The sequence below is a fragment of the Diachasmimorpha longicaudata genome, chromosome 14 (genome assembly GCF_034640455.1).
Source record: "Diachasmimorpha longicaudata isolate KC_UGA_2023 chromosome 14, iyDiaLong2, whole genome shotgun sequence".
In the NCBI taxonomy this organism is placed as follows: domain Eukaryota; kingdom Metazoa; phylum Arthropoda; class Insecta; order Hymenoptera; family Braconidae; genus Diachasmimorpha; species Diachasmimorpha longicaudata.
Window position 1 is genome coordinate 528,819 of NC_087238.1, and position 144,179 is coordinate 672,997.

A 144,179-nucleotide genomic window follows, 5' to 3' on the forward strand; every position below is an offset into this window, starting at 1 on the left:
TAGGCTCCAATTGGTGATGTACAATTTGATAATTATGGAGAACACTATATTCTGATAAGTTGAATCCGATTTCAATTTGGGAATATTCTATCGAGAATTACTTATTGCGTATTCACTGTTGATCGTTGAGCTATTCTAGACTGTTTGAGGCTGAGCCTGATAGAGACTGAGTGTATATCTGTTTTCGGATCTCTTTATACAGGGTGTCCCAGAATTGCACGTCCAAACTTTAAACTTAAGTTGGGGGTGAAATTCTGGATCGAAAAGTCCTGAGCGACTTTTTGATCAGATGCACCCTCTTCAAGTTATTGAGGGTTGAAGTTGGACGAATCAGGGGCGTGGAATACCCAGTCGCACGTCGGTGAGAAAAACATGCGAGTGTAGTGGTGTCCCCACCATACCGTACTACTCCCCTGCGGCGGCAGAAGGAGATGACTGGTGGCGGAGGGTAAGAGGAAGGGGAGGGAAATAAAAAAAAAGAACACCCGCCCGCTACATAATAGTAGATGATGACATGAGAACGATAGGTGGAGGATTGTGAGAAGTGTGAAGTTTGCAGCACGAGGCGTGACAAGTCGCAGTCGAGGCGAGCCGGAGGCTTCGCCCCCCCCCCACCCAGCGAAAAACAGAAATAGACTTAATTAAAAAAAAATTATTCTTTAGAAAAATACATAAACAATATCAACTAAAGAAAACGAATCTTAATGTTTTCCTTAGGTTCTATTGTCCATGGTTGTGTTCATCGAAAGAAGAAATCATACGATTGCAAAATTTATTCACCAAAAAACATTTTATAATTTGTATCAATTTAATTTTATAAAATTTTATAATATTAAAGCACTTATTAATCTTTTGGTATTTCGATTAAAATGAAAAGTGAAAAACAGAAATAGGCTTAATTAAAAAAAAATTATTCTTTGGAAAAATACATAAACAAGATAAATTAACGAAAACGAATCTTAATGGAAATACTAAAAGATTAATAATGCTTTAATATTATGAAACATTTTTATGGACAATTTTCTTTGTCAGAGGTAGTAAATATGCTAACATTTGAGCAACCTGAGAAATGGAGATTTAGGGTTATCTTTGTATTGGACTTCGGAGTTATGACAGTCTCCGTTAGAGGCGTTTAGCGGAGGGTAGGTAAGCACCGATACTCCTAGAAAGCAGTACCTAGACTCCTAGGAGCTGTAATGTATGTCGGTGGAGTTCGGTCCTATAATAGCTAACCTATCGTCCTCAAACCAGGCAGATAGGTACCGCTTTCCGCGCCTGAGTAACGAAAAAATTATTTACTCCTCCCCTAATTAATGCCAAGGGATGAAACTAAGGGCATTCGATGGAGGAATAAATCATCAGCGATTCATCGTTGTTTTTCTCCTTCGCTGAAAGAGAAAATCTCATCGAACAGTCGCAATCGTCTAGACGATTGCGACTGTTTTCTCCGCGTGTTATTGTTTCTCCCACCATCCTACCCTGCACGCGCACGAAATCTCACCGCGAGATTCATTTGCGATGGAGTTTTCGAACGTTGAGTATGCAGATATTCATTTCTATTACGGGTTATGTGGGGGGAACGGGCGTCTCGCGGCAGAGGCGTACGCTCGCGATTTTCCCAACCGTCGCCACCCGGATCATAGAGTTTTTATCGGAGTGCATAATCGTGCAAGGGAGGAGGGTCGTCTGACACCTGCTCATCACGGAGGACGATTCAGGAACGTTGGTGCAGTGCAGCGAGAGGAAGCCATACTCGAGCGGTTCGAGAATAATCCTCGTGCCAGCGTCAGAGTGGTGGCTCGGCAGATGGACTGGAACAAGTCTGCCGTCCACAGAGTGCTACAGAGGGAGCACCTGCACCCGTTCCATTTTACACCGGTTCATGAGCTTTTACCGGGAGACGAGGAAGCTCGGGTTCAGTGGTGTCGATTCGTGATCGATCGGGATCGAGTCAACCCTGACTTCCTCTACCATATCCTCTGGACGGATGAGTCATCATTCACCAGGGAGGGAGTTTTCAACTACCACAACGAACATCATTGGGCAGTTGAAAATCCTAAGGTTTCCCAGACAAGAGGATTCCAGTATCGCTGGGACCGCCTGAACATCTGGGGAGGGATTTGCGGTGACGAAGTGCATCTGCGGCTCCTTCCGGATATCCTTGACGTTAGTTTCCTTTTCCTTTCTCCTTTTCTCACCCCTTTCCATCACCTTCATCATCATCTCATCCATAACAAATTCTCAGGGAGGAAACTATCTCGCGTTCCTCAAGGAGAATATCCCTCACGTGGTGGGGGATGGTCCTGCTGGCAGACTGGTCTGGGTTCAGCATGACGGTGCTCCTGCTCACGGTACTCTTGCTGTGAGGGAGTGGCTGAATGATTGCTTCCCAGATCAGTGGATGGGACGAGGTGGTCCTGTACCCTGGCCTCCACGGTAATAATTATCCTATCTCCGAATCCTTTCAATCAATCCTTTTTCCAATAGCTTATTTCCATTTCCTTCCACGACCCTCTGCAGATCCCCGGACTTGACTCCGCTCGACTTTTTCCTCTGGGGCTTCCTCAAGGAAAAAGTTTACTCGGTGGAGTTGGAGAATCGTGAGATGCTGGCGGCACGTATCCACGCGAGCGCAGCTCTCATAACCCCTGAGATGCTGCAAAGAGTCCGCATGGAAGTTCTCAGTAGGGCGAGGATGTGTCTGCAGGAAAACGGCAGGAGATTCGAGCACCTCCTGTGATGAATTTTCAAAAAATGTTCTTTTTAGAACAATCCACGAATCGGCCCTTTCAGGGCCACCAAGAAACGGCCCTTTTCAGGGCCACCAAGAAACGGCCCTTTTCAGGGCCATCAAATTCAGAACGAAGGAAATTTCGAGAACCGCTGAAATCAGATTGTGAATGTGCAATCATTTTTAGTTGGTGAATATTTCATCACCACCATCATCAACTGATTTTTCAGGGCTAACAGGGCTTTACAAAATTAAATCGCCGGGTTTTTTTTTCCAGCGCTGTAACTTTGAACGCTGTTTTTTGATCCTTTTCGATTAGATTAAGGGATGGAATGGGCCTCAATCGATGGAGAATTTATTCCTCCATCGAATGCCCTTAGTTTCATCCCTTGGCATTAATTAGGGGAGGAGTAAATAATTTTTTCGTTACTCAGGCGCGGAAAGCGGTACCTATCCGCCTGGTTTGAGGACGATAGGTTAGCTATTATAGGACCGAACTCCACCCACATACATTACAGCTCCTAGGAGTCTAGGTACTGCTTTCTAGGAGTATCGGTGCTTACCTACCCTCCGCTAAACGCCTCTAACGGAGACTGTCATAACTTCGGAGTGACACGACCCATCGGTCGTGTCACTCCGAAGTCCAATACAAAGATAACCCTAAATCTCCATTTCTCAGGTTGCTCAAATGTTAGCATATTTACTACCTCTGACAAAGGAAATTGTCCATAAAAATGTTTCATAATATTAAAGCATTATTAATCTTTTAGTATTTCCATTAAGATTTGTTTTCTTTAATTTATCTTGTTTATGTATTTTTCCAAAGAATAATTTTTTTTAAATTAAGCCTATTTCTGTTTTTCACTTTTCATTTTAATCGAAATACCAAAAGATTAATAAGTGCTTTAATATTATCAAATTTTATAAAATTAAATTGATACAAATTATAAAATGTTTTTTGGTGAATAAATTTTGCAATCGTATGATTTCTTCTTTCGATGAACACAACCATGGACAATAGAACCTAAGGAAAACATTAAGATTCGTTTTCTTTAGTTGATATTGTTTATGTATTTTTCTAAAGAATAATTTTTTTTTAATTAAGTCTATTTCTGTTTTTCGCTGGGTGGGGGGGGGGCGAAGCCTCCGGCTCGCCTCGACTGCGACCAGGGTTGGGTAAATCGGTGGGATCTAGGGTTTTTTACGTTACACGTATAATACACGTAAATTATGTAAAAAATGTATAAAATGTATAAAACGTTTTTTACGGTTTATTACATTCGACCGGATTTCGAATGTACGTAAAAAACGTAAAAAACGTAAAAAACGTATAAAACGTATAAAATGTAAAAAATATGTAAATGGCTGTGGAGGTCGAATGTCATGAGGGTGATAAGACTGATAAGTAAATGGCTAAATTTCATGAGATTCACTAGGGAGTTATTAAATGTTACTAGAGGCGAGCATTAAAAGGATCACAACAATGTTACTTTACGATAGTACTTCTTACCCTTGTGACCTTCATGAAAGTTGAATTCTCCTTGTTACCCTCGTTAATTGCCGGATGGTTAACCAATTTTTCATGAAATTTGTGTTAAAAACGAAAGCACTGCTGGGGAAAATGGCGACCAGCAGTGCTGGGGAAAATGGCCACCAGCAGTGCTGGGGAAAATGGCCGCCACTTCCTGTACCATTATTGGCGGATGTACCTATTTTAGACCCAATACACTACATTCATAATTTTGTGTATATCAAAGACCCCTCATATATATAATTATATTTCATTTACGAACTATTAATAAAGTGCGTTCCATTAAAATCATGAGTTCTTCCACAATTAACAACGTAAGTAACGAATCACTCTTTTTTGAAATGGTATAATTATTGTTATCGAGCTATTAATGTATATATTTTTCTATATAAGAAGCAGTCATCCGCCGGGTTACTAGGTTCAGGGTTGGCGCTTGACAGTGTGCGGAACGGGGAAATTAAATACCTAGGATGTCGCGAAAAATATGAAATTGACTTTTCATTGAATATTTTAACTCTCATCAGTGCAAAAACATGTAAATTCCATGCGACACGGCGTGACGTATAATACGTATTTTACGTTGTTGTATAAAATGTATTTTACGTTTTATACGTTGTTGTATAAAATGTATTTTACGTTTTATACGTTTGAAAAAGGTGACGTAAAATACATGGTATAATACGTGTAAAATACTATGTATTTTACGTGACGTATTTTACGTGCCCAACCCTGACTGCGACTTGTCACGCCTCGTGCTGCAAACTTCACACTTCTCACAATCCTCCACCTATCGTTCTCATGTCATCATCTACTATTATGTAGCGGGCGGGTGTTCTTTTTTTTTATTTCCCTCCCCTTCCTCTTACCCTCCGCCAGCAGTCATCTCTTTCTGCCGCCGCAAGGGAGTAGTACGGTATGGTGGGGACACCACTACACTCGCATGTTTTTCTCACCGACGTGCGACTGGGTATTCCACGCCCCTGATTCGTCCAACTTCAACCCTCAATAACTTGAAGAGGGTGCATCTGATCAAAAAGTCGCTCAGGACTTTTCGATCCAGAATTTCACCCCCAACTTAAGTTTAAAGTTTGGACGTGCAATTCTGGGACACCCTGTATACCCAAGGGTTGTTTTGATGGGATTAGCAACCCAAGGATTTGGAATGTTCGAGACGAATTCCTCAGTTTGAATGTTCTCGCATTCTTCGCTGGAGAATTGGCTGAATTTTCTCTCTCTTTTAAACAGATAATTAATATTTATAATTGAATTCCTGGCAAAAAAACCGTCTTGACAAAATGTTGTAAACCCATTTGTTTACAAGATAATTGTCAAAACGTCTTTTTTGGTGGAAAAATCCCGAAAACCACGGGCATCCCCTTTGGCATTCCGCAGCTAATTGTTTAAATGTTAATTATCTGATGATGCAGGAGGCCTACAGTATTTTGTCAAGAGATCTTTTTTATTGCAAAATAAATTTACAACAAGAAAGGTCTCTCGACAAAATCTTGTAAAAGAGCGTCTTATCAGGATAATTAATAATAAACAATACATCTCTACCTTTCCAGGGGATGGCTCGCGATTTTCCTGCGAATGTGGTGCAATAAAGGTAAACGAGGCCTACTATGGCCCCTCAAATTTTTTTTTTATCATAAATTTCTTTTTGTCACGCATGGGGAAAGGGGAAAAGAGAGTACTCTCACGTTAGATTATTGTGGTGGCCCTGAAAAGGGGCGATTTTTTTTTTTTTGTGAACTAAAAGAGTATCTCGAAATGTCCACCTCCAGCGGCGATGCAGAGTCGGGCCCGTTGAAGCAAATTGCTCCTCATTCGCTCCAGTTCACCAGGAGTGATAGTTGTAATTGCAGCGTGCAGCAGTGCAACCATTTCCTCCTGATTCGCGGGGTGATGACCGTGTACGCGCGACTCCAGAATACCCCACAAGAAAATATCGAGTCGGGTAAACTTCTTGCGAGTCGGGGGTTTTCAACCGCCCAATGATGCTCATTGTGCTGGTTGACGATCCCCTTCTTCGCAAAAAGTTTCTCGTCCGTCCATAAAATGTTCGTGAGGAAGTTTGGCTCTTCACTTCGGTCGAGGAGCCATCGACAGAAGGCCAAACGCTTCGGGAGGTCCTCCGGCTTCAAGTCCTGGACCGGGATGAATTTCCAGGGGCGAAAGCCTTCCTCCCGTAAAACTCGTTGTACCCTGCTCTGTGCAACTCCCAATGAAGCCGCGATGCTGCTAATTGATTGTTCGGGATCCTCCTCCACGCGAACCCCAGCAGCATGTCTTGGACGCCCTTCCCCCCCATATCGCGGGAGAAAATTTTCCTCTCGAAGACGTTGGAGGGCGTCTCGGAAAGTACGTGGATCAGGTACCGCTCGTTGAGGGTACTGTTCCGCGTACAACCGTGCTGCTTGGGCGCCATTACCCCTCGCAACACCATAAATTGACACCATATCGGCATATTCCGCAGCAGTGTATTTCACCATTATAATTACGCTATGAATCACTTTCAGCACACTGCACTTTTTTCTCACCAATGGAAGAACACTAATTCGAGTACAGAGCAAGAATACGTAAGATCCAACTCTGTCTTCAAAGAGGTTTTTCGGGATACTGACGCTTTGGAAAAATTGGTGGAGAAACTTCCTCTGTCCAATAGAAAAATACTAATTTTTATTGCTGAAAATGGCCTGTTCCTCTCCATTGGCCTGTTGCTCTCGTTCCATTGTCCCAACGTCAGCATATGGGAAATTTGCACTTCAACCTCCCACATTTGAGCTACAACCCATACCGGTGGAAGGGAAAACCCTTTTTTTGGTCACGCCAAAGGATCAAGTCGTAAAGCCATGCGACACAGCGTCCCTTCCACATCGGCCTTTACAACAGCTAGGTAGCCAAATCACTTAAGAAACTCATATTCAAAAGGGTCCCTAGCTGTTTGCTGCTTTTTTTGCATTTATTGCCCCCCATTCCGGGAAAATCGCGAGCCATCACCAAAAAAAAATCGGCCCTGTTCGGGGCACCACAATAATCTAACATGAGAGTACCCTCTTTTTCCCTTTCCCCATCCTTGACAAAAAGAAATTTATAATAAAAAAAAATTTGAGGGGTCACAGTAGGCCTCGTTTACCTTTATTGCACCCCATTCGCGGGAAAATCGCGAGCCATGCCCTGGGAATGTAGAGATGTATTATTTATTATTAATTATCCTGATAAGAGGCTCTTTTACAAGATTTTGTCAAGAGACCTTGTTTAAAAGAAAGAGAAAAATCACCCAATTCTCCAATGAAGATTTCTCGAACATTCCAGAAACCGTAATTCAAATAGTTTTTCTAATCACCCTATAGAGGAATGAGAAACCCACCACGCGCTAAGATTCGTCCACTCAACGGACGTTTCTGACCACCAGTTCATATACAACGTTGACGAGCGACAGACGTGCAAGTGTTTGTAGTTATTCTCAGTTTAAAATCTCAAAAGCCTCCGATTTTCAATGGCGTAATTTAACAACTCTATAATTGTATTAGTACATCACCAGAAGTGCGTGAATTAAAATCATTAAAATGTATTGTGACAAGATTTTCTCGAAAGACGCGAGGTTACGCCTCAAATTGTTTTACAATAAATTATACAGTACATCTCCCATTAGTTACCGTGTCTCGTGTATTTTCTTATTTTCCCACTGATCCCGAATCGGCACCGCATCCTCGTCTCCAACTCAAACAGACCTTTCTTGTTTTAAATTTATTTTGCAATAAAAAAGATCTCTTGACAAAATACTGTAGGCCTCCTGCATCATGAGATAATTAACATTTAAACAATTAGCTGCGGAATGCCAAGGGGGATGCCTGTGGTTTTCGGGATTTTTCCACCAAAAAAGACGTTTTGACAATTATCTTGTGTAACGAGATTTTCTCGTTACGGGTTGAAATCCCCTTAAAGAGATATCTCAATGAATAATCATATGAGAAGAGACATCTAACAGTGGTTGAATAAACCCGAGATGAAAGAATAGAGAACCACGAACCAATGAAAGACATAGAGGCGTACGGTTGGGTGAAACCGTGCACTCGATAGTCTGGAGGACGTTACTAGACTTTCGCCGTAGTAGAGCTCGCCCAGCTGTGTTTAGGGGAAAATGGCCCGACGTACTGGGATTCCAGATGGGCGACTCTATAGGCCATGTCGGGGTAGCCTAGGGTAAAATGTAGTACCAGTGTTTAAAGTCTGGTCCCTCCGTGATCCCGTCGAGTTGATTGGTGGGATAGGGTAACGGAATGACCTATCGCCGCTGAGATATTCAGACTAGGAGGCAACCGCCCTAGGAGATCTCGAGTGAGTCGAGAACGGACGCTCGAAGTGAGAGGTTCGGAAAGACTTCTCCCGAGTATGATGTGGCACAATGGCTTGTAAAGGCCTCGGAAAGGGGGCGAGAGTCCCACGTCGTCAGGTGAAGAACCGCTGATGGCGAGCGAAGGGGAATGCCCTGCATTCCCCCCCCCTAAGAAATAAGAGTTTCTCGGAACTCTAAGTGACGACTTTGTTGTTTCCGGGGTTATCCGGCTCGGCGAAACAAATGTCGAGCATGTGGACCCGTGGGTCTGGAGTAGAAGTGATCCTCCTGTCGACCCGGCCATATGCCGATGTTCGAGTACCCGGAGACGGTGACTCGCGATGACTGAAGCGGTAACTGGTGGTTGAAAGTGTGGGTGATCAGGAGTAGGTAACAGTGTTCTGATCTGGTTTAGATCAGCCTTTCGACGTCCCAGGCTCTGAGGAGTCCCAGCTGATTCGCAGTGAATTCTTGAATCCTCCAGGACTGAAAAGTCCTGGGGAAGAAGGCTGGAGGAGCTGAGAGGTTTCTCCAGGAAAAGAGGAATTTTCATTCCTAACGGACTGCCGCTGTAAAGTGTGTGACGCCGCCCGAAATACCGGCGGTTGTTAAGTAAAAAGAATACTCCAGGTGGACCTCGCCTACTCTACCGTATCACGCTGACGTTAGCTGGGCAATTCATTGTCCGGCCACAAAAGTCCTCTGGGTAGACGATTTTTCCCCAGAGGCCGGTTTTCGTTGAACCTCCCGTGAAGGTTTGGCTGGCGCCCAATAAAAGAGCGATAGAGACGGCTCTAGAACGTTTGGAATTTTCGCTGGGCGAAAGCCCCAGCAAAATCTCCTTACAAAATGGCGCCCGACGTGGGGCCACGCCAATGGAGTAAATGAATGCCCCAGAAATGGGTGAGTGAAAATTATCTGCAAAGATAATCTGAGGTTTTTTTTTTCCCTCTCCTCAAGAGTTGCCGAATTTCCGGGTTTTCCGAAAAGGAAAATGGACATTCGGGACGAATTTTCGATCGTGAGGAAGTTGCCCTGAACCTCATGTTTTGTCTCCTCGTCACCCCGGGGAGGCTGGCACGGGGGGGAGGAAAAATTTTTCTTACGAAAGAAATTCGAAGTTATCGATTTCTCGATGGGAGGGGTTAATCTTGACACGCTGAGCGCTGTGCTTCCCGTCACCCAGGGAAGGATGGCCTCGGGTGCGGGAGGGGCCCCCTCAACCGTGATAAATCGAGAAGGAATGTGGAATTCCGAAATTCTGACCAATAGAATTTGGGGACCTTGAAATGAGAGTTATTTTGGGAACAAAATAACATCGATTTGTCATTGGGGAGAGAAGTTTTCACCGCGATCTCGGGTGTTTTTCTTCTCTCCGCCACAAGCGCCATCTTTTCGGATGCCCTGAAGCATGCTCTGTCAAAACGTCCCTTGAGCGAAATCTCGCTAGCGGCAACGATTGGGCTGTTATGGGCCTCCGAAGAGAAAGAATTCGAAAGGATCCAGGCACGAACGGTTGAACAAAATTCTCGGTAGAGATGTTCAAAATGGATTTTCCGCAGAGGAATAATCGGGAGAACCGAGAGACACCGCAGGAATTCTGAAAAAGAATTTTTCGTACCTCGGAGAAGGAATATTTTTGGAAAAGGAAATATTTCAAAGGTTTTTTTGGTCGGAGAAGATCCTTTCCGTTGTTCTGGGAGGTATTCCTCGCAAAATAAGGCGGAGAGGGGCCGTCGGACACGCGGTGTATCCTTTTTCGAGCGGAAAAGCCGAAAGAATAAGTGGAAAGGGGTTAGAATTGTGAAAAACAATTCAAAAACCCCGAAAAACACTCTTCACCAGGTCGGTAATGAAAGTCACTTCGAAAGAAGACAATTTACCGGCTGAAGGGATAAAAGGGAACGGACTTACCGACCGGGGAGGTCGGGAGTCCTAAATCGGTCCGCGAGAGGCGCCACGTCCTGGGTATCTCGCGAAGGAATTGGAATACCTTGATTGATTGTCAGTCATAAGGATTTCAAAAGGACCGCCTAAATATGCAAATTTAGGTCAAGGATCACTAGGGGGACACGGACGATTAATTTAATCGACACCCGCCTTTAATCCCCCCACTCTGACACCTGTCGAATCCCCGAGATTGGCCACGAGGAGCGTCCTTTTACGTTCTGACCGCTGACACGTGCAGACGTAATTTTCCAACGCTCCCCCGAAATTATTCAGTGCACGTGGTGTGAATAATTCCAGTGCAGATAAAATGGAAAATAAACCGGAGGAAAAGGCGGTGGATACTGCCGAGGATACCCAGCCAGGTAAGTGTGTAACTCCAGGGTCAGAAATTGAACCTTTCGAGGGATTGACACCCGTACGGGTGAACAATGAACAGCCCCCGGAGATAACCCGACATTTACTTGCAGATCGGGAATCCTCGGATCAGGCGAGTAGGGAGTTGGATGCAATTCTCGCACTCCACAACGACGTCGGGCTGAATTTTATTCAACCCGACACACTGGACCTCGGCGTGGAGCCGATGGAGGTGGAGGAGGGGGATCAGTGGTACACACTGGGATCCCAACCTCTCCACCAAAGGAGGTTCCTCGGGTGAAAGACCCCGAGACCGCCACAAAAGCTCGGGTGGAAGACCCCGAGGCGGGAAAAGCCAAGGAAAAGGCCGAACAGAAGGCTTTGGCGAGGAGTCTCGCGGCAATTCTGTCGGAGAACCCCGAGTTGATGGCTGCTGTCCTCAAACAGTTGCCAAAGGTCAACCCGGGGCCCTCCACGTCAGGTGTGTCGCGTCCCCCTCTCCAAAGCAGGACCAAGAAGGAGGGTGCAATACCCCTCAACCCCTTCGTGAGGGCTCGCGGGCGAGATACCCCCGTGAAACCTACTCCAAAGAGGATGATACCCACCCCCCCTGGACCGTGCCCCAAGGACGAGGCGACAAAAGCCTCAACTAAGGAGGGAAAGAAGGGTTTCAGGGTGAAAACCCCTGGCCAAAATGTTCCCAGGGTTGCGGCAAAGCCAGTGACACTCGATTTGTCGCAACAGGAGGGTGAAGGACCTACAAGGGCGGTTGGGGTGAAAATCCCCAAACGTAAGGCCCCGGGAGGCGAGAGGATGGAGCAACTCTCCCCTCTCGTCGACGACACCCCCCAGGAGACAAAAGGGAGCGGTGAGGTCCCTCGACTTCCTGCTCCAGCACGGCTGTGCTGGAACTGCAGGAGGGAAGGGCACAGGGACAGAGAGTGTCCTGAGCCCTACAGGCCTCACTGTCGAAAGTGTGGACGGCCTTGCCCGGGACCGTATTGCCATCGGTGCAACGCCGAACACGAGGCCCTGGGCAAATGGTGTCCCCAGATCGGGCAGTTCGTGCCTCGCCCAATCCTGGACACCCTTCGCCAACAGTCCAGGCACGAAATGCGGGCTGAGAGACAGGCCAGAAGATATGAGGAGGAGGGACCCTCCCCATACGGAAAGAGGGGTGAAAGACCCCCAATGAGGCCGAAGATGCCACCTCGTCCAACAGGTGGTCAGCCATACGTGGCCACGGGCGAAAGGCTCGTGGTACAGAGGCAGGAAAGGGAAGAAAGAAACCCTTTTCACGGCAGAGGTAAACCAACCCCTCAGCTCCAGGACAGAGTAGAGAGGTACTCTGAGGGGAGGGAGTGGAGGAAAAGGCCCACCAAAGTCCGGAGGAAGGAGCGAAGGGACAAGCTCCGAGCAGCCGGTCTCTTGGTGAGAAAAGGGGAGGAACCCTTGGGTGAAAACCCCAAGGACGACGAGGTCGAGGCCGAGGAGACGGCTATGGGAGAGGCCAAATTATGGGCCGAAATGGAGGAAGAGGATTCCACCTGAAATCCTCTTCCAAGCCATTAGGTTTTTTTTTTGAGGGGAAAAATTTTTTTTGGATGCCTTGTGTTCCCCGGATTTTTTTTTTGATCCATGCTGAAATGGGAAATCAAGTCTGAAAGATGACTGTAAGTATTTCCCGACCCTGGAAAGGGTGAAAGAAACGCCAAATACAGATAGGCGAAAGGGAAAATTGGAGTGAAAAACTCCAAAACCCAAAACACACCACAGTTGCATGCGTAGATCGGGTCGTAGGCGCCATCTAGCGTCTCCCCGATAATAGAACCAACCGTCGATCCACTCCGACAGTTGGACGGTCGTCGGTAAGGTAGATACCAGCCTCACCAGAGGGCGATAAGTTACCGACATCGGAAAACAAAAAAAATCCGAGAGATGGCGCCACCTCAGTTGAATTAACACTGAAATCGGTGGGAACGAAAATTCGAATGAGAAAAATTCAAAAATTGCCGCTGAAAAGTGGGAATAAGCAAAATCTCATAGAAAAAAGATATTAAAGGTTGAAAATGAGTGAAAAACCCATAGAAAACCACAAAATATCAAAGAACCGTCCGAAAAGACGCGAATTAAAGAGGGCAGCACCGCAAAAACATGAAAAGAGCCCGAAAAATCGCTAGTAGAGAGAAATAAAACTCACTAGAGGACTCAGGCAATCGATTGAAGAAATTATCGACAGGAAAGAAAATACCTAGACCCTCTAGCGCTAGCCGCCAACCTAAAATAGGGAGCGCTGCACACTAGATGTGGTCGAAAAGAGTAGGGATGGCCCCCACTCTTAGGAAAGGGGTATAAAACAGCTGCAGAGCTAACAAACGGCCTATTCGAGCCGCGGTTGAGGTGTGCAGAACACCTCTCCAAGCCTAGTCAGCTGAAAAATGCCGACTAAAAAAGAGCTGAACAAGCAAAGACACGATGAGGAGGAGGACGAAGAGACCTCCGAACAAGAGATTCACGCCCAAAACTCGGGGGAAGATTTCGACAGAGGGGCGAAGAAAAAGAAAAACAAGAGCACAACAAAAAGTGCTGGAAAAGGGGACTTGGAACTGAAAAAAGTTCCTACATCCCAAGAAGCAGGGGGGGGAGGAAACCCCTCTGGACAGGAAGGGGGTAAGAAATCGATCAGCCCGGCAATGACGGATTGGACTCTCCCCTTACCCACGAGAGGGGTGATATCCGGGGATGACGAATTTTTCACCCCCAAGAACACGCCAGAAGCAGAGATGGAGAATCTCACGACGCGACTGGCGACGCTAAAAGCCTTCGCCGAGGAGGCAAAGCGGCTAGAGGATCAGCTCCTGACATCAGGACTGATCGGCGCTGCTGCCGCTCCCCGTAGACCAGTGGGGAGACCAAAAGGCAGCAAGAACGCCAGCAGAAATGCTAGCGGAGCGACGACACCAACGGGAGGAATTCCGGGTGTCAAAGTCACTGGTGCGACGCCAACACCAGAAGAAATCCTCGCTCAGTTGCAAAAACTGAGCAGAGAGATTAGAGGACAACTGGGGCCTGTGAAGGCGCCCAAAAGAAAAACCCAGGAACCCGTACACGTGGTCACAGGGGAACCTCTCACGAACGCTCCAGTGCGAAGAGAACTGGGGAATAACTTCGTGAGAGAAGATAGATACAGCGCACGCAGAGAGCGTCGCAGGCGAAGCTCCGAATCGAGCACTGCAGAAAGCGATTTCAACGACCGCAGAGGTCGTAATGATCGCTATGAGAGCTCTGGCAAAGCCCTAGATTACTTGACCAGGTGGGGAATCTCGTTCTCAGGGCAGCCAGAGGAAGATGTCGAAGATTTTATCTCGGCAATAGAGGATGCGAGAGAGGCAATTCGCATCAAAGATAGTGATCTGATAAAGATCCTAAAAGGAGTCCTCAAAGGGATTGCTCTCACGTGGTATCGCCACACGGAGATCTACTCCTGGGAACAAGCATGTGATGCCTTCCGACAGCACTTTGGTGCTTTGGACTTCCAAAAGGCATTGCACAGAGAAATCTCTGATCGCCGACAAGGCGAAAGAGAAAAAGTAAGCGCGTTCATAGCAAATATGAACGGCTTATTTGGACGTACACGGCCGCTTTGGCCACAGGACCAGCAGCTGACCTACCTGTACAACAATATGTTGCCAAAATACAGGATGGGGTATACGCTCGGTCCGGCGTCAAGAATGAAAGATTTGGAGAGGCATGCCTTACGCCAAGAGGAACTGCTCCTCGCAGAGCGAACATGGCTGCCTCCTCCAAAGCCTGAAAATGCACTGTGCCCGAGTTTCGCGTATAAAGACCCGAACTTGGCACAAAGAGAGTCCAGCTACGGCTACAGGGACTCGAGGCATCAGAGGGGCTATCAAAAGCCTTCTCTAAGGGCAATAGAAGCAGAGGAGCCCATAGAGACTGTAGAAGTCATCTATGATGAGCTCGAGCTGCAAGGAACTGAAGCAGCACACGCCCTGCAAGGCCGTGATGCTCCTTCAGGGAGGGGTGGACGTGCTGGCTTCACCAGGCACTTGCTGGTTTGTCGTAATTGCGACAGAGTCGGCCACACCTACAGGTTCTGCACCGCTGAAAGAACCGTCTTTTGCTACGGATGCGGTGCTAAGGGAGTGCACAGGCCTGACTGCCCTAAATGCAGTCCAAAAAACGGGAAACCGGCAGCGTAAGCAACGCAAGTTCGCCTGCGCCGCCGCTAATCTCGGGTCTGACAGTGCACACGACAGTGGACGAGGTGAAAGAATCCTCCGAAACTGAATGGAACGTGATTTCAGGGCAAAATCAAAGCCCTGAGAACATGAAGATAATCTCTGAAGGGGTGAAAACTCCCGAGACAGAAGAAGAAGGGGAATCACGCGAAGAACAACGGGCTGAAATACTCTCGTTGGAAACGCTGACCAACCCCATTGCTCTGACATCGCCTGAGATGCGCTCGAACCTCGAGTCCTTAAAACAGGCGATGAAAGAAGGGAAAACGTTTGCTTTCCACGTGGATATAGAAATTCACGGGGAAAAGATTCGCGGTCTAGTCGACTCTGGAGCATCTCGTACTTTCGCTGGAGAAGCGGGAATCGAGCTTCTCTGTGGACTAGGCGTAAGCGCAAAAAGAATACCACCTAGACGAGTTTTAGTGGCGAATAGCCAGCTAGAAGTGGTAAGAGAAGCCTCCACAGTACCCATCGTATTAGGAGGAAGGACAATTCCAGTTGAAACACTCTGGATGTCGTCTCTATCCGAGGATTTTATACTCGGATTAGACTTTTTGAAAGAGGCACGGATGGTCATCGATTTCTTTGACCAATCCTGGTTCTTCAGAGACAAACCGAGTGAAACATTCTCGTTTGTCACGGTAGACAGAGCCTGCCACATCACAGTGTGTAATGGCCTGCGAATGCCTGGAGAAGAACAAAATAGCCGTCTCCAACGACTCTTGGATGAAAAAATTCCAAGACACGAAGGAAGTCCGCCGATTTCCAAATTAGCTCCACATCAAATTGATGTCGAAGGACATGAACCCATCCGACAACGGGTGCGAGTCGTGTCTGAACACATCAAATTGACAATGTGGAAAGAAGTTGATGAAATGCTGAAAGATGGCATCATCAAACCATCCCAGAGTGACTGGAATAGTCCCGTGGTTATGGTAAAGAAAGCCAACGGAAAGTATCGATTTTGCTTCGACTTCCGCAGGGTCAATGAGGTTACGAAAAAGGATGCATATCCGGTCGCAAATATGACCGGTATCCTCGACGAACTGAGACAAGCCAATTACATCACGACACTCGATTTGAGTGCCGCGTATTGGCAAATACAGCTGGCAGAAGGTTCGAAAGCGATCACTGCCTTTACAGTACCAGGAAGAGGGTTCTTTCAATTCGAACGCATGCCGTACGGATTGACAAACGCACCCGCGACCTTTCAAAGGGCTCTAGACAAATTAATAATTCCAGAAATGTACCCACACGTGTTCGTGTATTTGGATGACATAATCGTGGTCTCCAAAACCTTCGAGGAACACCTCATGTGGTTGGGAAAAGTTCTCGATAAATTGAGAGACAATGGTCTCACAATAAATCGAGAAAAGAGCGTGTTCTGCCGGCCTGAGGTGAAATACCTCGGCTTCGTAGTGAACAGCCAAGGACTGCAAGTGGACCCGGAGAAAACCTCAGCAGTCATGGAATTTCCCGTTCCAAAGAACTTGAAACAGGTTCGTCGATTCCTGGGAATGGCTTCCTGGTATAGACGCTTTATACCGGAGTTTGCCACCGTCGCCCAACCGCTGACGCGTCTGACAAAGAAGCAACAGCCTTGGGTATGGAATGAAGAACAGCAAGAGGCCTTCGAAGCGCTGAAAAAGCACTTGACGTCGGCTCCAACCCTTGCTTGTCTTGATTTCTCACTGCCGTTTACCCTGCAAACGGATGCGAGCAGTGTAGGACTTGGTGCTGTACTTACCCAAGTGCAAAATGGACAGGAGCGAGTCATAGCTTATGCTAGCCGCTCGTTAGAAGCCGCTGAAACAAGATACACAGTAACTGAGCAGGAATGCTTAGCTGTGGTGTGGGCTATCAAGAAGTTCAGGTGTTACTTGGAAGGATATCCTTTCACAGTAATCACCGATCACAGTGCCCTAAGGTGGCTACACAATCTGAAAGACCCGGCCGGAAGGTTGGGGAGATGGAACCTCCGGTTGCTTGAGTACGATTACAAAATCGTGCACCGGAAGGGAGCCCTTCATCAGGTGCCTGACGCTCTGTCACGTGCACCAGAGGGAGCTACAGAGATACTGACGATGGCCGCGGATACCGAAGACAAATGGTATTTGCGCCGCTGTCGAGAAGTAGAAAGAGTGCCAGAGAAATATCCCACGTGGAACATCTCTGAAGGACTATTGTACCACCTCAGGCCGAAAACGATTGCTTCGGTGGGCAATGATGATTTAGATGCCTGGAAATTAGTTCTTCCACGCGAAATGCGACGTGGCGCTATAAGAGAGTGTCACGATTTGCCACAGGCAGGACATCAAGGTGTCGATAAGACCTGTCAGCGCCTGTCCAATCAATATTATTGGCCGGCGATGTTTGAAGACGTGGTGGCGTACGTGAGTACGTGTCACGAGTGTCAGCGCTGCAAAGTGCAACAACAGGCACCGATAGGACAAATGGGACCTCGCGCAATCGAGAAACCATGGTCTAGAATATCGGCAGATATAATGGGACCATTTACGCGTAGTAAAGCAGGTCACCAATATATTTTAGTTATCCAAGACTTCTTCACGAAGTGGATAGAGGTGCGGCCATTGCGAAGAGCAACTGGCGCGACGATTCGGAAGGCCTTGGAGGAGACCATCATCTATCGATGGGGAGCTCCGAGAGAATTGCTGACCGACAATGGAACCGAGTTCATAAATAAGGACTTGAGAGACCTCGCGGCTTCAACAAATATGAAGCACCGCACGACTCCGCCGTATCATCCGCAAGCGAACCCCACTGAGAGGGTGAATCGCTCGCTGAAGGCCATGATACGAGCGTATGTGGAAACAGACCACCGTGATTGGGACTGTCATTTGGATGCATTTAGATTTGCATACAATACAGCCCAACATAGTTCTCTGAAGGCAACACCAGCTTTCGTAAATCTCGGGCGCGGGCCAGAGCCAGCGAATTCGCTGAGACGAAAGTTGGAAGGGGACGTGGAGGTTGAAGAAACTCCCAAGGAAGCCTGGGTCGAGCGTGTGAAACGCCATGACACCCTGCGACTGGCTTTTAAGTACGCATTGGCGGAAGCTAATGATCGACAGGCGCAAAACTACAATTTGCGCAGAAGGAAGGGTGAATTCAAGGTCGGCGAGCTAGTCTTAGTTCGCACCCACGAGCTGTCGAACGCTGCAAAGCATCGATCAGCCTCCCTGAACAAACCGTTCAGCGGACCATTCGTGGTGGCCAAGAAACACTCCAGGAACTTCTATCAAGTTTCGGATATGACGGGTCGTAATACCAAAGACACCGCTATAGTGGACATGAAACCCTATAGAGAGGCCTTGGAAGACCCTTCGGCCGAAGAGTCGAATAAGGAGTAAGAACCCCTGGGAGACTTTTGGCTCAGAACCGGCTAGGTTTCGGGTCGAAACCTCTCTTAAGGAGGGAGGTGTGTAACGAGATTTTCTCGTTACGGGTTGAAATCCCCTTAAAGAGATATCTCAATGAATAATCATATGAGAAGAGACATCTAACAGTGGTTGAATAAACCCGAGATGAAAGAATAGAGAACCACGAACCAATGAAAGACATAGAGGCGTACGGTTGGGTGAAACCGTGCACTCGATAGTCTGGAGGACGTTACTAGACTTTCGCCGTAGTAGAGCTCGCCCAGCTGTGTTTAGGGGAAAATGGCCCGACGTACTGGGATTCCAGATGGGCGACTCTATAGGCCATGTCGGGGTAGCCTAGGGTAAAATGTAGTACCAGTGTTTAAAGTCTGGTCCCTCCGTGATCCCGTCGAGTTGATTGGTGGGATAGGGTAACGGAATGACCTATCGCCGCTGAGATATTCAGACTAGGAGGCAACCGCCCTAGGAGATCTCGAGTGAGTCGAGAACGGACGCTCGAAGTGAGAGGTTCGGAAAGACTTCTCCCGAGTATGATGTGGCACAATGGCTTGTAAAGGCCTCGGAAAGGGGGCGAGAGTCCCACGTCGTCAGGTGAAGAACCGCTGATGGCGAGCGAAGGGGAATGCCCTGCATTCCCCCCCCCTAAGAAATAAGAGTTTCTCGGAACTCTAAGTGACGACTTTGTTGTTTCCGGGGTTATCCGGCTCGGCGAAACAAATGTCGAGCATGTGGACCCGTGGGTCTGGAGTAGAAGTGATCCTCCTGTCGACCCGGCCATATGCCGATGTTCGAGTACCCGGAGACGGTGACTCGCGATGACTGAAGCGGTAACTGGTGGTTGAAAGTGTGGGTGATCAGGAGTAGGTAACAGTGTTCTGATCTGGTTTAGATCAGCCTTTCGACGTCCCAGGCTCTGAGGAGTCCCAGCTGATTCGCAGTGAATTCTTGAATCCTCCAGGACTGAAAAGTCCTGGGGAAGAAGGCTGGAGGAGCTGAGAGGTTTCTCCAGGAAAAGAGGAATTTTCATTCCTAACGGACTGCCGCTGTAAAGTGTGTGACGCCGCCCGAAATACCGGCGGTTGTTAAGTAAAAAGAATACTCCAGGTGGACCTCGCCTACTCTACCGTATCACGCTGACGTTAGCTGGGCAATTCATTGTCCGGCCACAAAAGTCCTCTGGGTAGACGATTTTTCCCCAGAGGCCGGTTTTCGTTGAACCTCCCGTGAAGGTTTGGCTGGCGCCCAATAAAAGAGCGATAGAGACGGCTCTAGAACGTTTGGAATTTTCGCTGGGCGAAAGCCCCAGCAAAATCTCCTTACACTTGTAAACAAATGGGTTTACAACATTTTGTCAAGACGGTTTTTTTTGCCAGGAATTCAATTATAAATATTAATTATCTCAGATAACAATCGCGAAATCGTCTTCGTTTATTAATTAATCACGGATTTTTGTTTAAATTTCAAATCGAATTATTAAATAAACAAATGGATTTACGGGACCCGCCATAAGACATTTGTTGTAGACAATTTGATTCTCTGCAACAAATCTCTCGCGACAAAAGGCCGTAAATCCATTTGTTTAGTTGATAATCAAGAAAACGCGTTTATTATTATTTCGACGATTTTAAACATTAATTATGTAATCTAATCACCCCCCCGCCGCCCCCCCCCCCCAAGGATTGTTTTCAAATTGGCAATGTGTGAGAGAGAAATATCTTTCTCCCTCTCTCTTCCTCTCACTAGCGGAATGGAACGTCCGTCCGTGGAGAAGGGGAAGCACGCACACCGCTTACCCGCGGCACACGGACGTAGAGCCGCGCAATGCTCGCGCCCCATTGGCCGTTCTTTTCACCACCGTATCTCGATAGGGGTGCGTAGCAGCGAAAAGTGGAAAAGACTTTTCGGTTCCAAATCACCCCCAAAACATGCCGGTGCAGTCCCAGCAGGATCATATAAATGACCCTGTATATATACAAGGCACGACTATGTGCTCGTGGATTTTTGCAAGAACATGGAGTGGACTTCATGGAAACTTTTGCACCAGTCGTGGGATACGACTCATTGAGGGTGATACTTGCTGTTGTTGCTGTAGAGGACCTCGAGCTGGCACAATTCGACGTACAGACAGCGTTCTTACATATTAAGCGGGAAGAAGTAATCTTCATGGAAGTGCCGTAGGGTCTCAGTGTCAAAAGTTCAAGTGAAAGCTCTCACAAAAATGTGGTGTGTTGCTTGCAAAAATCCTTATATGGACTCAAGTAGGCTCCAAGGTGTTGGAACAAAAAGTTTTGTGAGTTTCTCAACGAGTTAAATTTTACGGAAACAGATGCAGATAAATGTATTTTTGTTGGGAATGTCAATGGTTCTGTGGTATATTTAGTTTTGTTTGTTGATGACGGGCTCATAGTATCAAAGTCTCAAGCAGTAATTGACGTTGTAATCGATCATCTGTGTAGCGCATTTAATATTACTATTGGTGATTCTAGTATGTTTGTAGGTATGCAAATCGAGCGCGATGGATCAAGGAAGTCTGTTTTCTTGCATCAGAGTGGCTATGTACGAAGAATAATTGACAAGTTTGGAATGAAAGACGCAAAATCGGTCAGTATGCCGTCAGATCCTCACACGATATTATATCCTATAGATGAGAATGATCAAAAGTTTGAGTCTGTGCCATACAGAGAAGCGGTTGGGTCTCTAGTGTTCCTTGCTGTTGTGTCACGGCCTGATATTGCATATGCAGTCAATTCAGTAAGCAAATATCTCAATAATCACAATGATGTTCACTGGCAAGCAGTAAAACGAATATTTGCATATTTGATTATCGAGTACGAGTGAGCACTGTATTGAGTATTGTGGTGGTGGAAGAAAGTCTGAGTTAGTTGGTTATTCTGATGCTGACTACGCAGGTGACATGGGGACGAGAAGGTCAACAACAGGGCATTTGTTTGAGCTCGCAAACGGTCCCGTTACTTAGTCTAGTCAAAGACAAAAATTAGTTACACTAAGTACTACTGAGTCCGAGTATGTAGCAGCATCAGCAGCAGGCCGAGAGGCAATTTGGTTAAGAAAATTGTTAAGTGATATGGGATATACATGTGTTGAGCCCACTGTGATTTTTATTGATAATCAAAGTGCAATAAAACTAGCCAAAAATGCAGAATTCCACAAACGCACTAAACACATCGATATCCGATACCACTATATTCGAGAGAAATTTGAAACTAAAGAGATAAATGTTAGATATGTATCCCTCGAGTCACAAAAGGCTGATATTCTTACTAAAGCGTTGAAGAAAGATCGTTATGGTATGATGTGTGCCAGTATGGGTGTTAAGGAGTATGCAACACGCTTAAACGGTGGAAGTATTGAGGTGGTTTAGCGCGTGTTATGAGGGGTCGGTAAAAGAGAGAGTGTACAGCATGGTACTATTACGTTGAAGACACAGAGCTGTTAGTTAGTTAAGCCTGGACTGTTGATGAGAGCAATCACCTTTATATTACTTAAAAATAAATCACTAATATTTCTCAAACTAGACATTATTTGCTCTTCCTTCTTTTAAATCTGCAACAATATTAAACGCTGTAAACATCTGCCTGCCATATTCGATAGACTCCCATTTTTGATAATACTATCTCTAAAAATTTCCCGATACTACATTCGGCCTTTCCTGACCGGAACATCTGCCCTCAGATGTTATATCTATGCTTCGTCGGAATAATCACCATCATCGTCGTCTAACCAGATCTTGATGTGATCAGCGGAAGCCGACGTCTCTTTTGGCCCCTCATGGTCACCGATTTTCATCACTACATAACGGTCATTACGTAACTTCTTAATTACTCGATAAGGACCCAAAAACTTAGGAAATAATTTTAGCCCTGGTCCTAACTGGGTGCGTTTAATGGCAACTTAATCATCCACACGATACAACTCTGCTTGCTTTCGTTTCTTATTATAACCCTTTTGGTTCTCGGCTTGAACTTTACGAATCTTTTCTTTAGCTTCTGCTCTAATTACATCACGATCTTCTTCAAACATGCGAACCCACTCATCTTCAATCATTTCGCGAATTTCCACACTTCCTTTCAAACGCATTTTAGTGGCGAAAAGCAAATTGAAGGGGGTTTTGCCCGTGCTTCTTCTCGGTGCGGCATTCAAATACATCTGTGCCGTATCAACGTGTCTGTACCACTGTTCTGGTCTTGGTGCAGATAATTTCGTCAACATCGGGATGAGAGTGCGATTCACTCTTTCAACTTGACCATTCCCTCCGGGAAGGCCGCGGAAATAATACGTCTTGGATTGCCGAACACAACAGATTGTTTCGTCAAACGATCAATTACTTCAGCGGTATCTGTCGATCTAGTTGGATATAACCACACGAATTTCGAGAATGCATCTACTACATCAAAAACGTGTTTGTACCTCTTCTTGGTCAGTGTCATTGGACCGATGTGGTCAATATGAAAAGTATCGAGAGGGGTATCACCTTTATCAATAGAATGAAGAAAGCCTTCCTGTTTCCCTTGCTTTCGCTCACTTACAATGCAGTTAATGCACCCCTTCACACACTTCTCCATTTTCTCACGCATACCAACAAACCAATAGTTCCTCTTGACTAACGCTTCGGTCTTTGTTACGCCAAAATGACCCTGCTCGTGGGCCTGCCGAATGACTTGAGACTGCATGGCCTTTGGGATCACTAACAAAACATCGTCTTTAGTTTTTCTATACAATAGATCATTCTGCATCGCGAAATCATTCGTTTTACCACCGCTCATTGACTCAATAATACCTCTTACATATTTATCCTCACTTTGACATTTCTTCAGTCTCGCAATCATACCATCATCACTTTCTTCGATTAATAAAGCTTCAGGTAAGGGATTTCGACTTAGGGCATCGACATGTGCCATGTTTTTCCCTGGACGATGCTGAATTTCGTACCTAAATTCCTCCAATAGCAACGCCCATCGCGCGACGCGTACACGTAGATCTTGTTTGTTCATAGTCATCGTGAAAGCCTTACAGTCCGTTACAATTTTAAATAAAATTCCCAACAAATAAACTCCTAATTTCTTCAAAGACTTGACGATTGCCAGAACTTCTAATTCATAACTACTATATTTTGCTTCAGCACGAGACGTTTTCCCACTTGCAAAATAGACTGGATGAAACGCGTTGTCTTCTTCACACTTTTGCATAAGTATCGCGCCATAACCCCCTTTCGAAGCATCAGTGTGAAGTTCTGTCTCTGCTTCCGTTCGATATAAATGCAACACGGGGTAACTGCTTGTTATGTCCGGAGATATTTAGCGTCGAAGGACAATTGCCCTTGCTCCCAAGCTAGAATTTGTTGATTAAATTATTGGACGACGCTGGTTTTGCTTTTTGTTCTTACCTGCAGAGGATTTTATAATTTTTAGTTTTCCAATTGCTTTAATTAAAAGAAATGAGAAATGTAGTATTGTCTAACTTTACGTATTTATTGTCATTTGAATGATAATACATTGTTTGAGATGGAAATCGTTGCAGTTAAAGGACCCCTTACAATCTTTGTTGGATCTTTACGAATTCTAAAATTTGACAGTTACTCACTGCGACCGATTGCTAATTCTGAGTTGCGAATTCTTGGGGTGATTCCACCTTTCTTCTCTGCCAGATGACCAGGAGTACACTATCACAGATACTTAGGTGGAATACCTGTCTTTCACTTAGTTGTTGGTAGATTCTTTATTTATTGACTTGAGTCCAGGCTCTATAGTTTTTAATTAACAAGTATGATTAAGATTGAGTCCACCCACCATTCACCAAAGGTTACCACTAGTCTCCTTAATATGCAGGAAATTATTTATTCTCGGTTTAAGGATGCAGTATCCCCGAATAATTACTAAGTAATGCTCCCTACTTTTATTCAGGAACACTCCGAATGGTTAATTAAAGATTAACTCCGAAACCTTAGCCAATATCGGACCGATTTTAATAGTATTTCCGCCAAGAAATCGTAGTTCTTCCGTGAGTGGGTTTTTCCAGACTGACTTCGGTTTTGGATTTTGGGGAGCGGATCGGTTCATGGTGGTTACACGAATCGGCTTCTAATTGGTGGAAATTATGGTGAGGTTTCCCTCTACCAATTGTTAGAGGGGATCGACCTGTTAAGTCAGCGGTTTTGGCAGTCAGCAGTTTTGACAGTGCATGATTTCCGCGGTGGAGTTCATTGCTCTGGTATATGTCATTCTTTTGCTGGGGTGAATGCACTCACCTGTGTGGTGCAACCGATTTTGGATGACGTGGTATTTTTATTGCTGGGATGGTGAAATTGGATGGGTTTTTGAAGGGTAGGGTTTATTGTTTAAGGAGTGTGTTGCGATGGTTAATATTTATAGGAAATGCAGGAAAAACTATTGATATAGGGTTTTGGATATCACATACTCAATATAATTTTCAAATTATGAAATGCCCGTTTTTCTTCTGCTCCGAATTTCCACGTAACCTCTGATCTCAACAGATCCGACAGTGGTCGAGCAACACGTGCATACCCCGGTATAAACTTACGAAAATACCCTGTCAAACCCAAAAAACTCTGAATGTCGCGTGCACATGTTGCTTCAGGGAATTTCATCACCGCTTTGATTTTATTCTCTGAGTGTGTGACCTTACCGCCTTCGACCACTTGCCCCAGATACTCAATACGCTTTTGCAAAAATTTACTTTTTTCCAATTGATAATTAATCCCGATTGTTCTGCAATGTCAATCACATACTTCAAATTTTTCATTCCGTCTCGTTCATTTTCTGCTGGAATAATGAGGTCGTTCATGTAAGTACAATATTCTTTGCGATTCCCTCCCGAAAAACTGCATTAATATACCGTTGAAAAACTGAAGGTGAATTGCAAAGCCCAAATGGCATCTTCAACAATTCATATTGGCCACTAGGTGTTACGAACGATGTAAATTTGCGACTCTCCTCAGCTACATCGACATGAAAAAATCCGTTCTTCAAATCGAGTGCGGTAAATATTTTCGCGCCCTACAATCGATCTCGCGAATTCTGAGTTCGAGGGATAAGGAATTCCTTGCTCCACCCACTCACTCACCTGTCTATCAACTTCTTGTTTTTCAGGAAACGACAACGGCCTCGGTCTCTGGTACACAGGTGTATTGTCCGTCAAAATTATATTCATTGTCACGCCAACGTCTCGCGTCTTAACCGGTTCATACGTTTCAATAATTGTCTCAACCTCGTTGCGCAGATCAACATTCTCTATGTGTATTAATCCAGGGTTGATACACTCGAGCTACCAAATTAATATCACTCGAGATATTAAGTTTATTTTAAAAATCTTTCCAGGTATTAGAATTGGGAAGACGAAATTTAATTGTTAAAGGAGATTAATAATTATTATACGCGGACACTAGGTGTATGAAACACTATTTGCTGTTTTTTATTTATTAAATTTTGTGTACAATGTTAATAACGAGACTTATCACTTCACACCGCTTTAAGTCTTAGAAACGAACTGAACTCCTCCGTTTTTCCTCGTGCCTGAGATTTTGCCAGCGTAGGGCAAAAGGCCTACCACAATTACTTTTGGTTGGCTCCGATTGGTAGAATCTATTGATGGTAGGAGTGGAGAGGGTGTCAGGTAAAGAACGGAAGAAATATGCCATTTTATAAATCTCTGGCCAAACTCTTCTCGAAGGGTGTCCAGCATCTGGATGCTATTAAAATTGGGGAGTTGCCCACCATAAGACCGGGGAGTTCCCCACCATAACACAGAGTTCGGAGTTTCTGGGTCTTCGCGCGATTTTATAGTTCTGAGACAAAAACGATGAGCAATTGATGGAGACGAAACACTATGTGTGTCAAATCCAAAACGTCTTCATCAACTACACCAATTTTAAGAATTTCGTTAACTTTAACATCCTCGTCAGGAAAAACATTTACAATTTTTTTTAACGTGACTTTACCCGCAATTGAACGCAATTCAATTTGGTTTAAAAAGTCTGCACCGATAAGCACAAAATACTCCATTAACGAATCGTCAACTACATGGAATTTAATTTTATATTCCTCATTATCAACAATCATGACAGTATCGAATGACCCGAATGTGCTATTATTGCTTGCGCCTAAACCGTCAAATTTGGTGTCTTGCCCCAGTAGGGGAGACTCTAGTTTTGAATATGTCTTGCTACTGATCAGGCTCAGGTCGCTTTCCGTGTCGATAACTGCTGAATACTTCTGGTTTCCAATCTCCACGTCCTTCAGCTGCTTTCCTCGAGGTGCTTGCAAGGTCGTATAGTGTTCGGTTTTTCACCGAATTAGACTGGTTCTGGGTTATCACTGTTGGTCACCCAGTACCCTGTATACACATTCTCTTCAAGCTTCTTGACCCTCACACCTGCGGCGCCACCTGAGGGATTGTTTTTTTTGTGGGTCATGTGACCCCAAATGTGGGACAATTCCCTCCCTCACATACAGGAATCGCCCTTCTTTTTCTTCCGGATTCCGTAGTGAAAACATCGCTAAAAAATCTCGTGTTCACGTGCACTGATTCAATTTCTTATTGTTTCGCTCAACATATAAACTTGACCGTCTCTAATAAACGATTGTACCGCGCACAATGAGTTCTGTGTATTACTACGCGTTTTGTATGAAATATTGGACATATCTTTAATAAAAGTAAAGTGATTTTGATTACTGATCTACACGTGCAGTGATTCGTTGATCGTCTTAATCATCATCCCGGATCCATCTCCATTTCGCCCATCCTTAAAAAATACTCACTAAACCAGATTACACTAAAAACAAATAGGATGACGTCTTCTCAGCTGGCTTCGTCGTACATCTTGCTGCGATATGGCCAAACTGCTTGCATTTGAAGCACTTTGCTCCTTTGCTCTTGTCAGGGCAGTCTCTGCCGGTGTGGTTCTTCTCACCACAGTTAAAACAGTGTTTAATGTCACTACTTCTCACAGAATCACTTCATTTCACTACTTTTTTTCTATCATCGATTTTCATTGTCCTTGTCTTTTGTTTCATTTCTGTCTTCATCGCCTCGTAATGCGAAAATCGCTCTTTCAGATCACGAATGGAATTTGCCCCGTACAGCTTATTTTTATTAATAGGGTCATCTGGGATTCCGGCCACGATGTACTGGATCACTGAGCGTACGTCAACGTCACCTTGGGCCGCGATATCCATCATTTGATATATATAAGTTTGGAATGACTCTTCTGGCTTATTCCTCCGTCTAGCCCGTTCTTGATGGATTTTGTAACTATCTACAATTTTCGAAAATTCTTCTTTGAGGCCTTTCGTCAGCTGTGACCACTTTCTGAACTTTTCGTAGTTCACAAATAGTTTCGCTGGACCCTTCAATAAGCGTTTCGCGTATGTCACCTTCTGCACGTTACTCCACTCACACGTCTCTGCTAATTCTTCAAACTCGCTGATCCATCGAATACCGTTGATATGATCATCACCACTAAATGTATCGATGGACTCTTCGACATCTCTAAACGTCAACATGTAGCCGCGAGGTCGTGCGTTTGATTTGTTCCGTCTAGTGCGTCTAATGTCCTCTTCTTCGGACTCCTCGGTGCTGCTGTTCTCGCTGGATTCAGCGTCTTGCTCATTGTCGTCGTTCACGTCGAGTGGTGCACCGTCTAAAACACCATTTAAAACTCCTCTCGTCGAAGCACCGTATTCACGTTCAAAAAATGACGCGGTCTTTAAACGTAACTGCAACTCATTTTGGTTGCCAGTGATTTTCAGCTTCTTTTTTCTCAGAGCTTGTGTGAGCTGGGGTAATTTCATCTTCTCTAATTGTTCACAGATTACAGCTTCTTGTTTTTTCTGCATCTGTTCCTCCTGCTGCTTCATTCGTTCGTGTTCAAAGTCTGACATTTTCACTGCACTTGATTCACTAAAAAAGGTATCTTTTTTGTATCTTTTTTGTATCCCGGACGAGCCCCCAAAAATATGTGGGATACTTGTAAAAAGATAAGACAGTTAGATTTTTAATGAATTAACACTTTAATTCCTAAGAGATATTTACCGTCTTTCTGATATAAAAAACACTCACAAAAATACAAATGTCTAAACTTCTACGCGAATCTATAATTAACTAAACTTGTACGTCTAACTACTCTACTCCTCAATTTCCAACTAACTACTCTATCCCTAAAAATTACCCTTAGCACCCCCGATTCCACCAACTTGGCCACTTCCCCCACCACCGTTACGAGACCCTGTTCGCCATTTTCCGTCGTCTGGGAAATTCCCCAAACGTGGCGGAGTGGGCCAGCTGCTAATGGCCTAGGCGCCATTAGTGAGAGTGCGCGGGTTCTACTTTAATAAAATAATAAAACTAGGTCCAAAACTTAATCCTACATCTTAATAGAAGATCTTAAACGCTGTAAACATCTGCCTGCCATATTCGACAGACTCCCATTTTTTATAATACTATCTCTAAAAATTTCCCGATACTACAGTTGAGTTACTATTTCTTTGAATTCTCCCTCGGAGTCCGCTCCACCGTCAATGTCGTCGACATAGCGGCCTTTAGTTAGCAGTTGCACTGCTGCAGGGAATCGTTGACCTTCATCGTTGACGAGTTGTTGACGAACTCTCAAAGAGAGCCATGGAGAGCATTTCTGTCCATATGTGACCGTTGTCAGTTGATATGTCACAAGTTGTTGATTTTCGTCTATCCAAAGAATGCGTTGAAGATTCCGACCGTCATGGTGTACGTTGATTTGTCGAAACATCTTAACGATGTCGGTGCCGAAGACGAGGCGATGTCGTCTTAACCATGTGGGTACATCCATTGCATCCACTTGGAGCTTTCCGCCCGCGTGGAGGATGTCGTTGAGTGAGATACCCGTTGATGTCTTGTTGGAGCCGTTGAAGACTACTCGAAGCTTCGTGGTTAGCGAATCTTCCCTCAGAACCCCATGATGTGGCAGGTAGTAATTTGTTGCTGGTCCTGATGTTTGTTGTATACGTCGCATGTGATCAAGTGCTTCGTATTCGTTGATAACGTCATAGTAGAGTCTGCTGTAATCAGGATTACCGTTTAGTTTTCGTTTCCCCGACTGGAGTTGACGAAGTGCTTGGTTCCTCGATCCTCCGAGCGCTGCTGTTGATGTGCGAAGTGGCAATTGCACAATGTAGGGCCCAGACGTGTCTCGGTGATGAGTGCGTTGAAAGTGTTCTTCACACTCTAATGCGTCTGGTGTGAGTTCGTTGGTTGCATTTGTTGAGATTGGTGGTTCTTCCTGGACCCAGAATCTGTGTAAAAGCTCCGTTAATTGTTCGTTAGAAGATCCCCTTGCCGCGGATAAGGAGGTCCTCGTTGAATACTTTGTGTTGCATAATGGACCCGATAGGATCCGTCCGAATGTTGTTAGTTGGCCAACTAATTGATCGTCGTTGGATTTCTTAATCCCGTTGCCGATGATCTTCCCGTAGTTGTCAGCTCCGATAATTATGTTGATAGGTCCAGGTGTGGAGTAGTTCTCATCTGCCAGTTGAAGCTGCTGCAGTGATCCGACTAATGCATATGAGTATGAGAACGTTGGTAACCGTGAGGTTAGCTTATGTAGGATGTGGGAGTTGATCTCAACTTGTTGAAATGGCTGTTTCGTTGATTGGAGCGTGATTACCACACTCCCTCTCGTTGAACATACGTGTTTTCCACCAATTCCGATGAGTTCGATCGTTGAATGTCGTCGATATAGTTGAAGTTGATGAACCAGGCTTTCCAAAATAAATGAAAGCTCTGAGCCTTGGTCGATGAGTATTCTTGCGATTGTGTAGAACCCGCTATTGGAGAATGCCCTGGCTTTAGCCGTAGCCAAGAGCACTAATCGTTGATCCGTTGAGTTGTGGGAAAACTTAGTGTCCTCTCCGTTGCTCGAATTCCGTTGAGTCGATTCTTCGACTTGACTTCGGGGGGCGTAAATCCCCTTGTTAGCCGTTGAATCCGTTGATTTCTCGATGGATTTAGTTGACTGAGTTGATGTTGAACGACCTGTTGAGAACGAGTGAAGATCAATTATCTGAGTGATGAATGAAAATTATAATAAATCAAACACTCAAACCTGATTCCGCCCTCGTTGGTTGTTGCTCTGTGGAAGCCTCTGCGACCTGCCTGCCCCGCACCCCTGAGAATTCCCAGAAACAGGCATTATTTCTTTTCATTGTAATTTGGACATACTCTGTAATATGTTATTGATTATCATTAATAATTGAATATATTTAATATCAACAGCCTCTGCCCCTTTTTATTCAATATTTGACCCGCCCTCTGATTAATGATTAATAATTAGACAAAAGGTCACAATATATTAAAGGTTTACTCACAATAAATTAACTCACGATTTACGAATTAAGAGGGCTTAAAAATTTATTCAAATTCTTTTACATTTGTTTAATTCGATTGGGTAAGAAGTGGAAGACTTATTTCTTAGAGAATTGCGCGTGGACTGACTTGAGTTCCCCTTTTTTGTTAAATTGTGTCAGTAAGTAAAAATGGGTTGGTCTTATGAATAGTGCACCCTATTGGTGCATCAAAATTGAAGTGGGAGTAAAGATGACACGTGTCCGAATTCGAACCAACACAAACAACAAACAAAGGGCCATGTGGTTTTCATTTGAGTGAAGGTGACTCTGGATATTTATTTTCTAGATTTTTAAATAAAAGAATTTAGGAAACAATGAATGCAGCTAAAGTTTGGAACAACGAGGCGATTGTGGGTGATTTATGGGTCCCTCACTTCTTACCCAACCGTTACATTCTGGGTGGCTAACGTAATGAGTAAAATAATAAAATAAAAAGATATGTTTTGTAACGTGACATTTTCCATGGGGGTTGGACAATGCCCATTACCTTCGCCCTACTTCCCTTTTATCCAATTGGACTCAAAAACCTTAAATCGATGGGCGCCAGATACCTTTTAGACCGGAAGTATCAAACCGGAATTCCTATGGGATCTCTCAAACAAGTCCCAAAAAAAAGAAAAACTCTGAACTGAAACGAAACTAAAATCCCTACACAAGAAAAAAAAACAAACAAAACAAAAAAAAGGAGCCAATTAGATTTTGGGGAAAGGTAACGGTCCTCGGTTCGTTCAGTATGCTAGGTTAGGGAGAGAGGGGTGGGTTTCAGGTGGGATTAGAGGTATTGGCCACGAAAGTGAGGGAGTCAGGAGGGAGAAATTGCAAAAAAAAACAAACAAAAAAAAGGTCACACAATAATAATTAAACTCTCTATATTTTTCCAAATATCCCATCCTCCCGATTATCGGTAATTACATTATGAGATTTTACAACGACCATACTTTCCAAATATTCCTTCTGAATTTTTCTTATTTCTCCCCAAGAACAATAATCCGCAGATAATTTGTAACAACTTCCAATTATTACCACGATCTCGCGATAGGTTCCCAAATAACTCTGCGTAATTCTCTGAATATTTATCGCCCAAATATTCCACTTCGAATAAGGAACAACATACCCAAGGAAATCAATATATAATAAAAAAAAATAGCGTAGCGCAACTAGTTGACCCACGCGCGTGAGAGAGAGAGAGAGAGATGGATGCGATACCCGCCACGCATGGGGAAGATTCCTTGGGGCCGGAAGATACGTTTCCGGAGACTCGCGAAAACGCCGGATCCGCAGAGACAAAAATCCCCATTTCTAGCTCGTCAAATCGCGATACTCTCAGAGGTCACTCTGACAAAATCTCGACATATTCCAATCGTTTGGAACCATCACAGGGTCACCGAAACCCTGCCGGGAGCGCGAACGCCCTTCAGGCGTTAGACAATGGACCCACCCAAGTGGTTACACCAAGGGGGAGATTACCCGGCAACCGGTAACTAAATATATCTCGCGAACGGCTGAGTGGATTTCCGAAATCCAAAGGCCTATTCTGAGAGAATACTTCCCCGAACAATCTCACAAAATGTGAGGAACTTCGGGTCAGTACTAGCCAACCTGGAACTATCGGAAGTTCCAGTGGAATGTCGATCGGGGTATCGAACGGGTGGATGACGCAATCCTACCCCGCTCTACCCTCCATCGTAATACGCAGCACAGTAACGACGATTTCACTCTTCCTTTTATTATTTTATTACTGCCGGTTACACACAAAAGGAAAAAAAAAATATCGATCAAACACATCCAAGGGCCCGATGAGGTAATTTTCAGCCAGGTAAAACCTGGAGAACACCCTTGATCCGTTGACGGGTGAAGTACCCCAAAATTGGGAAAAATCATCACTATTTTTGGATCATTAGCCACCCGGAAGTGGAGAAAAGATGCTTTGGGTTTAACCCAGAGCGAATAGTTTAAACAAATGGACTCACCGTGCAATCCAGGTGCCTACGTCTACCTTTTCCTTTCATTTTTCCTTTGACCAAAACTATACTTTTACTGATTATGACTTAACCCGGCGATTCACAGATCGCGACTGATCGATCACGTCGATGTGATCGGATCGGGAGGGACCGGGAGGCTCCGCCCCTTTTTCCGAGGTCCTCCCGAAATTTTCCGAGGGGCACTGGGTAGTGTCACCCTCTCTAGCCTAATTAATCTAACCTTGATCCTGGCTCTCTCCTTTACCGATCGGGTCCTAATTAGGTGATTGCTCACGGGTAATGCTAGGGTTTTGGCGCTTCCTACGGGGTGATTCTCCGGGATCTGGGGGGGTTGAATAAATTCAAAAATCAAAAATAATGATATGGATCCTAAACAGCCTGGTAATTCGTCGAAGACAGGGGCTGTACCTGTTTCGAACGACCTTCCACCGAAAACCAAAAACGGAACGAACCATTCCCCCCTAAAATCCGTATTTCGGAACGCCGGTATTTCAGCCGGACCTATTCAAATTCCCGTACGATTAGCAAAGGGTGCGTCCCACAAAAATTACCGGATGGCTCGTGTTTTGGCCCTTCTTCACGATAATTTGAGTGGGCCCACAAAACTCATACTGGGGTCGGTAGAGGACGAGTAACTCATTACTTAACCACCTGAGGGTGGAGGGGGAGGTAGGCTAAGGCCTATCTGCGCGGTTGAGCCACCCCGGGGTGGAGAATTGCGCGAGACGGGTTTAACCACACCGTGGTGGAAAAGTACGCGGTTAACAAAATATTCTCTCTCTCTACTTTCACTCACGCTTTCCTCTTTTTGTCGTTTCAGGATTGGGTGGTATTCCTCCCGTCTTTGGGTGTTCCTAACAGACATCCCCATGTCCGTTACAGTTTAGTTATATTCATGAAAGGTTGAGTCAAATTCAACTGTTGTTAAGATCTTATTTCTCCTTTCAGATTAAAATAAAAGGAAAAACAATAATGAACTAACATTATTAATTACTTAATATTTGATAAACAAATTAGAATAAATAATTACGAGTATAAAAAATTTCCGTACGGAACAACCGCTGTTGATTGCTGATGTCGATGGTCTCTCTCTGTCTGTTGGGTCCATGTGCAACAACGTGTGGTGCCTGCGTTGACATTTCATGCAAGATTTAGTGCAGTTTCATTTTGACACCAGGTGTGTACTGAAGTTGTAGCATAGTCGTGTTGTTGAGAGATGCTCCAGTTTTTTCTGCGTTGGGAGGCTGAGGAATACTGGACACTTTCTAATGAAGTGCTTGGCGTTGCAGTACCCACAGCACTCAGAAGGCTTAATATGCTGAGGTTCCTTGCGTTGAATTGTTCCTTCGGCGGCATGATAAGCACGTGCTCTAGGTGGTGATTTTCCACGTTGAGGTTTTTCTTTAGGCCTTTGAGGGATCGTTGATTCTTGTTGATCATCTGGAGTCATGCCTCTTGCTGTTGACTCCAGGAAGTTGACTAACTCCTGCAGAGGTATGAAATTCGTTGAAGTTCCCAACTTCTGTTCCCATGTGGTGGGTGTGTCAGCCTCCATGGAACGTTTGAGCAAGTGAAAGACGAATTGCTCGCCCAAATCTTCTTTGGGAATCCCGGCGGTGCTTATCGGGTGGTCCACCGTCTCACGAGCAATGTGAACGTTGTTGATCATGGCCTTGGCGTCTCCCTTAGCCATTGGTCGCAAGTTGAGCACCCTGTTAAATAGGTGTCCGGCGATGAGACGTGGATTTTCATAATGCCGTTGAAGTTTATACCATGCCTTCTCATAGTTGACGTCCGTAGCGGTGAAAGATGAGTTGAGCTCAGCTGGAGGTCCCTTAAGAGCCTCCTTCAGCCTCACCAGCTTTTCCGCAGGCGACACGTCTGGCTTTCTCCCAACCAGATTCTGGAAAAGATCAGAAAATTCTTTCCATTGTGAGAATTTACCTTGGCATATTGGGAGGTCGATTCTTTTGAGTTGACTGTTTGTTGTTCTCCCAGCAGATAATTTCTCCTTCGTTGATATTTCCCCTTTGAGTTTCCAAATCCTCTTCAGCGTCTGACGTTTCAATTCTCCTGTTTTGAGAAATTGTTTTCCCGTCATGTAGCTGTGATCAGCGGGTAGATTCGCAATCAATGCCTGTGATCGATCAGCAAATTCGATCCAGGCGTCTTTTAGATACTCCTCATGGCCGTTGAGTTCTTCCAGCGTTGTATCTGAGGCTCTTAATTCACTCAGTTCTTCGTTGATTGCGTTGAATTCTATAATTCTGTCCTGTAGAAACTCTAATTGGTTGCTTGTTCCTGTTGAGAGCTGCGTTGGTGTGCTTATGATTCATGGCATCGTTGGAATTTCTGATTTCCTCGTTTTAATTGTTGAGGTGTTGATTGAAGGAAAAGTTTCTACAGCATCTGCGCAGTCTTCATGCTCCTGTGTGTTTGGAGCTTGCGTTTCTGGAGGGCTGACGATGATTGGAGGTACTGGGTTGACCTCGACGTTGGTTTCGATATGTTCAGTTGACTCGTCCTCTCCATCATCTGCCATGTTGGTAACTGAGATATAGCTATACTAAAGTCAGCATAAGTTTTAACATCGGGTATAACCCGAAGTCTCCCCTCCCTTCTTCGCGCATGCGTAATTTCAGGATATTACCCCGTTACCCACATGTGCATTAGTTTCCTACGCGGGAACTAGTTACTTCCTGAAATAAAATATGTTTAAAAAACAATTGAAAATCTGGCTATTAATTGTTAGACAACACCAAGCTTTCTCTGTGCAGCAAAAAAAACTATCATGAAGAAATAATTTATTACGTTTTACATCTTATTTGTGTGTTAATTTTAATGTTAGTGTGTTTATTGTTTTAAGTTAAGATTTTCTTGATAATTGACCTGTGTGATTTTTCGAGTTGGAGCATCAGTGTTAACAAAAGGTAAGTGTACTTGAATATACAATCAATGATTCGGGGTAAGATGAAACAGCGAAAAAAAAAATATAGATCGGTAAAAATTGTAATTTATTGTAAAATAATAATAATAATGTCTGTTTCTTGGAACGTGGGGAATATCATTCGAAAAATTATGTGGGTAAAATAGGTGTTTTTTTACATGAGGATCTTGTTTTTAATGATAATCGCATTATGTTGTGAAAAATTGAATATATACAGGGTGTCCCAAAGGCAACGTTTAAACTACACCTCGATGGTCTACACGGTCCAGAATTGATAACTCTTAACCGAAGTAATATTAAGTGATGAAATGAAGGAAATTCGTTGGGGAATTAAATTCCCCATCGATCGATACCCATTTCATCCCCTAATCGCCATTATTTTCAAAGAAAAACCGCGGCCTACATTCCGACAAGGACTACAATCGTCGAGATTTTAGTCTCCAATCGCGCGCTCCCCACTTAAAAATTGATAACTTCTCCCCCAATTAATGGTAAGGTTTGAAACCAAGGGCATTCACTGGGGAATTAAATTTCCCGTCGATTGATACCCATTTTATCCCCTAATCGCCATTATTTTCAAAGAAAAACCGCGGGCTACATGCCGACAAGGACTAAAATCTTGGAGATTTTAGTCTCCAATCGTCCGTTCCCCACTTAAAAATTGATTACTTCTCCCCCGATTAAATTTAAGGGATGAAATCAAGGGCGATTGAAGGGGGATGAATTTCCCAATCGATCGTCTGTGTCTGGTCGAAAAGTTGCAAAAGACTTTCCGATCCAGAATTCCACCCCTAACTTAAGGGTGAAGTTTGGACGTTGGGTTTTGGACCACCTGGTATCTTGAGAATATATAGTTTTGGATAGGCTATGTTTCTCTACCATATTTTTGTTCTCATGTTTTTTGCCATACATTTTTTGATACTTCTCATAGATCGAGACAAATTGATTTATCTTTTCAGTGGGTTTTTCAAATATATCTTCTAAACTAAAGACTGAACAACTTTTTCTCAATTGAAGTATTTTTTTTTTTAGTATTCAATTATATTACGTTAAATCGTTTTCCACGAGGATGAATGTGACATGGGAGTAGAGGGTCAAATTTTTTAAAGTATTCGTATCGCAGGATGGAGGCCACAATATTAGGACAGCATGGCTCCTTTTTTATACTGCAAATTATCAGGAACTGCATCCCCCATTTCCCAATCGTCCGCAGATGTTGGAAATCATTTCCCAAGTCCACCGATTTTTTTTAAGACTGCGACGTCCCGGCTGTGGAATTTTTAATGATTATGCATGTTCTTAATTGATTGATTGTAAATTTTTATGAATGTGAAAAAAATTAAAAAAGTGATTTTTTTATTCCGAATGCAACTCACGTACTAGATTGATTTTTAGATTCCCTAAGTTCAATTGCAAGTGGCCTAGAATTTTACGAAACGACAAAAAACGATGTTTTTAGATTATGTCTCTGTGTATGTCACGGAAAATAAAAATTTTTCAAGACTAATTTTTAGATATTTTTGGACCTGCAACTTATGATAGCTATTATTGAGCTTCACATTGACGCACCGATTCAAATCGATCAGTTTAGTTGTTCCTGAGATACAAGAACTACTTTATATGGCATTTTTTATGAATATCTCAAAAACTACTGCACGGATGGCGCTTTTTTTCTAATAAAAATACTCGTCTCAATGGGCCTGATCTGCACCAATCAAAATATCAGCATTCGTTCGCATGAGATTTCCTGACACCGCCGTTTTCCGGTTTTATCATCAACGATTTGGTATGCACGATAAATAAATGACCAAAAAATTGAGATGGCGAGTTAAAATTTAGTACACTGCTAGCTTTCACAACATTGCATGTTTGTGTTATGGGTGGGCCTGAACGGCAGAGCGGTCCCCGAAATATTTGCTTGGATAAGATCGGTTAGCTTTTCCTATTTCAACTCTTCCATTAATTATTGTTTTCAGTTTTTTTTTATGCAACACTGTTGGACTATATTTTATTTTTTACCCTTAAAAACTGTAGATTCCAAATGAAATACAAAAGGCCCTATGCTACTCCGAAGAGGTCTTCAAATCGGAAGCCGTGGTCAATTTCATTGGGTAATAAACGAGGAAGACCATTCAATAGTCAATTCCAAATGGCGGTATACTCTGTTTATTGTTTTAATGAAGAAGAGCAGCGAGCAAGCCAATGCATAATCCCTTTGCTGCAACCCATGTACTAATACGGGTTCCTTCATTTTTGTCCTCAACAATGGTTGCCTCCTGTTGCAAACCTAGTTCAGAGGCGACCTTTGAAAAATTTCCGGAAAAATACCTATTTTTCATGTTTTTCAAAAAGTTTCAAACCCTATTTTTTCTTAATCACGGTACAGTCTAATTCTATCTTATTATGTAAGCTGTACATTTGTTTCCACTACTTATACTAATACAAAACATGTAATAACACTGTATGTGCATCCGTAGTAGTGAGGGGTCGAAAATATACAAATTACTATAGTAATTTGATGATTGATCCAGTACTTGATAAATTATTCAAATTCATCCTGGATTTCACGTTTTCTCCGATTTATGGAAGAAAAAAAGAAATTTAGGATGTTTGTGGGAAATTACGATGCAAATACCAGAAGTCTGATCATGCAACACAATTAAAAATTGGAATTTTCCTCGAATACTTCCTGACATGATTCTTCTACTTTTCTGTGTGTATAGCATGCTTAACGGAGTGTTGACTAATTCCCTTTTCTATTCCCACAATCTTCTATTGCATGTTTGCACGTACGTATTCTGTAGAGAGAGAACCTCGAAAATGCTGAGAATATCCCTCCCTTCTATTACGAAAATTATGCAGCATGCTGAGACAGGTGAACCATTTTCGACCGCAGGGAAAGACAGGCATCGGACTGCACCCAAACTCACCATTAGTGATGAAGTCAAGGGCGAAATTCACGATGTAATTTATGAGCATGTAGAGAAACGTAAGAGTCGAGAATTTGTAATCTTTGTGTAGTCCTGTTGCAAAAGTTCGGTACTATTTTAACACAATAACTATATGAAGATTCGTCCCATTTCTTCTGAGGCATTTCAACTTTTCTCGAACGTATTTTACCACTTTAAGGGGGAGAATTTAATCAATGTTACAAAATACTTTATGTACTGTAACGGGTTATTTTAGTTCGACCGCTCGACGGTGAAATTATGTCGTCCAGGCGGGAAGTCACCAGGGCGAGACGAGAGTTATCCGTTTATGTTTTTTTTTTATTATTTTGAACTGTTTGTTTTTTTCATTATTTTGTCGAGTCATTCCGTCTCCGTTCACCGTTGGAGAGGATTTGGTGGCTATGGAGACCTGTTGGAGGATGTAGACCGGGCTGAAGGCGCGAGCAGTTGGGAACGCAGTTTGAATGATTGCGAAGTTACCGCGCTCCTGTCCTGGGACAGCCGTTGGGAGGATGTGACCAGCTGACGGATGGAAAGTTCTGGACTCTATCGTGGTAGTGGGGGGTCTCAGAGCGGAAGATGAGTCAAGTGACGATCTGTGGAAATCCTGGACGTGGGCTAGAGGTCCAGTAATTCTGGGGAAGCCCTCGGAAAATTACTCAGGATGCTTGGGGATTCGACAGCTGGCTGGAGCAATGAGATTTGCATGTCCCTTGCGTTTTATTGGGAACGAATTTGGATTCTCAGTCGGTCAGGGTTCAGAGGTCCGAGTTGAGTGACTCAATTAGAGTATCGGTTGCTTACCGATGCAAAGACCGACCAATGGGGAGCCAGCTAGTATCGATAAGGAATCGTCACCTGCGGGAAAGCGCGGTGACGGGTCACTTCCAGTTTGGACGACAGCGAGTGTGGCAGGAAAATTGTGTGTCTCTGTTACCGCGTGTTAATTTTGGAAGCTGAGTGGCGAAGCGGAGAGTTGGACGGCTAATCCTCCCCTGGTCATCCTGGAGCCTTGGTTTCGAAGTGGAGGAGACGGTGAGCGGGGAAACTTACTCGTGTCGATTGTGTTTTTGGTTCGACAATTTTGGATTTTTAATTTGTTTTTTAAATTTTAGACGCCTTGCGTCAGGCGTTGTAAGGACATTAGTGAGTGAGTTCAATTTGCTGTCGGGCTTCTCCCTGGCTCGGTGGAGAGTGTAAAGTTAGTCCCAACCGTGACATTGGTTGTTACTTTGTGGTTTAATTCAATTTTTTTTCGTATAATTTATTAACGAAATCGGTGACTCTGGTGCCACTACGGAACTCTCGTTTCGGGTAATATTTAACTCGCGTTTCTCTCATTTCGGACATTTCAAATCGGTTAAGTAAATTATAAGATTGATGAATCGGGAATCGTCCATAATAAATTACCGCGGAAAGTAAAATTGTAGCGTGCAACGACGCTCGAGTGAATTTGTGGTTTCGTTGCCTAATTACCGTTGAAGGTCACGGCTTTGTGTTGGTTCCTCGAGACAATTTCACTTCCCGCTGGATAATCCCCAAATTCCTTGCTCATTCTCGAATATTATTGTGTATCGTGGGACTCAAATTTCTCGATTTCTTATTGTAAATTTATTCGATCGATATTTTATCTTGTGTGTCCGGTATTTATTTTACATTGACGTCGCTGAGGCGACTGTGACTGATCGATTTTATTGTGTTTGACGGATTAATTGTAAACGGTCTGACTAGAATAGGGAGTTGAATTTGTGTCGACGTAATTAATTTATTTGTGACAATTTGTTGTAATATCGAGAATGTTGACTGGTGGATAATGTGAGAGAGGGGTTTTCGAGTTCGAGTAAATGAGTGATTCCTTGTTAATGTGGCGTTGTTATTCCGAATCCGAGTCCAGTCCGTCCAGACAATTTTCCGGAACAGCATTTTGAACCCAGCCGCCTCCGCGGTGGGGATGCTGAGCTATCGGGAGCTGTTCCGACGTTTTGGGATTTAATCGAGTTTGGCTTTCATGGGTTTTTGTGCGTTTTGAGGGAGAAAACGTACTGGCGCTCAACTGCGTGGATTGTTGTTGGTCGCCGAGGGCTCCGTATTCTTGCATCTCCCCGCAAGGGGTGTAAAATACGTCACAGTACAAAGAAAATTCTCCTTCACGAACATTTCATGATACAATAATCGTTTTCTTTTTCGGGGTTGGACATCAAACGAGTCAACGTTATCTTGTGTATATAAGGACGAATGATATATGAACTTTTTTATGCAGATGAACCATTGACCATCGAACAGTTGCTGCAGGTCATTGCGTATGTTCCTCCTCCATTTATTAGTTGATCTTTTGAAATTTGAATGAGCATAGTAGTATCATAAACTTTATTTTCAAGATCGAAGGAAATCGCTTTTACCGGAGGAAAAACGACGCTGAAAAAAGTCCTTCATCAGATTGGGTTCACCTACTGCAAGCGTGATGGTACAAGGTACCTCAAAGAACAGCCATACATCGCTTACAGAAGGATCCAGTTCCTCAAAAAAATGAAGCATCTCATTGACGAAGGCAAGCCGATTGTCTACCAAGATGAGACTTGGACATATCGACGAGGAACAGGGAAGTCGAAAGAGTGGCAGGACAGTGATGTCCTGCGAGGAGCCAAGAACGAAAAAATCTCAGTCAGGAATGATTCGACTGGTGACCGGTACCTGATCTGTCATGCTGGCGGGAGAAGTGGTTTCGTTCCGGAATGCTCGCTATTCTACCGTACAGCTGTCAAACCAAGATCAGATGACGATTATCATGGTGACATGAATGGAGAACTATTCCAGAAATGGTTCAAGGAAAGACTTGTCCCCAACATCCGGGAGCCATCGATAATCGTCATGGACAATGCATCGTATCACTCCCAACGAGTAGGTCTATTTTTACGGCGCGAAAGCTTCTGTAGGTAATGAAATAAAGGAATGAAACAGGTATTGGTCGATGGAGAATTTGATTCTCCATAGAGCAGCTTAAGTTCAATCCTTCATGATAATTACGAGAGAGAGCAATTTTAATACCAGCCCCAATCATCAGAGTTCAGTATGTATTATTCACGGTGTCCGGAAATTTAGCGTCTAAATGTTACCTCGAACTTGCGGGTGGCATTGTGGATCGAAAGCTCCCGAGCAACTTTGCGATCAGCCGCGCCCTCTTCAACATATTGGGGGATGATTTTGACCAATTAGGAGTGCGGGAAAACAGAACGCACGACGGTGAATACAGCAGGAATGTGTCCCTCCTCCCTTTATCAATATTAAGGGGCAAAAGCAAGGACGATCGACGGAGGATTTAATTTCCCAACGAATGCCCTTGGTGTCATTACTTAATATTAATTAGGGGAGCAGTAATCTATTTTTAAGAGGCGAGCCGGCGAACGGAGATTGAAATCTCCACGATTTTCGTCCTTGTCGGCATGTGACCCGTGGTTTTTCTCATGAAATAATGACGATTAGGGGATGAAATGGGTATCAATCGATCGGGAATTACATTCCCCAGCGAATGCCTTTGGTTTCATCACTTAATATTAATTAGGGGAGAAGCATCACCCGCCTATTCAACTCACCGTCGTGCGTCTGGTAATTCCACGCTCCTGATTCGTTGAACTTCAACCCCGAATAAGTTGCAGAGGGGGAGTCTGATCTTCAAGTTGCTCCTAATTTTTCGATTGAGAATTCCATCCTCATCTTTGTTTCGAAGTTTAGACGTTGGGTTTTGAGACAACCTGTATTGATTGCTGCTTTTGTTACCGAGATTAAAGAATGCGACAATTTTGTTTATTTTCCGCTCCTTGTTTCCTTTGCAGGTACTGTGATGTCCAAAACCCTATATCAATAGTTTTTCCTGCATTTCCCATAAATATTAACCACAAGGAAACACATTGCTTAAACAATAAACACCACCTTGCAAAAACCGATCCAATTTCACCATCCCAGTCACAAAAACACTACGTCATCCAAAAATTGGTTTCGCCATTTAGGTGAGTGCATTCACCCTAACAAAAGAATGACACATGCCAGAGCATTGAACTCCACCGCGGAAATCATGCACTGCCAAAACCGCTGACTTGACAGGTCGATCCCCTTTAAGAATTGGTAGTGGGAAAACCACGCCATAATTTCCACCAATTAGAAACCAATTCGTGTAACCACCACGAACCGATCCGCTCCCCAAAATCAAAAATCGAAATCAGTCTAGAAGCAACCGTCGGAGCGATAGTTTGACATGGTGGAAATCTCTTTCCGGAATCGATCTGTTTCTTTCGGGCCTCCCATACTATAATTCGAGATAGAATCGATATAGTGCGTGGTAGTATATTTGACCATAACAAATAGCTAAACGGTCGGAAGTGTACAGGGATACTGCATCCTTTAATCGAAAGTAGGAGTGTTTCTTGCATTTTAAGAGGAATAATTCATCAGTTTCCATGGTTGTGAACATTCTCAAAACTTTTCAAAAACATTGTTCATTAATTATAAGCGAGTGGGTGAACGTGGTATGAATAAGAAGTATTCATGATAGGATCAGAGGCCATTCTGATTCGGGTGAAGAAAGACGATTGTGTCACCGAAGGATCCACACATTCCCGATACATAAGGGATAGCATACCTTTACACACTTGAACTGTGAGTCTCATAAAAATAATTATATTTGTTGAATTTTGGGGTTTTCCCAGATACAAAATTCACTCGTCCCAGAGTTTTTATATTTATTAGTTAATTATCGTCAAAGCCTTTTAGTTTGGAATTTTTATTGCTGCACTTTGCAAAAGGGGATTTTCCTAAAAACAATATGGTGACCAGACCTGGTCAAAGTGGAATCCCTTAATGGAGATTCAGGGGGTGCAAAGTTTATTGCCATCTACAAGTAGAGGTGAAGCGGGGCCTGATGCTTAGTTTAGTTTTCAGTCTCTTCTAAGAGTTCATACAGTGTACAGTGTCCTCTTGACAACTAGACTCCAAACAATTTATATTAAAGTTCATTATTAAATTTAACTGTGCGTTCTTCCATTATTTGTTCCCGATATTCCAACAGGTTATGGGACCAGAATAACGCATTTTATTTCTGTGTATTAAATTATTAATATTTTTTTTAATTCATTATTGAGTGATAACGCGTAATATTCCTGTGTATAAAATTATGATTTTTTAAAATCAATTATTATATTATTTTATTTTTCACATGTATACCCTCTCGGGTTTTTACATTTTGTTCCCTTCCCCTGCGGTGCCATGGGACCGACTTTTTTCCCCAACTGTACTGCATTTGCACAGGAGTAGAGGGAAACCATGGAAAACCTCTACCGTACAGTCGGCCGATAGTGCAGGGTCCCAATGTACCCTTCCGTCACACTGACTAGAAGGGTACACTGGGTCTCCACACCCGTGCCTTCCGTGCCGTAATTTTTGAGCGAGCGAACGGTGTTCCTAAGCGGTCACCCATCCAAGTAGTATCCCAGCGAAACGCCGCTTAGCCTGGATGATCGGCGGAGCAACACCGCACTCGCCCAACCATTACAGTCGGTTTTTTAAAATCAATGATTTAGTGATAATCATTAATAGAGTGATTTAGTGATAATTATCAATATAGTGATTTAGTTATTTAGTGATAATTATTCATACAGTGAGTTCATTTAAAGAAAAAAAGTAATAATAATAATAATAAATAAATAAAAATATATATATATATATATATATATATATATATATATAAACAAATAAAATGGAGAAGGCGAATAGATACATCAAACCGTTCAATGGGAAACGTTATAAGATGTGGAGAACGCGAATGGAGTATTTGTTGAAGGAACTGAAAATCATGAAGGTACTAGACACGCAGCCTCCAACAACTTTAACCGACGAGTGGGAGCAAGCAGAAAATACTGCAAAAAGTGTGATCGTGGCGCATTTGGCGGACTCTTTATTGCATTTGGCGAAACCGGAAGAATCAGCCAAAGAAATGATGAGCAGACTCGATGCGATTTACGCACGAAAAAGTCTAGCATCGGAGATGGCCATCAGAAAGAGGATGCTCACGTTCAAATTAAGGGGTGATACTAGCCTCCTTAAACATTTTTCGGATTTAGACGAATTATTTGAAGACTTTCTGGCTGTTGGTGGAACCTTGAGTGAAAAAGACAAAGTGGCCCATATGTTATTGACTTTGCCTAACACGTACGATAATATTGTGACCGCAATTGAACAATTATCGCCCGATCAATTGACTCTTGCGGACATTAAATCGAAATTATTAGATTTCGAAACTAAACGGCATCAAGAACTTCAGGACACAAGTTCTAAAGTTTTACAAGTCGAATTACAAAAGGACAGATCATACAGTTCAAGGCCACAAAACCACCACCAAAACAAAATGAAAAATCCACGAAAATTCTTAAAATGTTATAATTGTGGAAAACGAGGACATGTGATGACCAATTGCTTTTTCAAGAAGAATAATAAACCGAAACCAACTGGACCGAAAGGATCAACCGCTCACGCAGCAGAAGCAGAGGAGCCCAGGGAAGCAAATGCAGTCTCGAGTTTCGCTTTTTATGGCAGGAGATCATCTATTGGAAACCAAGATAAATAATATATATTTTATCCTGGACTCTGGAGCAACTGATCACATCACCAATAGGGCGGACCTGGCAACTAATTTCCAACAATTAATGACACCAGTAAAAATTGCGGTTGCTAAAAATAATCATTACATTATGGCAACGAAGCAAGGGTACTTGGAGGTGACCAGTGACCAGGGCATCACCGGAGTACTGGAGAACGTCTTATACTGCTCTGAGATAACAAATAATTTGTTATCAGTCTCAAAGATGCAAGCAGCTGGATACACCATCATCTTCGATGAAAATGGTGTCAAAGTGTCAAAGGAGGGTAAGACGGTGATGTGTGGTGAGTCAAATAGAAATTTGATTATTGTATCGTTTAAATTAAATTCGAGAACGGCCAATATCGCAAGTAAGAAAACAAATTATCAATTATGGCATGAACGATTGGGACATATCGGTAAGCAAAAGTTTTTAGAATTAAAATCAAAAAGAATGTTCCGGGACATCGCGATTTTAGATTCAATAATGCCTGAAGAGAAACTTTGCGAGGCATGTATAAAAGGCAAACGCCGACTGTAATGGTTGGGCGAGTACGGTGTTGCTCCGGCGATCATCGATGTTAAGCAGCGTTTCGCTGGGACACTACTTGGATGGGTGACCGCTTAGGAACACCGTTCGCTCGCTCAAAAAATTACTGCACGGAAGGCATGGGTGTGGTGACCCAGTGTACCCTTCCGTCACACTGACTAGAAGGGTACACTGGGACCCTGCACTATCGGCCGACTGTACGGTAGAGGTTTTCCATGGTTTCCCTCTACCCTTGTGCAAATGCAGTACAGTTGGGGGAAAAAGTCGGTCCCATGGCACCGCAGGGGAAGGGACAAACAAAAAGTGTAGGAAGAGAGGAGAAAGGCTAAGAGACGCGGGAGGAGATGTAAAACAACGGAAATACGTTGTAATATCAAGGAAATAAACAAATAATAATAATAATAAGGATAAGGAACATGTTAAAAGACCGTTATTTATAGTTCATACAGATGTTGCGGGTCCTGTCACTCCTTCTACGGTTGACGAGAAAAATTATTTTGTTTTATTTATTGACCAATACACTCATTATTGTGTCACTTATTTAATTAAATATAAATCAGATGTTTTTAATATGTTTAAAGACTTTGTTGCTAAAAGTGAAGCTAGATTTAATTCAAAATTAGTAAATTCATATTGTGACAACGGGCGTGAATATTTATCGACTGAAATGAAGGACTTCTGTACTGCGCGAGGAATTAGTGATCACATGACGGTCCCTAGAACCCCACAATTAAATGGTATGGCTGAATGTATGGTGCGAACCATAACGGATAAAGCCAGGTCAATGGTGGTTGGGGTGAATTTAGAAAAGGAATTTTGGGGAGAAGCAGTTCTTACTGCTACTTACCTTATAAATATAACGCCAACGAAAGCATTAATGTGCAATAAAACCCCATTTGAAATGTGGCATGACAAAATGCCAGAGCTGAAATATTTGAGAGTATTCGGTTCGACTGTTTATGTCCATAACAAAATTGCTAAAGGAAAATTTGACGAAAGATCATGGAAAGCAATTCTAGTTGGATACGTACCGAATGGCTATAAAGTGTGGGATTATGAAAAAGGAAAATTTGCCGTTTTTAGGGACGTCAAAGTTGATGAAGTCGATTTTATAGAATCAAGACCCTCTATGAGAGATGATAAAGTTGAAAAGACCCATTCAATTGGGGAAGAACTTCATGTTTTTGAAAGTGGTGGAAACACCACGGTGGAAACACCAATGGAGATCCACAGCCAAGTTGAGCTGATGGACGAACATGAAGGCGTTAGTACAGTGTCCTCTATCACCCGATGAAGAAATTCCCCCTACACAAGTAAATTGTAGAAGAAGTGGCAGAATAAGAAATTTTGCGCCTATTTCATATGACGAACATAATATGCCAGAAGATTGCGTTTTATCAGCCCAATTGCTATTAGATAAAATTCCGAAAACCTTTCATGAAATTAAATTTCGCGACGATAAACATGAGTGGGAAAAAGCAATTGAAAATGAATTGGATTCATTACTGAAAAATAAAACGTGGACACTGGTTTCGAGGCCAAATGACAAAAATATAGTTGATTGCAAATGGGTTTTCGCGATCAAAATCGATGAACACGGAAATTTAGCAAAATACAAAGCTCGTTTAGTTGCGCGAGGATTTTCCCAACAGTATCTTGCTGATTACAATGAGACTTTTGCACCGGTAGCCCGAATTACAAGTTTTAGATTGATAATAGCTTTTGCTAATCAATTTAATTTGTTAATCCATCATATGGATGTAAAAACGGCTTTCTTGAACGGAAATTTGCAAGAAGAGATTTATATGAAGGTACCGGAAGGGATAAACTGTCATAAAGGTCAAGTTTGTCAATTAAATAAAGCTCTTTACGGTTTGAAACAGGCGGCTCGCTGTTGGTATGAAGTTTTCGAGCACGCTCTTAAGAAAAGAGGTTTTTCAAATTCACCAGTAGATCCATGTATATATATTTTAATTAATGGTGATATTAGAAGCAATATTTATGTAGTATTACATGTTGATGATCTGGTAATTGTAACCGGACATTTAGACATTATGAATGATTTCAAAACCTATTTAATGGATCAATTTGATATGGTTGATTTGAAGGAAATCAAATTATATTTGGGAATCAGAATTAAAAGCGAAAATGATCAAATAACGTTAGATCAAAGCTCTTATATCAGAACAGTTTTGGAAAAATTTAACATGGCGGAGTGCAATGCCGTGGCTGCTCCTATGGAGAGTCGATTAGATTATGTGGCATTGAATTCGGATGCAAATAATGATTTGCCATGTAGAAGTTTGATTGGGTGCCTAATGTATCTGATGGTATGTACTAGGCCCGATTTGAGTGCATCAATGAATATTTTGAGTAGATATAGGAATAAAATAATGATGAACTATGGAAATGCCTCAAAAGGGTGCTAATGTATTTAAAAGGCACAGTGGATTTAAAATTGGTTTATAAGAGAAATGAGTTTATTAATGTGATGATTGGGTATGATGATTCAGACTGGGCTAGTGATGAGAATGATAGAAAGAGCACGACAGGTTACATATTTAAATTATTTGAAAACTGTACAATTTGTTGGAATACAAAGAGACAGTTATCAGTAGCAGCTTCATCTACGGAAGCTGAGTACATGGCCCTATTTGAGGCAGTCAGAGAAGCTCTGTGGTTAAAATCACTAGCAGATAGTATTCAATTGAAAATTGATGAGCCCATAGTGATCTATGAGGATAATAATGGTTGTATCAGCATAGCTAATAATCCAACCAATCATAAAAGAACGAAACATATACATATTAAGTATCATTTCTCGAGAGAACAAATTTGTAATAATCAAATTAAATTGAAATACATTTCTACAGGACAACAGTTGGCGGATATTTTCACAAAGCCGTTGCCTGGACCAAAATTTGTGGAGTTGAGGAATCAATTGAACATTGAATGAAATTATGTATATATATGTATATGAATTATGAAATGGTCTGATTGGGTTTTTTTGGGTTTCCCCAATCCGTTGCAGCAAATGCTGGACCATATGTATTTGCTCCCAGAGATTAGTCAAGAGGCACTTAGATTATTTTAATTTTTGATATAGTTGAAATATTTTTAGATTCTTCATATATAACACTTTGATTACGGAACGATTAAATTTTGAGGGGGTGTGTTGAATTTTGGGGTTTTCCCAGATCCAAAATTCACTCGTCCCAGAGTTTTTATATTTATTAGTTAATTATCGTCAGAGCCTTTTAGTTTGGAATTTTTATTGCTACACTTTGCAAAAGGGAATTTTCCCAAAAACCATATGGTGACCAGACCTGGTCAAAGTGGAATCCCTTAATGGAGATTCAGGGGGTGCAAAGTTTATTGCCTTCTACAAGTAGAGGTGAATCGGGGCCTGATGCTTAGTTTAGTTTTCAGTCTCTTCTAAGAGTTCATACAGTGTACAGTGTCCTCTTGACAACAAGAGTCCAAACAATTTATATTAATGTTCGTTATTAAATTTAACTGTGCGTTCTTCCATTATTTGTTCCCGATATTCCAACAATATTTATTAGATTATGGATGAAAAGATTAAATTATTTTAGACACAGTGGAAATAGTTTTGTAATATACTTTATTCTCACGAGGAAGACACGTCTTTACTGGTAGACCGTTGTCCAGAGACTAACTAACTTCTTATAATATAAAAATCTTTACTAGGAGAAAAACAATAGAACCTTTATGTTTCCAGAGGACAGAGTCTCCTTTGAATACCACTTGTGGTATGGATCACAATGCTCTCAAGTCCAGAGCACAACAGATCATAAATCAGTCCCTTTTCTGGAAACTATTTCAAACATATGATAAACCTTGTCGAGTGATTTTTGAAGAGAACAGAAGAACTGTGTTCTAATTTTCCAACAATATTCTTCTCCAATTCCAAATTAATTGGCTAATCAACTCTCTAAGAAACTATTCGGGGACAAATATTTTACCGTTAATACTTTTTCATCAAATCGAATTTACATAAAATTCTAGATAGAAATAATTTCATTGTTAATTGTTAATCGAAAAGGGTGACCATAGAGAAGATAATTTTTGAGAATAAAATTTACTCGGAATCATTTGATTATTCCTAGTTCCTTTATTCTCTTTTCCAATTAAACTAACAACTTAATTAAGGTAAGAGCGAAAAACAAACCTAGCGACGTCCAAATAAAACTTCCAATATAAAAATACTTAGCTTCTTTTCATATCTTTAATTTAGCTTTTCCGTATTTTTATATCAAAATTTCTAGTTCTCGTTTTCCGTAAATAACTCGATTATATAACAGTTGTCCTCCGACGCTGACAACGTCTCCGGACATAACAGTACATCAAAATCCTACGCAAAAATGGACAATTGCCCAGATCCAGAAGTGGTTGGATGATCATAACATTAGTTATGAACCAGGGACTACCAAAGAGGAGTTACTGGTCATTGTTCAACTCCACAAGCCTGAAGTTGGTTACCAACTGGATGATTATGTTGCGAAATATACTGATCATGAGATTGTTCGTTTGCCTCCATACCATTCAATCTATAATCCGATTGAAATGGTTTGGGCACAAATGAAGCGATATCATGATGAGAATATTGGTCGCAACAATGATTATTCACACGAAATGGCTGAAACGATCTGGGCAGAGGCATTGGCATGCGTTTCTGTAGAGCAATGGGAAAACTATTGCCGTCATACTGAAACCAGAATCTTGGAGGACTATGCTCGAGAGGTATCAGATGACTGTAATAGAGAAGCCTATCAGATCCAAATTGTTTGTGATGAGGATGACGATGACAATGGTGATGACGATGGTGAAGATGGTGCTGAGGCAGATAATTTCACCGGAATGCAAGTGACTGTCGACCTTGATTCACGGATTCATAATTCAGCTTCTTTGGAGATGAATCTGGGATCGGTTCGTCGATCTTTGTTAACTGCGTTTGAATCGGAAATGGTATCTATCGAGGAATCCATTCAATAAAAAAAATATTGTAAGAGAAACATTCACGTGATTGTGATGAAAATTACTATTTCAGCTGGCAGATCCACCCCAAAGTGATGAAGACATCTTTTGGATCAGATCTTGATAGATGGTGACAGACTTTATGTCGACTCACGAACTGAGAGAAGCATCGTCTATCAACATCTATCACCAAAAGATCTCCAAAACAGATTCACTGCATGTGGTCAGGCGTTTACCATCGGTGTTTATTTGAATTCTCAGGGGTTTGTCTTCAGAAACTACCCTACACGAGATCACTGAAAGTATCTCGTCAAATGCCGCTGTTTATCAGCACGAACTTGAGCGTACAGGGTTTTTATATATTTCGGAAGGCAAAACGGTTGCGTATATCATTTCTCCACAAAATCCCAATTGTACTCGCCAATATTTTTATTTGTTCAATCCACATGCAGTGGACAACAATAATCATTTCCCTCGAATTGCCAGAAAAGGAGCCGCGAGATTATTCCGATGCCTGTCAGCGAATGCCCTGGCTCAGCTTCTGCTGACCCAAAATTATGCCAGAAGGAATGGATGCCAAATGAATAGAATTAGAATTGAAAATAGTACGAAATAGTATAGTTAGTAACGGACCTGAATAAGGTTTTTTTTAGCAATGGTTAAACATACTATTTTTAATAAAGTTCATATTATAATTTAGTAAATGTGTAACACGAGGTTTTTTAATTGTCATTTTTCAAATTTTTTGGCAGGGTAAAAGGTTTGTTGTGGGAGAACTTTTCTATTTATAAGCGGCGGTTTTTCTATTGAAAAACTGAAGATTAGGGGGTGAAATCGGTATCAATCGACGGGAAATTACATTCCCCAGCGAATGCCCTTGGTTTCAACCCTCAACATTAATTGGGGGAGAAGTTATCAATTTTTAAGTGGGGAGCGGGCGATTGGAGACTTAAAACTCCAAGTTTTTGACTTGCGCCGAGCTTGTCTTCGCCGTTTTTATTTAAAAAAAAATGATGATTAGGGAATGAAATGGGTATCAATCGATGGGGAATTTAATTGCCCAGCGAATGCCCTTGGTTTCATCCTTTAATATTAATTAGGGGAGAAGTTCTGAATTTGTAAGTGGCGAGTCGACGATTGGAGAGTGAAATCTCCATGATTTTCACCCTTGTCGGCATGTTTCCCGCCGTGTTCCTTTTGAAATAATGAAGATTCAGGGTTGAAATGCTCTCCAGGAGATTGAGTGATAACTGAATGCAGTAGTAAGCTAGATATTTTTAATAATTGTTTAGTAAACTTGGTAGATCCCTTTAAAATAACATCGCTCTTTAGCGCCCTTCCATAATGTTTTCTCTTTTTTCTTCATTATTTTCCATTCAAGTGGTTCCCACAAAGCAAAATTAGTCCCAAACGTTAATGTATTTTAAGTTAAAAAGATAAAATTTTTCCAAAAGTTGACGTTCGTTAGATAGTCCACGCGGGCCTTAATTTATATTGTTTTTGCGGCGATGTCGAATGAATCATGATGACGAATTAAAGTAAATATTTGTTTATATATACTGTGACCTTTTCCCTAATTTACTAATTATTTAAATTAGGGGGCGGGTCAAATATTAAATAAAACAGGGCAGAGGCTGTTAATATCAAATATATTTAATTAGAAATATCAATTAATAGAATTACAATGTTGGGAGTCAAAATACAATTAATGAAAAATATAATATTAATTACGCAATTATACAATAGTTAGAGTAATGCCTGTTTCTTGGAATATCTCAGGGGTGGGGGGCAGGCAGGTCACTTGTCGGACCACTTTTGAATCAATACAAAGAAAAAGGGGGTGGCTCTACATTTGAGAAATAAGGGGAGAATTGAGGGATCCAATGATATTAATAATAAGAATAATACAATGATAATATAATTGGAATATTAATAATCCCTAGACAAAGAATAATAAGGATTTACACCGTTGGAGGGGTTCCGCGAATCGTAATTGGGGGAGATGATGCCGCTGGGTGATGAGGGGAAAAGAAAGGGTACTCACTCGGCCGATGACTTTCCGAGTTCCTGGGGGTTTTGTCCTCATTATTTGGGTCCTCTGGGTTCTGTGCCTCTTCCTGGGGGGCCACAGGTTGATCCTGGTCCAGTATGAGCCTCTTTTCCAGCTCGGACGTCCTGGGCCAGTCCACTAATTCTCCGCGATTTAGAATATTGAATAACGGGGCGCACTGAATCACTTGATTGACAGCCGCACGACGAGTGACGAGTTATTGGCCACTTGAGGAACTCCCCGAAGTATTCGGGGGTCCTCGGCCTAATTTCGGTTATTTCCGGGGTGAGTTATTCACCTTCCCCTGATCCACCGATCGATGCTTGTGGTCATCTTCGGGGGCTGAGGGGTGGCGGGGTGACGCACTACGCAACGTGCGTGTGCGCCCATTGTCCTGCAGCGCGTGGTGAACAGGGGACTGCGGCGGAGGGGGACGCGCTACGTCATCATCCTCTTCCGTCGGTGGCTGAGCGCGGTGAGTAGGGGACCGCGGGAAGGAGGGGGACGGCCTACGTCATCCCATCCTTCAGTGGTGCTTCTTACTGGTGTTTCTCGCGGTGTCCGAGCGCGGTGAGTAGGAGATCGGGGGAAGGGGAAGGAACCAAGGAAAGGGGCTCTCCAACGGTGTGTATTGAGTGCATGAATATTTAGTGAAAAATAGGGGGCGTGCGGAGGGGAAAAATCAACATAACCTCTAGGGTTATGTTGCCTCGTCACAGCTGTCCCGGGGGTAGAGAATACATGGGGTTTCCACAACCCCATGTTGAACGATATCAAACCTTATTTTTCCAGCGTCGACTCCAGGAACGGCGAGCTAGAAGAGAGGCTAGTAGGCGATTAGAACATTTAACAACAATCGATTCTTCGGAACTTAAAATATACCCCTGCTTCTCCCTCAACCCAGCAGGGTTTCTCCGCGGGTGACTTTCCCGCTTATTAACAATAATTATCCTAATCTAACAAATACAATGAGGGGAGCGTCAACTAAAAATCATAACGGGCAATTTACGGACTGTACAGAATATTTATTATAAAAGAAAAAATATACATTATACTAACTGTACATGAAAAAGAATTAAAGAATGAAAACAAAAATAAAGAAGAAAGTTTGGGGGTCGTCCACCGGATCTTCTTTTACGGGAGGAGCCTGCAGTCGGGACAGGTACGAACGTCCTCCCCCCACCGGCCACAGAAGTAACAACGGCGGGCACCGATGGGGCAGATACTTGCCTGGTGGGCGCCGTTGCACTTCCAGCAACCGGTGAAAAGGAGGGGGGAGTGTTTGGGGATGGGGGCTAATTGGGGGAATCCAGGGGCTCGCCTCACATAATGGGAATGCTTGGGAGAGGGTTTGTGGGAGCGATTAGCAAAGGGTTTGGGGGATGAGGGGACAGAGCTGGGAGGGAGGTTTGCGGGTCGAGGGATGTGAAGGGACATCAGAGCAGGGATGGGTTTTGGGGGTTGATTTTGGGGGGTGTGTGAGGAAGTGGAGGGGGTGTGGAGGCTCATGAGGGAGATTCGTGGGGTAGGTGGACGTCTGAGGGGTGACAGTTGTAGGGGGAAATCAGGGATTTCGGGATCGGAGCCGGTTGGCGATGGGCTCAAGGTCTCGGGGGTTGGTGAGGGGGAGAGTGGGGATTTTTCGGGGGCGACCTCGTCTTCTGACGAGGTGGGTTGAAAATGGGGATACTCTATGGGGGAGAGTGAGCGAGGGGGGGGATGTCCAGTGAGGGAACTGGTGAGGGGGGAAGGGAGAGCTCCTCCGAGTCTTCCCTGGTCGACGTCTCCGGGGTTTGATAGGTGGACGTCTCCGACGTCCTCGTCCTGGGGGGGCTCCTGACCGGCGGGTGTCCGTATTGGCGGTATTGGTCCGTCTCTATCCGGGCTCGACGGAGCATTTCCTCCATCTCCCACCACTCCGTGGTGTGTGGAGGAGTCTTGGGAGTTACCTCCCCTACTGGGGCACGATATGGCCCTCTCCCGAAGAGGGGCGTCCTTCTCATCCTTAGCATCTTCTGTGAGATCTAAAGGGGAGCGGGAGACAAAGGGTCTGAGGTCAGAAATGTGAATTTTGGGGATTCGATTACCATGGGGGTCTTCCAAGTCATACATTATAGGGGAAATTACATTTAAAACGAGATAGGGGCCATCGTATTTAGGGGCTAACTTTGCGGTGAAATGGGTAGCGGCATGGGAGAGGGGGCGATGTTTTCGTAGAACCAGGTCTCCGACCGCGAACGCGAGGTCTTTCCGTCCGAGGTTATACCGTTCGGCTTGCTTCGCGAAAGCTTCACCCATATATTTTCGTGCGAGGTCATAAAAGTAAGTCATACGCTCAACGCGCGACTGCCACGGTCCCGGGGGTGACGAGGTTAGGGGTTCAGGTGAGTTGGGGGTTGATTCGGCAATAGGACTGGGGGGAGCAGGGATGCGACCCATATTCAGGAATGCTGGGGAAAGGCCAAGGGAAGAGTGGACTGAGGTGTTGAGGGCGAAGGCAAATTCGGGTAGGAATTGGTCCCAATTCCTATGATCTTCTCCCGTGTAAATGCCAAGCATGGGTTTCAGGGATCGATTAACTCGTTCGACAGGGTTGGACTGGGGATGGTAGGGAGGGTGGTTATGTGGGTAATTCCTAATTGGGCTAAGGGTTGGGCCAAGTCTTTTCCTACAAATTCCGTACCATTATCGCTGAGGAAAAACTGCGGTTTTCCCCAGCGCAGGATCACTGTTTCATACAGGATCTTCCAAATATTTTTTGCAGTGGCCTTTCGAAGGGGTTTTAATTCTACATACCGGGTGAAAACGTCCTCAAGGACAAGTATGTAGCGATTCTGGCTACGACTAGAGGGAAAGGGGCCCATAACATCACCCGCGACGGTAGACCAGGGTTCGGTGGTCGTCCGCTCGCGCATTAATCCACGGGGTCCGGTTTGGATCGATTTATATCGCTGACAGGAGGGGCACGCTCGGACATACTTAGCGACATCGCGATAAATACCCGGCCAATAAAAATAAGTGGAAACTCTTTGGTACGTTTTATCGATACCTCCATGGGCGGCGTAGGGACTGTCATGGGCATCCTGGATAGTGGCAAGTCTGAGTCCCGGGGGAAGAACGGTCTTCCATCGGTTCAGATCAGGGACTGTCGGGTCAATCTGGGGACAGGGGCGTAAATAGTATAGAACGTCGTCGTCTACTGTCCAGTCAGGATATTTATGGGGATTTTCTTTGACGTCTGTCTTTTTTTTCTGGTACCATCTGTCAGGGGAGGATTGCATTAGGTCAAGGGCGGCTAGGGTATGGGGACAAATACGGGAAAGGGCGTCGGGGACAACATGAAGGGATCCTTTGCGGTGGACTAGGTCAAAGTCATGGGACTGGAGTTCGAGGGCCCAACGGGCTACTCGGCCGGTGGCGTTCTTGAAATTCACTAGCCATTTCAGGCTAGCATGATCAGTGATAACTCTAAATTTACTTCCTTCGAGATAGGGGCGGAATTTTCTAATAGCCCACAGGACTGCGAGGCATTCTCTTTCGGTCACAGTATAATTACGCTCAGCCGGGGTAAGAACTCGGCTGGCGAAATAAATAGGTCGGTCAGAACCAAGGGAAGCTTTATTGTTTAAATTGTCGGAGCCAAATTCGGACTCTTGCGTGAGGACGGCTCCGATGGCAACGTCACTGGCGTCAGTCTGGATGGTAAAGGGCTTGTCGAAGTCAGGTCGGGCGAGGACGGGGGTGGTGATGAGGGATTGTTTAAGGGCGTCGAAGGCGGTCTGTTGATCGTCGGTCCAGGTCCAGGGTTGATCTTTATGTAAGAGGAGGAGGAGGGGGACTTTGTCGTTGGATAATTGGGGCAGGAATCGGGAATACCACCCTACCATACCAAGAAATCGTTGTAATTCCTTAATATTTCGGGGTGGGGGGTAATTAGTGATAGGGGCAGTCTTTTCAGGGTCAGCAGCTAATCCGTCAGGGGTGAGGATATATCCGAGGAATTCAAGTCGGTCACATAGGAAGGAGCATTTGTCGGGATTTACTGTCAGGTTATTGTCCTGCAGTCTTTTAAGGAGTTGGGAAACGAACCATTCGTGTTCCTCTAAAGTTCGGGTAAAAATCAGGAAGTCGTCCGCATATTTACGGACATTGGTGGACCATTGGGCGGGGATTCTCATGTCAGTGAGGAGCTGGAACATGGCAGGGCCATTTTTCAGCCCAAAGGGGGTAGTCCAGGGATCGCGAAGGCAGTTTTCTCCTTACTTTCGTCGTCCAGGGGGATATGATGAAAGGCTTGGCTAACATCGATTTTGGACGCATAGACCGTTCCATGAGCACAGTCAAGTAAATCTTCAAGACTCTGCATGGGGACGGCTAGGTGTTTCGTAACAGCGTTAAGGGGGCGGTAATCGATGCATAATCGATAGCTGTCATCGGGTTTTCTGACTAATACGGGCCAACTACACCAATCGCTTTGGGACGGTGCTACTATTCCTTGTTCTAATAATTTTTTAGTTTTTTCTTGGGCAACTTTAAGAATTTGGGGGGCGTATCGTCTTGTGGGGCTGCGTATAGGGGGATGTCCTTGGGTGTCAATGCGCATCGTCAATAGGGGACAAACGTTAGCGACTTCTGGGGCAGGTTTGATCCAGCTTTTAAATTTCTCTCTCAGAGAAGCTGATTGATCTTCTGGGATAATGGCTAGGGAAGTGAGAGTGCAGGGAGGGGGTCTGTCGAGATTGATAGGTTTAGGAGAAGGTCCGTCTGAAGGGTACCAAATAGTGAGGGGTTGAGCGGTTAGGGTAATAAAGGGGTGGGCAGGGTCATCCCGATAATTTTTTCGACACTCGAGGTTAAGCCCTAATTGTTGAAGGGCGTCCATCCCGAGAACGCAATCAAAAGCTAAGGCATTAGTAAGCCGAAAAAGGATAATACTAAAATGGGACTCGGAGATCAGTCGCATTGCGACACATCCTTCAAGGGGCCTTGATTCCCCGCTTCCTAACATAACGTCTTCGCCGACGTCAACCGCGTAATTCCGCAAATGGGGTCCTATTTCGGTGCTGATCAAAGATCGATTGGCACCGGAATCAATCAAGGTCCGTAGCTTCATCCTACCAAGGTTAAGCTGGGCAAAATATCTATTTTCGGAGGGGTCATCATAGACGAGGGTTCAAAAATCTTCATAGGTAATAAAGTCGGGATTATTTTGGTCATTGGCTGTCAGAGTCAGTAGGGTCGGGATCTCTTCGGGGGGAGGGTTGCTGGGAATCGGGGTTTTTTATGCGTCGGCGGGGTGTGGGGATGCAGGAAGTTTGTGGTATGGGGGTCGAAGGTAAAGGGGCCGAGGTAGAGGGGACGGAAGAAGGGGGAAGGGTTGCTTGGGTAGGGAGTTTAAGGATGGGATTTATAGGGGTGCTGACTGGATCTGGAGAGGTAGCTAGGGGAGCAGGGGATTTAGTGGGATTTTCAGGGGTAGGATTTACGGGGTTAATTACAGGGCGTGAGGGGGTGGTGACTGGGATAGGGGGATCGGCAAAATTTTCAGGGGGTGGAAGGGGAAGGTCAGGGTCAGGTATTTTTGGGGGATGATCAGGAATGTGGTATTCAGGGTTTGGAGGAGGGTTTTTTGTCACGTCAGTCGTCAGTTGGAAACGTACGCGTTTTTGTGGGTATGGGCGTCTTGGTCGTGGGGGGGAGGTATTATTGGTCCCCCCCGATCTTAGTTTCCCTGAGGGGGATATGGTTGTTGGGAATAATCGGGATAGGAAGGGGGGGTTCGTTGGGGTTGGTTTTGTGTGGGTTGCTGGGGATAATATTGGGGAGGAGGATTTCGTCTTATTGGGGTAGGATAAATAGGACATTCACGGGCGAAATGTCCAGGTTGGCGACAGCGGAAGCAGGTGAATTTCTCCAGCGATCCGCTGTTGGAAGGGGTGGTGATAGGAGGGGGTGGTATTGCCAGACTCATTAAAGGGGGAGGGTAACGGTATTGGGTATCAGGAGTGGAGAAGGTGGGGGGAGTTCGTGAACGTCTTTGGGGAACAGGACTGTGCGGGGGACTTGTTGGGATACCATGTGTGGGCGGAGGACGGGGAAAGGGGACAGTATGATCAGGAGGGGGGGCGTAAGGATTGGTGGCGAACTGTGCTGGGGGGACGTCGGGGGCTCTCGAGGGTTGTGCACCCAGAGCCGAATAATGGGTCGTGTTTCGTCTCTGTCCTTTGGGGGTGGGAATGTTGAAGGCGTAGGCCGAAGCATAACTATCTTCAGCTGAGGGGGGAGGCTGATAACGGGATGCATTAATCGCGGTATATTCTACTTCATGGGCGCTTTCTAATAGTTGGGCGTACGTGGTGAAAGATTTTCGTTTGATTTCCTTTGCAAACGAGGGGTGCATTTGGGAGTGCACAATATTTAATTGTCTGGTTAAGGGGGGAGGGGGGTGGAGGTTCGCGAAAAGACCACGCATACAAATGATGTAATCCCGGATTGATTCTTTGGGGGCCTGGGTACGTCGGCGAATATCTTGCCAAATACTTTCTTCCCTTCCGAAGGGACAGAAAGTGGCAGTAAAGGACGATACAAAATCGTCGAAAGTAATCAAATAGGGGTGTTCTGTGCGATACCACGTCCTTGCATTTCCCCGAAATGCAAAGGCGAGGGTGCGAAGGGTCTCCTCTTCGGTGAGGTTGTATGCCGCACAACTGTCACCAATTTGGTCCAGAAATAGATAGGGATCCTCACTTTTCGCTCCCGAGAAAGTGATTCCATCCCTCTTAAAAACCGAACTAATTTTTAATTCGCGGGACGTAGGGTCCGACGATCCCTGATCGCGGAAAGTGGTATGATGAGGGGTGTGGGGAAAGGATGGTTGGGGCTGTTCAGAGGGATCATAATCATTGAGGGTGAGAGGGGGAATTTGGGAGGCAAAATTCAGGGTACGGGAAGGTCTGTGGGTAGGGACGGGGTCTGTTGGTGGGGGGAAAGGGATATCGGGGGTTGGTGCGAGGAGGGAATACCGGCTCATCCACATTGTACGTGGAGTGAGCAGAAGGAGGGGGTGGATAGGTAGCAGGAGGGGCAGTGGGATGGGACTCAGTGGGGTAATTGGTAGAGGGGAAAGGGGGGAAAAGGGTAGTGGGCCGGGGATGGGGAGTGGATTGAATGGGGTATGTCTGGGAATAGGGTAGAGATACCTGAGGATCAGTGTGGGTAGAGAGGAGGTGGGGGGTGGTAAGGGGAATGGAGTTGTAAGAGGAGGTAGTAATAGGGGGGGCGTAAGGGGAAGTGGTAACAGGGAGGTTAAAGGTGACTCGATTAGGGGAACGGTGATCAGTCTGGGGGGAGTCATGGGTAGGGGAGCATTGGGTCTGCCCGAGGGGGATGGGATCCTGATAAATTCCCATACTTTGTCCCGTTCTGAGATATTCGCGAGTCCGATCGCGAATGGAATCATCGACTTCGGGGATGAGTTGAAACCCGATAGTAGTCAGAGGGACCGTCATTGAATCGTTAGACGTATCCCAATAAGCGGCGTGAGGCCCGAACTTCCGCCTGAGTTCGGCCCGAACAAATCGATCCTTAAGGGTCGCGTATGACTCGACTGTTGAGAGACCCAGCGAGTCCAATAAAATCATATGATCGCGTGGGTGGAGGCCGTCATACCGATTTTCCAATTCGTATTTGAATTGGGATATTTCCGAGGGACCTGGTTCCGGGGGTGGGAGAGGGGGAGGTAGTGAGGGGACCATCCGAGGGTAAGTGTCCATGGATGTCGCCGTAGTGACGTATGTACTTGCGCCAGCGGTAATACCGTGAACACAAGTACAGGGGGAAGAGGGGGTGTGAACGTGAGTGACCGCGGTGGTACTCACGGAAGTGACAGGAGGGGAGGTAGTAGTAGCAACTACCTCCGAATACAAAGGGATTCCGGGAATAGGGGGATCTGTGGGGTCCATGGTGGGGGAAATACAAAAGAATTCAATGAAAGGAGAAAAAGTTGAAAAAATTCAAAATTATTGAAAAACGGCCGAAACTGAAATAACTTATTAATAATTAATCAAAATCCTTGAAAAGAAACAAGGAAAAAAAGAACTGAACAAAAAAGGCCGGTAACCAGGGAATCTGCTTTTTATTGTTTAAAAATAATTTAATTTTATGTAGGAAAGATTTTTATTTTAATTAGAAAAGGATTTTATTTTATCTGGGAAAAGATTTTATTTTATTCGGGAAAAGATTTTATTTTATTCGGGAAAAGATTAAATTTTATTCGGGAAAAGATTTTATTTTATTTGGGAAAAGATTTTATAATAGAATATTGTTCAATTAATAATCAGGGGGGAGGATTGACAAAAGAATTAAAAAAGAAAGAATTTTCAAATAATAATTATTTCTAACCCGAAATTATGATATTATTTTCGGATTAGGACGGATAGATGAAAGGGAATAGCAATTAGACAAGGGGAAAGGGGGGGCGGAAATAATATTGAAGGAATCTTTTGGAATCGGGATGGATAGGGAATGAGGGAGACCTCGATAACTCGAGGGGCGGGTCTATTTACGTGCCGATGTAAACACGGCCGCGCGAACGAATTCCTTGACTATACGCGAGTCAAGTACAAAAAGAAATATTTTATTGTGTGAAAATTCACACTGACTATTTCCGAGAATTAATTTTATTGTAGTGGGGTATTATTTTCCCGGTCTGAATGGGGGAGGGTGAACAAAGAAACCGATTTCAAATCACGGCGATTTGAACAATAGAATAGCAAATGGGGGCCACGGAGAAAGAGGGGTGGAAGAAATCGCGGGGCGAAGGGGTTTGCACGGGAAAAATCATACAACTTGGAAAACAGAGAAACAAAGAAATAATAATACTAATCCAATGAAATAATATAAAATAATACAAAATGAAATTAATCTAATGAGAAAATGAAAGGGGGATATTATTGTAAATAATTAATCTACTCCCTATTTTTATTAAATTTTTTCCCACCTCCAACGGTGAGAATAAAAACGAATTATTGTGGGGGGGGGGGGAAACAAAAAATAGCCGATATACAGCGCCTGCCCCACGTTGGGCGCCAATTTGTGACCTTTTCCCTAATTTACTAATTATTTAAATTAGGGGGCGGGTCAATTATTAAATAAAACAGGGCAGAGGCTGTTAATATCAAATATATTTAATTAGAAATATCAATTAATAGAATTACAATGTTGGGAGTCAAAATACAATTAATGAAAAATATAATATTAATTACGCAATTATACAATAGTTAGAGTAATGCCTGTTTCTTGGAATATCTCAGGGGTGGGGGGCAGGCAGGTCACTTGTCGGACCACTTTTGAATCAATACAAAGAAAAAGGGGGTGGCTCTACATTTGAGAAATAAGGGGAGAATTGAGGGATCCAATGATATTAATAATAAGAATAATACAATGATAATATAATTGGAATATTAATAATCCCTAGACAAAGAATAATAAGGATTTACACCGTTGGAGGGGTTCCGCGAATCGTAATTGGGGGAGATGATGCCGCTGGGTGATGAGGGGAAAAGAAAGGGTACTCACTCGGCCGATGACTTTCCGAGTTCCTGGGGGTTTTGTCCTCATTATTTGGGTCCTCTGGGTTCTGTGCCTCTTCCTGGGGGGCCACAGGTTGATCCTGGTCCAGTATGAGCCTCTTTTCCAGCTCGGACGTCCTGGGCCAGTCCACTAATTCTCCGCGATTTAGAATATTGAATAACGGGGCGCACTGAATCACTTGATTGACAGCCGAACGACGAGTGACGAGTTATTGGCCACTTGAGGAACTCCCCGAAGTATTCGGGGGTCCTCGGCCTAATTTCGGTTATTTCCGGGGTGAGTTATTCACCTTCCCCTGATCCACCGATCGATGCTTGTGGGCATCTTCGGGGGCTGAGGGGTGGCGGGGTGACGCACTACGCAACGTGCGTGTGTGCCCATTGTCCTGCAGCGCGTGGTGAACAGGGGACTGCGGCGGAGGGGGACGCGCTACGTCATCATCCTCTTCCGTCGGTGGCTGAGCGCGGTGAGTAGTGGACCGCGGGACGGAGGGGGACGGCCTACGTCATCCCATCCTTCAGTGGTGCTTCTTACTGGTGTTTCTCGCGCTGTCCGAGCGCGGTGAGTAGGAGATCGGGGGAAGGGGAAGGAACCAAGGAAAGGGGCTCTCCAACGGTGTGTATTGAGTGCATGAATATTTAGTGAAAAATAGGGGGCGTGCGGAGGGGAAAAATCAACATAACCTCTAGGGTTATGTTGAACCGCCGGATGCCCGCGGTTTTCAGAATTTTTTCCCCAAAAAACACGTTTTGACAATTATTGTTTTTAATCACCCCAGCGCCCCCCCCCCATTACCCTGAAAGGATTGTCTTGAAATATCGTTCCCCCTCTCTCTCTCTAACTCTCACTCACTAGCGGAATGGAACGTCCGCCCGAGGAGAAGGGCAAGCACGCACACTGCTTACCCGCGGCACACGGACGGAGAGCCGCGCAATGCTCGCGCCCCATTGGCCGTTCTTTTCACCCCCATATCTCTGCAGGGGTGCGTCCGAGCGAAAAGTGGAAAAGGGCTTTTCTGCTCAGAATCACCTCCAAAACATGCCTGTTCACCATCCGCCTCGTTTCTCAGCGCACCCTGTACACCTACGGGGTACATCTTGCTAAAACCCGAGGACGGGAAGTTTTATGAAAGTAGACACGTCAGATTTAATGAAAAGAAGGTCTATGGCGACAAGTTTGGTAGAAGCGGAATCAAAGACTGTCCAGAGGCTCAAGAAGAAATAAGGAAAAGTGACTGGTTCGTAAACTTTGATAAAGAAGAGAAAGACGGGGAAGGATCATTTAGATCGGAGGGAGTTCCCAAGAGGAAGAGGGGCAGGCCCAAGAAGGTTAGCCCAGAATCAAAGCTAGAGAGTCAAAAAGAGCCATTAGACGACAAGAATTTTCCGAAATTACCTATCGATGGGAACTTGAGTCGAGGATTATGCTTGGCGTGCTTATCAGGTGAGGAAAAGGTAGGCTTGGACAATTCAACTGATGAGGTATGTCATGCTCTTCTAGCTGACATAAAGTCGGACCCCGTGAGTTTCCAAGACGCGATGTCAAGGGTAGACAAGAATAACTGGGCTGCAGCTGTGAATGACGAGTTAAATTCCATTCAAAAGAATAAAGTCTGGAGAATTGTAGATCAACCCATCACTAACAAAATAGGACAGAAAGCAAATATAATAGATTCACGATGGGTGTTTAAATGCAAAATCGACGCGAATGGGAAAATAAGAATTAAAGCCAGGCTAGTTATTCGAGGGTTCAAAGACAGGAATGTATATGAATTGCGAGAGACCTACGCTCCAGTATCGAAAATGAATTTGGTAAGGACCGTGTTTGCAATTATTAATAAATACGATCTAGAAGCATGTCAACTCGATGTGAAGACTGCGTTCTTAAATGGTCAAATTGATGAGGAAATTTACATGGAAATTCCAGAGGGAACTCACCATTCAGATAGAGAAAGAAAAACAAAAGTATGTAAACTGGAGAGAGCTCTCTATGGACTTCGGATAAGCCCGAAACGGTGAAACAGGAAATTCACAGAAGTCGCTCTCAGGGTCGCTCTGAGCAACTCCGACCTGGAGCCCTGTTTATTTACTTGGAGTTCGGATGAGAAATTCTTGATTTTGCTATTATATGTCGAAGACATCATAATGGCAAGTAATGATAAGAGTAAACTTAAAGAAGTAAAAACGGCCTTAAGCACAGCTTTTGAAATGAACGCCTTGGGAGAACCCAAGGAATTTTTAAATATTTCAATCAAAAGAGATCGAGAAAGTAGAATCCTTAAGTTGAATCAAGAAGGGTATGTGAAGAAACTGTTGGTCAAATATGGATTTGAGGACTCTCACCCTCAAAGAACCCCAATGGTGACCACACAGGCATCGAACCATGAGAGAAGGCAGAGAGAGTCGGACATGAATGATGAGAATTGCGTTCCACGTTCAGAGAAAATGAACTGACCATACAGAGAAGTAGTAGGTAGTCTGCTGTACCTAGCGGGTACGACCAGACCAGACATCTCCTACACCGTAAATGTCCTGAGCAGGCATCAGGTGAACCCTATCGATGAGGATTGGAAAATGGTTAAAAGAGTACTAAGGTACTTGGAGGGTACATCTGGGTTAGGTTTGAGATATGCTGGTGAGACTGACGTGATTGAAGCATACTCGGACGCCAGCTTCGCGGATTGTAAGGGATCGTTAACTACCAGTGGGTACGTTATTAAATTGTTTGGAGATACGATTGCTTGGAAAACTCACAAGCTCTCGTATGTCGCCCTATCTACTTGCCAAGCTGAATATGTCGCGATGAGTGAGACGAGTCAAAAGTTGCTGTCAATCCACAACTCAGTAAAATTAATTTTTCCACCCCAGTTGCCAATGACTCTGTGGTGTGATAACATGGGTGCGACGAGTAGTACGGAGATCAGTGGGGGGAATAAATTGAGACATATCTTTGACGTTAAAGCTCATCACATTAAAGAATGTGTGAAGCTTAATCTGGTCAAAGTAAAATGGATCAGTTCGAGAGATCAATTAGTAGACGTGTTTACCAAGCCCTTGGCGTTTGAGTTACCCAAACGTCAAGTGGATAAAATAATGAATGTCAATATTTAATTATTATGTACCTTATTGTTTAGGAAGGAGGAAATAAGGGAGAGACATGAGAATCAAGGCGATCGGGAGGGAGTGTTGGAATGACGCTCGGCGTGATTCTCACCCATGCACACACAGGCAAGCATGACCGTTGTCATGCGCAGTGCGTGGATGGAGGTGACCGTGCGCATGCGCCGATCACGTCCCAACTCGACGAGCAACGGACGCGTCTACAGTTGCGCAATATACGCCACACGTGGCGGGTGTAAGATTGGAAGACGAGCAGGAATAAATAGACGTTACAATAAATAACTCTGTACTCATTTCACTACCTATAACCCTTCATTATTTAATATTATTTTATATTATTTTATCTTTGTTGAGGCGGTAGCCTCATACGGGCCAAGGGTGGCAGCACCTCCTGGGCGCGATTCCCTTTTCCGGCCGCGTTCAGGGACAGGTGCCTACTTCCGCACCCGAGGCGCTGCCCTTCTCTACGTTTTACGCTGATTTATCTGGAACGTTCGATTTTGACCACGAACGTTCCATACATCCGGAAGGTTTTTCTCTCGCACGTTCCAGGAGTCACTTTGTACAGTGCTCTCGTGGTGACCGCTCGTTTCGCTAAATCTCTATCACCAGATTCTATCTCTACGGCGCTCATTAACGTGTTTGTTCGCGGCTTATGTGCAACGCACAATTGTATAATTTTGTATAATTTTAACAAATAGTGACGTGGAAATAAACAGTTTCTCAGTGACTAAATAGTGCGTCTCGTGTCGCATTCATTCTGGCCCTTTAACCCTTATCCCCAACCTTCACCGTTTTTTTTGGGAAACTCTCGCCGGAACATTTAGTCCTTCGAGCCGGATAGGGTTGTCGGGAAGTGTTTTTTTAGGGGACAAATCTCGCGGGTGAAAAAACGCGGGAATCCAGCCTGCCTGTGGTGCCGTGTGCCGCCCCGCCCCCATCGACGTCACCGACCCTCCGCCCACAGCGACGCCTGCCGCTTCGGCCCATTCTACACTTACCGGTCGCTGCCAGCACTGCTGATTTTGCTGCTGTTACTACCGGGGGTGCTTTCGTTGTGCTGTATTGCGGTGCGCTTATCCCTCTAATTTCTCCGGCTGATTTTTTCCGACTTTTTCCTAGCAAAGGGAATTGACGGGGGCTTTTGCTTCGCTTTGGCGCACTTTTTTTAGTTAGAGGTTTTTCTCTTCCCACTTTAACATGGCCTTTAGGGGGAGTATTTTAATCCAGGCAAGCAGGGCGAAGTTTATTGAGAGCTTGAGAGCGGAGGCAGCCTCCGATGGCGTGCAGGCTCTCACGGTGACTGACCTCCAGTCCAAGCTTGACATGCTGGAGAACCATTGCAGCATGTTTGACACTCTCCATCTGAAGCTGCTGACGGCCAAGGATAATGAGGAGGTGCTGGATCACGCGTATGTTAAGGAGGAGGTCTGTGACAAGTGCCTGGCGATGTACTCTGCAGCTCGCACCACGTTCATGGGGCTCATCAAGGGTCTGGATGAGTCCATTGATCTCTCCGAGTCGTTTCGTCGGGCATCTGTCACTTCTCCACCGGCGCCAGCGACTCATAGGCAGTTGCCTATGATCTCGCTGCCAACGTTCTCAGGGACCTTCTCGGAGTGGACACCGTATAAGGATCTGTTCCTCTCCATGGTGGTCGGGAATCCGTCGCTCTCTACGGTGGAGAAGTTTCACTACCTGCTGACTTCTCTCACGGGCGAGGCTAAGCAGCTTATCTCCACCTTGCCAGTGACTCAGGATGCGTTCATGCCAGCGTGGAACACTCTCTTGGCTAGCTACGACAATGAGCGGCTGCTCATCTCCACCCAGCTCCGAAGGTCATCAACCGCTCAGCCAGGGAGTACAACGCACTTCTCAACTCTGTAGCTGAAGCTTTGAACGCGTTGGAGTCTCTAGGTCGTACGGTGAAGCACTAGGACGACATGCTCGTCCATCTCGTTACAGGGCGGCTGGATGCCAAGACGCTAACGGCCTGGGAAATCGAGCTCGGCTGATCAACGGAGTTCCCGACGTACGCAGCTCCCAAGGAGTTCGTGCTCAGCAGGGCCAGGGCCAGGGAGAGGATCGAGATGCACGGTTCTCAACCTCAGTCAGATCCCTCTCGGACTTCCTCATCGACCCCTCAACAGGCCTCGAAGCCTCGCCCAGTGAGGGTCTACCTCCCAAATCAACCAGTGAAAGGTTACACCCCAAGCCAAACAGTGACGGTCTGCCCTCCAAGTCAGCCTGCTCGGGTGTACAGTGTCTCTGCTGCCCCAACATCGCAGCCTAGGTTCGGGAAGGACTCGGCCAGTAATTCGTCTCGAACTGTGAATCCTCAACCTCAACCTCCGTCTCATAGTTGGGCGGACATGTGCTTCCGGGCCTGTCCGATGTGTGAGGAGGAACATTCGCCGGACAGGTGCTCCAAATTCAAAGCTCTATTTCCTACCGAGAGGAGATCATTCGTCGTTCTCAAACGTCGCTGGTTCAACTGCCTCGGGAAGCATAACAGGGAGAACTGCCTCGGGAAGCATAACAGGGAGAACTGCCAGAGCCTCAGTAAGACCTGAGTGGTGTGTCGGCAGAATCATCACTCGATGAGTCACATCAGTCGTCCTCAGCCAACACCTCAAAGATCCTCTCAGCCTCGTGCGAGCCAGCAGGTTCCTCAGACTTCGCAGGATCGTCAGCCCGGTCAATCGATACGGACCACTGTCTCTAGGCCTGACATGAGTCCACAGTGACATACTCTGCCAACAATTGCGCCAGAGTCGTCCCCGATCCATGACCTCTCTCTACGGTCGGCTCTGGAAAGTGATGCTCCGTTTATACCCGTGATCAATCGTGAAGTCTCTCCACAGCCCAGACCAGGTGTGATTCTCGCCACAGCCCTAGCCTTGCTCGTCTTGAAACAGGGCGCTTCTCACGAGGTTAGGATGCTGCTGGATACTGGTTCTGAGCTGTCGTTTGCGACAAGTGAACTGGTTAAGAAGCTCAGCTTATCGGTGTCTCCCGCTGTGCTACTGGTTGTTGGTATTAGTGGTTCAACATCTGCCTCTAATGGGTTCTCTCAATTTTATCTCAAGTCTCTGTACTCCAGCAATCAGATTCTTGTCAAACCCTACGTACTGTGTAGTCTCACTTCGTCATTGCCTTCGTTCTCCGTCTCTCAACCTCAGCATTGGGAGCATCTCCGAAGGCGACAGCTAGGGGATCCACACTATCTGACATCAAGACCCGTCGATTTTCTCATTGGCGCAAGTAGTAAGTGGGCACGATTGGCGAATGTATTCCAGGAATCGCCCCCCTTCCCCCCTTTTTCCAGACGTGTCCGAACAGGTTTTCCCATTGTCCTTTGAGGAGGACGTCGCCGCTCTGGGGGCCCCCTGGGGTGAGGGTCCCCAAAAAATGTGTTTGTTCCACAGGAAGTGGGTGGTGGGTGGGTGGCAAGGGCCACGTGATTCAAAAAGGGGTGGGGTAAGGGTTACGTGATTTAAGGGGGGGTGGGTGGTAAGGGTCACGTGGTTCAAAGGGGGGGGGCGTGGAAAATGTGGGTATATATGTGGAAATGAAATAAATATATAATACATAATTTATTGAGTATATAAATCATTTATTCAGAAATTATACTTGTATGAGGGGTCGTACATAATATTAGGTATTTAAAAAATAGTAGTAATCAAAATTATTATTATTATTATTATTATTACCAAATTAATGCAAACGTAATATATTTTTTAAAGACCGTTGGTTACAATGCAAACTACCTTTACCAGACAAGTTCTGAAAAGGCTTACTTAAATTTCTACGATTACAATTGTGTTTTTGAATAATTTTATTGAACATTTTCATAACAATGCGATCGTTACGTTTTGTGTCTGAAGTAAATAGTTTATGAAAGGACTGTAAAGACCGATCATTGAACAACCAGTGAAGCACAACAATGCAGTACTGCCCACAAACATCAGACGATATATCTTGGAGTCTTTTCTGGCTCCATTCATAAACATTGCAATTTCGCTTAAGGCGCTGAGAGATTCGTGTATCGAAGGGTGGCATTCCGAAGCTGTCGAAATAGATTCCTCGCCTATTTGAACCGAGGTAAACGGCAACCCAGTGGCTTCCTGCCTGATTGTGGTTGTCGGTGTTGATGATGATAGCACAGGGTCGGGGCCATGTCCAGGGGACACGGTCGGCAGGGTAGACACCTCCAATGCATGCATCTGTATGCGGTAATACTTCCAGGAGCTCAAACGTATTCATACAACGACGGGAAGCCGGGAAATTAGCGGGGGTCTCGTTCAGCAGGCTGGATGCAACTAATGCAATCTTATGCTGCGCGTCCATTAAATAGTCTTCCATCTTCATCCACTGTAGTCGACAATAACCTGTCTTGTGGAATCAATTTCTAGCAAATTGTCATATTCGGCGTACAACAAACAATTTACATTCTGCTCTGTTGCTTTATTGAAGCGAACTTCAATGCGAATACTTCCACTTTTCACCAGATTCCAATGGCCAGCGGAACTTGCAGATAAATCAGGGGTCAGATCGAACGCGAACAAGCAAAATCCATCGGAATAGGCCGCACGTGATATGCTATTTCCATGGTCACTGAAATGTGTGCCAGTACCAGCAAATAGTGTGTTGAATGCTTCCACATCTAGGCAGACGACAGAGGTGAAACTTTGCTGCAGAGGTTTTGTAGGTACTTGACGTCCATCGACATTCAGACATCAAAAGTTTATCCCAAAATTTTGCAAGTTGAAGGGATTCTTCTTCCTCGAGCCGTTGAAACTGGCATTTTCAACAAATCCCAGTATGACTCTTTTAGGCAGCTGTCCCAAAATCGCATTGTCTAATGTCTCTCCCATAATCCCATTATGGAGAACAAAAGATTTGACCTCAACCCGTGTCAAAGGATATTTCACAGTTGTCTTTGCAAGCGTTTTAGCATGAGCTATCAAAATTCCAGGGCTGAGTTTGACACGACGAACAATCAAGGAGGCTTCTACTATACGCAGCTTATAATTCAGGGCACTATCGTCCATAAGGCAAAAGTCGTCCTTTGCACGGATAAGACGAACGCGTAGCTCTCCACCATTCATCAAAAACTTATCTTGATTGAACACGTCACAATGTAAATGTCCCAGTAGATCAAAAGCTTTTCCACCTTTAGTAAAGGCCTGACGTGAGACTAGCCAATTGTTGTTTCTCGCATCACCCGCCGCTACAGCAGTAGAATCCATTGCACCATAACTATCCGTAGCCCAAAGAGACATTCCAAGATGGGAGAACTTGGCATCTGTTCCATAGTTTAGCAATGTTTGAATGTATGCTCTATATGCGTACAGATTATTTGGAGGCGTAACAACCTTTTGGTTGAAATATACATCCACTTGGTTAAACATTGAATGTAAAAACTTATTCACAGGACCAACAGAGTCCTTTGATCATGGTATGTGCTAAATCAATATATTCTTCTCCATGGCCTGGTACGATGAATCCAATTGGGGCATCGTCCGACAGCGTAGATACAGGATTGTAATAAACAAATTGAGAATTTTCAATACATGTTTCGGTAGGTGGTATGGTAAATAGGTCCAGCTCCGACTTCACACACTCAGAAGAGTGCGAATGTAGAAACGACATAATAATTAGTTGAAAATGTCGTACAAATCACGAGTCTTCCGCTTTGATTTATGTCTCGTTACTTTTTTCATTTTCTTGCTTTTTTTGGTTTCAACGGGTCTCTTCTTTTTATTCTTCCGAGTTTTGGATGTCTTGGCAGATGCGCGGCGAGTGAGCTTATGAGAGGCGAGGCGTTTACGCTTCCTCTTATATCCTGAACCACGCATCATGGTCCCAATTTTGTCCTGTGCCCTCCTTTTCAATTTCAATCCAGACTCGGCTAATCGGTCTTCCAGCGCCACCTTTAAAGGCTTGCCATTTGTCATTACATCCCCAACAACGTTAAAACCCGCATTGAGAGCTTCTTTACCGACAGCTCTGGCTGCGCTTCCCAGATAGGGCAGAATGCGCCGAAAAAGACCCCCAAGGAAAGCGACAATTCCATGACCTCTTTAATAAGGACTTCCAACGAATACCCTTTCAAAATCACTATATCGATCCACTGTTCCTCCACCAGCTTGGTTTGCGTAATATGTAATGTAGGGACTCATTTTTTTAGTCAATCAATCTTCTTGAAATGAAGTGTCACGTTCAAAGGACCATACTCGAATGGGATCATATCACCCTGATTGCATCTTATATCTATTTCAATTGTGCGAAATGAATACCTCATCAATGGAATATAATGAGGAGTGGAAAACGTAGTACAGTGTATGGACCCATAGGTATACGTAGAAACGCTGAATGGTACCACTCGTAACAGAGATGACTGTACGTCACCTGTTACGGAGGGTATACAAATATCGCTGTAGATGAACAAATTCGAAGGCAAGCCTCTGACCAAACTTGCTGGTAAAGATCCTTCACAATAGGGCCTGGCGCTTGTGAGGTTGTGTACACGTCTCTCAAACCCCAACATATCGGCTACTTTATCGGAAAAGTCTATTGCATGAACTGTGCTAGTGCAGTTTCTGGTGTTGCAGTGTTTTACAATTTCCACAAAACCTTGTTGAGTCAAATATTCAAATCGGATATGAGCCCTCAAAGGCGGAAAAGTATTCATGAACCCCACTAAATCTGTTATATCTTTGAAAACTGCAGTAGGTAGAAAAAATGTTTGTAGTGCGTTTACCTTACTCTTATTGGAGATTGCATTATTAACGAAATTGATTGAAGCATCTTTTCGATCACGTATATGTAAAAAATTGCAAGGAAATTGTATTACACTCAGACCCACTACCCATTCTCCTTCCAGTTCAACTTGTTTTGGAAGCAAGGTTGTGAATTTCGAGGCTGTATTATCAGGATGATAGCTCATGCTGCTGTTGCTGGGGAGCACCATATAAAATTCGTTTCTCTTCATTTTTTCAGGTATCCAAGAATCAAACTTATCAGGATATCCCTCCCAATGAACAAGAATCTGCTTATTTTTTCCTTTTCCCTTAGAGCGTATGACACGTTCGACTATGAATTCGTCCTTGTCCGTTGGTTTATTGACAAGCACCAATCCTGGTTCGTAGAAAAATCCCTCAATTGGTTCGTCAGCGAAATCCATCAACTCGTATATCGGCAATGATTGCTTGAAAACAGCTTTCGTTATTTTGAATATTTCTTTACTCCAATTAGTTTCATATCCTTTCTCAAAGATGCCTTTCGTTCGACTGATGCGTATATAGTCGCCGACTTTATATTTAAAGGATTCTTTACGCGGTTTCTCCGTCTTGAATCGACTTTGTATATTACGCCATACGTATGGTGCATTATCCATCGTCACAGCCGCAGGCGCCATCTTTATTGAAGAATGTCGTGCGTTGTTGTAAGACTCGACAATTTGTTTCAAAACATCTGTATACTTATATGTTCGACTATGCGTAAAGTAGCGCCACATACGTTCCTTCAATGTCCGATTGAAGCGCTCGACAATTGCAGCTTTTATGTCGGGATTACGTGCAACACGAAATTTTATTTTCTTATCAGACAGAAATTTTTGGACACTGCTGGCCATAAATTCTTTTCCCTTGTCTGTTTGTATAGAAACAGGAACGCGACCTCCATTCGTATCCATTATACGCTTGAAAGCTTCAAGAACCTGTGATGCTGATTTGTCTTTCAATGGTTCTACCCAGGCAAACTTACTCAAGACATCAATAACTACAAGCAAATATGAAATCCCATCATTATATGTTTTTAATGATCTCAATTCAACTAGGTCTGCCTCCCACACATCATCAATGTTGGTTACTGTATAATGAAGACGTGGAAATTTACGCTTAATGGGTTTATGAAGAGTATAAGTGTTCTGAGCATTAAGCCAATTTTTTATTTCACTTTCAGGTATTTCTTTCTTATGTTTTGACAAAATATTTCGAGCCCCTGTGTATGCCTCAGGCTCTGGATGGTTAAAAAATGTCCTCGAGAGTTTTTCATTGTTCACAACGGAAGCCATGATGTAACTTTGTAGGTTTTCGCAGTGTAGGTAGAACTAAGCCGTGGTTTTTTCGAGTTTTTACGGGGGCGATGTACAGGAGGAGTGCGTGATCTATAGCTTTTTCTTCTTCTACCTTCGTCTACAGAACTCTCGTCCTCTGAAATTTCAGGTTTTCTTCGATTCCTAATGTCTGGCAATGCTGGTGGGGGCTGATGAAACTTGGGATTACCCAGAAACTCCCGAGGGGTGTTCAGGTTTTGGAGATGAACGGCAAAATGTTCCCATCCTTTAGCTGAATATGTTTTCCGTACTCTGACAACATCTTGTATCAGATCCACAATATTAACACCAGGAAATGTCTGTCCATCCAAAGTCACTTTGTAGGATTCGGGGGTTGATTTAGTCTGAGGGAACATCCGAATCTAACCACAGACGAATATTAATTAAATAATATATTTATTCGCCGAAGCGTTAGTCAGGGTTACAACGTTATTTGAGCACAGTGATTAGAATAGATGTGATCAGGCGAGACACTGATAGTCAACTGTTATGCGCCCACTGGGCACTGTTCAAGTGTCCTGGGCAAATTCCTCTGGGTGCGTGTGTGTGTGTGTATGTTCACTGTGCTCCTGTGGGTGACTTCAGGTGGTCTGTTGTCAGGCGGCATGTAGCCGCTACATGCTTCCCCTGCTGGAATAAAAAACGTAGTTTTTTAGAAAATATAAATTTAAGAAAGTAAGAAAGTAAGAAAGTAGAACTTGGGTGTGTTCAGCGATGTCCACTGTGCGCAGATGGCTTGGCATTCGGCGATTGTTCCGGGTCATAGGTCCGCGTTCGTGGTCTCACGTCGAACGTGACCCTCCTGGTCCGAGCTGGACCTCCTGAGGTCGTTGCTGAGCTGTTGCCTGTTGATTCCGGTAGCTGTTGTTGTTGTAGTTGTTGTCGTTGATGCCTCTTCTGCTGGCGGGGGCAGGGTTCTGCCGGCAGTTGTTGGACCTGTTCCAAGTCCTCTTGGAGAATGAAAGCCGGTTTTAGGCGGTCCAGAGAAATTGGGACGTCCTGAAGGTTGTTTCCCCTTCCCAGCGAGCGATAGTGGATGACGAAGTGTTTGTCATGCCTACTGACGACGCGATATGGTCCAGAGTATGGAGCTGTGGCAAGTGCTCCTCCTGTGTCATTGCGTACGAACACATGTGTGCAATTGGCGAGATCTTTGTATACGAAGATCGGTTTAGTGCCGTGGCGGGACATCTCTGTGGGAGCTATTGCCGCAAAGTGTCTGCGTAGATCTCGAAGAATTTCAGGAGCCGTGCGGTCGTTGGTAGGCGTGAATAATTCGCCGGGGAGGCGAATCTTCTCCCCATAAGTGAGCTCAGCTGGAGTGCTGTTGACGTCCGGTTTCCAGGCGGTGCGGAGCCCGAGAAGCACCAGCGGTAGGACATCATACCAGCTGTCCCCATGGCAGCGTAGTGCGGCCTTTAACTGGCGATGAAGTCTCTCTACCAGCCCGTTGGCTTGAGGATGAATTGGGGTGGTCAGTTTTCGCTGGATTCCGACCATCTCGATGACGTGCCGGTAAATGTCGGCAATAAACTGGCCGCCTCTGTCAGAGGTGATCCTGAGAGGTACTCCAAATCTCGCGATCCAATTGTACAAAAGTGCTCGAACCACTGTCTTCGTCCTTATATCTGGCAGCGGTACGACTTCTGGGTAACGAGTGAATCTGTCGATAATCGTAAGACAGTCCTTGAAGCCTCTTGACATCGGTAGCGTTACCAAATCCACGTGGATGTGTTCGAATCGTTGGGAAGGGAGTGCGAACTCGGCGAGAGGTGCGGCGACGTGTCGGGAAACCTTGTTCTTCTGACACGGCAGGCAGTGGCGAGTCCACTCTACGCAGTCCTTGTTCATCCCCGGCCAAACGAAACGATCGGCAATGAGCTTACGGGTAGCCTTTCCCCCTGGGTGTGCAAGTGAGTGCATGGAGAGGAAGACTTGTCGTCTCAGGGGCTGCGGTACAAACGGGCGCAGCGTACCCGACGCTGAAACGTCGCAATACACTCTACTGTCTGACCCTGGGAAGCGGAGAAGCTGCAGATTGAGGCTATTGTTGCCATTCTGAAGCATTTGCTGGAGCTCTGGGTCCTCCCGCTGCGATTGAGCTAGTTGCTGGTTGTTAACGGCTTCGGACACTGCCTCGATACGAGACAAGGCGTCCGCGACGATGTTATCAGCACCCGAGATATGTTTGATGTCTGAAGTGAACTGGCCGATGAAGTCCAACCTCCGACACTGCCAAGGTGTTGCTTTGTCCGGCTTTTGGTGGAATGCGTGAGTTAGGGGCTTGTGATCCGTATAGACCGTGAGGGTCTTCCCCTCGAAAATGTGCCGAAAATGTGCAATCGCCTGGTAAATCGCCTCGAGCTCCCGGTCGTAAGTGGCATGATGACGATCTGTGAGAACCAGTTTCCTGCTGAAGTAAGCGAGTGGCTGCCATCCATCGGGATGTCTTTGCTGCAGAACCGCGCCCACTGCGTGGTCTGATGCGTCGGTAAAGACTGCCCACTCAGCCTCGACATTAGGATGAGCCAGGTGTGTTGCCTCTGCCAGGGCTTGTTTGCCCCTGGAGAAAGCACTGTCCATTTCCGGGTCCCAGACGACGGGATGGCTTCCTTTTACGGCGGGACCTCGATGCGCTGCATTAAGTGGAGCGAGAATTTCTGCGGCGCCCTTGATGAATTTTCTGTAAAAATTGAGAGCACCTAGGAATCTGCGGAGAGACTTCACTGTTTGAGGTTTCGGGTAATCGAGAATTGCGCTTACCCGGTCTCGTGGGGGGCTGATCCCCGTGGAATTGATGGTGTGCCCGAGGAAAACCACTTCAGGTTTGCCCAGGACGGACTTTGCGACATTCACCACTAAGCCGAAATCTTCTAGACGTTGAAACAGCTGTCTCAGATGGTCTAGGTGTTGCTCAGGTGTCTCAGACGCGACGAGAATGTCGTCGATGTACGGGAACAGGAACGGTAAGTCTCTCGTGACTTCGTCGATCAGCCGTTGAAAAGTCTGAGCAGCGTTGCGTAGGCCGAAAGTCATGAACGGGAATTCAAACAACCCAAACGGCGTTATTATTGCCGTCTTCTGGATGTCCTCGGCCGCCACCGGTATTTGGTGGAACGCTTTTACGAGGTCAACTGTTGAGAAGACTGTGGTCCCATGGAGGTTGGCAGCAAAGTCATCGAGGTATCGAACCGGGTATTTGTCAGGTATTGTTCTGTCATTCAAAGCTCGATAATCACCACACGGCCTCGTGTCCCCGTTCTTCTTGGGAGCTAAATGGAGAGGTGAGGACCATGGCCCCTGTCCACGTCGAGCTATGCCGAGCTTCTGCATGTTGGAAAACTCGGCTTTTGCTATCCTGAGCTTATCTGGTAGGAGACGTCTTGGTCTGGCTGAAACCGGCGGGCCCGGAGTGGTCCGTATGTGATGTAATGTCGAGTGTTTGGTGTTCTTTAGGAGTCCCTCCGGTCTAGTGATGGAAGGGAAATCCTTAAGAAGAGTTACGTAGGGCGGGTCGACCTCGACTGATTGGAGCCTGACCGAGAAAGACTCGAGTTTGACCAACTGTCCGCAAGAGGTGAGACCAGTGGTGCTATCGATGAGTCGCTGGTGCTTGAGATCAGGTAGTAGACCGTAATGGTGGAGCAAATCCGCGCCGATAATAGGTTGGGTTACGTCAGCCTCGATAAAACGCCATTTGATGTCCCGCTGTAGGCCCAGGTTGAGCGAGACCGGGATGTAACCATATGTGTTGATCAGCGTATTGTTAGCTGCAAACAGCTGATAACCGGTCGCATCCTCGTTGTGGGAATGGCGTCGTCGTGGACACACGGAGACGTCAGAACCGGTATCCACTAGGTATTGGTCCTTGGTGGAACTATCGGTGACAAAGAGGCGACGGGATGATGAAGCAGAATCGTGTTCCGTCGCTAACGATTCCCGCTGAAGTTTCCCTGGTGTTTACAGCCCGGCAGGCAGTTCCGTGCCTCATCTCCAAATCTGTAATGGTACCAACAGGTGTTAAAATTTTTGGATACCTTCCGCGATTTGGAGCTTCTCCGTGAACTGCTGCGACCCTCCTGTCGCCGTCCGGAGCGTGTGTGTGGGCGAGATCGGGATTCGCGTGCCTGCATTGCGGCCACCGTTGCCGTCAGCTTCTCTACCTGGGCGAGAAGCTTCGCATTGACCGAGTCGTGGGTGGCAGTCGAGATTGCTGTGACCTGCTGAGGCTGGAAAACCTCGTGGACCTTGTCGGCGAGTTTCGCCAGGTTGTCCAATGTAGCGCCTTCCTGCGCCGCGAGGGTTGCTCTGGTCTGCTCCGGGAGGTGAGAAAGCCAACGTGTTTTTAAGACCTCCTCGTCAATGCCCGGGACGAGAGCCTTCAAGTGCCTGAGGTGTTTGGAAGGCTTGCGGTCACCTAGGCTTTCATTATCAAGCAGCCTTATCAAGTTAGCGGTTCGAGACTTACTAAAGCATCTAATTAGCTCGTTTTTTAGTGTCTGGAATTGAATTGCCGCGGGCCTGGCAACGATTAGGTCTTCAACCTCAGCTGCGTACTGCGTATCGATGAGGGGAACCGTTTTATTATATTTATCTGTTTCTGTGACGATTCCAAGGTCCATGAATTGCGTCTCCAATTGGGCGAACCAGAGTTGTGGTTTCTCTGGGTCAAACGGCCTCGCGATAATCTTTGGTCTCATCGCCGCCAGCGCCGTCGTAATCGTGTCCTCCGCTGTTAAGTTTGTCTCTGGTGTCAGCATACCGAAATCGGTATTGAATTTGAGCGCACTAAAAAGTCAGCCGTGGCAGCGGGTGCGCGAGATGCTCGATACGCCACTTGGGCTGGTCGCGACGCGCCAAATTTGAATTGAAGAGTCCCTAGCGGTGCGAGTTCGGTGGGGGTCCGGGTGCTACGCCAGGTGTTACACTTGCGCGTGGTGGGGGTTGAGGTGCGGAACCTGCCGAGAGTGTGCGTGGTTACCCGATGGAAGTGTTCCGTTGGATGCGCGCGCACGCCGTGGGCGGGGGTTTTAGCGATGGAGAAGACCACGGCGTGGATTAATTACCGACGCCAAAATGCAAATTTTCGACCCCCTACGACGCCATTTTTGGTACCGATTATTGACCACGTGTGAACTTTAATGAAAATGTATGTTTTTACACCGAAAAAAAAATGCCGCCAACCCTTGCTGAGGTCTGCCGGTGTCCGAAAAAAAATTAACACCACAATTTGTCTTTTTATCACTCGGTACACGATCGTTATTGAATTTTTTTTAAGCCCGGCACCTGTTGCACTAACGCGTTCCCTTTTTAGATCACGTCGGGGTCACCAATGTAGGATTCGGGGGTTGATTTAGTCTGAGGGAACATCCGAATCTAACCACAGACGAATATTAATCTATAATATAAAAATGAATCGCAAAATGTGTTGGTAAGCGCATAACTCAACAACGCCTGGACCAATTTGGCCAAATCTTTTTTTAAAATGTTCGTTGAAGTTCAAGGATGGTTTTTACGGCGAGAAAAATTAGAATTATTGCTGGAAAAATACTAAAAATAGCCGTTTTCTTTTTCCCATACAAATGATTTGTTACTAAAACGTAGTCAATTTGACATTTATAGCAAAGGTATAAAGTTCATATTAAATTACAAGCACTCACTGTTGTCTAAGCAATGTAGGTGTGTTCCTAACGTCAAAGATCATATCTATCAAAACAATCTGCGTGTGTGCGTTGGAGCACAGAATACATAGTTGGAGGAGTTTAATGTCGCGTTCCGAAACTCGCGTTTCTTTTGTATTAATTTCGGAACGCGAGATAAAATGCAGCAGTTTCCACGTCATTACACCAGTCAAACAAAAATCGCGTTACCAACAGTGTTTTGTTATTTTTAATATCCAAATTTTAAATAAAAAAAACAATTCGTACGGCTTAAAAGGATTTGACTTAAAGTCATATCAAATTTGTTGCGTATCAAATCACGGCACATCTTAATTTTACTTTAAATAATAAGAATTATTAAATTTATATATATGAATTCCTTAATATTCTACTTAAATAATTTTTTCTTTGCCCAGCCAGATTAGCAAACTTTATGATGGCCAATTTTCACCATTTTAGACATAAGATTAAATCAATTTCTCTCCATTATCCCTTTCCGCCTCTTAAAATGCACCTATAGAGACAATCCTCCCGACCTTTTCATTTTCTACACTACTTTATGACTCCGTACTCCCATCGGTCCATTTCACTCGGTGCTATTATTGCCCCTCATCCCTATTTTTATTACATTGTCCCTCCTTGATTCCTCCGGGCAGACGTTTTTGGGGAAAAATAAATGGCATTTCTGGAAATTTTCCCCTTCCTTTCTTTCATCCCTCACACCTTTTTCTTAACAAGGTGGTTTTGATGATTTGTACCACTCCTCAGTACCTTCCCAACTCTCAAAATAGTAACCTGGTTGGAGGTCAACCAATAATTGTACTTATCAAAATAAATTCATTAATAAATAGAATCGTGTGTGATTCATCCCCTTATTTAACCCGCTACACAAAGAACACTTCGGCGTGTAGCAGAATTGAAAATACTGTTCTGTATAGGTCAGAACTCTAGAACTTACAATTCTAGAGAGTTCAATCGAACGCAGTGTACATTCAATTCATTACAAAATTTAAAAAAAAAGTTGTCTGTTACCTAATCTACTGAGTTTGCTTTTGTCAACTGATACACGAAACAAATTCGTACATCGTGTTTTGTGCAGAGTTAGTTAGTTAGTATTTGTTTAGTTCGTGATTAGTGAAAAAATAATTTATATTTGATATGCCTCCTATAAGACGAAGCAATTTAGGTAGAAGAACCAGAAATGCTACAAACCAAGCTAATTACCGATCTAATCGTACTGCACAAGAACGTGACGACGGAAATGAACGTGAAAGAATTCGGATATCACAAACGCGTGAAGCGCGAGCGCGACATTCAACTAACAATCGCGCAAGTTTGAATCGAGCTGCTTTCAGTTACGATGTGTCAATTGACTACAGTAACTACCAATGTGTTGTTATTGGTTCTATGAACTTGGTTTGCTCACACTGTAAGGCATTAAAATACAAAAACGAAGCCAATGGATTGTGTTGCGCAAATGGTAAAGTGAAATTGATACCATTGGATCCACCACCAGAACCATTGTACTCATTGGTTTCAGGAATAGGAACAGATTCTATACACTTTTTGACACATATCCAACAATATAACAATTGCTTTCAAATGACTTCATTTGGGGCAACAAATGTAGTTCGGGAAAATTTTATGCCTACTTTCAAGGTATGTATTATAGCAGTTACTCATAATTATTTTAGCGAACAAAATATTCTGTCACCAAAGTTAAGATGTGTCACTAATCTTCAATTTATTAATCACTTATATATCACTTAATCATCATATTATATGGTGATTCAGTTTCAGTGACACTTTTATTATATTTTATATTTGATAGATATTAGTTAAAACTAAATATATACTTTTTAAGATCAAATATTATTTAAGTTTGATCACTGACAATCCATTAATTTATACCACACCATAATATTTTTTTTTTTATTTAAAGGTACAAGGGCAAATATATCACAGAGCAGGTTCACTGTTACCAGTGTCAGGTAGCGCCAACAAATTCCTGCAAATTTATTTTATGGGCAATTCACCACAAGAAATTGATCTGCGTTGTGCACATAACAATTTAGTAAAGAGGTCTATTGTAGAACAATTACAAACTTTATTTCATCAACACAATCAATTGATTATATTGTTTAAAACTGCCCTGGATCTGATGCCATCCGATAATCACAAAATTGTAATCAGAGCTGATAAAACACCTGCAGGTCAACATACAAGACGTTTTAATGCACCAACTATTGATGAAGTTGCTATCGTTGTAGTTGGAGTAAACTTGGAATCCCGTGATATTGTTTTACATCGTCGGAATGATCAATTACAACGTATAAAGGAAACACACCGCTCATATGATGCACTGCAATATCCCATTATATTTTGGCAAGGTGACGATGGCTATGATTTCTCAATAAAAATGATAAATCCCATTACAGGTAACTAAAATATTAGTTTAGCTATGGCGATAATATCTCAGTCATTATATTATGTATTTTAATTTTATATTTGAATGTTATTAAAACAAAATCTATTTACAGGTTCTGAAACTAACAAAAAAGTCAGTTCAATGAAGTATTATTCATACCGCCTAATGATTCGGGAAAATGAAGATAATTACATATTGAAATGTCGGCGATTATATCACAAATATGTTGTTGACATGTATGTTAAAATTGAAACGGAGAGATTAACATTCATCAGGTTGAATCAAACCAAACTCCGATCTGAAGAGTATATTCACCTTCGAGATGCGATTAATACTGATGGAAATGCACAGAATGTCGGTCGGATGACTATTCTTCCAGCAACATACATCGGAAGCCCTCGGCATATGCACGAATATGCTCAAGATGCCATGTCGTATGTTCGTCATTATGGTACAGCAGATTTGTTCATCACATTTACATGCAATCCGCAATGGATAGAAATCAAGCAGGAGTTATTCCCTGGGCAATCACCCATTGATCGTCATGATATTACAGCCAGAGTCTTTAGACAAAAGTTGAAATCTTTAATGGATTTCATCGTAAAACATAAAGTGTTTGGTGAGACACGCTGCTGGATGTATTCTGTGGAGTGGCAGAAACGAGGATTGCCACATGCACACATTTTGATTTGGTTGGTTGAGAAGATAAGGCCAAATGAAGTTGATGCAGTGATATCAGCTGAAATCCCTAATGTACAAGTAGATCCTGGATTGCATGAGGTAGTTATCAAAAACATGATACATGGTCCCTGTGGAACTCTTAATCAAAATTCACCGTGTATGATGGATGGTAAATGTTCAAAACGATATCCACGGACATTAATATCGGAAACAATTACTGGTAATGACGGTTATCCATTGTATCGTCGCAGATCGACAGCAGACAATGGAAAATCAACAATTGTCAAATTAAATCAACAAGATATTGAAATAGATAATCGTTGGATTGTTCCATATTCACCCATTTTATCAAAGACATTCAAAGCACACATCAACGTTGAATCTTGCCATTCAGTGAAATCTATTAAATACATTTGCAAATATGTAACCAAAGGGAGTGATATGGCTGTGATTGGAATTGGTGCAGAGAATTCCAATGATGAAGTTACCCAATACCAAATGGGCCGCTATGTCAGTAGTAATGAAGCAGTTTGGCGAATATTTTCTTTTCCTATTCATGAGAGACACCCTTCTGTTGTTCACTTAGCTGTGCATTTAGAAAATGGACAAAGAGTGTATTTTACAGCACAGAACGCAGTACAAAGAGCTGCTCAGCCACCATCTACTACATTAACCAGTTTTTTTGAGACATGCCAAAACGATGATTTCGCACAAACATTACTATATTCTGAAATGCCAAAATATTATACCTGGAATCAATCCTCAAGGAGATTTATACGCAGGAAACAAGGAAAACCAGTTCCAGGATATACAGATGTATATTCCACCGATGCGATTGGCCGGATTTATTCAGTACATCCAAGCAATGATGAATGTTTTTATTTACGACTGCTATTAGTCAACGTACGTGGCCCAACATCATTCCAACAGTTACGAACTGTTGATGGTGAATTGTGTGGATCCTACAGAGAATCCTGTCAACGTTTGCAATTGCTTGAAAATGACGCTCATTGGGATCAAACTCTCAATGATGCTGTAATATCATCACACGCTCATCAAATACGAACATTGTTTTCTATAATCATATCTACATGCTTCCCATCAAACCCAATTGATTTGTGGATCAAGTACAAAGATTATATGTGTGATGATATTTTGTATCAAATACGGAATAGAATGGGAAATCCAAATATACAAATCAGTGAAGAAATTTACAATGAAGCATTGATTTCAATTGAGGACATGTGCTTGATAATGTCAAACAAACTATTAATTCAATTAGGCCTGACCGCGCCCAATCGTCCAATGCATGACGCTTTTAACCAAGAGTTGCATCGAGAAAAACTGTATGATCTCAACGCTTTGAAAGAATTAATTCAAACAAATCTTCCACTGTTAAATGAACAACAGAAGTATGTATTTGAAACTCTTATGAAAGTAACAAATGATGAAACTGGAGGGATTTACTTCTTAGATGCACCTGGTGGTACAGGAAAAACTTTTTTGATTTCATTAATATTAGCAACAATTCGCACACAAAATAAAATTGCACTTGCACTCGCTTCATCGGGAATCGCAGCAACTTTGCTTGAAGGTGGTCGAACAGCCCATTCAGCACTAAAATTGCCATTAAATATGCAGAGAAATGAAACTCCAACCTGCAACGTTTCGAAGAACTCTGCAATGGCAAAGGTTTTGCAGCAATGTAAATTGATTGTTTGGGATGAATGCACGATGGCACATAAAAAATCTTTGGAGGCTTTAGACAGAACCTTAAAAGATCTACGGAGCAATAATAACCGATTTGGTGGTGCAATGATTTTATTATCAGGAGATTTTCGTCAAACATTGCCAGTGATTCCACGATCAACGCCAGCTGATGAACTCAATGCATGTCTAAAGTCCTCCAATTTGTGGAAACATGTCAAAGTACTTCATTTAAGCAAGAATATGCGTGTCGAGTTGCAAAATGACCAATCTGGAAACATATTCTCTAAACAACTCATTGACATTGGTAATGGCAAATTTCCTATAGACATGTTGACTGGCTGCATTAACTTTCCTCAAAGTTTTTGTCAGTTAACTCGATCAAAAGATGACCTTATTCAGAAGGTGTTTCCAGATGTTTCTCAAAATTACAGAAACCATGATTGGTTGAGCGAACGAGCTATACTGGCTGCAAAAAACATAGATGTAAATGAATTAAATTTCAAAATTCAAGAAAAAATAACAGGCGATTTGAGGATATATAAATCAGTTGATTCGACTACTAATCAAGATGATGTAGTCAACTATCCACCGGAATTTTTAAACTCGCTGGATTTGCCAGGATTGCCACCTCACAATCTTCAATTAAAGGTTGGATCGGTGGTTATAATGTTGCGAAATATCAACCAACCGCGTCTTTGCAACGGTACACGGTTAGCGATAAAAGAATTACTAAACAATGTGATAGAAGCAACTATACTCAAAGGAAAGTATAAAGGAGAAGATGTTCTCATACCGCGCATACCAATGATTCCGACTGATGTACCATTTGAGTTTAAACGACTACAGTTTCCAGTGCGGCTTGCTTTTGCTATGACTATGAACAAGTCCCAGGGGCAATCATTAAGTGTTTGTGGTATTAATCTAGAAAACCCATGTTTCTCACATGGTCAATTGTATGTTGCCTGTTCACGTGTTGGAAAATCATCAGATTTATTTATCTATGCGCCAGGTAATCAAACAAAAAACATCGTATACCACAAAGCACTACAATGATAATAATAATAATTATGATTCACATGATTAACAATAAAACGATTACTTACTTTTAAATCCTTATATATGTTTTATTTAATTATTTTTTATTCACAACGCCCTATCACCAGGGTGACAGTTCTGTACAGGAGAATTTTGTAAAATACGTAGGCACAAAAACTGCCACATTACAAATCTTTTTGACAGGACGAAGTCTGTCGGGTCAGCTAGTTAAATAATATATTTATTCGCCGAAGCGTTAGTCAGGGTTACAACGTTATTGGAGCACAGTGATTAGAATAGATGTGATCAGGCGAGACACTGATAGTCAACTGTTATGCGCCCACTGAGCACTGTTCAAGTGTCCTGGGCAAATTCCTCTGGGTGCGTGTGTATGTGTGTGTTCACTGTGCTCCTGTGGGTGACTTCAGGTGGTCTGTTGTCAGGCGGCATGTAGCCGCTACAACTTGACCTTGTGAATTCCATTTGAGTCTGTTAGCAGTATCAATGGCGTCAATGTAGTCTAGTATACCAGCGGCTTTTCGCTGATATACTTTAGGTGCAGTAGCAACAATAGCTTTTGGGTCGTATCGTTCAGTGGTTTCAGTTTCGACGGGGGCCTCCGTTTCTAACGCCGGCGTTTTATTTTGTTCGGTATAAAACAAATATCGCCTCAGAACGTTGTTATAGAACTTCCATTTTTCATGATCGTCTCTAGGGCTTTTCGAATTAAAAATTTCCAATAGCTGGGTATCTAATCTACTTGTAACAGTGCCTGGAGTTTGAGCTGATGGCTGAATTTCTTTAGCCAATTCAGTTAAAACATGGTGAGCATCAACATGTGAAGAATTTTTTTTAGACGTTCCACACAGTCCTCTGGTGCAAGAATCATTTTACGTGCATGTTCCATCCTTATACAATAGCTGAGATGAGTGCGCTTATCAGAGGGCCCAATAGCATCGGCAAAATTGAACCACCTTTCTGATTAATGATTCTTTTCTTGCTACTTAAACTTTGTTTTTTATCGGCGAGTTTTCTCAATAGTTTTTTATGTTTGCACAGTTTTGATTTCTCACAACTTTTCAAAGGAATATTTCCGTGTGACAAATTTAAAGCACACTCGCAAATGCAGCGAATTAAATCTTTATTAGCGTGTTGTATTATTACTCGCCGTAGCCTGGGTGGTGCGCAGATGAGAGCATGTAATAAGGCTGTATTCTTTTCTCCAAGCGACTTGCGAACAGAGCCGCTTTCAGAACGACTTCTCGTTGCCATCACACATGAACGACTGGTACACTCCGTGATGCACCTCCTCCTTTTATATTACGATCCTTCCGCGGAATATAAACATAATGATGTGGATCGCTGGGGAATACATTTGTACGAAACCTACAGTTTTCAGGAGTCGATTGTTTCAAATCTAGCAACAAGTAGCCATGAGCGGCCGAAGTTGCATCAAAATACGCTTCTTGCAGAAATTTTGGATCTTCTGGATATATTTGACGGGCCAAATGGGCAATTTGTGCACGATCTCTGGGATTTTTAAATACGACGATGTAATTGGTATTCAATGAAATGTCTCTCTGTCCTTGTCCTTGGTGGAACAAATTTTGAGATAGAAACATTACACTGAGATTTTTATGATGGCTTCCTTTTGTAAATAAATCAACTATTGCACCATTCGAAGATTCCCGCATCAAATCGTCCACGACAACCAATTTTGGCTTATTATCATCAAAATCTCCGGATCTTGGTAGGCCTTCACGAAATTCGACAAAGTTATTATCATAATCCGAATATCCATTCTGCCACTCAGCGTAATAAAAGATCACTTTTTCAATTTGTGTATCGCACATTTGCTTACTTTCCTTCAAAAACCTTTTAACAAAAAATGTTTTTCCACAACCCGTGGGACCACAAATCATTGCAGTAAATGGATGTTTCCACCTCGTGTCCATATTGCCTTCTGATTAATTATGCCTAAAATCTCATCATTTTATACAATTTTACGATATCAGAAAATATGGATTTGAAAATGCTAGAGGGGGCGTGACGTAATGCACGTGTATTGGGGTCAAGTGGGCTTGCCTATGGCTAGGGCAAGGACAAGGCGCGTAGGCGGGGGCAGGTAAAAAAGGTGAAGAAGTGCAGTAGCCCCCCTGTGGCGCCAATAGTAAAATCCCTGACTTTTCCCAATATAGACCGAATTTTCTCGCACTAGCTGCAGTCGTCTAATGGACATTCGCAATGTCGGACCCAAACGATTTAGCGGGGCCCAGTAATCCTTCCGAAGAAAATACTGCACCTCCATAGGGAGATTTTGATTGGATAAATAATTTTGATCTTGAGTTATTCGGTGATTTTGCCATTGGAAATAATTTTGATGGAGATTTATTCGAAAATTTCAATTCTGAACTCCTTGATATTCAATGTGGTGGTGGTGAAAATGTGGTGAGTGACCCTAAGGCTTCGGAAGCTGTTGAAGAGTTTTATCAAGATTTACTAGATCAACAGAATGGTAAGTATCTAGCTTCATATCGCCTATAATACCGAGAAGAAATTTTAGGCATATTTTTTTTATTGAAAAATACTAAACTCAATTTCAGATCAACAACATGGCCGGGAAGAAGAGATTGAAAATCTATTGCCAGCCTCAAGGACAATACGACGATCACACCAGAGACTTTCACGTTTCAAACTCGACACACATGTGATGGAGTTTGCAATTAACCCTTTACCTTAAAGTCGTGACCCTGCCGACTGGGTTGAAGAAACTTTTCGTGATGTCTATAATAAAATTATTGAGGCTGGAGGACGTGGTATGAATCGAATGTGCCTTTCATTCAATTTTGCAAATATGCAAAGAGACAATGCCTGGATAAGTCCACGTGCGATCAAAGGATATGAGTTTCAAGATCTATGGAATCTTGTTAGCTCTATCGCGCAGAGCGCAAACGGTTTCGGATGTGCCGATACGTTTTGGATCAAAATTCACGTGGCTGAAGCCCCAATAGGTCAAGGTTTTCTTGAAAACGACATGAAAAGAGGGCTTAGTAGAAAATGTATCCTTCATATTTCGAATGAAGATAGCTTGTGTCTAGCCCGACCACATGTTGTGGCCAAAGCACATGCAGAAAAATTGAAAACCAGAGCGGATAAGGGCAAGATCCACGAGGTATGGCAGGCCATCCGGCAATGCAAGGGAAGAATGCAACGTGAGGAGGCCAAAAGACTAACTCAAAGGGCAGGAGTCATTGCTCCTGACGAGGGCTGTGGTCTACAGGAAGTTGCTCAATATCAGCGATACTTGGCTGAAGAAGGATGCCTTATCAAGGTTTATTCCCTCATGAGAAACGGAAAAGATCGCCCTGTACTCTACGATGGTACACCTGAATTAATTAGCAGAAAGATGGCCGTCCGATATACCTTACCGATTGTGTATTATCCAGAAGAGAACCACTATGAGCCAATCCAAAATTTACCTTCATTCTTTGGCGTGAAGTATTATTGCGAACATTGTAACAAACCTTACACTACGCAAGGACATGTTTGTGGTAAGACTTGTGATAGGTGTTTGAAGAATCCTCCGTGTGACTCTACGATTGTTGATAAAATAGTGTGTGAGGATTATAATCGAGAGTTTCACGGCCAATTGTGCTTCGATCAACATAAGAAACCAGGATCTTTCAGCGGAAATAACCCCACCGTCTGTGACTATATAAAATTGTGTGGCCAATGTAATACGAAAATTGATCATCGCAAAACTCAGAATCATGTGTGCCATAAATATTATTGCAACGTATGTCAAAAGGACGAAGATATTTCTCATCTCTGCTATATGCCCACCTTAAAAAGCAAGAAAAAATTGACTTTGAAACGCGTGGCGTTTGTTTTCTACGACTTTGAAACCAGACAGGATGAGCTTCTGCAAGGAACTACAGATGTCAACGTACACATTCCTAATCTTTGCGTTGCCCAAACTGTGTGTGATCGTTGTGCAGATATGACCGACGATGACATTGTGAACGCCAACGATAATCACGGAAATCCGTGTGGCGTGTGTAAACATCGGGAAAATGTTTTCGATGGTGAGGATCCTGTGCGAGGATTTGTTGATTACATCACGTCGATGGGTAAGACGTATAAAAAAGTAGTTTGTATTGCACATAACGCGAAAGGCTATGATTCACATTTCGTTTTGAGAGACGTCATGAAACGCATTAACAGTCAAATTAAAGCGATAATTAACGGAACAAATATTATCTTGATGGATTTTGGGGATAATAAATTTATAGACAGTTTAAATTATTTTCACATGGCTCTTGCAAGTTTACCGAAAGCTTTTGGATTGGGGAATATAGCGAAAGGCTATTTTCCACATTTTTTCAATACAAAAGACAATCAAAACTACGTAGGGCCTATACCTGATAGAAAATATTATGGTGCTGACACTATGGGAGTACAAGATCGTGAAAAATTCTTATCCTGGTATAATGATCGTGTCGAAGAAAATTATGAATTTGATTTTCGTAAAGAAATTCTTCATTATTGCAGGCTTGATGTTACAATTTTGAGACGAGCCTGTGTTGAATTTCGAAAACTGATTATGAATGCTGGAAATGTCTGTCCTTTTACAGAGTGTGTAACGATTGCTTCTACATGCATGCGTATTTTTCAAACAAATTTCTTAAAAGACAAGCAGATAGGCATTATACCTGAGGGAGGATATCGGTTAGGGAAAGTGCACTCGAAAATCGCAATTGAATGGCTCTTGTGGCGCGAACATTGCGAGAATCATCGAATAATACATGCCGGACGAACTCGTGAGCACAGAACGACATCAGACCTGCATCTAGATGGTTTTTGGGAGGATACCGCGAATAATAATAAGAAATATGCATATCAGTTCCACGGATGTTATTGGCACGGATGCCCACGGTGTTTCAAATTCAATAGAGATAAAGAGTTAAGTCACAAGGATACACTAGAGAGTCGATATGAGAGAACAGGGGGTATTACACGGGAATTGCGGCACTCGGGTTATGAAGTCGTTGAAATGTGGGAATGCGATTTTATTCGTCAAAAAAAGATAGATCGTGCGTTGGCGAATTTTGTGGAAAACGTTGATCAGCAGATGTTTATAGCCCTGGATCCACGCGATGCATTTTTCGGGGGACGAACAGGAAATACCGTAACACATTATGATGTAAAAGATAATGAAAAAATTCGCTATGTTGACGTTTGTTCGTTATACCCATACGTTTTAAAGACAGGGATTTTCCCGATTGGACATCCCACTGTCCATGTGGGGCGTGATTGTCAGCTTATATGCCCTAATAATAATATTTCGCGGATAGAAGGTCTTGTGAAATGTCGCGTTTTACCCCCTCGTCAATTATTTCACCCTGTTTTACCAGTAAAAGCTCATGGAAAGTTACTGTTCCCTCTCTGTCGGCCATGCTTCGATGATCTTGTACAAGACAATTGCCCTCATGATGATCCCGCTGATCGCGAATTTTTGGGAACTTGGGTCGCTCCAGAACTTCGTAAAGCCGTAGAAATGGGGTATAAAATATTAGAAATCAGTGAGCTCTGGGAGTATAAGAGAACTACGCGTTATAATCCTGTGACGCGAATAGGCGGATTATTTGCCGAATACATTAACACTTTTTTGAAAATAAAACAAGAAGCTTCGGAATGGCCTGCTGAGTGTGTAGATGATGAATCATAGAATAGATATATTGCTGAATATGAGGCGCGAGAAGGTATAAAACTTGACAAAGATAAAATTCAAAAGGATGCCGGATTAAAAGCAGTAGCAAAACTTTGTTTAAACTGTCTCTGGGGTAAATTTGGGGAGAGCGAGAACTTGACAATAAAAGCTATTATTCGAACACATGAGGAATTTGCAAATATAATGTTTAATCCTGAAATTGAAGTAACAGGACTTGTTTCTGCCGATAACGACACTCTCTTCATGTCCTGGAAACATTTAAACGAAGCCGCGGAAATGTCCACTAAGGCTAATGTCGTTATTGCGGCTTATACAACCGCTCACGCGCGTCTAAAGTTATATTCTTATCTAGAAAAACAACAAGAACGTGTTTTATATTATGATACAGATTCGGTAATTTACGTCAGCGATGGATCAAATGAATTACCGCTAGGGAATTTACTAGGGGATTTGACCGACGAGGTAGAGGGCTGCGGAGAAGGAAGATTCATTACTTCTTTTGTCTCTGGGGGGCCTAAATTTTATACTTATCGCGTAAAAAAACCGGACGGCAGTATCGCAGAAGTTAGTAAAATAAAAGAGGTTAGACTGAATTATGAATCGCGTCAACAAATTCATTATGACTCGATTTGCGCGCTCGTTGTCGATAAAGCAGTTCCCCACCAGATCGACTATCATGGTATTCGCCGGACAGTGTATCATGACGTCATCACGAAACCTGAGAGTAAGATCGTACGTGCGACAGGCCCAAAACGGCGGCTTGATGGTTTTGCGACTCTGCCCTATGGTTTCAAAAAACCGCGATTTAACCGCTGCTAGTTGGTGCGCACTGTTTATTTATAAATTAAGTATTTTATGCATTTAGATTGATTGTAGTAGTTTTGTATAATATTGTTATGCACGAAAAACGTTTGTAGGTCTTCATTATTTAATAATTAATTAAACAATTTAAAGAGTAGGGGTTATCCCGACACTCGTTCAATATTTATTTGTAGAGTCGAATAGTTATTATCAATGGATAGGGAATCGTTTGTTGATAATTAATATCCAACTTCCATATTTTTAACTTTATTTGTTCACTAGATATTCATTATTTAAAAAATGGACCCTACAGTGTTTACATTTGCGCAGAGCCTCCTGGTGTCAGGAGGCGGCCCTACGTTTTTACCGACACTGTGGAATTCTGGGATTCTACGTCTCTGGGAGGGGTTACCGATTCTAAGGGGGCGCCACCGTCAGCTTTGACTGGCGGGTGTTTAGCCGTTCGTATTTCGAATTGAAATACGAAGTTTCAAAAACCCGCGGCCCGCAAAAATGAAAATTAGCTGTAAGAAAAATGTATGTTATATAAAGAAAAATAATAAATCAATAAAGAAAAACTAGAAAAAAAAAGATTCCCTTTGAGTTTATTCCCCACCCAATTCCTATTTAATAATAATTTTAAATTAAAAGGAGGAAATGTTTAAAAAGAAGGACAACATATGGTTATTGAAAAGATTTTTTATTAAAGAAACTTAAAACTAAACTACATTCTTTTCTTAATAATAATAATAAAATTAAATCTAAAATACTTTCTTTCTTAGTACTTAGACTTAAAACTAAAGGAAATAAATTATATGGGCTCAACAACTTATTCACTTATTAAGATTAGACGGTCCTGTCCGGAGGTGCAATCAGCCTTTCGGCCATTTTACACCCTGCCCTAAGGCAGCCGCCTAGTCGCTGGTATCGAGTATCTGTGCCCTGCGAGCTAGCTCATAGAGCCCCTTGATCCCGTCCCTGTCGACACGTATATCTATGCACGTAGACCCGAAGACATTCCATCTGGCTTCATCGAGTCCGCTGCATCTTGTACACAGGTGAAGAGGATCCTCCTCCGTCAGCCCGCGTCTTTTGCATGGGGGGTCAGTCCCCTTGCCTATCCTTGATAAGTACAGAGCCCAGGGCCAGTGTCCAGTGATAAGCCCCACTATAGCCCGGAGCTTAACCCTGTTTAGGCCCAATAAGGTTTCTGCCATCTTCCTTGTGGGTTTTCCTAGGAAGGATCTCGTGTGCCTGGCACCCGTCTCTGAGACTCATCTCTCCACGATCCTTCTGTCACCACGTTCCTTGATCAGGTCCTTCACAAAATCGGTGTCCACGTCTAGATGCTCCACTTCCCCCTGAAAGGCCCTGCAACTACCTTTCTTTGCTAGCTCATCGGCTTTTTCATTGCCTTTGAGGGCTCAACAAATAAATGAAAAAAGGAAATATTTATTTGAATGTGACGTTTAGAGTTTGGCTATCCCCTCTTTTGGTGCTTTGGATAGCCAAACTGATACCGAATTACTTTTCCCAGTCCACTCACTAAAGGGTTATATATATATATATATATATATATATATATATATATATGGATGCTACTAGCGGTTGCTAGTAGCTGGTATATATACAGGGTGCTTCAGAAAAATGTATACACACTTTGAACTATTGTAGTTTTGGCGCTCTACAATATTAATGTTTTATTTCTTCGCCAGGTGCTAGCACAATCCTCCCTCTATGTTATATTATCAGTTGGAATTTGCAATAGCAACATGGGGGACGTACGTTTGAGTTTTGAAGAACGTAAGCAGGTTATTAAGTGGTACTGGAAGTTTGAGAATGTAAGTGAAGTTCAAAGACAATGGAGAAGGGAGTATGATACAGAACCACCTTCAAGATTAACAATTACACGCATACGAGACAAATTCGAAGTTCATGGAACAGTGTGTCATGTGCATAAAGGTCATTCAGGTCGGTCTCGAACAGCTACAAGTGATGAGTCATCAGCGGCAGTCTTGGAACTGTTTCAACGCTCTCCTAACAAATCTTCAAGACAAGGAGCACGTGAAAGTGATATAAGTGCTAGCAGCGTGCTACGCATTCTGAAGAGAAGCAAGTATCGTGTTTACACTCCAAGGCTGGTGCAACAGCTAAATGACGGCGATCCAGATCGAAGGTTGCAATTTTGTGAATGGATTCAGGAGATGGTGATACGTAAACCGGGATTTATGGGTAGCATCATTTGGTCGGATGAAGCCCAATTCAAACTTAATGGAACTGTTAATAGGCACAATTGTGTTTACTGGGGTGAAGAAAATCCTCACATTACAATTGAAAAAGCTGTAAATTTGCCTGCTGTAAATGTGTGGTGCGGTTTGTCTTCAAGAGGACTCATTGGACCTTTTCGATTTGAAGGCACTGTAACTGGTGTTAATTACCTAACAATGCTTGCTGAGTCCGTATTTCCTGCCATTCGTGCATTATACGGTAATGATGATTTTTATTTTCAACAAGATGGTGCTCCGCCGCACTATCACAGAGACGTACGAGCTTACCTGGATCAGAATTTGTCGGGCCAGTGGATAGGACGCAGGGGGCCAATCGAGTTTCCAGCACGCTCTCCAGACCTTACACCACTGGATTTCTTCTTGTGGGGCACAGTAAAAGATGAGGTGTACAAACGTAAACCACGTAACCTGGACATTCTTTGGAATGAGATTCAAGCAGTGTGTAGAGAAATCTCATTGGACGTTTTGATACGCTGTACAGAATCAGTGGTGACTCGTACTCAGAATTGTATTGATGCTGCAGGTCACCAATTTGAACAGTATTAACATTTGTTATTTATGTTTCATTTACATTGGACTTTCAGCTTTCTATTTTCCTGAAATTTAACTTTGTAGAACGGTAAATAAATTTTCTATGGACGTTCAAAGTGTGTATACATTTTTCTGAAGCACCCTGTATATATCCCCTCTTGGGACTGATGGTGATGGGACACTCCTGTGTCTTGTCCCCTTCTGCTGGGCCGTCGTGCCCCGTCCGGCTAGATCTCAGTGAGCCCTTCGGGTTCACTCTTCTAGGAGGGGTGTCTTGGTGACGGATTGGGAACAACACAAAATAATCTCACTCGCGGAATGTATTAAATGTATATATATATATTTGCTCTTAATGGTATACACTCCTTGCGCGAGTGGGTCGGTATCGCGTTATTAGGTGTTTATGAGTTGGACTTGGAGCGCGGTTACGAGCAGTGGAAGACCCTGTCTGGTCTGCTGCTGGAAGCTATCTGTCCTCTCTGCGAGTCTCTAAATCTCCTCCAAGTCCAAATCGCTGATCTAAGCAGTTCCACGGCTTTTTGCACCAATACTGTCTTGTGTCATCATTGACGCAAGACTCATACAGTCACACAGTATACTGGACGTGCCAAAAGCCCTGAAACTGCTTTATTTGATCCCTGCTGTGACGTCACTTGGGTGCTGACAATGGTCTAAACATCCGTTGGATTGTTCAGTCCTTTGTCCAAATGGCGTTGCAGGGAGTAAACCGATCCTCCAAACACTAAGGCAGCTGACCACAGCGTCTCCAAGACACCGTGGGACTGCTGACCAATGTCTGGGGATCAATTCTCAAAAAAACGACGCATTGGCGGAGGCCAATACGTCACATGAAAAAAATAATTTATTTCAAAAAACATAAACCTAAAATACAGATTTTTTTTTTCTTTTAAATGTTTAAATATTTCCTTTCTTTTTTTGAATTTTGTTTTTTCTAAGTCTATTTTCTATTTTAAAACTAAGGAAAATAAATGAAAAAGAAAATATTTGTTGTATAAAATTTTATTTTTGAAAAACTTAAAATTAAAATACATTTATTTATTTATTTTTTTTTTATTTTTTTTATTTAAAAGTTAGTGGGGGAAGGCGGGGGATGGGGGGTCTCAGGCCCACTGCTCCAGGGACCAGTCCTCCTCCGTCAGGTCGGGCTGGGCGGGCTCATCCCCGAAGAGGATCCTCAGGGCCCATACATCCTCCACATCGTATAGGGCGAGCACATGCACACCCTCGGCCTCAAACTGCCGCGCCTCGCGCCTCACAGCGCGGACCCACCGCGCTCTCGGGGTGTCCAGACCGACACCTCACTCCCAACGGGCTCCGGCCTGAAACAAACGGAAAATAAAAACACATTAATATTGAATATTTATAGGAAAATGAGGAAAGGAGGGGGTATTTTAGTAGAGGACTGATGGGAATGACAGGAAGGGATTAGAGGGGATAAAGGGTTTACAGAGAGAGGGAGAGAGAGAGAGAGAGAGAGACAGAGAGAGCCAAAACTTGCCATGTAAGCCTCGTCCTCGGCATCCGCCAGCCATTTCGCGGCCCTGGCGTGTAAATCCTGGATGGCGAAAACATTTTCGCCATCCAGGGATTCACCCTCCTCGTCCTCCCGCCGCAGCCACTCATTGGCCGCCCTGAGGTAGGCCCGCTCCCTCCTGGTGGCCTGCATCTGGAAAATAAAGAACAAACAAATTAAAAAATTGAACCAACAAAACACGAAAACGAAAAAATCGAAAAACTAAAATAATAACCAAAAACGAAAGAAAAAATGAAAAAATACGTTGTTTAAAAAAAAACGCGAAACGTGTACCCCGCACACGCGAAAATACAGAAAATTAAAAACCGCAAGAAAAACGCGACACACACAAAAAACCGCGAAACACCATGAAAAACATGCAAAAATAAGGAAAAAAAACTTACCACCAAACCAAAGTGCTCCTGGCACGCTCCTGCACATGTCACTTTCACCATGGTTATTATTTTTTTAATAAAAAACACAAAAAAAAGACTAAAACTGGACACTGGAGTCCTCCGGATGACGATGGTGAAAGAGGGCGAGTAGTGGAACCTCACGGTTTATATAACTTTTGCCCCACTATTCGCCCTCAACCCTCTAACCCGTAAGTTAGAGGGAGATCACAAAGGATAAATGTGGGAAAGACGAGGAAATAGTCAATATTGTTCTCTAAACCCTCTAAACAACGAGAAGGAAAGAGACAATAAACAAAAGGATTCAGAAGATCGACGAAGAAGAAGAAGCGAGAGAAATTTCCCCTAGCTTCTACGAGCAAAAAAAAAAGGGCTGGGGACAGGAGAGGGAATATTGGGTTTTGCCTAGCAATAAAAAAAAAGAGTCAAGACTCACCGGTAATGCAATAAAATTTATGACTAAATTTATTTCAGCTATTCAAAAAAATACAAACATGTTTAATGAATTTTTAGCCCGAACGGTTACTGGGTGATAACGGGGTGAAATCAAGACTCTGGATGGCCAATCCTTCATCATCATCATCCCCGCTTTGATCCAATTGCATCGCAATTTGATCAAGCTCCTTTTGACGCTGCGGTGGAGTGCATCGCACTTCGTGATCATCCTCGCGATTCCTTTGTTCTAGATTCGCGCCCAACGCGATTAGAACGGCCTCGATTTCCTCGATAGTTTTTCGCGGTTCTAAAACAAAAAAATAATACAAGATTAGCTTAAATCAATCTAATCTAAAAATTCCTGTGATTGACTGATTAAATATTTACTTGTAGGGGTTGAGGCCGCGAAATTCAATGATCCATGCTGAGCATCTTCACCCTCGCGTTCCAGGATTAAATTGATGACTGATGGAGTGCTGAGAATAATCTCGATCGATGAATCCAATTCCATCATGGTCTCAGGGATGATATCCTTCGATGGGTGGTCCTCGGATCGATTTTTTTCTGATTCGCGAGCTCTAAATTGTCTTTGTATTTCCTTAGCTAGTTCGCGACGTTTTTCGCGGGCGATAAAGTTGGCCTTCTTTTTTTCCGCGTGTTTTAAACGTTTTTCGCGAGCCTGTATTTTATTCAGATCCTTTTTCTTATCAATATAGTTCACTTGATTAAACACATCAAGATCTTTTTCTAGCATATTAATCCACAACTTTTTTTCCTCTGTACTCACTTGCACGATTTCACTTGTTTTTTTATTATTGACTTTCAGGATTTTAGAGTCACTTTGAGTGCTACCGGGTGATTTATGGCTCAATCGTCTGGTTCAGTTTTTCGTCTTCTTTTCAACCATTTGAAGGTCAGAGTCAATATTTATGACAGGACCTGTCTTGGAAATCTCATGTCGTTGGAGTTTCACTTTTTTCACTATTTTTTCAATTGATTTTTTCTCATCACTGTTATATTTCACTACACGATCACTAATTATCTTAATTCCATTTTTATTCGCGTTGATTCCACAATATTTAGATTTTTTAGGCTTAAAAGTTCCAGGCTGATAACCTGATTGATAACTGGATTTTGGAGATGAGTTCACTTGACTTGATGTCATTTTGACGTAAAAAGCGCAAATGCAGTAAATGATCTCACTGGGGTCCTTGATGCATCCCTAGTTTAGAGAAGGGGCTAAGTTTTCCACATTTTTTTTGAAAATTTGGCTTTGGCGGGGGGGTGCTTTGAATAGCTGATGAGGAAGGATGCTCGAGTTTTCCTTTTTTTCGCCCCCCACTTGTTTTGCATTTGTTGGCTTTTGAAAGGAAAGGTCAATGATTGGTCCATTTCCTTTCTTGTAGACCAATGTCTCCTCCCCCGCAGGGAGATAATATTCTTCCTCACACACCCTAAAAAAGTGGTACCAATAGAGTTTTTCCCCCACTCCTGCTTTGCATAATCTTGTGTGTTCTATGCAGTCGAAAAAACCATTTGACTTCGACATTTTATATAATAAAACATCACTATTATGCACAATTGCTTTAGTAACCACAGCCAAAGTTTTTGCATTTTTCGCATATTTCCTTTCATTTAATAAATTCGCGATTGCAATGCTTCTCAGTGATGGAGGATTATATCTCATTTGGAAATTTGATTCGATTTTTCTATTACAATCTGCAGGTTCTTCATTGTAACATACTTTCAATGTCGTACACATGTCTATGCTCTCATCTTGAGAGTGTAATTTATCCCTGCGATATCTGATATGGATTTTATTCCATGTCTCACCAAGGAATTTGTATTTACATACGCAAACAGGATCAACAAGGAAATCTTCCACTTCGCATTCCAATCCTGACCCTATCGCGATTTTCCGCGCTTTTGCTGGAATACACATGTCATCACTATCTTCACTCTCTAGGTAATCGTCATCTGTATATTTATCAACACATACGCGTACTCTTTTCTGGCGAAATTGAGGCTTTTGTCGTCCCTCATACGATTTGCGATCCGCGAGATATTTTTTAAGGGACTCTAAAGCGTAACTTTCAAAGTTTTTAGACATTTTCACTATTGCAATGCCTTTTAACGAATGACAACAAACGCCTCACTCGATTTAACAAAAAAAAATCGGTATAGGAAGGTTCCATGGTAAGAGTGGGGGTACCGCGCAACATACAAAAACCGCGAAAGTGGGGCGCATGTGTGACGCCGCCGCCGCAGAACTCCCTGCGGTGGGGGATAATGTTTGACGGTTATAGGTCTGTCATGTTCTTAGTGGGGATTCTGTCCCCTCCACTCTCATACGTAGCGCTATAAAACGCGGGTGCTCGCAGTGGATTTTATTCAGTCGTCCCGATTTCATCCATTCATTTTTTCAACATGGAAAGTACCAAACAAAAGGGATTCAGTGATGCTGAACAGCATGTGGTATTGTCTCAAGTTATATCTTTGAATAGTTCAGAGACAAAACAAATTCGTGTCGGCTTAAAAGTTACGTGTTTCGGTCAATTCGTCCCGGTTGTGCAATTTATGGGCGTACGCCCGAAACGCGCCATATTGTCAATGACACGAGAAGAATGGACCCTTTTTTTCAACGATTTGGATTCCGTAACCGACTACTTTGACCCTGAAAAGTTTCACCCAAAGATCAACCACAATGTACCTGCAAAGGAATTTGGGGCCATAAACGTGAAATTCCACCGTAGTTTTGAAAATCCCTGCGCGACCTTTGTTCGTAATGATGATGCAAATCAGACTCCCATAATGATGATGAGGCAGAGCATCATTACATTGAAAACCAAGGCTGGATGGATTAATCAGTGGCTGGATTTCTTGGAGACATTGCCTCTCAAGGAATATAAGGACTCGCTTGTATGATCAATGACGATGTATCTCATGGCTCGCGATGATCTTCGACGTACAATACCCCACGAAAATCTCGGATATTTGTATCAATTATTTGGAGAATTATTCCATAATTGTTTCAGTTATTTGGATAAATTCGCGGGAGGGGTTTATAGAATGCCCTCATATTGAAAAAACCATACACATATGATTTCATATAAATGATTTGTAAAATGTATCCTACAATTTTTATGAAATATAAAAAGAAAGATAAAATGTAAACCCTATGTTTAATTACTCATGAAAAAAACCCTCTACATCTTTTCAGGTATGAAAAAAGACGGAAGGTAAAAAACATTTATGATCTTTAAATAAAAAAAAAAAAAAACTTTTGAAAGGAAAAAACATGCAATAGAAGAAAGAGAGATAAACTTAGTCAAAAAAAAAGGAGACATCGTTGAGAATTTTTCCAACGGTCTTCCATAGAAAGGGAAAATTTATTACCCTAAAAACCTGTAAAAAAAAAAGCATCCATCTAGTGCGCCATCCATGCCAGAGCATTCCGCAATCCTCCATCTAAAAAAAAATAATGGGCCAGTTTCCCTTAACACGTGAACGACATTCCATTGCATAACAATGCGATGGTTTTAAGTGTTTTGGGACCTGCTCGCATTCCTTCACCACCCACTTCCTGTCGAACAATGACATTTTTTGGGGACCCTCACCCCAGGGGGCCCCCAGAGCGGCGACGTCCTCCTGAAAGGACAATGGGGAAAACGTGTTCGGACACGTCTGGAAAAAGGGGGGAAGGGGGACGAATCCTGGAATAAATTCGCCAATCCTGCCCACTTACTACTGGCGCAGATTTCTTTGGGTCAATCGTGGAGCCGAGAATGATCAAGGGGCCATCTGCCTCCCCTATAGCGATGCTGACTCTCTTCGGGTGGGTGGTGCTCGGGCCTACATCTGCTATGGTGTCGGCGGCGAGCGCGCATCACGCCTCTGTCAGTAACGAAGAACTCAGCGAGCTTCCCACCTCGTTCTGGCAGCAGGAGGAAGTGTCTTCAGCTGAAGGCAAGGACGTCGTTCTCACGACGGAAGAGGCAGAGTGTGAGGAGTTCGTCCAGCGGACCCATATTCGAGATCGCTCGGGGCGCTATATTGTGCGTCTGCCTCTCATTCGCCCTCCCGCAAAGCTCGGTGATTGTCTAGGCCGGGCGAAGTCGTGTCTCGCGAGCCTGCTGAGGATGTTGGACAAAAATCTGATTGCTGGAGTACAGAGACTTGAGAGAAAATTGAGGGAACCCATTAGAGGCAGATGTTAAACCACTAATACCAACAACCGGTAGCACAGCTGGAGACACCGATAAGTTGAGCTTCTTAACCAGCTCACATGCACGCTTCTCAACCTCAGTCAGATCCCTCTCGAACTTCCTCATCGACCCCTCAACAGGACTCACCTCATCTTCCAAGTTGTACAATATTCCCCCGTAAAAACCCCTTCCCTCCCCGCGATTTCTTCCGTCCTTCCTTCCCCGTGACCTCATTCTATATTCTAGCGTTAACATCGCCGGAAGGCCAATCAGTTTCTTTTGTTCAACCTCCCCACCAAAATCTGGAAAATAATACCCGAATAGGATGAAATTTATTCCGAGAAATCCTTGGTGGAAAATTTTTTGTAAAATCGTATTTCAGCACTTGACTATCGTACAGTCAAGAAATTCGTTCGCGCGGCCGTGTTTACATCGGCATGTAAACAAACCCTCACCCGGAGTTATCGAGGCCTCCTTCATTCCCTATCCATTCCCATTCAAAAGATTTCTTGAATATTCCCTTATTCCCCCGTCCCCCTTCTATTCGCTATTCCCATTCACCTATCCTTCCTAGTCCGAAAATAATATTGTAACTTCGGGTTAGGAAAAATTACAAGTTGAAAAACTTAAACTTTTGATACTTTTACAAACCCCCTTAATTATTATATAAAAATACTCCACTGTTCAATTATTTCCATTAATATTCTTCCAAATAAATAGAATTATTTATAATTGATAAAAAAAAAACTCGTTGCACTCCGAGAGTGCAGGCAGAAGTGAAAACTTGAACTCATGGCGCGTTGGGTACTTTTTTGGGTGAGCATTTTTAGGTGCGCTCGCGACATGAGAAATTGTACATAAAAAATCAAGTTTATCAAAGCTGTTTATTCTTTAACGGAAGAACCAAACGGTTGGATGATAATATCAAAAAAAAGGGCACAACACACTTTGATAAAAAATACTATCATATATTTTGAAAAACAAAGGATAAAATACACTTGTAATTAAATTATTGGAACGTTTGAATCGTGAAAGATGCATCAATTTTATTTTGACACTGGTTGCAATTTCCGCGTAGTTTTGTTATGTCCGGAGACGTTGTCAGCGTCGGAGGACAACTATTGTATAATTGAGTTATTTACGGAAAAACAAGAACTAGAAATTTTGATATAAAAATATGAAATGCTAAATTAGAAATATAGAATGAAGCTGAGTATTTTTATATTTAGAGATTTTATTTGGACGATGCTAGATTTGTTTTTCGCTCTTACCTTGATTATGTTGTTAATTTAAATAGAAAGAGGAATAAAAGAATTAAGAGTAATCAAATGATTCCGAGGAAATTTTATGGTCAAAAGTAATTTTCTCTATTATGAACCTTTTTGAATTACAATAAACAATGATTGGTTATTATCTAGAATTTTGTATAAACTTTATTTAACAAAAGATAGCAATGATTCAATATTTGTCCCCGAATATTTCCTTAGAGAGTTCGATAGTCAATTAATTTGGAATTGAAGAAAGATGTAATAATTTTTAGGAGACTCACAGTTTAAGGGTGTAAAGGAATGCCTTCCCTTAAGTATCGGGAATGTGTGGATCCTTCGGTGACACAATCGTCTTTCTTCAGCAGAATCAGAATGGCTTCTGATCCTATCATGAATACTTCTTATTCATGCCACGTTCACCCACTCGCTTATAATTAATGAACAATGTTTTTGAAAAGTTTTGAGAATGTCCACAACCACAGAAACTGATAAGTTAGTTCTCTTCAAATGCAAGAAACACTCCTACTTTCGATTAAAGGATGCAGTATCTCTGTACACTTCCGGCCGTTTAACTATTTACTATGGTGAAATAGATTACCACGCACTATATCGATTGTACCGCGAATTATAGTATGGGAGGCCCGAAAGAAACAGATCGATTCCGGAAAGTAATTTCCACCAAGTCAAACTATCGCTCCGACGGTTGTTTCTAGACTGGCTTGATCTTTTGATTTTGGGGAGCGGATCGATTTTTGGGGGTTACACGAGTTGGCTTCTAATTGGTGGAAATTATGGTATGGTTTCCCACTACCGATTGTTAAAGGGGATTGTCCTGTTAAGTCAGCGGTTTTGGCGGTCAGCAGTTTTGTCAGTGCATGATTTCCGCGGTGGAGTTCAGTGCTCTGGTATGTGTCATTCTTTTTGTTAGGGTGGATGCACTTGCCGAAATGGCGAAACCAATTTTTGGTTGACGTTGTGTTTTTGTAACTGGGATGGTGGAATTGGATGGGTTTTTGCAAGGTGGTGTTTATGGTTTAAGGAATGTGGTTCTTTGTGGTTAGTATCTATGGGGAATGCGGGAGAAACTATTGATAAAGGGTTTTGGATATCACAGCTCCCGCTCGGAATCATGATTGCACTGGGTTGAAATTGATTTTGAGAAGTGTCTGCAGTTTCGTATAGTCGGGTGTAACTTGATCTAGTGGGTTTCCGGTTTATCTCTGGTCAGCGATTGTTCGGATCGTGGGTACTGTTTGTTTCGTCTCATTCGGGCGGGGATTGCGATCAAATTTCTGCAGACTGGCATAGTGCATCCGGTGTAATTAGTTTCTGTGACAGTTCTTTGGTACTCTTCGATCAGTCTGCTGCTGTCTTTTCTCGTGGCAAGAGTGTTATTATGCCTTCGAAAGCCCGTCGTATTCGAAATGCTCCTCGGGAGTTGAGAGTTTTGTTGTCGCGGTGTGATCAACCTGGACCGGATGGGGTGAAGGTGTCTCTTGGTTATTGCCATATGTCGATATGGTTTTGGGGGAGAATCCTGATATTTTTAGGTTGAGTGGAGTTTTGAATAAGCAGTTTTTTGGAGGTGGGGTGCGTGGATTCACCTATGTTCCATCTAACCGAAAGAAGGACTGTTTCGGTTATACGGATTTTACGACGAAGATAATTTATTTGCAAGAGTTCATGTTCTCCGCGGGATTGTGTAGGTCAGTGTTAGTTCGTACCCTCTTTCATGAGATGATCCATGCGTGTTTGGATAACACTGGCGCGGATAGGAACGAGAATTCTGGGCATGGACCGATTTTTATGAGGGAGGTGTCCCGGATAAACAAGCTGCTAGGATGGGATCTGATGGATGAAAGTGACGTTTCTTGGGATGGGTTACGGGTTTTAAATCTGGATAAGGTTTTTATCTGTAATAAATGTAGGAAGAAGTTGTCTCGCGTCTTAACTCGCCCACCAGGACCTGATGATTTTTATCCTTGGTATGAGAGTCATCGGAAGAGATGTGGGGGTGCTTTTAGTTTGGCAGGTAAGATGTTCTTTTGCTGTTTTTACTTCATTTTTGCCATTTTGTTTCATGATCCCTGTTCTTTTTCGCGGTTTTAGCTTGATGGGGTGGTCTGAGGTTTGGAAGGGTGATTGGGGATGAGAGAGTCTTCTACTATTTTTGGGACGACTGGCCATAGCCGTGTGAGGATCTTATGCATCGAATGGAGGCATTTTTGGGACTGTCGGCCGGAAGTCGGCTCAGTATTGGCAATGTTTATGGAGACTCTGTTGGAATTCCTGGAAGCCGACCATGATTCCATTACTAACACTAACGCCTGCTCACCGTCAGGCAAAATCATAACAACCCAGTTGTTACTAAGGGCCTATTTCACATTTTTTGGGTGATGGGGCGCCACCTTCTGGACCGCTCCCAGCCATCCGGCATAAGGGGGATGCCCCACCACCGACCTCGAGGCCCCTCGAAATCGTCCGATCGAGCGATCGGGCAGCCTCACTCGCTTCCGGATTATTGTGTTAGTAACACGTGGTTATTAAGTACCGCTCAATTATCTAAATCGATCTTTCTAGACCGCTCGAACTATTGTTACTCGTCATATCCGCGAAACGGCTCATCGGGTTCTCTTATAATTAGTTATAATAACGGACCGCTCTTCAACATATGATTAGATATTATTAAGACTGACGAATTGTGTTTGTTAATAAATCAAGGTGACACGTGCAGTGTAATTCATCTCTCTTTATTTTTTTGGGATTGCTCATACCCCCACACACCACCCGATCCCCTCCGATCCAGAACATTCTTCCAACATTTTTTGGTCCTTCGAGCCGGATTGGAGGAACATTTCGTGTTAATTGGTGAAATTGTGCGAGTGTGTGAGTGGAAAAAATCGGCTCAGCGCGGGAAGCATAGCGGCATTGGCAGTGCCGCCCCACCATCAACGAGGGCCCGCCCCTGCCGTCCGACAGTGTCGCCCCAACCACGCCGAGCGCCACCGGCACTTGATAGTGCCGTCTCACCACAACCAGGGCCCGCTCCTACCATTCGACAGTACCGACCCTCCATCATCGGGGGCCCGCTCCTGCCGTTCAGATAGGGATCCGCTCATCTGGGATTCTGGAATATTTTTCCGGATCATCGTCAGCAAAACCACGTTCTGGTAATTTTTTGGGAATCATTCCCATTGGCACCGCTCAGTCACAGGTATTTTCAACCCTTTTTTTCCTTGATCCGTGCGACATCAAACACGTCCAAGGGTTATATTATCATTTTTTACCAGTTCATTCACCTTTCACTGGTTTTTTCTTGGGTTTAATTTTTTTTGGGATTTCGGAAACGCTCAATACTCATCAGCTGTCAGCTATGGCCTCCTTTGAGGTTACCCTGGGGCTGAACACATCGAGAGGTGCATTCATCGAAAGGGTGCATAACGAACTGCTCGATAATGAGGTGGACCAGCTCACCATAACATCCCTACATGCCAAGCTGGATATCCTCGAAACTTATTGGGAGAAGTTCGAGGCCACTCATGAGAAGCTCGTCGGTGGGAGCGCGAAGGTGGACAACGTCTTGGAGTTGTCATACTTCAAGGACAGCCTCTTTGATCGGACCATCGTACACTATCACGAGGCCAAGGGGATTCTGGTTCAGCTCATAGACAGGAAGGGGGTGTCCACCGGCTCACGTCGCTCTGTCGCAGGGGGAACAGCTCAACCTTCAACGGCTAAAAGGTGCCTGCCAGAAATTGCTCTTCCCAAATATTCTGGGGTATTCTCGGAATGGAGGTCCTTCCGAGATTTGTTCAGCTCACTGGTCGGCTCAAACCCAGATATTCCAAACGTGGAGAAGATGCATTACTTGAGGACGAGCCTCAAGGATGAGCCAGCTCGAATCATCTCCAACATCGCCATCTCTGATGACTCATTTGCCTCTGCTTGGGAACTGCTCCTTACGCGCTATGAAAATAAGCGCCTCCTCGTCTCGGCGCAGCTCGAGCGCCTACTCAACTCACCAGGGATGACCGCTCACAGTGCTCGAGAGTTAAACACTCTATTGACCACTGTCGCCGAAGCATTGAACGCTCTGGAGGCATTAGGGTCACCGACTGCTCATTGGGATCAGGTCCTCGTCTACGTGGTATCCAAACGGCTCAGCTCGAAGCTCCGAGAAGCATGGGAAGTGAAAGTCGGGTCGTCCACCGACTTCCCCAGCTTCTCAGCCTTCAAGGACTTCCTCACCGGGAGAGCTCGTGCCATGGAGAGCATGGAGATTAATACGCCCGCTCGCTCTACGGATCAGGCTACGAGGCCTACTACTGTCAGCTCAAGAAGGCCTCCCCTGTCGGTCAAGGTGCATCATGCAGCTGCTCCACAGCCACAGCAGACCAGGCCAACTCCCAGGAACACCTCATCAGGGAAAGTGACGTACCCCTGCTCAATGTGTCAGGCAGACCACTATCTGTCAACCTGCACATCATTTCGTCAGCTCAACGGTCCAGCTCGTCGGGAGATAGTGGAAAGGTACTATCTCTGCTACAACTGTCTCGGTCGTCATTCAGTCAAGGACTGCAGATCGCAGACGAGATGCCAGCTCTGTGGAGGTCTCCATCATACGATGCTACACTCCACCTCGACCACAGCTCCACCTAAGCCCAGTCAAGGGCCATCTTCTAGGACCGCTCAAGGTACTGCTCAAAACCAAGCTGCATCGTCATCAGCTCGACCATCTGGGGTACCAATGGTCACGTACACCTACGGGGATGGGGTCACTACTGTGAAGACCTCTGAGCCCAGACCTTCCACATCTGCGGAATGAAGGTCATCCGGACAGATTGCCGTTTCGTGCTCAGCTCGTCAGCTCGATTCTGGAATTACTGGTTGCCGTCCTGGGGTACTTCTGGCTACGAGTCTAGCTTATCTCGTGTGCCCAGATGGAGCCGCTCACCGCATTCGTCTGCTCATCGACCCAGGATCAGAGATATCTCTTATTGGGGACCAGATTGTGCGTCGTCTCGGACTTACCCGGTCCAAGACTTCACTACTTATTTCCGGAATCGGAAACTCGGCATCTGGGCCGGCACTAGGCAAGGTACCGCTCACCATACAGTCCACTCATTCTTCATTCAGCTGAGAGTCACGGCTTATGCTCTCAGCCAGCTCACCACATCGTTACCGACGTTTACACCCGGACCGCTCAAGTGGGATCATCTTGAAGGGTTACAACTCGCTGATCCCAACTTCCTAGCACCAGCACCAATTGACGTCTTACTTGGTGCTGACGTCTACGGTCAGCTCATCCTGCCAGAGGTCATCACACATGACCCAGGATCACCATCGGCTCAGCTCACCCGACTCGGATGGGTCATCTTCGGGCCCACTGAAAGTGTTGCGTTAGCTCACACGGCCACAGCTCACCTGGCGGTATCCAATGAGGACCTCGATGGCTTACTCACCAGGTTCTGGGTCCAGGAAGAGGTTCCTGAGACTTCAGAGATACAACTCACCGACGAGGAAGGTCAATGCGAGGAACACTTTCGGCGGACACACACCAGGGACTGCTCCGGACGTTACATTGTCCGGTTACCGCTCAAGGCTCCGCCCTCAGTGCTTGGGGATTCACGAACGTCAGCGCTCGCATGCCTTCACCGACTGCTCCGGAAGTTCTCCCGTGATGAGGAATACCATCAACCCTATACAGACTTCCTCAAGGAATATGAAGCCCTTGGCCATATGCGCCGGGTCTCCGGACAGCTCACTCAGACAGCTCATCGACAGCGTATGGGGGAGTACACAGCTCTCGGGACGACCTTAGCACATGAAGCTCCGGCTTCAGAAGGGTTGAGGGTCCCGAATAGCTCGTACTCCGCTCAGGCTGTCACTTCTCCGGAATATTTCTTTCCTCACCACGGTGTCGTCCGAACCAGCAGCGAGACGACTAAGATCAGAGTCGTGTTCAACGGCTCCCATAAGACCAGCTCGGGGCAGACGCTCAATGAGATTATGCATACTGGAGCCAAACTCCAGAGAGACATTGCTGATGTACTGCTCTTCACTCGACGGCATAAGCTCATCTTCATGACGGACATCACCAAGATGTTCCGCCAAATCGGAGTACATCAGGATGATTGGCCGCTCCAACAGATACTTTGGGCCGATGCAAATGGGGACGTCACCACATATCAGCTCACCACCGTCACGTATGGAACTAGATCCGCTCCATTCCTTTCCATACGTGTCTTGAACCAGCTCGTGGAGGACGAGGGCAGTCACTATCCTCTCGCCGTGGAGCCGCTCACGAAAGGACGATATGTGGATGATATTTGCGGAGGTGCTGACTCGGAGGATGAGTTACTCAAGACCGCTCATCACGTGACTCAACTTTGCCAATCAGGCGGCTTCCCGTTGGCAAAATGGCACTCCAACAGTGCAGGTCTGCTCAGCACACTCAGGTTGGACAGCACCTCCCACGATCAAAAGGTGATCGAGGACTCGATCACCAAGATCTTAGGAGTCTCATGGCACCCAGGCACGGACAGCTTCACGTTCTCCATCGCTCGGCCTGAAACCAACTCCATCTCAAAACGAATTATTCTGTCGGAAACCGCTCAGCTCTTCGACCCACTTGGCTTCCTCGCGCCAGTGGTGATACGAGCGAAAATACTACTACAGGCGCTCTGGATAGAGAAACTGGGATGGGACGACCCAGTTTCCCCGACAACAGCGCATCGATGGCGACAGTTCAGGGATGAGCTCAACCAGTTGTCGGAGGTCACCGTGCCACGATGGCTTGGACTGCTCAAGGGCTTCGACGTGGAGGTCCATGGATTTTCCGACGCATCCCAGGTGGCTATGGCAGCTGTCATTTACCTGAAGGTTCCGCACCTACCTGGAAATGGTATAACGCTCGTCTGCTCCAAGACTAAAGTAGCCCCGCTCAAACGGCTGACCATCCCACGCCTGGAACTTACGGCTGCTCTGCTCCTGGCCAAGCTCATACGTTACGTTCAGGATCAGCTCAATCTCAGAGCTGCGCCCACCTACCTCTGGACGGATTCCTCCGTAACGCTCACCTGGATCAGCTCCCACCCATCACGATGGAAAGAATTCGTGAGGAATCGTGTCACTCTTATCCAAGAGCTAACTCAGCCAAGTCACTGGAGGCTGGTGCCTGGCAAGGAGAATCCAGCAGATTGTGCTTCTCGAGGTCTCACCGCTCAACAGTTAGCAGCACATAAGCTGTGGTGGACAGGCCCACCTTGGCTACAACAGGACAACTCATCTTGGCCAACTCACGTTCTAGAAAGGGACCTCAATGTGGACCTCGAAGAGAAACCGGGGCAGATTTACTACGGCGCCGCTCAGCAAATAGCTATCTGGGATCTCATCGATAGGTTCTCTTCGTTCAACCGACTACTTCGGATCACCGCGATCTGCTCAAGGTTCATCGCTCGGCTTAGGAGGGTTCCTAATACGTCACTCCATTATCCGCTCACGCTCAGCGAACTGGAAGACGCACGGCTCCTTTGGATCAAGCTTACCCAGACAGCTCACTTCAGGGAGGAACTTCGGATCATCTCTCGCGGGGAGAAATTCACCAGGTCCCATCCGCTTACCAAGCTCACCCCGTTTATCGATCGTCAAGGGATCCTGCGTGTTGGTGGACGGCTCAGGTTCGCACAGCTCGACCCCGATAGCAAAAATCAAGCTATCATCCCAAAGGAATCGCAACTAGCTCGCTTGCTGATAAGCCAAGCTCACCTAAGGACACTTCACGGCGGGACACAGCTCACTCTTCGTCAGCTCAGGACAGCTTACTGGATCCTCGGAGGCCGAGCTCCAGTACGCTCCTTCATCCTTAAATGCGTGAAGTGCGCTCGACAACGTGGAATACGTGCTCAACAGCTCATGGGACAGCTGCCACCAGCCCGACTCACCCCCGCTCGCGCCTTCCTCAACACGGGGGTTGATTACGCCGGCCCCATATCGCTCCGGTCATGGAAGGGACGGGGCCACAAGTCATACAAGGGCTGGTTGGCTATCTTCGTCTGTATGACCACCTCAGCCGTGCATCTCGAGGTAGTATCAGACTACTCAGCTGATGCATTCCTAGCGGCATACAGACGTTTCTCCAGTCGGCGCGGGATCGCTCACACCTTATTCAGCGACTGCGGTACCACCTTTCTCGGCGCTGATAAGGAGCTCAGGAGGCTATTCTTAGCAGGATCATCCGAATCTCGACAGCTCGCCCAGCTCCTCATTCAAGATGGGACTCAATGGTCCTTCAACCCTCCAAGCGCACCACACTTCGAAGGCAAATGGGAGGCGGCAGTGAAGTCGGTGAAATATCATCTCACCCGGACTATTGGGGAGGATCTGCTCACCTTCGAGGAACTCACCACCTTGCTCACCCAAGTTGAGGCAGTTCTCAATTCACGGCCGCTCGAACCGCTCACTGATGATCCTGATGACTGCTCGGCTCTGACCCCAGGGCATTTTCTCATAGGCCAGGCTCCTACAACTCTTCCAGAGCCATCATTGGAGAATCTTAACATCCCTAGACTCTCCCGATGGCAGCTCATCCAACAAAAACTCCAAGGGTTCTGGAAGATATGGTCCACAGGATATCTCCAACGTCTACAGGCCATATCCAAGTGGTACCACCCGACTCACGACATCAACGTCGGCTCTTTAGTCCTACTCACGGACGAGAGGTTTCCTCCATCAAAGTGGCCTCTCGCCCGAGTGACCGCTCTTCACCCTGGCAAGGATGGGCTTACGCGAGTAGTCACGCTCCGGACCGCTCAGGCGACGTTAACGCGCCCAATCGTTAAGCTCGTACTCCTGCCAGTACCAACGTCAAGGACCTAGAACCACATCTCAGCGCTACAGCTCGTCAGCTCATTGGCCTTCACCTGGACTTCGTCAACCCTGACGGATTTACGACCCGGCACGATCAGCGAGGTCCACCGTGAAGATGGAATCACCCGGATTGGACGGGATTTACGACCCCCCCAACGTCTCGGATGATTCCAAGTTTAGCCAACAAACCAAGGACCAGCTCTTCGGACAGCTACAGGGTGATCCACCCAGCATACGCTCTCTGAATACTCTTGATCCCCAAATTTTTGTTTTAGGTCATATTGCTCATCGACAGCTACTCTCAAGTTGCTGACGGCTGGGGAGGATGTTGGAATTCCTGGAAGCCGACCATGATTCCATTACTAACACTAACGCCTGCTCACCGTCAGGCAAAATCATAACAACCCAGTTGTTACTAAGGGCCTATTTCACATTTTTTGGGTGATGGGGCGCCACCTTCTGGACCGCTCCCAGCCATCCGGCATAAGGGGGATGCCCCACCACCGACCTCGAGGCCCCTCGAAATCGTCCGATCGAGCGATCGGGCAGCCTCACTCGCTTCCGGATTATTGTGTTAGTAACACGTGGTTATTAAGTACCGCTCAATTATCTAAATCGATCTTTCTAGACCGCTCGAACTATTGTTACTCGTCATATCCGCGAAACGGCTCATCGGGTTCTCTTATAATTAGTTATAATAACGGACCGCTCTTCAACATATGATTAGATATTATTAAGACTGACGAATTGTGTTTGTTAATAAATCAAGGTGACACGTGCAGTGTAATTCATCTCTCTTTATTTTTTTGGGATTGCTCATACCCCCACACACCACCCGATCCCCTCCGATCCAGAACATTCTTCCAACAGACTCTATCCCTGATTTCGGAGTGTTTCTGTTGCATCCCACGAGTTTTGGATATGTTTTGGTCATATTATTATAGTTATTTTCTGGAAAATAAATGGTTTTGGTCAGTGGCTATGGATTTCCTCTTATACATGTTTTTTTTTTTATCCGATTGTTTTAGATTGTTATTGCTTTTGTTACTATTATTGTTACTATTATCGTGATTTTATTATTACTTTATTTATTCTGATATTTTCTTAGATGTAGCTGATAGTTACGCCTGTCCTTTCAGGTGGTTCGGGTAGGGAGGTCTCCTGATTCTCTTTTCGGATTGGTGGTGGGAGTGCTGGTAATGCGGGGGCTATTCTTACGGCAGGCATGCTGATAATGGCCATTGGTACCTCCTCGAATCGTTCAATTGCTGGTCGTTTCTGGTTTTTGCATTGTTGTTCTCTGGTGGTTTTTATCCTTTTCCTGCGGCAGCAGTAGCTTAGCAGTGGTAATATACTCCACCCTCTTGTATATGCCGCAATTCCTGCGATGATGGTGACCACGGAGAGAATACCCGTGATACTACAGTTTGCGACTGTGAATATGCGGTGTGTGTATTCTTCTTGGTGGTGTAGGCCTGTTTTCTTTGCTGCGTCAATGGTCTGCTGCATAGATTCATCGATCATTTTGGTGTTATCGATATCTGGGATGGCATGATGTTCAACTTGGGAAGCATACCCATCTTCCTTGGTGCGTCACTCAGACTGCGAGCCATTTCGGTGATATTCATGGTGATGGGTATGCCATGAATTGTTGGTAGTTGGGAATCGATGAGGCCGGTCCCTTCTAATATGCTGGTCTTTGTTTCTGCCGAGCATCTGTTGTTGAGGTGAAGTATTCGTGTTCCATTGATGATGGTCGATTCGACTTCCAGCCCTTGGCATGTTATCTCTACCCTTTCTGGTTGTATGGCTGAGTATAACCATCCTTCGCTGTGGGTTAATTTTGTCCATTGGGTGTTCAAGTTGTTGCTCAGACGTATGTTGCAATTTTGGTATGCTTTTGGTGTTGGGTTTAAATCAGCATTGGTGAGGAGTTGATACTCGCAACTCGGGGTTGCTCCTGGTTTTTGCATTGGTAATCCTTTGGGGCAAGCGAGGCAGTTTTCTAGGGGGATACAGGTTCTCAAGTAGCTTTCGTCAGTGAGGGCGAATTTTGGACCGACTTTGGAGGTCATGATGTATTCCTTTTCGGGTTGGATATATGCTGCAACTGTTTTATTTCTTTGCACCGTTTGTGGAACTTTGCATGATATGATTTTGAATAGATCCATTGATTCTCTTGCTAGTAGGGGTATATTCAGAATAACTAGAAATTTTCTTTTGCTGTGTCCTGTTTCCATCTTGCTTATCTGGGCTAAAAGCTTTATGTACAGTTTCTCTTTGTTGATGGGGAAGAGACTATCCTCTGCAGCCTTTTCTATTTCTTGGGCGGCGTTTTTAAATTGTTCGTTGTTAATTAACATTGAATTTAGTTTCCCATGTTTTGCTTTCTCAACTGCTTGCACCACTTTGTGAGTAGTTCCTAGATATTTCCGGGCGCCATACTCTGCTTCATTTGCTATTTGCGTCAAATGTTGCAGGTATTCCAGAGAGTTGATGTGTGTAATCATGTTATTTGATTTGTTGGTCAGCCGGTCCAGCTGTTCCTCCGCTTGTTTCATCCTCAAGATGTACTTGTTATTGATCATTTTCATCGAGTTTATCTCAGCCTGAATCAAGTGTGTGGAATTTTCAATCAGATGTGTTATTTCGCGTTGGTCTTGGTATAGCCGGTTAATTTCTTTGGTAATGTGTTCGCGGTCGTTATAGTCCATTGTTCCGAAAACTTTTCTGGCAATTGTTCCGATAAAGCCGAAGAACGGCGCCCTGGCTGTTCGGGATGGTGTTCGCATGTGCGCTGGGTTGGATTGTAAAACCTGTTGTCTATGTTCTTGGATATGTCGAAGCTCCTTTGAGAGGTCATTCATTTTGTCTAGTCCTAGGGCTTGTCGGCAATTCCGTGGTTATTGGTGAGCAGTACAGTCTTTGTAATGTTTCTCGATCATAATCTGTCCGGGTAAGGGTTGACCTGATAAGCCTTCTAGATCAATGGTCAACATTGGTCGCCAGTTCCGGTTTATTCTCCTTATTTGATCGATTTTCTCATAGTAGATTCCCGGATTATATGCAAGGGGATCTTTTCGATAGAGCCGTTCCGTTATGGCTATTCTCACCAGAAAACTTATACTCCCGATTATTACGATTAATGGGATGCTTGTCATCTTGGGCCCGGTTATGATGGATCTGAAAGAGTTGGAAAAGTTGGGATCACAAATCTATATGTTTGTCTACTGAGGTTTGTGTTGTGTTTTTTTTTTTTTTTTTTTTGGCAGCTTTGCTTCGCATTAGGTGGATGTGTAGATTTTTGATCCTGTTTTAGCTAGTTCATCAGCTCTTTCGTTTCCATAGATTCCTTTATGCCCAGGTGTATATTCAAATTGGACCTGTAATTGTTGAGTCAGAGTATCTAATTCCTTCAATAATTTCTGGTTTACGACTGGTTTGCGCTTTGCATTGAGCCAACCATTCAGCTTCCATTTGGGCAAATGCTTGGTCATGCAGTCGATCAGGTATTTAGAATCGGTTATTAATTTGACTCGTTTTATGTCGTGCCTGATGCATATCCTGCAAGCTTCTACGGCCGCTGCGGTTTCCGCCGTGATATTTGTGGCTCTTTCTTCTTTCAGGGTCTGATAGGTATTCAGGGGGTGTCTGTCTCCAAACCAGACCCCTACTCCAGCTATGGCGTTGGTGGTGCCATTGTAGGAGCATGAACCATCGATATAGGCCGTGGTCCAAGTTTTCCTTTGAATCTGGATTTCTCTCGGGGGCATGTTCCTGTAACCAGAGATTGATATTGTCATATTTTGGTTTCTTTTCCTAATCTTCTTCGCATGGTTTCAGCTTGTTGGGATGTTTCATGAACCGGTGCCCATCTTCTGTCTCAAGATATACATTCCCTTTGGCGGTGATATCTACAATTTCATAGGGCCCGGTATAAGCTTGATCCAATTTTCCGGTTTTTGGTTCTTTCTCGGCGTACACGAACTGGCCGATTTTTAACTCTAAAGGCCTTGCCTTTTGGTCATAAATCCTTTTCGAGTTGAATTTCGATTCCTGAAGATGTAGGTAGGCGATTTCATGGATTCTTTCTAGTTTATTAATCAACTCGATCATGTAGTCCGAGTAGGTTTCCTTTCCCGGGTCTGTCTCATTAAGATTGGAGGGTATCCTGGCTGGTATGCCGTATAATAGTTGGAAAGGGGTAAAATTTGTTGCGCTATGAACCGTGGTGTTGTACGACAACATAGCAAAGGGTAGCACTTCATCCCACTCATTGAACTCGTTGGTGTATGCCTTAAGATATTCTACAAGGGAATGATGACTTCTCTCTAAAGCTCCATTGGATTGTGGCCGATAACCTGAAGTGGTGATGTGGTGGAACCTCATGATTTTGCTTAACTGAGCGAAAAGTTTGCTAAGGAAACTTGTGTCTTTGTCGGAGAGAATGATCTTCGGGCAACCATATTGTGCTACGTACTTGGTTGCTATAGCATGTACAATGGTATGGGCTTTGATATCTTTGAGGGGTACGGCAACACAATGTTTGGCAAAATTATCCTGGATCGTAAGGATGTGATTGTGCCCTTTCGAGGTCGTTGGGAGTGGACCAACGGTATCAATCGAGATTCTCTCAAAGCATTCACTTGGTGTTTCCGTGATCAGCATTGGTTGTCGAAATTTTACACGTCGTATCTTTTCCAGTTGACAAGTTCTGCATTTCTTGATGAACCTTTCAACATCTTGCTTCATTCCTGGCCAGTAGAATCGTTCTCTAATTCGGTGGAATGTTTTGACGATCCCTTTATGGCCGGCTGGCAGGGTTTCATGACATTCCTTGATGATTTCCTGTCTCAGGGCTACCGGTGGCATTCCAATGGTTCCATGGCACAGGGTTATGTCGATCGGTTGTTCATAGAATTCCCTTTCTAAGAAGAATCGAATTCGGATGTCTTCATCGATTTCATCTCCCTGATTTACCATTTTAACCGTTGTTACTTGGTATTTCATCAAGGCCTGGTGTAGGTTCATCAAACAGAGTTTGAGGTTTTTGTTTATGACTTTCTCAAAGTGCCATTGCTTCACTATTAGTGTGAATGTGTGGAATTTTCCACATTTGGTGACTATTACCTGACCTGGTAGAGGCTTAAGCTTATTGATATGCTCTAAATTTATGAGGTTCAGATCTCTGAGAAGTTTTGTGTTCTGCTTAGTTGGCTCTGCATCCGCGGCCAGAAAATGTGCAAGGTTTCCCTTCGAGAACGTAAGTCCATCTCTTGTTTCCTGAATGTTGGATGCAGCTTGGTAGGACTCATCGTGGGGGATGCTGAACTTATCGTCTTTTATGATGTCTGTCTTCACTCGTTCTTGGGAGGTACCCTCAGAGGAAAAGGGGGATGGTGTGATGAGTGAGGGCTCTAATTGCTCTGCTATTAAAGGGGAGAGTTTTGTGGATTTAACTTTCACCCCCGGTGGCCCTGTGTCGTCCTCCTCGAACTCATCGGACAAGTTGATCAAGGGTTTTGATCCCTCTTTAAGATCTGCTATCTTCTGGTCGAATAGCTGGGTAGAAGCGTTCAGCTCACCAAGGAAGCCTGGGCTCAGATTTACTCTTTTCAGCTGGTATAGAGGGGGCGGTTGGTAATAGTCCCACTCTGGTAGACTTTCGTTTGACGATTCCTCAGCTTTTTCCAGGAATTTTTCGAATAATTGTAAGCCCTTGAGTCTACTTATCTCAGCTTCTGATGGTTCTTCGGGGTCGTCATCTTGTTCTTCCATTAAAGATTCTGATTCAATTATTCCTTGATTCAGGCCGTCCAGTTGCTCTCTTTCTTCAAACCCGTCATCCTCCATTGGTTATCCTTCCAGAGAGATGTTCATTTCATCAGCTCTCGGTGGACCCTCGGGAGTCTTCTGTGTCTTCAGAATCATTATCTTTCGCAGTTTGAGTGTCAGAGTCGGGATATTCTTTGTCTTCTTCAGGGTGAATCATTTCCGTGTTTCCCGGTTCTGAATTTCCAGTGGCGGAGGGGGTTGGTTTGCTTTCGAGCATTGACTCATTCCCTATTTCCGCTGAACTAGGTGTGACTGTTGTGGCATCGGTATCGATCTTTTCCGGAGTCTTTTCTGGCGTAGCGCTGCCGCTCGGATTTATTTTTTTTTTAGTGCGGACTGATACTGATTACTATCTCGATAAGAGATAGGTACTCTCCTGCCGGTGGCGAGGTCAATCATTCGCCTTGTTTTAATTCGTCCTGCAACTGAACTACCAGGGATTGGTGTTGGGATGACCTCAGGTTGCGATTTGAAACGAACCCGTAGATTGGGATTTCCCACTGTTCTTGATGGTTTAAGGGTTGGACGTGATGTGTTGGTTGCCGGTAGACAAACAATGAGTACAGTTTCTTCAGGCTGGTCGTCCTCCAATGGGTTCTCTGCAAATGCGTCGGCCAGCTGTGCCTTTTTCTGTTTCCTTATTTCCACCTCGAAGTCAAAGTCGTTCAAATAAGTTTTCCATTTCACTTGTCTGGAGGTGGGATTGCTGGAATCTCGCAGCCAATTGAGGGCTGGGCTATTCGTGATAATAGTGAAAGGCACTCCATATATGTAGGGTTTGAACTGCTCTAGAGCGTATACCACCGCTAGGCAGTCTCTCTCTGCAGATGTGCAGCGACTTTCAGCTCCTCGCAATGGTCTGGATGCATAGAGGATCGGGTGTTCATCCCCTTCTTCGTCTTTTTGGCTCAGTATCGCCCCCAGTCCTTTTTCAGTGCTCGATACGTGCGCTATGAAGGGTTCGTTATTATCTGGATGATACAGCAGGGAATCTGCATTAAGGGCATGTTTTAGGAAATTGAAGGCTTCATCGTGTTCCGTTCTCCAATGGTACTGGCAGTCCGTCTTCAGTAACCGGGTCAAAGGTTCCGATTTTTCAGCATAGTCCCTAACGAATCTACGATAGTAATTGCTGAAACCTAGGAATCTTCGAATCCCGTGTTGATTGATTGGTTTGGGCATTTCCACTAGAGCTCTAACCTGGGAGGGATCAGGATGAATCCCCTCTTCATCAATGATATTTCCCAAATAGGCTACCTCTTTCATGAAGAATTTGCATTTGTCCGGTTGGAGGGTAAGTGCCTTGTCTCGAAGGCATTCAAACAGGTTGTGGAGCCTATGGGCGTGTTCTTCAAATGTTCTGGAGTAGACAACAATATCGTTCAGATACACGTAAAGCTCCGTGCCCTTCAAACCTGCGAGAGTCTGGTCCATCACCCTCTGGAAGATCGGTGGGGAATTTTGTAAGCCAAACGGCATTCTGACATATTCATAATGTCCGTCGGGACCCGGGAAGGCGGTCTTCTCGCTGTCTGCTTCATCCATCTCGATCTGGTGGAAACCACTTGCAAGAGCGAAAACGCTGAAATATTTCGCTCCTCCAAGCTGTGATAAGATTTCCGAGATGTCAGGCAGTGGGTAAGAATCTCCGATGGTTTTCTGATTTAAAGCCCGAAAATCGATCACCATCCTCCATCGTTTCCGTCCTCTGGAGTCCGCTTTTTTGGGGACAATCCAAAGCGGAGAATTGTAGGGGGAGACAGACGGCCGTATGATTCCTTGTTCTTCCAGTGTCTTGCATTGAGTTTTGATTTCATCCTTGTGTTGTTTAGGGAATTTATATTGCCGTTTATGGATCGGCTTGTTGTCTATTGTACGGATTTTGCATTTGAAGTGTCTAGCTTTCCCTAGTTGATCTCCCGGGAGGTGAAAGACATCATCAAATGTTCTAATCAAGTCGACCACTTTCTTCCTCTCAAAGAGTTTGAGCTCTTGTTCAGGTAACGCTCGAACAATGTCAGCTGCTCTTTGGTGTAAACTTTCATTTTCTTCTGAGGATATTGCCATATTGCAGAATGTGACGTCAGTTCCAGGGCAGTAAATTTCCTCATCAAATGGTTCTATCCGTTGTGGGGGAATATTGAGTTCGATGGGATCTTAAGTGGTATTAATGGCTACTGCACAGGCTATTCCGTTTGTGACTGTCACCGCGCTTCAGCCTAGATATATCCCTTGACGTGTATCGACCTTGGGTAAGTATCCAACTTCCGAGTCTGGGTTTTCGAATGGAATTCCTATGACCATTCGTGTTCTGGCGGGAATTATGTTGGGTCCGTATGGTCGGCGATACTCGAACCAATGAATGGGTAGGTTCGGTCTTTTCTCGGTAGTTATTGTCCTCTGGAGGTACCTGATGTCTACATTTTCCTGAATAAGGAATTCTAAGCCGAGAACTCCTGATTATTCCACTGGTAATTCGCCATCAATTATGTGAAAGGGGACCTCCGCTCTTAGGATTCAGAGGCGAATCATGCCACAAGTTGGCAATGCGTCTTCTGTTACCCCCGTTAGATATTTCACGATTGGTGGTTCGATCTTGGCACCAGGTTTAATTGCGCGCCGCTCGATGAGATTTATCTCCGCTCCGGTGTCTATCAAGAATTGGTGTGGGTTCCCCCTAAGTTTTTAACTCGTAAGTTAATTCTGGGTCCACTCCCGGTCAGAGATATCCTGCACTCTTTTCTCGTAGGACAACTCGGGACACACATATGCAGAGGTTTTAATGGAGATATGTTGAATGTAATGGTTCGTGTGTTGAAGGATAGATGCGCTTTCAGCCTGTTCAGCATGTCGTCACCAACAATTGCTCCGTATCCGCCAGGTTGGTGAGGTATGACATGGAATTTGATTTTTGCCTTTGGGTGAAGCGGCAGCATTACAGTTCCCAATGATTCCATCCCATCATTGGAGAGCCCCACAATTTTGCACGTCTCTCTTATATCCACGATAACCTCTGGTTGTAATGACTGAATGGCTATAAGATTTATGGAAGCCCCAGTATCAACTAGGGCACTGATCCCATCCGTGTTCAGGTATGGACCCTGGATCCGGATATGGGGACCTCGCTTGGGGCCGCACAGGACCGTCTCCTTTATTGGTGGTTGCGGTGGGTGCTCGTCAGGGTATGGTATTGATTCTGACCCTGGTCGCTCGTCATCGCACCCGCTTGACGAGTCAGATACTCGTTTAAAGCCTGGATAGGAAGTCCAGGTGTTGCTGTTGAGTTCAGGACTTGTGGGTTTTGATTTCCCCCAGATCTCTGGTGATAATCCGTCCGACCTCGTTCCCGAGAATTATCTCGTGTTCGATTGGGTATGGCAGGCGGTTGGTTCATCTTAAGCACTAGAGTTTGGAGGAACTGCTTTATTTCAGCCAGGTCATCGTTTCGTCGCTCACTCTTCTGCTCCCTCCTAGGAACAGGCTCTTTCGGTGGTTGCGAGGATCCAGTCAAGATTGCAGCTAATTGGTGAAGACTGAGTTCAACTGAGGCTCCATCGGCTAAATCTTCATTGGCCTGTTGTCGCTCGAGCTGCTGGAGTAGCTCTTGGAGAGCCGGATTTTCATCTGGTCCCCCTGCCATAGCGATAGGGTTACCCCCGTTGAGGCGAGGTGGTGAGAATGGACCCCTGGATGAAAGTGCTTCCAGGTTCGCTGATCCCCTTGACGGTCCGGGCGGACGTTTCGGAGGCAGATAATCTTGCAGCAGCGAGGCTACCAGATCCTTGTTGACTGGCTGATTTCTCCCCTCATAGTTGACTTGGAATCCTGGGTTTCCATAGCCTCTACCAGGTGTTGGGGTAAAGGATGGATTTGTACCATAACGTCCCTGGTGATGCTGAGGGACTGCATATCGAGGACTTGACGTTTGTGTTTGAGGATACGCCTTGAATGACTGCGGTGTTGATTCATTCGCCCACATGTCATTGTGTATGCCAACTAAAAGATACTCCGTCACGTAACGGCATTGGTTTTGATCTTGTATCTCAGGTGCAGGCAATGTCATACTCGGCCGGAACTCTTCCGAATCGAGTACCCTCAGTACATCATCAATTTTTTTACATTTCTGCCGTCGTATCGTATCCTTAACTCCAGGTGTTGCATACTCTTTAAATCTGGCCAGAGCCTCATTGTTCAGGTATTCTTCCAGAACACCTCTCTTAGTCTCTGTTTCACTTTCGAGTGTTCTCAACCCAAATTGAACCAAAGCTGCCAATCTTTCTAAGAAGCATTCTAGGGGTTCGTTTGTGTATTTGCATAGACCACGGACTTGGTTAACGTAATAAGTGAAACCGTATTGACCTCGGAATCGTTTGACTAGAATTTTAAGGACATCTTCAACGGAGTTCAGGGTTTTGTTCGATACGGTGAACTTAGCGGGGGGTAGGAGGCGTTTCAATATCTGAAGAATGTACTCTTCTTTCCTACCATTTTCAGTAGGAATCGATGATAGATTTGCTCTAACAGCATATTCAAATTCATCTAGGGAAGCGTGTTGGGAGGTACCAGAAAAAATTGGTATACTACTAGCGATATCCCTTGCTTTAATATAATCTTCATGGTTCCCAACAAGCTACCCTGTGGCATTTGAATCACCTGTATAAGTGATATTGACGGAACTATTAGCCATCGAAAAATCGTTTTGAAGCAGGTCAGAAAAATGTTTGTGATAGCAAAATCTTGAATAGAATTTGGGCTACCTCCTTCTTTGAAAACTTTTAAAATTATTGCATTTGATGCTGAAAATATGGATTGCTTAATTTTCGAGAAAAAAAAATAGAGGAATGAATTTTCCGATAGAATTAGCCGAGTTTGTTCAGAAAGGAATAAAAGAATTCCTACTCTAGGTAGGAAGGAGTCGATCTCAACAAAAAAATTTAATGAATGATCGAAAAGGAAAGGGAATTTATTCGATATCTGAGGAAAATTCTGTATTATAAATTTGGCGGTAAGAGTGAAAGGAAACCTAGAACGGTCCTACCGACTGCGCCTTGAAATTCTAGCTGTTATGTCCGGAGACGTTGTCAGCGTCGGAGGACAACTATTGTATAATTGAGTTATTTACGGAAAAAGAAGAACTACAAATTTTGATATGAAAATATGAAAAGCTAAATTAGACATATAGAATGAAGCTGAGTATTTTTATATTTAGAGATTTTATTTGGACGACGCTAGATTTGTTTTTCGCTCTTACCTTGATTATGTTGTTAATTTAAATAGAAAGGGGAATAAAACAATTAGGAGTAATCAAATGATTCCGAGGAAATTTTATGGTCAAAAGTAATTTTCTCTATTATCAACCTTTTTGAATTACAATTAACAATGATTGGTTATTATCTAGAATTTTATGTAAACTTTATTTAACAAAAGATAGTAATGATTCAATATTTGTCCCCGAATATTTCCTTGGAGAGTTCGATAGTCAATTAATTTGGAATTGAAGAAAGATGTAATAATTTTTAGGAGACTCACAGTTTAAGGGTATAAAGGTATGCTTTCCCTTATGTATCGGGAATGTGTGGATCCTTCGGTGACACAATCGTCTTTCTTCACCAGAATCAGAATGGCTTCTGATCCTACCATGAATACTTCTTATTCATGCCACGTTCACCCACTCTCTTATAATTAATGAACAATGTTTTTGAAAAGTTTTGAGAATGTCCACAACCACAGAAACTGATAAGGTAGTTCTCTTAAAATGCAAGAAACACTCCTACTTTCGATTAAAGGATGCAGTATCCCTGTTCACTTCCGGCCGTTTAGCTATTTACTATGGTGAAATAGATTACCACGCACTATATCGATTGTACCGCGAATTATAGTATGGGAGGCCCGAACGAAACAGATCGATTCCGGAAAGTAATTTCCACTAAGTCAAACTATCGCTCCGACGGTTGTTTCTAGACTGGCTTGATCTTTTGATTTCGGGGAGCGGATCGATTTTTGGGGGTTACACGAGTTGGCGTCTAATTGGTGGAAATTATGGTATGGTTTCCCACTACCGATTGTTAAAGGGGATTGTCCTGTTAAGTCAGCGGTTTTGGCGGTCAGCAGTTTTGTCAGTGCATGATTTCCGCGGTGGAGTTCAGTGCTCTGGTATGTGCAATTCTTTTTGTTAGGGTGAATGCACTCGCCGAAATGGCAAAACCAATTTTTGGTTGACGTTGTGTTTTTGTAACTGGGATGGATTTTTGCAAGGTGGTGTTTATGGTTTAAGGAATGTGGTTCTTTGTGGTTAGTATCTATGGGGAATGCGGGAGAAACTATTGATAAAGGGTTTTGGATATCACAGTTTAATATTTGGAGAATTGGAAACCGAACAGTATATATTTGAGCAACGTTACACGGATAGATGCCAATGCGTGAAAAATAGTAATCTAATCTTTTGTAGAAAAACGGGGGTCTTATGGACTTGCACGGACCATGACGAGAATCGACAAACCTGACAGGTTAGACCCTTTTGGGGAAATTTGGGCACGGGAAAAACGACGGGGGAGAACGTTTCTGCCTAGGTCAATATTTAGTACCGTAATGAAAGACATTTCTTGGACCTTTCACCGTAGACAGACTTTATGATTGAATTGAGTGGAATGTCGAGACTTTGGGGAATTACGCGATCATCAAAGATAATAGTTCTATTCAAAACAAAATGTATAGACTTGGGGAATTACGCGAACCGTAATAAAACGTCTATTTGACTGGACTGTTTCAATATTTCAAGGGTCAAAATAAGACGGTTCTGGTTAATCTGAATTTAAGGAAAATCCGGAAAGTACAAAAACAAAAAATAATATTCTGGAATACTCTAACAATCGACGAAAAAAGATTCCACGACGGAACAAAAGCAATGTGGGCACTTTTTCAATGGACATGAAGTAAAATAATATAGAAACTATATTCGAAGGAAGTGGTTTTATTTAAATGAGTAAATATTAGGGAATAGTAAATACAAAATTTATCAATTCTCATCCATAATTTCAACTCTTACATCATCATTATCAGCATTTTCGTCAAATTCTAAAACTGAAACAATAGGTCTATGGCAACTGAAGTGTGAAATGAACAATTTTGATTTAAATCTATTTATATTTCTTTTGAATACTGCATCACTAGTAGTTTAGTATTTTTTTCTGCTACGATTGCGATTATTCGACATCGTTAAATCAAATTCTTCATATAAAACCGCATCCATTTTCAAGACAAATCTATAATCAAAAATAAAAATGTAGATTTTTTTAAAGCTATAATACCTCGTAGCATATATATTTTTTCTAACCATCCGACTTTCCGATCATCGATTCACGTCCCTAGTGAAATTCTCTACTAAATTGAGTATATTTTCGATTTTTTGGATTTTCCTACTTTTCCGGCTTTCCGATAATTTTTAATTCTTAGCTGAAATGAGCATACTAATAATTTTCCTAATTCCCCAAAATTTCGAGATTTTCTGTAATTTTGTAGAAATTTATCAACTTCAAACTTTAAATGCAGCGCCTTTTTAAACGCTAGCGCCAAATTTGTATCCTTTTAATGTAACTGTTGTTGTAAAACAGGAAGTTGTTTCCCTAGCGAAAGAAAGAAACAGCTCGTATATACCTATGCGTATACTAATAGCAGTGATGCCAGACGGGGGCAAAAATCCCACGCGTGGGGGTTTCATGCGCAACTTCCTCGCGCAACTACTGCTGCGGAGTGGGGCAGTGGGAGACGTGTGGGTCCCGCATCTGGCATCATTGTAAAATCACATCTGTCGCGAGTTCACAAGCAAATGCTCACCCACAAAAGTGCCCAACGCGCCCTAAAAAGTTTTCACTTAAAAAAAAAAGAGATTCGCTAGTTACCGGTCTTTTTGTTCCGTTTTTCTTCCTAGTTCCTCCTCAAGGTTTTTCATTGATTATTAATAAATTATTTCAGTTTTTTGATTAATTTACGACAGTTCTGCATATTTTTTTTTTTCGAATCTTGCCCCATTTATTAACTTCTTTTGTCTTTTCCCCACCATGGGCCCCACAGATGCCCCATTTACCGGAATTCCTTTGTATTCGGCGGTAGCTGTCACTACTACCTCCCCACCCGTTACCGTCGTGAGTACCGCCACGGTCACTCACGCTCATTTTCCCTCTTCCCCCTGTACTTGTGCTCACGGTAGCACCGGTGGCGCTAGTACCTACGTCACTACGGCGACGTCCATGGATACCTACCCTAGGATGGTCCCCTCACTGCCTCACCCTCTTCATACCCGGAACCAGGTCCCTCACAATTATCCCAATTTAGACACGAATTAGAAAATTGTTACGACGGTTTGTACCCACGCGATCACATGGTTAATGATTCAATGACGGTTCCTCTAACTACTATCGGTTTTCAACTCCTCCCGGAAGTGGACGACTCCATTCGCGATCGAACTCGCGAATACCTCAAAGCAGGACGAAGCATGGGCGTTTATCAGGATCCTATCCCCCTCGGGCAGACCCAATGCTGCCCTACTCACGACACCCCCCAGACCGACCACCGGTCCACCAATCGAGTCACCATCAACCTCCCTGCCGCCACTTCTCCTCAAAGCCCAACCATTACCACGTACTCCGACAACCCAATTACCCTTACCACCCCCAGCCCCACTCTACCCAAACTGATCCCCAGGTATTCCCAGGTATTCCCCCTACCTTATTCCCAGGCGAACCGCATTCAGTCCACTCCCCGTCCCAGGCCGATTAACCCTTTCCCTACCATCCCATCCGCGAATTTCACCACTAAGTCCCACTCTACTGCCTCTCCAACCACCTATCCGCCCACTCCTGCCGCGCACTCTACGTACCATGTGGATGAACCGGTATTTCCTCCTCGAACCAATCCCAGATACCCCCATCCCCCTAGCAACAGATCCCGACCCCCCACACAGGGGCCTTCCCGTACCGTGAATTTTGCCTCCCAAATTCCCCTTCTCACCCATAATGATTATGACCCATCCGAACGTCCCCGACCATCTTTCCCCCAGACTTCCCATCATACCACCTTCCGCGAACAGGGATCAGCGGACCCTACGTCACGAGAGCTGAAAATTAGTGCGGTTTTTAAGACAGATGAAATCACTTTCTCCGGGGTGAAAAGTGAGGACCCTTATCTCTTCTTGGACCAAATCGGTGATAGTTGCGCGTCGTACAACTTCACCAAAGAGGAGACCCTTCGTGCCCTTGCATTCGCGTGCCGGGGAAACGCAAGGACGTGGTACCGTACCGAGCACCCATATTTAATCACATTCGACGATTTCGTATCATCCTTCACTGCCAGTTTCTGTCCCTTCGGAAGGGAAGAAAGTATCTGGCAGGATATCCGACGACGTACCCAGGCTCCCAAGGAATCGATACGGGACTATATCATTTGCATGAGAGGTCTTTTCGCGAACCACCACCCCCCTCCCCCTTAGCCAGACAATTGAATATCGTACACTCCCAAATGCACCCCTCGTTTACAAAAGAGATTAAAAGAAAATCATTTACCACCTACGCCCATCTATTGGAAAGCTCTCATGAGGTGGAATACACCGCGATTGATGCGTCCCGTTATCAACCTCCCCCCTCAGTCGAAGACAGTTACGCTTCGGCTTACGCCCTCAGCACTCCCACCTCCAGAGGACAGAGACGAAATACGACTCATTATTCAGCTCTGGGTGCACAACCCCTGAGAGCTCCAGACGTTCCCCCAGCACAGTTTGATACCAACCCTTATGCCCCCCCACCTGATCACACGGTTCCCTTTCCCCGTCCTTCATCTGCTCGTGGCGCCTCAGCCAGTTCTCCTCACAGCCCTATCCCTCAAAGACGTTCCAGAACCCCACCACCATCGCCACTCCAGATACCCAATATCGTTCCCCCCCCCCTCTTACGAGTGTTTCAATAGCAACCCCTCCCTTCACTGCCCCTTATATCAGCGGATCGCAGGAGAATTTCCCCTGCTTCCGCTGTCTCCAACCTGGACATTTCGCCCGCGAATGTCCTATTTACCCTCCCCCAATAAGACAAATTCCATCTCCCCAGTATTACTCCCAGCAGTCCACACAAAACCAACCCCAACGAACCCTCCCTTCATATCCTCATTACTCCCAACAGCAATATCCCCCTCAGGGAAACTAAGATCGGCGGGGGACCAATACTATTTCCCCCCCGTGACTAAGACGCCCACAAGAACGGAAACAGGTACGCTTTCAACTGACGCCTGACGTGACAGAGAACCTCCATCCGATCCCCGAATCCCGCACTCCTGACCCTCTCCCACAGATACCTGACCCTGACCTTCCCCTTCCACCCCCTCAAAATTTCGCCGAACCCCCTACCCAAGTAATCACCCCCTCATGCCCCGTAACTAACCCCGTAAATCCTACCCCTAAAAATTCCACTGAGTCCCCTAACCCACTAACTACCCCGTCAGGCCCAGTAACTAATCTAATAGATCCTACCCCCGAACTCCCCACCCAAGAAACCTCTCCTTCCCACGCCCCTCTACCTCTTTTCCTTTACCCGCGCCCCCCTCACCACCAACTTCCAGTATCCCCACACCCCGCAGACGCCGTAAAACCCCGACTACCAGTAACCCTCCCCCGGAAGAGATTCCCACACTACTGACGTTGACAGCCAACGACTAAGACAATCCTGACTTCATTACCTACGAAGTCGTCCTGACCCTTGTCTACGATGACCCCTCCGAAAATAGATACTTCGCCCAGCTTAAGCTTGGCGACATGAAATTACGAACTTTAATTGACTCCGGCCCAACCGATCTTTTTTAAGCACCGAGATAGGACCCCTTTAAGAAGTTATGCCGTCGACGTCGGCGAAGATGTTACTCTAGGAAGCGGCGAATCAAGGCCCCCTGCGCGATGCGTCGCCATGCGACTAATTTCCGGGTCTCACCTCAGTATCGTCCCCTTCCGGCTTACGAATGCCCTGGCCTACGATTGCGTTCTCGGGACGGACGCCCTCCAGCAATTAGGGCTTGACCTCGAATGCCGTAAAAATCATCGGGACGACCCCGCCAACCCCTTCATCGCCCTGAACGCTCAACCTCTCACTATCTGGTACCCTTCAGACGGACATGGCCCTTCTCCTAAACCCATAAACCTCGCCAGGCTCCCTCCCTGTATCCTCACCACTCTAGCTGTCCCGGGGGTTTTGTGACCTTTGTCTTAATTCTTTATTAATAATTAGAGGTCGGCTCACAAATAAAAACAAATGGGGGCAAAAACTGTTAATATTAAATAGGTTTATTCACAATGATAATTAATACTACTTTCCAACGGTTTGTCAAAATTCCGATTAGAAGAATCAATGCCTGTATTCGTGGATTCTCAGGGGTGAGGGGCAGGCAGGTCACTTGTCGGACCACTTTTTATATGATACAGAAGAGGGTGGCTCTAACATTTGCTAGAAAAAAGGGGTGAATTTAGTGAACCGATAATCGTAAATACAATAATATAAACAATAATAATAATGATAATCGAAATTGAAAGAATAATGTCAATAGTCACCGTTGGACGGGTTCACTCGACTTTGGGCGTGGGGCGTGAAGGGATAGAACTTTGCGGGAAGTTTGCCGGTCGAGGGATGTGGGGGACATCAGGGCAGGGATGGTTTTCGTGGATTGGGTTTGGCGAACGTTTGAGGAACCTGAGGGGATAGCTAGGCTCATCAGCGAGATACGTGGCGGGAGGACTTCTGAGGGGGGATAATTGTAGGGGGAATTCAGGGATCTCGGGATCTGAGCCGGCTGGCGATGGGCTCGAGGTCTCGGGGGTTGGCGAGGGGGCGAGTGGGGCTTTTGTGAGGACGGCCTCGTCTTCTGACGAGGAGGGTTGGAAATGAAGATAATCGGGGGCGGGGGGGAGGCTGCGAGTTTCTTTAAGGGAACCGGCGCGGGGGGGAGTGAGGGTCATCTTGGGCCTTCCTCGTTATCTGCCAGGGGGGTCTGGTGTGGGGGAGCCTCCGAGTCCAGGCTCACTGCCGAAGTGGCCACCGAGGTCGCTGCCGACAGGGAACCCCTGATCGGTGGGTGGCCGTACCTCCGATAATACTCGGTCTCCTGACGAGCCTATCGCAGCATTTCCCCAATGGCCCACCATTCCGGAGTGGGTGGAGGTGCGCTGGGCGTCACTTCTCACTCTGGCGCCCGATACGGCCCTCTTCCGCAGCGAGGCATCCTCCTCATTTTTGGTATCCTCGATGGTATCTAAAGGGGGAGGGGCGACAAAGGGTATGAGGTGAGAAATGGGAATTTTGGGGATGCGGTTACCATGCGGGTATTCCAAGTCGTACATTATAGGGGAAATCACTTTCAGGACAAGCTAAGGGCCATCGTAATTAGGGGCTAATTTAGCGGTGAAATGGGTAGCTGCATGGGAGAGGGGGCGGTGTTTTCACAGAACCAGGTCTCCGACCGCAAAAGAGAGATCTTTCCGTCTTTGGTTGTATCGTTCGACTTGCTTTGCAAATGCTTCACCCATGTACTGACGAGCAAGATTGTAAAAATATGTCATCCGTTCAACGCGCCACTGCCACGATCCCGGGGGTGACGAGGTTAGGGGTTCATGTGATTTGGGGTTGGCTCAGCAATAGGTCTGGGGGGACCGGGGATGCGATCCGTATTAAGGAAAGCTGCGGACAGGCCAAGGGAGGAATGGATTGTGGTGTTGTGGGCAAAGGCAAATTCGGGGAGGAATTGGTCCCAATTCCTATGATCTTCACCCGTATAAATGCCTAGACTAGGTTTCAGGGATCGATTAACTCGTTCGACAGGATTGGACTGGGGATGGCAGGGAAGGGTGGTGATATGGGTGATTCCTAACTGGGCTAAGGGCTGCGCTAGATCATTTCCTACAAATTCCGTACCGTTATCACTGAGGAAAAACTGTGGTTTTCCCCAGCGCAGGATCACTGTTTCGTACAGGATCTTCCATATATTTTTTGCCGTGGCCTTCCAAAGGGGCTTTAATTCTACATACCGAGTGAAAACGTCCTCCAGGACAAGGATGTAATGATTTTGGCTAGAACTGGGGGGAAAGAGGCCCATAATATCACCCGCGACGGTGGACCAGGGCTCTGTGGTCGTCCGCTCGCGCATTAATCCACGAGGTACGGTTTGAATCTATTTATATCGCTGACAGGAGGGGCAAGCTCGGGCATATTTAGCGACGTCGCGATAAATACCCGGCCAATAGAAATAAGTCGAAACTCTTTGATAAGTCTTATCAATGCCTCCATGGGCGGCATAGGGACTGTCATGGGCATCTCGGATGGTAGCAAGTCTGAGTCCCGGGGGAAGAACGGTCTTCCATCGGTTCAGATCAGGGACTGTCGGGTCAATCTGGGGGCCGGAACGTAGAAAGTAAAGGACGTCGTCGTCTACTGTCCAGTAGGGGTATTTATGGGGATTTTCTTTGACGTCAGCTTTTTTTTTCTGGTACCATCTGTCGGGGGAGGACTGCATCAATTCAAGGACGGCTAGGGTGTGGAGGCAAATGCGGGAAAGGGCGTCGGGGACAACATGAAGGGATCCTTTACGATGGACTATCTCAAAGTTATGGGACTGGAGTTCGAGGGCCCAACGGGCTACTCGACCGATGGCATTTTTAAAGTTCACTATCCATGTTAGGCTAGCGTTATCTGTAATGACTCTAAACTTACTTCCTTCAAGATAGGCGCGGAATTTTCTGATAGTCCACAGGACAGCGAGGCATTCACGCTCCGTTACTGTATAATTATGCTCAGCCGGGGTAAGGACTCGACTGGCAAAATAGATGGGCCGGTCAGAGCCGAGAGAAGCTTTACTATTTAGATGGTCAGAGCAAAATTCGGACTCCTGCGTTAGAACAGCTCCGATGGCTACGTCACTGGCGTCGGTTTGGATCGTGAAGGGTTCATCAAAGTCGCGTCGGGCTAGGACGGGGGTAGTAGTAAGGGATTGTTTAAGGGCGTCGGAAGCAGTCTGTTGATCGTAGGTCCAGGTCCAGGGTTGATCTTTATGCAATAGGAGAAGGAGGCGGACTTTGTCATTGGATAGCTGGGGTAGGAATCGGGAATACCACCCTACAATACCAAGAAATCGGTGCAATTCCTTGATATTTCGTGGCGTGGGGTAATTGGTGATAGGGGCAGTCTTTTCAGGGTCAGCAGCTAATCCGACCGGGGTGAGGATATATCCAAGGAATTCAAGGCCGTCACAAAGGAAGGAGCATTTGTCAAAATTTGGGGAGCCTATTGTCTCGTGGGGCTGCGTATAGGGGGATGTCCTTGCGTATCAATATGCATCGTCAATGGGGGCAAACATTAGCAACTTCTGGGGCAGGTTTGATCCAGCTTTTAAGCCCCAATTGCTGGAGCGCGTCCATCCCGAGAACGCAATCGGCCAGGGCATTCGTAAGCCGGAAGGGGACGATACTGAGGTGAGACCCGGAAATTAGTCGCATTGCGACGCATCCCTCAAGGGGCCTTGAGTCGCCGTTTCCTAAAGTAACGTCTTCGCCGACGTCGACGGCATAACTTCTTAAATGGGGGTCCTATCTCGGTGCTTAAAAAAGATCGGTTGAACCGGAGTCAATTAAAGTTCGCAATTTCATGTCGCCAAGCTTAAGCTGGGCGAAGTATCTATTTTCGGAGGGGTCATCGTAGACACGGGTCAGGAAGTCTTCATAGGTAATGAAGTCAAGGTTGTCTTGGTCGTTGGCTGTCAATGTCAGTAGTGTGGGAATCTCTTCGGGGGGAGGGTTACTGGTAGTCGGGTTTTACGGCGTCTGCGGGGTGCGGGGATACAGGAAGTTTGCGGTGAGGGTGGTGCGGGTAAAGGGAAGAGGTAGAAGGGTCGGGGGAAAAAGAGGTTTCTTGTGTGGGGAGGTCGGCGGTTGGATTTAGAAGATTAGTTGCTGGGCCTGAAGGGGTAGTTAGTGGGACAGGGGACTCCGTGGAATTTTCAGGGGTAGGATTTACGGGGTTACTTACGGGGCGTGAGGGGTGCTTACTAAGGTAGGGGGATCCGTGGAATTTTCTGGGGGCGGAAGGGGAAGGTCTGCGTCAGGGATCTCTGCGAGAGGGTCAAAAGTGCGGGATTCGGGGTTCGGAGGGGGGTTCTCTGTCACGTCAGGCGTCAGTTGAAAGCGTACCTGTTTCAGTTGTTGTCGGCGTCTTGGTCGTAGGGGGAGGTATTATTGGTCCCCCCCGATCTTAGTTTCTCTGAGGGGGATATCGCTGTCGGGAGTAATGGGGGTATGAAGGGAGGGTTCGTTGGGGTTGGTTTTGTGTGGACTGCTGGGAGTAAAGGAGTAATAGTGGGGAGATGGATTTCGTCTTATTGGGATAGGGTAGATAGGACATTCACGGGCGAAATGTCCAGGTTGGCGACAGCGGAAGCGAGTGAAGTTCTCCTGTGATCCGCTGTTATAAGGGGTCGTTAAGGGATGGGGTGGTATTTAATGACTCATAAGAGGGGAAGGGGAATGATTTTGGGTATCTGGCGGGGAGAAGGGCGGGGGGGGGGGGGGGGTTCTGGAACGTCTTTGAGGGATAGGGCTGTGAGGAGGACTGGCTGAGGCTCCACGAGCGGGTGAAAGGCGGTGAAAGGGAACAGTGTGACCAGCAGTGGGGGCATAAGGGTTGGAAGCAAACTGTGCTGGGGGAAAGTCTGGAGCTCTCAGGGGTTGTGTACCCAGAGCTGAATAATGAGTCGTAGTTCGTCTCTGTTCTCTGGGGGTGGGAGTGCTGAAGGCGTAAGCCGATGCGTAGTTGTCTTCGACTGAGGGGGGAGGTTGATAACGGGACGCATTAATAGCGATGTATTCTACCTCATGAGCGCTTGCCAATAGCTGGGCGTAGGTGGTAAATTACTTTCTTTTAATCTCTTTGGCAAACGAGGGGTGCATTTGGGAGTGTACGATATTCAATTGTCTGGCTAAGGAGGGAGGGGGGTGGTGGTTCGCGAAAAGACCTCTCATGCAAATGATATAGTCCCATATCGATTCCTTGGGAGCCTAGGTACGTTGTCGGTTATCCGGCCAGAGATACTTTCTTCCCTTCCGAAGGGACAGAAAGTGGTAGTGAAGGATTATACGAAATCGTCGAATGTGATTAAATATGGGTGCTCGGTACAGCACCACGTCCTCGCGTTTCCCCGGAACGCGAATGCAAGGGCGCAACTATCACCGATTTGGTCCAGGAAGAGATGAGGGTCCTCACTTTTCGCCCCAGAGGAAGTGGTTCCATCTCTCTTAAAAACCGAGCTAATTTTTAGCTCTCGTAACGTAGGGTCCGCTGATCCCTGTTCGCGGAAGGTGTTATGATGGGGAGTCTGGGGGAAGGATGGTTGTGGACGTTCGGCAGGGTCATAATCTTTAAGGGCGAGAGGGGGAATTTGGGAGGCAAAATTCATGGTACGGGAAGGTCCGTGTGTAGGGGTCCGGGATCTGATGCTGTGGGTAAGGGGGTATCTGTGGTTGGTTCAAGAAGGAAATAGCGGCTCATCCACATGGTACGTATGGCGAGCGGCAGGAGGGGGCGGATAGGTGGCTGGCGGGGCAGTAGAGTGGGACTCAGTGGGGAAGTTCGCAAATGGGAATGGGGGGAAAAGGTTAGTCCGCTGGTGACGGGGAGTGGACGGAATGGGGTTCGCCGGGGAATAAGGTAGGGATACCTGGGGATCAGTTCGGTTAGAGGGGTTTGGGGGGTGATAAGGGGAATTGGGTTGTCGGAGTATGCGGTACTGGGAGGGGTTTGAGGGGACGTGGTGACAGGGTGGTTGAAGGTGACTCGATTGGGCGAGCGGTGGTCGGTCTGGGAGGAGTCGTGGGTAGGGGAGCATTGGGTCTGTCCGAGGGGGATAGGATCCTGATAAACGCCCATGCTTTGTCCTGTTCTGGGGTATTCGCAAGTTCGATCGCGAATGGAGTCGTCCACTTCCGGTACGAGTTGACAACCGATAGTAGTTAGAGGAACCGTCATTGAATCATCAACCGCGTCCCAATAAGCAGCGTGAGGCCCGAATTTCCGCCTCATTTCTGCCCTAATAAATCGATCCTTAAGGGTCGCATATGACCCTACTGTTGAAAGCCCCTGCGAATCAAACAAGATCATGTGATCGCGTGGATGCAAAAGACCGGTAACTAGCGAATCTCTTTTTTTTTTATTATCATTAATTATACATAATTTTATTTATTTGGAAGAATATTAATGTAAATAATTGAACAGTGGAGTATTTTTATCTAATAATTAAGGGGGGGGGGGTTTGGAAAAAAATCAAAAGTATAAGTTTTTCAACTTGTTATTTTACCTCACCCGAATTTACAATATTATTTTCGGATTTGGAGGGATAGGTGAAAGGGAATAGCGAATAGTAGGGGTGGCGGGGGAATGAGGGAATATTCAAGAAATCTTTTGAATAGCAATGGATAGGGAATTAAGGAGGCCTCGATAAGTCGAGGTGAGGGTTTGTTCACATGCCCATGTAAACACGGCCGCGCGAACGAATTACTTGACTGTACGATAGTCAAGGGCTGAAATACGATTTTATAACAATTTTTCCACCAAGGATTTTCAGGAATAAATTTTATCCTATTCGGGTATTATTTTCCGGATTTTAGTGGGAGAGGTTGAACAAAAGAAACTGATTTGCCTTCCGGCGAATTTAACAATGGAATATCGAATGATGTCACGGGCAGGAAGGGGGGAAGAAATCGCGGGGCGAAAAGGGGTTTTGACGGGGGAATATTGTATAACTTGGGAAATGAGGTAATATCAAATAATATAAAATAATATTAAATAATCATATGCCGGAATGAGAAATGAAAAGCTCAGCCCCGGACCGCTCTATAAACGAGACGAAGGGGACGGTTTGTGTCACCGACTGAGCGCGTCCCCAGTTGGCGGATAGGGGGAAGGCCGGAGGATGAGTGGCTCCTCGGGGACGGAGACAGGAGTCTGAATAACAGCACCTGACTCCAGGATCCCGGGGCACACTTCGGAACCCGGCTAGCGACAGCTATAACGTCGACCTACGGTAGTAAAAAAACGTTAGGAAGACCCAAGGCATCGCCGTGGACCAGACTCCCCAAGCGAACGTGGAATTAATCGTGCCGAGGGCTGAGTGACACTGGGGTACAGTGTCGTAAACGATACCCTTGGGAAACCAGGCAGCACCTCATTGTATGCATACCTTAACCCCGCATCAAGGCTCTGCGGGGGTGGACCTCTATTCCTGGTTACTCGTGGGAATTATATAGATCCCTCAAATAATAATAATTTTAATTTTAACGCCGATGACGGTGGCCTCTCTGAGGGAACGGCTGAGGCATGTAGATCAGAGGAGAAGATGGTCTGCGCTAGGGCCCCGGAAGGGGAACAAGCGCAGATACGGACGGAAGTGGAGGGGGAGCCAGCCTCAGAGGGGCCTACCAGTGGTGGGCCTGCTGTCGCTAACCGTATCCACGGGAAGAGGAGGAAGGGTAGGACGAGTGCGGAGAAGCGCCGGGCCCGCCAGGCTAGGCTGAAAGCCGAGGCCTTGCGGGATCAGCAATCTCCGCAGACTGCGACCGCGTCGGAGGATAAGGAGGAACAGGGGACAGGGCCCAAGAGGCCCAGGTCCTCTGGTTCCACTCCCCCCGATGTGGCCATGCCCAAAAAGAAAAGGGCTATGGAAGCACTAGCGGCAACCTCCTTCAGAGAGGCGGCGAAGGGTGGTGGCAGGGTGGCCGTAGTGCCAACTGGCCATCCTGAGCTGTCCCTGACGAGAGAACGGGCCGACCTGGTTCAGGAGGCGCTAGGGGCGGCACTGTTCGGGACTGACCTAGACGGTCAGCTCCCGAGCTTTGACGGCCACTGGTTTGACGATGGCGTGCTGTGGGTGGCATGCACGGACAGTCAGTCGAGAGAATGGCTGAAGACAGTGGTGCCCGCCCTGGTACCCTGGGAAGGGGCCTCCCTTATCCTGGTGGATAAGGAAGCGCTCCAAAAGCTGATCAGGGTTACGGCCTTTCTCCCGGGAAAACCCGTGGGAGCGGCTGTGGCCCTTCAGAGGCTGAGGATGCAGAACAGGGCCCTCACCACAGGTAAGTGGAGGGTCTGGGACTGCCGGAGCGGGCGGAGGGGCTCAACCTGATGTTGGGTGTGGACCCCAAGTCCCTAGAGGCCCTGAAGGGTATGGGGATGGCCCCGTTCTACTGCCTCGGCCGGGCTCGTTTTTATGAGACCCAGCGGAGAGCGGCGGGGGGAAAGGCGCCCCAGGCGCAGCCAGGCCCAGTAGACGCGATCGCTGACCAAGGGGGGTCAGGGACCGCAGGGGATGGCGAAGGGCGGGAGGGAGCGCCAAAGGGTCCAGGTGGCCCGGAGAGTGCCCCAGTAACTGCCGGGGAAGGCGCCCGCGAAACTGGGCCCTGCCGGGCTCATCCCACTCGGGGCAGGTAAGGGGGGCAACAGGCGACCCTGCCTAATGGCCCACCAACGATCAGGCGGACGAGGGGACAAGGAGCGGAGGCCAAGATGCAGGGAGACGGTTTAGGCTCACTGTTAGTCCACTGCTCCCAGATTAACTTGCAGCACTGCAAGGCTGCGACTGCCCTGCTGAGTCGCAGTCTTGCAGTAGAGCACACAGACATATGCCTTATGCAAGAGCCCTGGCAACACGGAGGCTCGGTAAAAGGCCTATCTGGAGGCGAGGTGGAGCTATTCTATACTCGGGGCGACCTGGGCCCCAGGGCCTGCATTGCTGTCAAAAGAGCGTGTGGAGCCAAGGGAATGGCCAACTTCTGCCACAGAGACTTGGTGGCGGTTGTCGTGAGACTTCGGGGGTAGGCCGGCGCGGAGGATATTGTGTTCTGCTCGGCTTACTTCCCACATGACTCGCCGACCCCACCACCCACCAAAGAACTACGTGATCTGGTGAATCACTGCAGATCCAAAAAGCTGCCACTCATCATAGGGTGTGACGCAAACGCGAAACCATCCACTCATCATAGGGTGTGACGCAAATTTTTATCAACAAGACGGGAAGTTTATATAGCGTTCCACATTTTTCTTGTGACGTCAAAGGAAATCGTTGGATAGGATTTTGGATGAGGTAGGAAGGGGAACAGGATAATTCTCCATAATTTTGCAAGAAAAATCACTGTGATGCAAACGCGCACAACGTGATGTGGGGCAGTGATAGATGTAATGCCAGGAGCACTGCTCTCCTGCAATTTATGGCAGACATGGACCTGGAGATCCTAAATAGGGGCTCGAGGCCCACGTTTGTCACCTCTCGCTGTCAATGTATCATTGACGTAACCATGTGCACCCGCCGGCTGGCGGGGCGATACAGGGACTGGAGGGTGGACCGGGAGGACACACTCTCCGACCATCGACGCATCAAATTTAGCATTAAGTGCTATGCCAAACCGCAGCAGGACCGCCTGCGCAGGAACCCAAGGGCCACCGAATGGGACTCCTTTGAGAGAAACTTAGAGGAAAGGCTCGGGGTAGGACGCGTAAGGCCCTGCAGGGAGGACAGGTTGGAGGACGAGGTGGAAAGAATCCACGTTGCCCTAACCGAGTCCTTCGAGAAGGCATGCCCGGCTAGACGATGCAGGCAAGGAAACAAAGTGCCTTGGTGGACTCGTGGGTTGGACAGGCTGAGAAGCCAGTCCAGGAGACTCGGGAAACGAGCGCATAAGTCGAAGAGAGCCGAAGACTGGACTCTGTACAGAAATGTGCAGAGGGAGTACAAGAGGCTCATAAAACGATCAAAGGAGCTCACCTGGAGGACATACTGTGAGGAACTGGAGGCGCTTTCAGGCATCTCCAGGCTTCGCAGAGTCTTCTCGGGGGGCCCTGCACAAAGGCTGGGTGGAATCACTATGACAAGCGGAGAGACCATCATAGAACCGCGAGAGGTCCTTGAGCATCTGGTTCGCGCGCACTTTGCGGACTCTACTATGGAGCATCCTGGAGAGTGCCCGGAAGTGGACTGGAAGCGAACAGCAAGCGGCGATCCCGACTGGGAGCTAGCCGCAAGAATACTAACGCTGGATAGGCTGCAGTGGGCGGTGGACTCCTTCGAAATGTACACGAGTCCGGGCCCGGATGGGATAAATCCGGCCGTCTTGCGAAAAGGGGGGCCATTGCTCCTGCGCAGACTGATACCGGCATTCAGGGCCTGCCTAGCATTGGGCTATGTGCCTGGCAGGTGGCGGGAAGTCAGGGTTGTCTTTATCCCCAAACCGGGTAAATGCAGCTACGACAACGCGAAAGCCTACAGACCAATCAGCCTGAGCTCCTTCTTGTTGAAGACGCTGGAGAGGCTGGTCGACAGGCACATTAAGGAGGGGGCACTGAGGACTAACCAGATATGTTCCTCACAACATGCTTACCAAGCTGGCAGATCAACTGAGACTGCGCTGCACCACTTGTTAGGCACAATAGAAAACGCAAAGGAAAAGGGGGAGGACACCCTTGGTGTCTTCATAGACATCGAAGGGGCCTTCGACAATACTTCCTTTGATACGATGAAGAAAGCTGCGGCAGCTTTTGGAATCGAGAAATCGGTCATCAAATGAATAGCCGCCATGCTCCGAACAGGAGTTGTCCACTCCACCCTTGGGGACAGTGTGGTAAGGGCTGCGTTAGGGAGGGGCTGCCCGCAGGGGGGAGTTATCTCTCCTCTGCTATGGCTCGTCGTTGTTGACGGCCTCCTCACTGGACTCGAGTAATTGGGGGTAAGGACAGTCGCATACGCAGATGATGTGGCACTGCTGGTAACTAGCAGGAAGGCGAGCACGCTACATAGCAAAATGCAGAAGGCGCTGGACTATGTTCAGCACTGGTGCATATCGAAGCGCCTAAGGGTGAACCCAGGCAAAACGGAGATGGTGCACTTTACATGCAGAAGGAGAGGTGCTGTAAAAGCTCCCTCCATTTATAACACAATGCTCGAATTCTCGGGGGAGGTCAAATACCTACGTATTTGGCTCGACAAGAAGCTCAGCTGGAAAAAGCATATCGCCATGCAGACTAGCAAGGTCACTCTGACATACTGGGAGTGCAGGCGAATGTTCGGAAGCACATGGGGTGTAAGGCCGAGGATGGTCAAGTGTATCTACACAGCCATTATGACCCCACAGCTAACATACGCAGCCGCCGTGTGGTGGACAGCCTTGATCAAGGCCTGCCACAGGAAAGCGGTGGACAGAATAGGCAGGCTTGCGATGCTGGGCATAACAGGGGCCCTCAGAACGACCCCGAGCTCAGCGTTGGAGGCCCTGCTCTTTATGCAACCGCCACACCTAATTATAAGGGAGGAGGCGATAAAAGCGGCCGCAAGATTGCGGCTACAGGGAACATGGAAGGGAGCCAGGAATGGGCACGCTAGTGTCTTCCGCGCGGATGGAGGGCTGGAAGGGCTATTGTCGCGCGGTGCTGAAGCCTGCAGACCCAGATGGCACTTTCGCAGAAAGTTCTCCGTCAACCTTGGGTGGGGGGAAACCCCGTCAGGAGAGGACACCGACTGGTCGCCGCCCCGCGATCTAGTCTGGTATACGGACGGATCAGGGGTGAGCGGACGGGCAGGAGCGGTGGTCTGGTCAGAGGGGCCCGCAATAGCGAGGACCATTGGGCTGGACTCGCACGCAACCGTGCTCCAGACTGAGCTGGCTGCCCTAAGGACCTGCGCCAGGATGATCCTGGAGAGAGGGGACAAGGGCAAAAAGATCTTCATCTACTCAGACAGCAGGCGCGCGCTGAGGGTAATACTCAGGTATGAGTGTTGCTCTAATTTATTGGGTGAATGCGTTGAGCTGATGGAGGAAATTGCCGTAAATAATCGGCTTGAGGTGGCTTGGATTCCGGGCCACGCTGGCATCAAAGGCAATGAGAAAGCCGATGAGCTAGCAAAGAACGGTAGCAACAGGGCCTTTCGGGGAGAGGTGGAGCACGTAGTCGTGCACACCGACTTTGTCAAGGACCTGGTCAAGGAGCGTGGGGATAGGAGGATTGTGGAGAGATGGGACTCGGAGACGGGTGCCAGGCACACGAAATCCTTCCTAGAAAAACCCACTAGGAAGATCGCAGAGACTTTATTGGGCCTAAACAGGGCTAAGCTCCGAGCTATAATGGGGCTTATCACTGGACAATGGCCCTTGGCTCTGTATTTATCGAGGATAGGCAAAGGGGCTGACCCCCTATGCAAAAGATGCGGGTTGACGGAGGAGGATCCTCCTCACCTATGCACAAGAGACAGCGGGCTCGATGAAGCCAGGTGGGATGTTTTTGGGTCTGCATGCACAGATATATGCGTCGACAGGGACGGGATCAAGGGGCTCTATGAGTTTGCTCGTAGGGCACAGATACTCGATACAAGCGACTAGACGGCTGCCTAAGGGCAGGGTGTGAAATGGCCGTGAGGCTGATTGCACCTCTGACTTGGACCGTCTACGAATAATAAGTGAATAAGTGAGAAATGAAGAGGGAATAGATTTAAAAAAAAATTAAATTGTAACTCCCTTTTTACCGAATTTTTTCCCACTTCCAACGGTGAAAATGCGACAAAGAATTACGGGGGGGGGGAGGAAAAAATGGCCGATATACATCGCCTGCCCCACGTTGGGCGCCAATTTGTAACTTTGTCTTAATTCTTTATTAATAATTAGAGGTCGGATCAGAAACAAGAACAAATGGGGGCAAAAACTGTTAATATTAAATAGGTTTATTCACAATGATAATTACCACTTATTTACAACGGTTTGTCTAAATTATGCTTTTGTAAACAGGACATACACCTCAAATCTCGAATCGAATTGAACATATTGGAATTCCGTAACACTTATTCGAGATTGGTAGATACATTCACGGCGGCAAAATTTGAATTTCACAAGTACACAAGGATCAAGTAAATCAAGTCAAAGGATGAGTTAATTAGTAGAAAATAAAAACTTAGTTAGAAAGTGGAAATGAAACAAGTTACTCATCAAACTTTTTTTCCTAACAGCTGGGTTATAAATTAATTGATTTTCTTAATTATATATTAATTATAATATGGAAAGTACAGTGATAAATAAAAAATGGTGTGTCAAACAATTTAATCTCTACGAAGCAATTGAGCGGTTTGTATATGGATAATTCACACTGTAAGTATAAATGTTTTATTATGTCTGTAGAATATTCGGAAGTATTGGATGGGTTTCTAATAATTGGAACACGCGGTAATCAGTAAGGAAATAATAATATTTATTCACACCAAGGTGTCGATGCGTACACCTTGAGAGCTAAGGCTAATCTGGCTCGCGACAATGGTAGACAATGAGATCAGCCGATCAGGAATGTCGAAATAATAATAAATTGTCACGAGGTGACGTATAGACAGGTATTTGGTCGGTTGCTAAGCCGGCCGAATACGATGTATAAGATTTCTCCATGACGGAGTTAATAATAATGTAAGTAGCTTCGCTACAATACTCCCCTTCTGTGTCGAGAAAAAAAAATTTTATTGACTAAACCTGACGCGTTTTCGTGGTGGTTGTGGAGGTGAGTCCGTAGATGATCTGGCGTTACTCGATGGAGTCCAAGATGACGATGTGCGTCGAGATGGTCCGGGTTGTGGTGATGTGTCTGGTGTAGTACCAGGTGTCGATTGTTGAGACGGTAATATCGTGTCATCAGAGCCGCTGTCGTCATCAGGCAAGTCAGCATGAGCTGCTTCGTCCTCGGCGATTGAAAATACTGGCTTCAGACGGTCAATGGATACGACCGTTTCTTGGCCGTTAATCATGACGACAAAATGTTTCTCGTGCCGGGATATGACGCGATGCGGTCCTTCGTACGGTGGCGTAAATGCGTGATGAGCAGCATCTAGACGAACAAAAACGTGCGAACATGAGGCGAGTTCTTTAAATATAAATACCTTACGTTGGCCGTGTCGTGTGCCGGGAACTGGAGCGAGCTCAGCGAAATGGTTTCTGAGTCTGTCGGCAATCGTTATAGCCGGTAGGCCATCGTTCGGAGCAGGAGCTAGAAATTCCCCTGGTAATCGAAGTGGCTCTCCAAATACGATATCGGCAGGAGTGGCATTAAGATCATCTTTCCACGCTGAACGAATTCCGAAAAGCACGGTGGAAAGGGTATCTACCGAATGAGGACTCTCGTGGCACCGTATTGCTGCTTTGATTTGGCGATGTAGACGTTCCACCATGCCGTTAGCTTGTGGATGGAATGCTGTTGTGCGAATATGTCTGCTGCCTGTACGTCGAGCAAGAGCGTTAAAGAGTTGGCTCTCGAATTGTGTCCCTTGATCTGTCGTGATCCGGAGCGGAACACCATAACGACAAATCCAATTTGCGTATAGCACGCCGGCAACAGTCTCAGCAGTAATGTCGGAAATCGGAAATGCTTCCGGGAAACGTGAAAATCTGTCGATTATTGTTAGGCAGTGACGGTAACCTCTGGACGGTACGTATGGTCCAATGATGTCAACATGAATGTGCTCGAAACGTCTTGTTCTTCCCCCGGGAAAATCTTGAATCGGCGATGCCACGTGTCGGGAAATTTTATTTTTCTGGCATGCGAGACATGCGCGAGCCCAAAGACGACAGTTTTTCCTTAAGCTCGGCCAGACGAAACGTTGAGAGACCAGCTGGGTTGATGCGTTGGCCCCTGGATGACTGACGCTATGTAGAGTATCAAAAACTCTCTTACGTAGCGGTGGTGGTACGTAGGGACGGATCAGCTGATCGTTGACGTCACAGTAAATTGGAGTCGGGCTTTCTGGCATGTTGATAGGTCGTAGTTGAAGGACGCCGTTCGGATGTTGCAGACGTTCTTGGAGTTCGGCATCTGCTGCTTGTGCCTGTGCTAGTTCGGCTGTCGAGATTGCTGTCGATATGGCCTCGATTCTCGACAAGGCATCGGCAACGACGTTATCTTTACCTGCGACATGCTGAATATCAGTTGAAAACTGGCCGATAAAGTCGAGACGATGAAACTGCCAGGGATTTGCTCTCTCTGGATTCTGCTGGAAGGCGTGCAGCAGTGGTTTGTGATCGGTATAGATGCTCACGTGACGGCCTTCAAATATGTGCCTGAACTTACGGACTGCTTCATAAATTGCGTGGAGTTCCCTGTCGTATGGGCATCGCTTCCTCAGGGAGGGCTGAAGCTTCTTACTGAAGAAGGCGAGCGGCTCCCAGACGGTACCTCTGCGCTGTTGGAGAACGGCACCGATAGCAAATTCGGACGCGTCGGTAAAAACAGCCCACGGTAGTGACGTATCTGGGTACACGAGCAGCGTTGCATCTTGCAGTTGTTTTTTAGCGGTAATGAAAGCCATTTCTCCTTCTGTAGTCCACGGAACTGGTTGAGAACCTTTTACGTTAGGACCTTGAAGAAATTCGTGAAGGGGTGCCTGTGTTATTGCAGCACCTTTAACAAATTTCCGATAAAAGTTAATCATGCCGAGAAATTCACGTAATTTCTTAATTTTCTCCGGCCGTGGAAAGTTGACGATAGCTTCGACTTTTTCAGGGAGCGGACGAATTCCTTTTGCCGTTACACGATAACCGAGAAAATCGATTTCTGATTGTCCGAAATGGCATTTGGCGGTATTGATGACCACTCCATACTCTTCGAGGCGCTGGAATAGGAGACGAAGGTGTGTTCTGTGTTCTTCGGGGTCCTGGGAAGCAACTAAGATGTCGTCGATATAAGGAAAAATGAAATCTAGATCTCGTGTTACTTCATCAATAAATCGCTGAAATGTCTGCGCGGCATTTCGAAGTCCAAACG

General features: G+C 45.0%; 6 protein-coding genes and 1 pseudogene across 6 annotated transcripts; 4 read left to right on the forward strand and 3 right to left on the reverse strand.

Annotated features, from left to right (window-relative positions):
- Nucleotides 1–29,066: 29,066 nt before the first annotated feature.
- LOC135169122 (uncharacterized) lies at nt 29,067–30,770 on the reverse strand. Its single transcript, XM_064133858.1, has 2 exons — nt 30,684–30,770; nt 29,067–30,641 (listed from the first exon to the last, which is right to left on the reverse strand). The coding sequence occupies exons 1-2, from the start codon at nt 30,768–30,770 to the stop codon at nt 29,067–29,069; spliced, it is 1,662 nt and encodes a 553-aa protein (XP_063989928.1).
- A 26,530-nt stretch (nt 30,771–57,300) lies between these two features.
- LOC135169123 (uncharacterized) lies at nt 57,301–58,200 on the reverse strand. Its single transcript, XM_064133860.1, has one exon. The coding sequence runs from the start codon at nt 58,198–58,200 to the stop codon at nt 57,301–57,303; it is 900 nt and encodes a 299-aa protein (XP_063989930.1).
- Nucleotides 58,201–70,536: 12,336 nt separating this feature from the next.
- LOC135169124 (uncharacterized protein F54H12.2-like) lies at nt 70,537–71,452 on the reverse strand. Its single transcript, XM_064133861.1, has 2 exons — nt 71,233–71,452; nt 70,537–71,105 (listed from the first exon to the last, which is right to left on the reverse strand). Exons 1-2 carry the CDS (start codon nt 71,450–71,452, stop codon nt 70,537–70,539), a joined length of 789 nt encoding a protein of 262 aa, XP_063989931.1.
- Nucleotides 71,453–81,586: 10,134 nt separating this feature from the next.
- LOC135169198 (uncharacterized) lies at nt 81,587–83,075 on the forward strand (annotated as a pseudogene).
- A 54-nt stretch (nt 83,076–83,129) lies between these two features.
- On the forward strand, nt 83,130–85,451 carry LOC135169125 (uncharacterized). Its single transcript, XM_064133862.1, has one exon. It carries the CDS (start codon nt 83,130–83,132, stop codon nt 85,449–85,451), a length of 2,322 nt encoding a protein of 773 aa, XP_063989932.1.
- A 22,009-nt stretch (nt 85,452–107,460) lies between these two features.
- On the forward strand, nt 107,461–111,675 carry LOC135169127 (uncharacterized). Its single transcript, XM_064133863.1, has 2 exons — nt 107,461–111,495; nt 111,538–111,675. The coding sequence occupies exons 1-2, from the start codon at nt 107,461–107,463 to the stop codon at nt 111,673–111,675; spliced, it is 4,173 nt and encodes a 1,390-aa protein (XP_063989933.1).
- A 27,298-nt stretch (nt 111,676–138,973) lies between these two features.
- LOC135169128 (uncharacterized) lies at nt 138,974–140,770 on the forward strand. Its single transcript, XM_064133864.1, has 3 exons — nt 138,974–139,113; nt 139,174–139,548; nt 139,639–140,770. The coding sequence occupies exons 1-3, from the start codon at nt 138,974–138,976 to the stop codon at nt 140,768–140,770; spliced, it is 1,647 nt and encodes a 548-aa protein (XP_063989934.1).
- Nucleotides 140,771–144,179: the final 3,409 nt, after the last annotated feature.

Bases quoted from the DNA above. Each gene is read 5' to 3' on its own strand.
- LOC135169127 (XM_064133863.1), top strand. From the start codon at position 107,461: ATGAAGGTCATCCGGACAGATTGCCGTTTCGTGCTCAGCTCGTCAGCT. The intron at 111,496-111,537 runs GTACCAACGTCA...TCAGCGCTACAG, and splicing joins TTAAGCTCGTACTCCTGCCA to CTCGTCAGCTCATTGGCCTT.
- LOC135169124 (XM_064133861.1), bottom strand. From the start codon at position 71,452: ATGTCGTTTCTACATTCGCACTCTTCTGAGTGTGTGAAGTCGGAGCTG. The intron at 71,106-71,232 runs GTGAATAAGTTT...ACTATGGAACAG, and splicing joins CAAAGGACTCTGTTGGTCCT to ATGCCAAGTTCTCCCATCTT.
- LOC135169122 (XM_064133858.1), bottom strand. From the start codon at position 30,770: ATGCCTGTTTCTGGGAATTCTCAGGGGTGCGGGGCAGGCAGGTCGCAG. The intron at 30,642-30,683 runs GTTTGAGTGTTT...TTCATCACTCAG, and splicing joins ACCAACGAGGGCGGAATCAG to ATAATTGATCTTCACTCGTT.
- LOC135169128 (XM_064133864.1), top strand. From the start codon at position 138,974: ATGCTCCGAACAGGAGTTGTCCACTCCACCCTTGGGGACAGTGTGGTA. The intron at 139,114-139,173 runs GTAATTGGGGGT...GGTAACTAGCAG, and splicing joins GGCCTCCTCACTGGACTCGA to GAAGGCGAGCACGCTACATA. The intron at 139,549-139,638 runs GTGGTGGACAGC...AGGGGCCCTCAG, and splicing joins CTAACATACGCAGCCGCCGT to AACGACCCCGAGCTCAGCGT.
- LOC135169125 (XM_064133862.1), top strand. From the start codon at position 83,130: ATGGCTGTGATTGGAATTGGTGCAGAGAATTCCAATGATGAAGTTACC.
- LOC135169123 (XM_064133860.1), bottom strand. From the start codon at position 58,200: ATGAAGCTACGGACCTTGATTGATTCCGGTGCCAATCGATCTTTGATC.